We start from the raw sequence: 144,179 nt of genomic DNA on the forward strand, positions 1-144,179 counted from the left end.
GACGCTCCAGGTCCACTAATATTTTGTGACTGCTGCTGTGAATTCTGTGCAGCATTACCATTTTGTGCATCTACATCATCAATCACATTTACTGGTTTATACCAGCTACTCATCTCATCAAAAACAACATCTCTGCTCACTGTAAACTTACGAGTAGAAGGGTTATAGCATCTATACCCTTTTTGCTGCAGAGAGTAACCAATAAAGATGCACTTCTCAGCTTTTGGATCCAACTTGGATCTCAACTCATCTGGCACATGTACATAGGCAATGCAACCAAAAATTTTCAAATAAGAAATATCTGGTTTCCTACCAGTATACCTCTTCTCTGGAGTCATTCCATGTATTGCTGCAGTGGGAGTCCTATTCATTATGTAGACTGCTGTAGCAACTGCTTCAGCCCAATAAAAATCTGGCAAGTCTTTTTCCTTGAGCATGGCACGAGATACCTCTCCAATATGCCTGTTTTTCCTTTCTGCAATTCCATTTTGTTGTGGGGTATGACTGCATGAATATTGCTGCTTTATGCCATGCTCCTACAGGAACCTTGCAAACTCATTTGAGAGGTACTCTCCGCCTCCATCTGACCTTAGGCATTTTATCTGCAGGCCTGTTTCTTTTTCAACCATAACTTTAAGAGTTTTGAAATGCCCAAAAACTTCACTTTTCTTTTTCATAAAATACACCCAAACTTTTCTGCTATAGTCATCAATAAAAGTGACAAAATAATGACAGCCTCCAAGAGATGCAGCTTTAGTAGTCCACACATCAGAGTGGATTAATTCCAATGGCTTCTCACTCTCTTGAACATGTCTAGGAAATGGTTTCCTTGCCTGTTTTCCAAACTAACAGGCTTCACATACATTATGCATTTCTGCAACCTTGAATTTGGGCAATCCTGCAACAATATTTTGGGCCTGCATTGATTTAAGTCGTTGTACATTAACATGACCAATGCGTTTATGCCAGATATCAATATCTGCAACTACACCGGTCCCATGTGCAAACATTGCTGCACTCAATTCAGACATGTCTGCATCCAATGTAAACATTCTGCCCTTCTTCTTTCCTTTTGCTATCAAGCGACCTTTATTTTTCATATCCTCAACAAAGCATCCATGAGGATTAAATCTGACCTGCAAGCCCTGCTCAACCATTTGACCAACAGAAACCAGATTCTTGGTGATATTCGGGACATGAAATACATCGGACAGGTATTTATTTTTCCCATCCTGCATAGACAAAGGAATTTTTCCAATCTGCACAATAGGATGTGCAGTATCATCACCAGTCTCCACAAATCCTGGTTTTTTCATTTTTCTTGCATCCTCCATCCATTCTGCATGACCTGTCATGTGGTTTGATGCACCTGAGTCAACATACCATACATCGTTGCTTTCTTCTGCACTTGTCACAGAATTGTTCATGTGCTGCACCATAAACAAATGCTCATTTCTGTCATCACCCTATCTACTAGAAGATGCATAATTCCCTTGTTGCAGTTTTCCATTCATGATGTCATTCTGCTTTTTATAGCAGTCTTTAGCCATATGACCCATTTTACCACAGTAGTAGCATTCAACATTACTGTTTGCATTTTGGCCTCTTTGCCATCTACCACGACCTCTTTGGCTCCCCCTGCCTCTAGAGTTACCACGTCCTCCTCCATAGGACTGGTTTTCTTGAGTTTGCTGCATATTCTGATTTCTACCATGGCCTCCAAATCGGCCTCCTCTACCTCTGCCTCTACCTCTTCCAGCATTTGAGTAGAAGACAGCTTCCTTTGAAGTTCCTCCTGAAGAAGATGCACCACCATTTCTCTGCTCCTCAGAAATTAGAAGAGCAATCAACTCCTCAAAATCAGAAAATCTTTCACGAACTGAAATGGATGTCCGAAGCTGTGCATAATCCTTTCCTAGACCATTCAAGGTCACAGAAACTAAATCATCATCTTCCACTGGTGATCCAATGGAAGCAAGTGCATCTGCAATCTTCTTCACCTTCATGTGGTAGTCATTGATGCTCATATTTTCTCTTTGCACATTATGCAACTCTTGCTTGAGCTGCATTTTCCTGGCTTGCGTATTTGTGCTATACATTTTTGACAAAGTATCCCATGCCTCCTTTGGCGTACTTGCATCCTGAATATGCACAATCATAGAGTCTGAAATACTGATAGACAGCCAGTACATAACTTTCCTGGCTCTCTCATGCCATGCTTTGAATGCCTGCATTTGCTGTTGATTGGGAACATCAGGAAGAACTGGTTCTTCTTCATTTCCTGCAACAAATTCCCAATATCCTTTTCCCATAAGGAAATTCGTCATTCTAAACTTCCATGCTTGAAAGTTGTTCTTGTCAAGCTTTTCAGTTACAATCTGTGAAAGAGAATCAGACGCCATTACAGAATACTACAAAAAATTCTGTCACTGCAAAAAACACAGCTTCACCCTCACAAGGGCAAATCTGCAAAACTGGCGAAAGTGGTATTTGACCACACAGTCACTTCCTAGTGATGATTTTGCATAAACAGGAACCAAGGATGATTCTGTAACTCCCAATGTCTCTGCACGCAAGCATACGATGCAATTTCTACAGTAACTTTTCACCGACCTGTAGAACAGTGGCTGCACAGTATAAAACTGGGCCTTTTCCTGAGTGCGTGCAGAAAACTTCCGCCTCCAAAACAGGCCCCGAAATGGCCTCAAATCAAAAAAACAAGGTTGCCCGGGGCTAAAGCCCTTTCCCACAGCATATACTGCCCTCTTGCTTCACCGCGAAGGGCGTCTCAACCTGAGACAATGCACTCTTGCAATTTCCGACTGTGCTACCTGTAGAGATCTGCTCCCAAAACAGAAAATGAAAGCAACACTGCTCCTCTTACCAGAACACCGCAAGCTTGGCTTGCTTTCTTGAGCTCCTTACCACGAACAAGGCTCTGATACCATGTCACGATTGTGGGAGAGAAGGAAGGAGACTCACTTGTAGCTTTCTTGCTTGCACAATGGGGGAATACACACAAAGGTGGAGGCTGAAAACAGTTTTCCTCTTCTTAGTTTGTAAGCCAAAAAGAACTCTCATACAAAGAAATAGAAGAACCCTATATATGGGTCTCAAACCAAACTCAACTAACTAAGGTGGCATACTAACTGAGCCACGAACTAGAGTAGATAAGGATAGCTATCATGTAGCTATTATTCATGGGCGGTGTACCAACCGCGTCTGCAACTGACAAGTCGGTGACATAAATACACAACGGTCACCCTGGCGTATCACGAGTGGAGCTCGATATCTCAACAGAAAGGGCATGCAAGATAGGGATGAAAATGAGAGAGTGGGAATCACACAATGGAAAATTGGAAGGCTACAAGAGCCTGACTTGGCCATGAAGGCCACCATAAGTATTGAGATGGCAAGCTCAATACGTGCGGACATTGATGATGGACCACTTGGGCTAGTTGGGTTTGTACATCTACACTTAGCACGTTGGTGGTCATTATGATCCTCACATGGCCATTGACTTATCACTTATTATATTTAGTTGGTTACACCTATCTACAATTGGCATAGATATAGTGCTAAACAGTAGTCAATTAGTATAGTTAGTTATGCACTGTTTGACTTAGTAGGCCACTTTCCTTTATGTTGTATCTTATCTATACTTTTTGTACATTGTATTATGTGTGGAAGAAAAAGAAGAAACCAACAAGAAAACTTTTTGGCCTCCATCCCTCTTCTTGTGTCCTTGAGTATATTTCCTCTTGTGAGTACGGTGTTATATGTTTGGCACAACAGCTCAAGCAAGTCTCCTCATCACACGATTCTTGATATGCTATCAGAGCAGCACCACTAAGAGAGGTTGGTTTTGAAAGGCTGAAGTGAAGGAGAAAAAGCAAGGTTTAAGCAAGCAATCAATTAGTAAAGAGGTCTCTCACTCTTCCACTCTTTTTCTTGGATAGTGCATGTGGTGATGGAGGCACTAGAAGCAGGGCAACGTGAAAATCTTAGATTTCTATGAGGTTTGGTGTGCGAGAAAAGCACTGTATATTTTGCAGACGATCCCTTAAGGGCTTTCTTGTTGCTACTTTTTTGGGCATCTAAGGTCATTTCGGGTCCCATTTTCGAGCCGCAAGGTTGCAGACATTAGTTTGAGGGTATATTGCAATTTCGACAGTATCGATTGAAAGTGGGTTGTGGACAATAGTTTTATTTGCAAACACGTTGCAGATTACATGTATTATTGAGCAATCCGTGAAAAAGGTTGATTGATGTATTACTGTGCACTTGTGTGAAAGGTTGTAGAAGACTTGCTTGCTGTTTTATGTCATTTTTGTGATAATGGTAGAGAACCTATCATTGAGAAGATGAACAAGAACAACTACCCTTCATGGAAGTTTTATGTGATGAACTTCCTCATTGGAAAGGGCATTTATGAGTTTGTTTCAGGTGAAGAAAAGGATCCAGAGCTGAGTATCCCTCCGACTGTAGATGAATTAGAGGCATGAAAAGAATGGATTGCAAAAGACAAAGGGTGATGTATTGGCTATCTACAATCATTGATAATATGACTTGGAATATAGTGCAAAATGTATGCTCTAGATTTCTCATTTGCTAGAACTATGGTTAGTTGGACTTGGCTTTCAAGTCACCTAACTTAAACTTTTTCTCGTTGTGCATGGTGATTGAGTTTGGCACCAAGGCTTGCCACTATGTTTGATTATATCGTCCACACTAAATGTTTGAAGTATGTCCTCCTTTGGTGTGTCCACTAACTACTCATTGAATCCACCTCTAGAAACATGGGCATTGCCTTGCCTTTCATTGCAGCAACAAAGGAATACAAGCTCATATGGACCATGCCATCTTACACTAGTTTGGAACACCAAATTACAGAGTTGATCTTCACTAATCCGACAAACAGAATGGGAGGAATAGTTAGAAAGGGTCACCTAATTAATGAAAAAATCCCCACTTCCTCTATGCTTCACCAATTTGAGAATCAAGCTAATGTTGAGGTTGATTTTGAGCTCTCTTATTGTTCCAAGTGTAAACTTTCCTTGCTTGCCTCTTTAGGGGTTTTAACTAATGCAATGAACATGATATTGATTCATTCAGTATTTCATGCTCCTCTTGCCATAGTGCTTATATCCTTCTCTTACAAAGTTGCAATAGTGTTTGCCAACAATGCCAAAAGAAGGCAAGGTTAAGAAGATGTTGCATAATATGCTAGCCACTAGTAGAGGAATGTGAGTGTTTACACCTTTGGAAATGTCTATAAGGGTAGTATTTTTTAACAAAATTGGCATTTTCTTATTCTCAAGTTGGGCTCGGTTACTTTTAATGGAGAAGTTGTGTTCGTTCTTTCATTATTGATGTTCACTATTAGGGAGCCTATGCTTTGACAGTTCATGGATGCACATATTAGCAGCAATAGAAAAAGCTTACTGATTGGAATTATGTCTTTGAAATCAACCCTCTTGCATCTGATCAACTTCAAGTTATTGGGAATGGGGACATTTTTCATACACAGATTGGAATGAACATTTGAACAGATAAAAATTGGCAACTTGCATGTTGAATAGGGGTGTATTAATAAAGGTAAGTCTAGAGGAGCCACATCCAAGGAATAATAATAATAGAACATGGAATACTTTCACATAGAAGGTTTTTGTAGTGTAAACTATCTTTTGAAGCTAGCATAGGTATGTTTACTGACATGAAGGAGCAATGTCATTGGGACATATCCTCGAATGAGAAACTCAAGATCTTGCAAAAGTACTTGCACTTTGGACTTGAGCATTAGGGAACAAATTCTAAAGGTTCCCTATTCTGAGTTTCTCTTTTCCTCTTGCATGCTCAATTATTAGAAACTTGTCTTTGATGTGACTCTTCAAATTCAACTAATTTGCTTTTCGATGATGACCCTTCATTAATAATGCAATATGTAGAGAGGATCTGAGTCAGGTGGAAATTGCTAGCATGTAGTCATGTGTTATTGGGTTTCAACTATTTGCTAGATGATGTAGAGTTGCAAATATATGTTACATGCTTTGCTAAAGTGAATAAGAAAGACATGATGTATGGCCTTGTTGTTAGCTGTCCAATGAATTATTAGTTGTTGAGCTAGAAAGTAGCAACTAAGTTCAAAGTCAATTCTCAAAATGACTTTCAAGGTTCTGTTTAATGTTGTTATTTTGACACTTATTTCTTCAACAGGGGATCAATTAAAGTTCTATTTAATGTTGTTAGTTTGACACTTAATTCTTCAATAAGGGACTAATTAGATCTTCATATTCTGTTTTTCTATATGCTCACAATTGTAGCAAAACTAGCAAAGTTTGGGAACCATGTATGGGAAGGTAAATTTAGGTTTGAAGAAATCACTTTGTGGTGTGCCTCACTCAGTTGACTATGGCAAACTTCGAGTGCATTGAGTTTTTGAATAACATGTTGCTAAGGCATATATCACCTTCAACTAAAAAATATTCATCATACTAGTCAACATCATCCTCCTTATCCTCATCATCATTATCATTAATCAACAAAAGACATTGTTCTACAAGAAGGCATTGTTGGTTGAGGGAACATGACGAGCATCATTATTCATTCAATTCAATGGTAAAAATTTTAGTCTTGCAAGAAGATGTTCAGTGTGTAAATGCCAAATTTTGATGGCGTTGTTGCATGAACTATAGATCATGGGTAGGAATAAAGTTGTTGATGATTATGGAGTTGTCGTCCCTATATTAAGAAGCTTGAGATGATACAACCTTGTAGCAATGTGAAACATCGGTACTCTCTCTTTTAATGGGAAAAAGTATAGGACAACAAGATTACAAAGTGCAAGCCTAAGCCATCATACGTGACCAAATACAATGGATTTAGTAATCAAAAGAGACATGAGTGCAAAGGGCACCGCGGGGCTAGATAGACACAAGAGATCAAGATTTTTCCACATGGGCATGTGCCTTTGCTGCTAAAGTCTACAACATCACATCTTCAAAGCAATCCCCTAACATTGTAAAGGGGTCAGGCCTCCAATTTTTGGCCCATGAGGATGAAGGCACATCTATAGTGTGAGAGTGGGACCTACATATTGGCATTCTATGGAGTGATGACTCTACTAGTAGCTTTTTTGTCTAGGCATTCTACCATGAAGTGACATAGTTGGCCACAGGAGAAGTTATGGCTAGCAAAGGTACCCCACTTGAGCCAAAACTAAAGAGGTTGCATACTGATGCAATGTAGGTGCAACTAGTTAGGTTTCTTTTTGGTAGTATTCCATAGCATACACAGTCTATTCTAGTTTGCTACCTTAAGATTGGGAGCACCAACACATGACCCACTTGGACAACTCTCCCCTTCCACACATACTGGGACATGCGTGCTTGTGCAAATATTGGAAATCCACCATTGGACGCCGTGAAACATGTATCAGCTTCTTATCAAAGAAAAGAGGTTGTTGATGGAGACAAAAATCCTATGCTAAAGAAGACAAGAGAACAACCTAATAGAAATCACGTGAGCTAGCTAATATCTCCTCAATAGAACCAACCTAACGAAGAGATGCAAGCCACTGACGGATGCAAGCAAGCACTAAAATCTAGCCAATTGAGAAGTTGCAAGAAGATATTCACTATATAATCCGAAATTTTGATGAAGTTATTGCTTGAATCATAGGTCATGGTGGTAGGAATAAAGTTATTGATGATCCTGGAGCTTTCATCACTATGAAGCTTGAGATTATGCAACCTCATAGTAGTGTGAAACATCGATACTCTCTCTAGCATAGCACACATTCATTCAACCTATGCAAAATCTATTTCTTAAAAGACAAAATGTGTTCTTATTGCATGTATGAATATCTAAAATGCTGTTGACTTGCTCCCAAATGCTTTTCTTTCACTCCATGTCACAAATCAAACGCATACGATAGGCCTATGATCATGGCTAAGCTTACTTGGGCATCGTTGTAAGTGTGGTATTTTTCAAACTATTGCAACTGATGATAGACCTTGCCAAGGTTAATTGTGAACACAAGGATGTGCTCATTATTCAGATAGCATGATAAGGGCTAGAAATTATTACAGCATGCCCTTCATGTTCAGCAAATGGAGAGCTCTTTGCGATGTGGTATAATTTGCACTTCATTGTTTTGTGGTTGGCTAAGGTTGTAGAATGGCACCAAGATGCCTAGAATCTTCACTCATACACATACATGTTTGCCAATAATATTTTTTCAATGCAATGGCTAGTTTGTGGAATGATGACCAAGGAATGCCTCCAACATTTATCTTAGAAGCTAGCCATCAAAGCCACGAAGAGCTTGGTCATGTATTGGCTAAATGAAGGGCCTCATGAGGAATTTCATTTGGTGAGGAGTAGTTAGAAGGCCCCGACCACACTCTCCTTAATACCCTCCCACTGCATTGTCTACAAGTCAATGGCAATAGGTATTACTTTTTAGCAATGCAGTTGTGCGAATGATTAGATTGTTTGTTGTCATTTTTGGGTTGCTAGTGTAATTAACAAATTTGTCCATCTGCTTAGAATTGAGGATGGGTTGCTAAGGTACTGTCCAAATTTATGCATGTCAATGTCTCATGACAAAATTCCTAGGATGTGTTATTCGAGCCATGCTCTCCCAATCTACCTTTTGAAACTCTAGGTGAGATATAATCTCTGGCCATGCATTTACAACTATATAACCATCCAAAAAAATGTGCTTCTTGAATTCATCTCTACCACAGCAGCATTTATCATGAGAAATCCCTCTCCCTTTCAAATTTTCTATTGTCATCTCACCCCTAAAACCACCTTTCAAGCAAAAGGCCCTATCTTTAAATGGTAATTTTGAGGCTTAATTATTATTAAGAATCCATACAAGTGCTTGACAGTGAGAGATTATCGAAAATAAATATTATCCCCACTCACCCTTTAGGAAAAACCCCTCTTTATTTCTTGAATACCAAACTCCTTCTCCTTTGCCACATAGGATTGGGAGCCTTCTAGTTGGTTATGGATCCCCAAGGCAATGCTTTAAATAATATATAGAATAGACTATCTGATCTACAAAACCTATATTGCTAAGTAATAACTTCAAATACAATGTATGAGAATAAAGCTAGCCTATAAACTCCACTATTTTGGCTAAGTCCTTTTTGTTCAACTTACCTAACTTAAAAGTTATGCTCCACTTAACATACAAGTTATGCTCCAAACCACAAAACCTTATGTGTTAGGCTTTCTCGTTTGACTTACAAACTAGTGCCTCAAAAGACCATTTTCTACCTAGCTATTGAAATATCTTGGAACATGAAGATTTGCATGGATTGTAGACCAAGCTCTTTGAGATCATCATTTTGGTCATGCATCCCAAAAATACAAAAATTCATTATCTTCTAGTCTTACCTTTGAAACCCAAGGTGAGGCATAATCTCTAGCCATGTGTTTGTAGCTATACAACCATCCCAAAAAAGGTTCTTCCCAAATTCATCTCTACCATAGCAACATTTATCATGAGAAATCCCTCTCCCTTTCAACTTTTCTATTGTCATTCTCACCCCTATAATCACCTTTCAAGCAAAGACCCTATCTCTAAGTGGTAATTCCAAGGCTTAATTATTCTTAAGAATCCATACTAACTAGTCTACAAAATCTCAAAGTCTCAAGCTCTACAACCCTCTCCACCTCATGCTCCCATTTACTAAGTAGCACCCTGATCACTTTGGTAGTAAGCTCTTCAACAACATGTTCAATTACTAGCTCCAAATGTAACAAGGATTATGGAAGTTGCATTTAGTTCTTTCCTCAAATGTAAAGGTGTGCCCATCTTGTGTTATTCAATGATAAAACCTTGCTTAACTCAAAATCTCCCTTTTCTTTCCAACACTAATGCAAGTGCTAGCCTAACTACTTAATTAAGAGCAACCTCCCATGATGAGCTATCCAAAATCCTCTTACTGAGAGCCCACTAAGCGTGAAGTGCACGGGTAGTTCACTATATGTATACCCTTTATATCACATGCGTTCAATGCCTATTTATAAATATCCTTATTTGCAAAATTTTCCTTAATAAAAGATAACCCTTTTCTATTCAATCTGTAAGTAACCCCTTTATATGGGACCCTTCTATATGTAAAATGTGTAACCCACGTGATACATACATATATTTATGAGTGACCTCTAGAGCCCCAAGAGAGACACAGCAATTCTTCACGCAGCATCATAGTAGATATCTCCCACGGATTTAATAGAATCAACCATAATCTTCAACATCTTCATAGAATCCATCAATATAACAATGAACATGAAAGAATACACCATTTTTTAATGGAAATCAATCACATAGTATTCATCTTCAATGTCTTCATAGTTCTCTCTCTCAATCTCTCATATACAGTTACACTGTTTTGATAGATTTGGCTCTCTCTCTCTCTCTCTCTCTCTCTCTCTCTCTCTCTCTCTCTCTCTCTCTCTCTCTCTCTCTCTCTCTCTCTCTCTCTCTCTCTCTCTCTCTCTCTCTCTCTCTCTCTCTCTCTCTCTCTCTCTCTCTCTCTCTCAATCAATCAATAGTACATCATCTCCTCACTACAATACTCTCATAATAACTCTCAATAATCTTTCTTAGGTTTCGGATGAACCTCCCAAGAGGTATGTCTGATGTGAAGAGGTATCAGAGCCACTACAATGTCTCTTCATAGCTCACTACTATTACTGTCACTTCAGTCTTCCAAAATCACACATACATTCTACAAAAGACTTACAAAAGGTCTATAGAACAGTACGATACAGTACCAGAGCAGATACAGAACAGATACAGAGCAGAGACAGAGGCTCTACACAATTTTTACAAAGGGTCATCAATCCATGCTTCATACACAAGAAAATCAGAACAAAACAAAAGCTATACAGAAGGTATACAGAACCTCAACAGAACCTATCAGAACATCACAGAGCTTCATATCTCTACTGAGAATCATCATGAACTTCCAAAAAATAATCAATACCATCCAAAACACTCTCAAATACTTCCATTATCAACCATAGATCACTCTAAATCCATCAAAAATCAATCATTCAGACCTCAAAATCAACAAAAATCAGTCAAAATTTCAGTCTTTTTCCACTCTCAACATATCCCCACACTTAGAAAGGAAGCGTCATCGTGACCTAAGGAAAAGAAGAATATAAGTTCACTAAAGAGCTCAATTAGATCTTCTTCAATATCTTCAATAATCTCGCCAAACCACGATCCCAACTTATCACCTATATCTCTAGAAAAAACTACTAAAGGAAAACTTCGTTATTCATTAACACATCTCATAATCATTTAAAAATCATAACAAATTTGTAAAGGATATAAGAGGTTCTTCTTCATCATCTCGAACTATCCAACCAGCATCACCATCACTGCAATTCTCCAAAAATGTATCTCTCGAAAGAAAATCGAATAGGCAACCACCACGATCTCATCACATAAAATTAACCCACAATACAAACACTAAACACAACCATCTGAATGACACCTCCAAAAAGAGAGATATATATATCATTAAGAACCATCCAAAATACATTGCAAATGTATCAATGAAGGTGATCCCTTTTGGCTTGGTGGTTTCGAAAACGATCCATGGAGAAGCACTCATCCACAAATGTCTTTGGAGGATTTTGAAAGAACTGCAGGCAGCACATCCTTTCTAGCAACACTAGGTATCTGCTAGGGAGACATTGGGCATGAAAATAGAGGACATCCAGCTGTTGGAAATCAATGTTCACATTGACATTCATACAAATCTTTGGAATGGCCTTTTGATCGTTATGGGAATGCCTATGCATGTATGCTAGATACCAAGCAAAATGAGTTGTCAATCTTACTGAAGGATCTAGAGATTGTGAATATTGGTGAGCAAAATGGAGGTAATTCTGGTATGCTTGACTAGCAGTTGTCCAGTCCCTTGGAATTAATGGCCAGTTAATCTGTGGTCCTATGAGAGAATCAGTCGAGCTCCATCCTCTTCTTCTCAGAATATGCTGATCAAAGCCTTCATACTCACTAACCAACTGAGGGGGTTGAGAAATAGAAGTGGCAGGAGATGGAAGTGGAATAAGTAAAAGAGGATGAAGAGATGGGTAGGCAAAATCATAAAAGGAGGAATAAGATAAAGAAGGAGTAGCTGAAAATTTAAGTGAATCAGCTAGGAAAGGTGTCAATTGATAAACAGGAAAAGTAGAAGGTATATGGATAGATGGTGAAGGACATGGTGAAGAAGGGGAAAAAACTCGATCTTCGATGAAAGAACAATAGGTAAATATAGAAATTTGAGGAAAACCCTGAGGTTGAAAAAGAAGAGGTAGGATAGCTGCTGCTGAGTTGGTTTTATAAAGGGAAAGATAAGTATCATAGCGATGAGCCATTTGTTGGTAGTATAGTAGGGTAGGAACAGAGGGACCTAGGACAGATTGTCTCTAATAGGCATCAAAAAAGGATGAATCAAATGGATGGTTCTTGGAAAAATAAGCTAGGAGATCCACCCTCAGTTGGTTAATGCTCTACACATAAGTGAAGCTGTATTCTGACGTTGATTCAGGACCACAGAATCAATCATTGAATGCCATGAATTGTCAAGGCAAGTAGCCACTTTCAAGGAATAACACTGGAACATGTCTTCTAATCGCAACTCCAAATAGTTGACATACAAGACAGCTTGCAAAACCACACCCCCCACATACTAGGCCGAATCTACATCATCTGAAATCAACAGATCACCTCATAGATACATGGAAGACAGCAACATGATATCCGTCGTTACAAAATCTTCAAAAATCATACGGACCACTTATGTCAGCAAATCAGAAGACCAAGCTCCACTCCAACCATCCTCTGGAAGAGGAAGATCCATCGTTGAAAGCTTCATATAGAAGGCCAACTTCTGCACAACTAACAGTGGACAAAGAAAGAATGGTCCGGAGGAACATACTCTTGAAAGTGCTCAAATGTAGACCATAACAAATCCATCCTGGACTGCAATCTTTCCACTTTATCTTGAAACAATGGACACAATGTGGCCTGTCTCTAGAGAACTTCCAAGTCCTGCTTAGAGATAGAAGGAATAATAGGAATATTGGGGCTTGGAGGAATGGACCGTGACTACGTCAGTTGGTCTTATAACTGCTTAATTTGGGAAGCTTGTGATTCCACTGTATTATGAGCAGTCTATAATGCTAACAATTTTGCATCTAAAAGAATCTGAAAGTCTTGAGCTTCTTTGGACATTTTCTCTTTCTCCTCTGAGACTCTAGTGACCTCTGACTGAGCTTCTGTTAATTGAATCTTCAAAGAAGATATTTCTTCTCTCTGGGTCTCAATCATTTGGGTCTGCTGCTCTATCTGCTTAAACAGATCTGCAAAAGTGTCTTTACCAGAGGCTAACTCAGAGGTTACCTTATGCAACTGGTCTTTGGACTGCATCAGTTCTTCATAGAAAGAAGCATACAGCTATTGAACACAAGCTGTCACTGAAAGTTCAATCGAACTCTGGATGTCATTACAAAGGAATGGAATAGCATCTCCTGACACTAAACTGTTCAGTGAAGGGATTGATATTTCCAAAGAACCTTCTCTATGTGCCTTGAACAAATTATTACATGTGAGGTAAGCTGATGCCAGGAGGCATATTCCACGGTGGATTCCGTGAGGTTTTACGGTGGATTCCGTAAACTTAGATGACCGGGGCTCATACGCAAAGAGGATTCTTTGTGCGAGAAGTTGATGGGGACGCCTGTCCTTTTCGGGCGTTTCATTAATTTAGTGTGTACATGGGTGATTCCATAGCGGGTGATTCCGCAAAATGCATATTAAATTAATAAACATTTATGAGTTTAGAGTGCGCACTCGTAATAAATTAAGGTTAGGAATTATTTCTAACCAGTTGATTTATTTATGTAGCTGAAGACTGCTAGGTATTCACTTTTGTCGGTTTAATTGTGTTATTTTACTAACGATTGTGAATGCTTCAGTTGATGTGTAGAGATAGCAGCAGTGGCGGAGGAAAGCATTGGAGTCTAGCGGGTTTTCGATCTTTGGACTATATTTTGATAGGCGCCACGCCTATATTTTGTTATGTCTATAGAGACATCGATTCTTTATTATTATTTTGTATGCGCTTATGCGCCTGGATATGTTATTTCTATTTGGACATTGAGATTGGGCGTGCCAGACACTATGGGCACCGTCCATTAGCTTTATTTTCTTATTTTTGGTAGAAAGCAATCTCAAAAGCTAAAAGCTTGTATATTTTTGTAATTGGGCTATTTTTTAGCATAAAGATTGGAAATATACATTAAATACATGCTTTGTGAAGCGCTCACACAAGGCATGGGGGAGATTCAACCCAATTTGTCTCTTGTCTCATGTCGTGCTTGCTTTTACATGGGTTTTTGTGCTAAAAAGTAGAGTACTTTGTTCTTGGGGACCTTTGGGAATTCACTACGTGAGCTACCTGCGTCCGATCTGCGCACCAGTGGTATCAGAGCGGAGCAGAGATCAAGGGCTTCCAATCGCTACCAATCTCGGGCGAAGGCGGAGCTCCAGGAACAAACGGCCTCTACAGTCAATCTCGTCGCGAACCGTCGATACAGGCAGACTTCTGGCGATCAAGAACCCCTGTTTCCACTCTCAGATCGCGAAGGACCACTCTCTGTCGGCGGAGGACCACTCCCTCAACTCCATGAACAAGTCGTGATGAAACTGTGAGAAAAGCTCTTAATCCTATTAATCAAAAGCTTAATCATAAAGCTTAAGGGTATTAGAGAAGCTTATTAGCTTCAAAACGTCGAATCGAGGCAAGAGGAGTAGCATCCCGAAAATCGCGCGGAATCAAAAACGCCCCCCCCCCCCCACGATCAGAAAAAAAAACGGCGCCTTCTTAAGCTTATTAGCTTAAGCTTAATTTATTAAGCTTAAGTCATCAAGCTACTCTGCAAGTTCTACTGGGCAGACAAGTCTGTAAACTCCGGGTCACGCACTCCAGAAGACAAGTTCAGCAAGTCACTTGTAAACAAGTCCTGCAAGTTCTGCAAGTCGGCTAAGTCCAGCAAGTCAACAACCCTGCAAGTCTGTTAAGTCTGCAACTCTGCAAGTCAGACTAAATCAGAACTGACTAACGCACGAAACTCCTAGAAGACTTGTTCGTTTGCAAAAACTCAGAACTGGAAAGTTGTTCGCAGCAAGCTGTTCTACCTATCTACAAGTTCGTTGAAGTACTTTCAGCAAACGAAGACAGAAATATTTCAGAATTTCTGAAAATTGAAGAAGAAAATACCCAAAAATACATAGCCTTGTAACCCCAAATTTGAGCTACGCTCATCCCGCTAACTGATTTTGAGTGAGTAAGGTTTGTTGAGTTTTACAGGATGACTACCCCACATATGGATGATCCTATGGCTGAAGACGACCTACCCGAGCCTACCATGGAGCAAAAGCTGGATCTTATCATGTTGCAATTGGACGAAGAGCGAAGAGCTAGGCAAGCCTTGCAAGCGCAATTGACAAAGCTACAAGGAGCGTCCACTGACAAAGAGGAACCTCAAGCTGAAGATTTGATACGCCGTACCATCGACGCCACTCTTGAAGCACAAACCATTCGCAAGGAATCCAAGATAAGTAAACGAAGTTTCAAGTTTCGCACTTTCAATGGCATAAGAGAAGGAAAGACTGTTTTATCATTCATTAGCCAATTTGATGACTATTTCCATGAGGAAACTTATCCTGAGAAAGATAAAATCAAGTGTGTTACTAATCATCTGATAGATAGAGCATCACTTTGGTGGACTGTCGTCCGCAAGAGCATAGAATGTCCTGCTACATGGGAAGATTTCAAGAAGAAGTTCATGCAAAATTTCCTTCCACCGCAATTTCATGAGAAGGCTATCAAGCAATGGGATTTACTTCAACAACGCGACCGTGAGCCTATTCCACAGTATACAGAGCGTTTTTGGAATGCACTCCTACAGCTACGCATGCTTGAAGACGTACCAGAGACGACACATAAGCGAAAGTACATGTCTGGACTTCTTGGACATTACTACGCTGAGGTGAATATGTTCAAGCCTGCTACCCTTGAAGATGCCATCTCCTTAGCCCACGACACTGAAGAAAAGTTACGTGGAAGAGATCGACGACCACAGCCATTCCAAGCAAACGGTAATTATGGATCTAAACAATTCAATTCAAATTTCAGAAGGTTTAATCCAGGTCGTTTTTCATCACCATCTTTCCGCAAGAATTGGCCTAAACCACCTGCATTACCATCCACTGTCAATCCAAATCCTAAGCCTATCCAACAAGCAAATCCAAATATACCCAGACTCCCAGCCATTGCAAATAATGTGACCAAAGCCAAGCCCATCGTATGCTACAAGTGTCACCAGCCAGGCCATCTCGCAGCAAATTGTCATTCAAAGAAGCCATTAGCACATATCAACTACCTTGGAGCTATGGACGAAGACGAGCATGAGGATATGCCAGATTTCATTGAAGAAGAAGATGATCCTACTACTACTTCCGACACTTTACCAGGTATGCCTACTTTACATTCATTGTTGACTATGAAATGTATGGTGCATGGAAAAGAAAGAATTATATTGCATGATGACGGTAGTACGCATGACTTTATTTCAGCAAAATTGGTAAAGGAATTGAAATTGCATACAGTACCTACGCACTATCGCATAAAAGCTGCATTTTTAGGCACTAGGTACAATGGCACACAAGAAGTTCAAAATTTAGAAATTCAAATTGGTCCATATATTGAAAGAAGAAATTTCTTAGTTGTCCCATTACAATCTAGCGACATTATTCTAGGAATGCCATGGAGACACCAACATAATCCCAATATAAATTATTCTACATACACAATGAACATTAATTTTCAAGGAAAATCTATTACATTATTTGGTATGCATGCATCTCATATGTTTCCACTGCTTTCGCATACTCAAGCAAAACGTGCACTACGCAAGAATACTAAATCATATCTCATTTGGGTGAATGAATTGCACGCAAAAGAAACGCATATACACCCTAGGCACAAGGAATTTCTTGCATATTTTAAGGACTGTTTTGCAAAAGACCTACCACCAGGTTTACCTCCATCACGTCCAGAAGACCATAAGATTGACCTAATACCTGGCACACAACCACCTTGCAAAGCCCCATATAGGCACAATCAAATAGAGCAAAAAGAAATCCAGACTCAAGTAGAAGAATTACTAAATAGAGGTTTAATTCGACCTAGCAGTTCTCCATTCGGTGCACCTGTGCTCTTAGTCAAGAAAAAGAATAATACTTATCGGATGTGTATTGACTACCGAGCATTAAACAAGATCACTGTAAAGAATAGGTATCCTATACCTAGAGTTGACGACCTTATGGACAAACTGCAAGGATCTTCTATATTTAGTAAAATTGACCTTAAATCTGGATATCATCAGGTGAGGCTAGATAGATCCGACATATTTAAGACTGCATTCAGGACACAGTTTGGCCATTACGAATTCTTAGTTATGCCATTTGGATTAACTAATGCACCTGCTACTTTCAGTAGAATGATGAATCGTATTTTTCTAAAATATCAATATTGTGTGATTGTTTTCTTTGATGATATTTTAGTATTCAGTCAAAGTGAAAAAGAGCATTATGAGCATTTATCATTAGTTTTTCAATTACTGAAAGAAAATCAATTGTTTGCAAATCCTGACAAGAGTGAATTCTTTAAGACAGAAATAGAATATCTAGGTCATATTGTATCAGAAGAATGAATAAAAGTTGATCCTAAGAAAATTGACGCAATATTGCATTGGCCTATTCCTAAAAATGTACATGAATTACGCTCATTCCTTGGTCTTGCTAGTTTCTATAGGAAGTTTGTACGTAATTTCTCATTACTTGCTTTACCATTGACCAAACTTCTTAAGAAAGGCATTGTTTATCAATGGACTGAAAACCAGCAGAAATCCTTTTATTTACTTAAACGTGCATTGACCAATGCCCCTGTTCTACAATTGCCTGACTTTAATAGACCATTCTTTCTAGTTGTGACCGATGCTAGCGGATCAGGAATAGGAGCCGTGTTAATGCAAGATAACCATCCAATAGCATATTCTAGTTCTAAGCTGAAACCCTCTGAGCTCAAATATTCCACTTATGACAAGGAACTCTTAGCAGTTGTTCAAGCATTGAAACAATGGAAGCATTATTTAATGGGTTCAGAATTCATGATAAAGACCGACCAGCAAAGCATTAGACATCTACTTAGCCAACCCCAAATTTCTGACCGCCATATCAAATGGGCTTCATTCATTCAAAGTTTCCATCCTATCATTCAATACCAACCTGGAAAAGAAAATGTAGTTGCCGATGCATTGAGTAGAAGACCTGCAATTCATAACATTTCTATCATATCTTTTGATTCTTTGATTGCTATGAAAGACACATATCACCAGGATATTACTTTTCATTCTGATTGGCAAAAATTAGTTCAAAATAATTTCATTCCTGTTGATTCATTGTCATATAATGATGGATTCATGTTCTTTGAAAAAAGACTGTGTGTTACTATTCCATTCCGATCTTTTGTTTTAAATGAAATTCATTGTCCCCCATATCAAGGTCATAGAGGTATCATTTCTACATTACGCATGTTAACTGAAGATTTTTATTGGCCGCATATGGATGCAGATGTGTCTAATTTTGTTTCAGAATGTTTGATTTGTCAAAGAATAAAAAGACATCATGGTAAACAGTATGGACTATTAATGCCTTTATCTATTCCATCTAAACCTTGGGAACATATATCTATGGATTTCATTACTGGCTTACCAAATACTAAATCTAACCATGACATGATTTGGACAATTGTAGATAGATTTAGTAAGCAATCATATTTTATTGCATGTAAGAAAACTTTAACAGCATCACAAGCAGCACAGTTATTTTTGAAAACTGTTTTTACTAACCATGGATTGCCGAAAGTGATTATTTCAGATAGAGATTCTAGATTTTGTAATAATTTCTGGATTACACTGTTTTCAAATCTAGGCACAAAGATTGATTTTTCATCTGCATTTCATCCAGAAACAAATGGACAAACAGAAGCCACAAATAGCACTATTTTAGATCTTTTACGTGCATACACTATCTCTCAACCTCAGACATGGGATACTCATTTACATTTATTACAGTTTGCATATAATAATACACCGCACACATCTACAAAGAAAGCACCTTTTGAAGTTATTTATGGACATAGATTATCTACACCTGTTGCATCTTTGTCTAATAGAATACAAAGTGCCGATGATATTGCTGTTATGCATAACACTATTTTTTATGAGGTCAAGGATATGATTGCTAAAGCCCAACAATCATATACCAAACAAGTCAACAAGAAAAGACAAGCCATGAATTTCAAAGTTGATGATTATGTTTGGCTTAGAATAGAAAAGCGTAGACTGCAAAGTGTAGATAGACATCCAGTTGTTAAATTAGCCCCTAGATTCTACGGACCATTTAGAATCATTCATAAGATTAATGACAATGCATTCAAGTTAGAACTGCCATCCCATTGGAAAATTCATAATACATTTCATATTAGTTTATTGAGACCATTTAGAGGACAATTACCTATCCACCCTGTCTATGAAAACCCACCTTTACTAGAAGAAGAGACTGAAATCCTTGAACCAGAAGCCATTATAGACACTGATTACATGACCACTAGAACTGGCCGAAGGTACTCTAGATATCTCGTAAAATTTAAGAACCATCCTGTAGAAGAAGCACAATGGATGCACGCTAGAGACCTAAATGCTTTCCCCACTCTGTTAGCTCCACATTGAGCTAATAGCAATTGAGGTCAATTGCTATCCCACCCCGGGGGTATGATGCCAGGAGGCATATTCCACGGTGGATTCCGTGAGGTTTTACGGTGGATTCCGTAAACTTAGATGACCGAGGCTCATACGCAAAGAGGATTCTTTGTGCGAGAAGTTGATGGGGACGCCTGTCCTTTTCGGGCGTTTCATTAATTTAGTGTGTACATGGGTGATTCCATAGCGGGTGATTCCGCAAAATGCATATTAAATTAATAAACGTTTATGAGTTTAGAGTGCGCACTCGTAATAAATTAAGGTTAGGAATTATTTCTAACCAGTTGATTTATTTATGTAGCTGAAGACTACTAGGTATTCACTTTTGTCGGTTTAATTGTGTTATTTTACTAACGATTGTGAATGCTTCAGTTGATGTGTAGAGATAGCAGCAGTGGCGGAGGAAAGCATTGGAGTCTAGCGGGTTTTCGATCTTTGGACTATATTTTGATAGGCGCCACGCCTATATTTTGTTATGTCTATAGAGACATCGATTATTTATTATTATTTTGTATGCGCTTATGCGCCTGGATATGTTATTTCTATTTGGACATTGAGATTGGGCGTGCCAGACACTATGGGCACCGTCCATTAGCTTTATTTTCTTATTTTTGGTAGAAAGCAATCTCAAAAGCTAAAAGCTTGTATATTTTTGTAATTGGGCTATTTTTTAGCATAAAGATTGGAAATATACATTAAATACATGCTTTGTGAAGCGCTCACACAAGGCATGGGGGAGATTCAACCCAATTTGTCTCTTGTCTCATGTCGTGCTTGCTTTTACATGGGTTTTTGTGCTAAAAAGTAGAGTACTTTGTTCTTGGGGACCTTTGGGAATTCACTACGTGAGCTACCTGCGTCCGATCTGCGCACCATAAGCAGGGAGGTCACTGCCAGATATAGCAAGAATTGTGACTGAAGGAAAGACTGAGGGAGTTTTATCTGCCACACGGTTCAAGCGCTTCCGCTGAATGACCAATGGAGGGGAATCAAGATCCTCTATGTCAATAGGTTTTGACTCTTCTGAAGGTGGAGGGGAGGAACTGGATCAGATGGAGGTGGTGGTAGCACACCCTTCTTAAGGCCTGAGTATGTCAAGAAAGCATATAGGTAGGAACCATAAGTGACATTTGTGACATTTCCTCTAGTCACTTTGATAAAATGTTGATCCATCTTTGTAAGTAGGTAAGTACTCCAATCAATGGCGACCCCTTTTAACACCATCCTGGAAGCTGTGAAGAGTTCTTTGGATAAATAATGGGATGGTGTTTTAGCAAGCATAAACCTATCTTGGAGGAACTGGCAGACTAACTTCCAAAGAGGATCAATGATCATGGAAAAAAATACTCCTGAAGTGTTTATCACTTTCTTAACATCCAAAATCTCTTTGGTTTGCTTCTGTAACAGCTTGAAAATCTCATCGTTGGAGAATAATTGTCTAGCTATAACAAAGGGCTCTCCTTAGTAGGGAAGAGACAAAGCCTTCCCTAACCCTCGGGGTGTCAATACCATGGAAGCACCATGAACTAGGCCTGACTTCTTACTGTATGATGCAAGAAACTCATCACACAGGGATGGATAATCTCGAATCAATGGAAATGAAGCAGTCACGAAAGTCGCAAGTCCTGCTTTCGCTATAGGCTCAAAAGCCAATAGGAAAGAATAATCCCTACTAATCAAAGGGACATACTAGATAGGAGGAGGAGCATGAGGTGCCATTCAGATGAAAAACACACATACCACAACACAGACAATCACAAAGAATGCTTGCAAAACAACCAAAATATCTATAAAAAAGAAATCAATCAAAAGAAGGACACACACACAGACATAACTAACCAATTTACCACCCCAAACAACCCACATCCTAGAAAAAATTCGGCATGACCTCTACACATATGCGACCGAAAACTTCATGCGATGCAATAAGCAAGCACCCAAAACCCCATATCAGGCAAGCAAAAATGAAAAACTACAAACCGCACCCGTAATTGTAACACATAAGCAAACCATAATACCATAAAAATCTAATCAGGACCTAACCATAACTTGGACCAACAATTTCAGCTAAGAGGAATTTACGTGCCCATTCCACGGAGCGTGTTTATTAAAAGGGGAAAAAAGTGCAGTGAGGGAAAATAGTTTTAATGAAGGGTTCATTTTAAGAAATTATTAACAATGGGGGACATTTTATTAGGTTATAAACCTTAATAAGAAAACGGCAGTTTCTTCTTAAAATTTTAATTGCAATTTATTAGGGTAAAGCGGTGCTTTAATGAAACTTGGAGACTGCGATTCCCAGACTGGGGTCTCTAAATACAAATTTATTAATTAAAATTTAATAGTGATGTGGAGCATTTTTTTGCCAGCGCATGCATTGTTGTGACGGTTGGTTTATTTTTAATATTAATTAAGGTGCCTCTTAAGTGCACGTAGCGCGTGCAAAGTGAACGACTGGTTGATTTTTAAATTATTAGAAACATTGTGTGTTTAGCGCGAACGCACGTGAAAAAGTGGGTGAATATAGTTTATCTTAGCAATTAATTGTGATTAAGGGATTATCAAAATGAATAAAACTTAAAAATAAATACCCAGTAGGGGTGTGTATGCAATAGACTGAAGACGCACAAAGTAGTCCCAAATGCAAGGAATCTAGTTTTAAAAAAATACCACTGAGACTGGAAAAAATAAAGCACCTTAGTATTTTGGTTTGATTTTATTCATTTTTTTTATTTGTTTATTTATCTATTTATTTATTTATTTTTATTTTTATTTTTTAAAGTTGTATTATAGGTATATTTGTATTTTGTATAGTGTTTGGTTTTGTTTTGTTTATTTTGTTATTCTTTTTTTTCCTTTTTTGAATGATTAAAACAAGATATAGGACACATGAATATGTTGTGAAGTGTAAGAGTGGGATTTCAGCAATCCAACAAGTGTCAACAATGTGTTTGAATTTACCCATGATTTTTCAGCTGATTTTTAGAATTTAAAATGAATTTTCATGAGGTGAAGTATTAAATTTAGGGCTTTAGATTCAAATAATATTTTGATCATTTATGAAAGCATTTCCAATTGAGAAATTATTGGCAAAAGGGGCAAGTGGATTCGTGAAATTTTTTGGAATTTTTTTGAAAATATTTCTGAATCTTTACTAATTTTTAATGAATTTTACTCATTTTACATGTATTTTTAAAAGAATTTTGAAGTGTTGAATTTTTTGTAATTTATTTTCTTAGATTCCCACTTTAGAATATATTCCAAATGATTTTAGCAATGTTGGAAAATTTTTAGGATTTTTTTTTAATTTTAAATGAATTTTAATGAATTTTTGAAGCTTTTTTATGTTTTATGTGTATTTTTATTTGTTTTTATATATTTTTCGAGTGTGGAAATTAACAGGTGGTACCCAAGTCACGTGTGAACAGCGAAGGATGACTGCGTGTGAACGGCTGACTATAACACTCCACCATACAGACAAACTGGAAGCGCGTCCTCGCGCGTGAATGCTCGCTAACCACACCCTACACTGAGTGGTCGCACGGCAAAAATGAATAAAAATTAATAAAACCCAAACCGTACATCGGATCAAAAATCTGTGAAAAGAAAAAATGTGCCGGAAGATGAGGGGCAGAGGATAGAAAAATGTGGCATGGGTTCCAGGGCAAAATCAGGGTGTTCACATGGAAAAAACACAAGAAACATGCCCGAAAACACATACGTGTATTAATATCGAAAAATCCGTGCATCAAAACAAAGTGTAGAAAGAAGGAAAAATGTGCAGAACAATGTGTGCAATAACCCTATCATGGCAAAACACAGTTCCCATCGAGATAGGATGCGTTCACATGGGAAAAACCCCAAAAATTGACTCGAAAATTGACTCAGAAATTAATACGGGAAGAACCGTGCACCGGAATGGAGGACTATAAAAAGAAAAAATGTCTAGAAGAAAGGGATTCATAGGGCTGGCTTATCAAAACTCAGTTTAGGGGAAATTAGGAGAGGTTCACATGGGAAAAACGCAAAAAAACACCCAAAAACACTCGAAAAATTTAATAACTAAAAATCCAGCAATCGGAAGAGGGGGGAGGAAAATGGAAAAAGTGGGGGAAAGGCTGGCAGGACACGGCTATCAAGTTAAACTGGAATTCTAGTGCAAATAGGATTCACATGGAAAAATATGAAAAATAGGCACGAAAAGGGTCCGAAAACCGTAAAAATTAATAATGGACCAATCGTGCATCAGAAGGACACGGAGTAAAAAGAAAAAATGTCAGGGGGAATGGATAGGGTAGGGCTGGCACATCAGATCAAGGTTCTAAAGCAATAAAGATGCATTTACATGGAAAACCGTTCAATTTACGAGAATTACTTCAAAAATTAATAACTTTAGAACCGTCTATCGGAATAGGGGTTGGTAAAAAGGAAAAATGGGCAGTTCAAAGGGAGGAACAGGGCTGTAAGGTTGGATGTGAGTCTCAGTGAACATAGGGTGCGTTCACATTGAAAAATCACAAAAACAAAGAATAAAGGCAAACGATCAAGGAACAGCCTCGAGAACAGGGTGAAATAGAATGGAGGAGTGGGAAAGGGACCCCATCAGGTTAAAATGAAGTCATGGCATAAATGCATGATCATAACAAGATATATGCATGGAGGTATGCAACATAGACGCGCAGGGACACGTCCCCACACTTAAAACCTTAGTAGGAAGGGTAAACCGAACATCAAGGACCTAGTACCACGCATCAAACCAACCACGAATGTCCCCACACTTAAGACATGACCATCACTGAGAAACAGAAGGTGTAGGGTTAGAAAAACTTGGTCCATATTGTCGAGGAGGAGTGTCGACTATCGAGGTTGCGTCTTGTATCATTGTCGGCTGCAGGCGGTAACAAGGTGTCATCACAGCACACATCCTTCATGGCAGGGACCACGCAGCAACTCCCATGGAGGGAGCTGATTGAAGGAATCGCAGAAAATTTGTCGATGACGAGGGATATTGCACTTAACTCATGATCACGCTAATGGATTGAAAGAACAGTCACTCGCCCCAGTACTAACATCACTCAAGGAAATAATGATAAAAACCCAGAGCTCACACCTAGTTTAGGAATCGACAAGGGGGTGGTGTAGAAAGAGTATGCCAGGGTGCACAATTGATGGTGCATCAATGTGTCCAACCCCTCTGGCATAGGTGCAAGTAGGAAGGCCAGGGAGCCTTGCAGTGCAGTGTACAGAATAGAGTGATGTGTCCTGTGCTGATGGCAGAAACCCATCCCGTGGGTACAGAGGGAAACGGGAACGTACCGGACTCCAATTGTCGTAACGTCCCTCAATCCTCACCTCTCAATAATTGATTGAAGAAACACTAGTCACACTCAGCCTACCCTCGTTCTCGAACTCTATTGAAAGATACAGAGGGCAGCCCATTCCTGAGACCCATTGATGTAATCCTCACTGTCACTTGTGCAGAAGGTGTATGCCTTGTGCACTTTGATGGTGCAACTGTGCATCCTGCCTTGTCCCAGCATACAGTGCAAGAAGAAAGGCCAGGGAGCCTTATGGTGCAGTGCACAGGAACAAATCGTGTGTTGTGCATTGAGAGGCCCATTCCGTGTGTGCAACACTCCGTTCACACATCTCACCTCTCATTTGATTTAAAGGAAAAGACTGGTCACTCACCCCACCCTCTGTCTCACTCTCTAATAGATACAGAGGGCAGCCCATACTCACGTCTCCATCTTGTTAGGATGAAAGCTCACATCACTCAAGGGGTTGGTGATGAAGATCATGTCAACTGTTGTTGTCATCAGGATCTTGAAGAAGAGGTGTACCCAGGGAGGTAGCCAACAAATCTTGTACTTCAATGATTTGTAAGAAAGATCGTCTGTTAAGAAGGGCAGCGCGCCAAGGGAGGTGGCTTCAAATTACTTGCTGAAAAGGTTCACTGATGATGAGTCAGCTATCCTGAACTGTGGGGTGTTACCACCTTTTCCACAGTCAGCTTCCCGCCCAAGGGTGTTTCCACCTTTTCTTGGAACGAGGCTTGTTATGAGAGTGAATTTCTTCCTTTTCTCCCATAACAGTTTTTTTTCTCTCTCTTTTCTTTTTTCTTTTTTTCTTATGTTGTCCCCCCCTTTTTTTTTGCGTTAAGAAAGAAAATGGTAGAAATACCATGTGTTAGGACTAACCTCACCACCGTTGTTGGATCAGACAAGAAGAGAACAAGGTCGTGTGGAGATATATCTGCGAGGGGTTAGCAGAACGAGACCCCCTCATGAGGAGAATCATAAGGGCTATCAGAAGCATGACGAGGACAGTGTGATGCCCAAAAGGGGAAGGGTAGGTCGATTGTGATTGTTAAGATCCCCAAGGAGAAAAGTACATATTTAGGCAATAGCCATTGATCAGGAAAGGATCATCGAAAGCATCAATGGTCTGCACCTGAACAGAGCCGTTAGGATTGACAGCAAGTACCTTGTACACACCCATCCACCATTGTTGAAGCTTGCCAGGAAACTTGCCAAATCTCGAATCATAGGTCAAAACAATATCACCTTCTTTGAACTCCTTGTGCTTGATGAAACTGTCATGATAGGCCTTGCGTTGCGCTTGAGTGGTTTCCATGCACTGCAGGGACATCCGCCGTATGTCATCCAAGCATTCCAAGTGCAGGAGACGGCGTTGTAGTTACTCATCATCTCCCAAGCGTTCTTTAACCACCACTCACAAAAAGGGCAATTCCAGTTCAACAAGGAAGACGACTTCTGTACCATACACCAGCTGGAAAGGGGTCTATCATGTAGCTACCTTATGAGAGGTTCTGTATGCCCAGAGAGCCTCTATAAGTCGATCATCCCAATCGCAACGATGTGCGGCAATCGTTCTTGTCAGAATCGAGTAGAGGATGCGATTGGTGACTTCAATTTGGCCGTTGGCTCTGGGATAATAGAGAGTGGATTTGTGATGGTAGATCTTATACAGCTCTATCAACTCCTCCATGATTTTATTAAGGAAATGAGTACCTCTGTCACTTACTAGCTCAAGGGGACTGCCAAAACGGATGATAATATTCTGTACATGAACAGGGCCATGCTATTACCATCATCCCGTTTGAGAGCTTTAGCTTCACACCACTTTGTGACATAATCCGTACATACTAAGATGTATCTGTTCTGCTTCCATCTGGTAGGTGGATCAATGGGACCCATGAAATCAATCCCCCACTTCTCGAACGGCTTGAGGGGAAGAATGGGTTGCAGTGGCATGGCACTTGTTTTGGTGGGCTTCCCCATTCTCTGACAAGCATCACATCTCTTGCAGTAATCATATACATCCTTGTGGAGGGTCAGCCACTAGTATCCTGCTAACAGAGCCTTCCTGGCTGTCGCTTCTCCTGCGAAGTGTCCATCACATGGTTCATCATGGCATGCTTTCAATATTATGCTGATTTCATCCCCTGCAACACATCTTCGCAGCACTTCATTTTTGCCTCTCTTGTACAGTGCACCGCCTAGCAAGGTGTAGGGGGCTGATTCTAATAGAAGCTTCTTCTTCTCACGGCTTGAGATGCCATGAGGATACTATTGAGTTGCCAGGAGATTGGCTATGTCTGCATACCAGGGAGTAATTGTTTCAACTAGAGACAAAGAAGCATCAAGAAGGTCAGGATCATCCTGTTCCTCTTCTTCTGTTTGAGGGATCCGTGATAGATGATCGGCTAGGATATGTGAACGGGCAGGGTTAGTGATCACTTCAAAATCAAACTCCTGGAATAGGAGTAACCATCTCATCAGTCATCCTTTAACATCTGCTTTGTTCATTAGGAAGGATAGGGCTTCATGATCCACGTAGAACTTGAAATGCGTTGACAGTAGATAGTGTCGAAACTTCTCTAGTGCAAACACCATTGCCAAGCATTCAAGCTCTGTCATCACTGTATAGTTCCGTTCCCTATCAGTGACCTTTCAACTTGCATAATATATTGGTTGATCTAATTTAGAAGGGCTCTTTTGACATAGAACAGCACCTAGCCCTTCAACTTCTCCAGTGCAAACACCATTGCCAAGCATTCAAGCTCTGTCACTGTATAGTTCCGTTCCCTATCAGTGACCTTTCAGCTTGCATAATATATTGGTTGATCTAATTTAGAAGGGCTCTTTTGACATAGAACAGCACCTAGCCCTACTGATGCACTGTGTGCACATGGAACTCCTTCGTCCAATCAGGAGGTTGTAAAATAGGTGCTTGGATAAGGCACTGTTTTAGGGTATTAAAGGCTTCTTCATAGTCATCAGTCCAAAGAAAATCAGCATCTTTCCTTAGGAGCTTATGCAGAGGAGCTGCCTTGGTTGCAAAATGTGCAATAAATCTTCTGTAGTAGCCCACATGGCCAAGAAATCCTCTCAATTGCTTGAGGTTTGTTGGTGCTGTTAAGGCGGCGATCTTCTCAATCTTTGTCAGGTCTGTTGCAATCCCTTGTGCCGAGACAATATGGCCCAAAAGAACTCCCGAGGAGATGCCAAAGACACATTTGTTGGGGTTGAGAGAAATCCCATACTCTCGGCATCTGTCAAAACATTGCTCTAGGTGTCCCCAATGCTCACGGATTAAGCTATAAACACAAAAGTCATCAAGATACACCTCAATGAAATCATGAAGATGATTCTAGAAGGCAGCCATCATTACTCGTTGGAAAGTGACAGGAGCATTACAGAGCCCAAATGGCATCGCTCTATAGGCATAGGTCCTCCATTCTGTGGTGAAGGTTGTTTTGGATTGGTCCTCTTCTGCGATTCGGACTTGCTTATATCCGCTGAATCCATCCAAGAGGAAATACAGCTCATGGCCTACCACTGTGTCCAACAGTTGGTCGGTAAAAGGGATAGGGAAATGATCCTTCTTCATCTTCAAATTGAGCTTTCGAAAGTCGACACATATTCGAAGTTTTCCGTTCTTCTTGGGTACAACCACAATGGGCGAAACCCATTCACTATTAGCCACGGGATAAATGAACTCGGCTTCAAGAAGTTTCAATAATTCAGCCTTCACCAGTGTAGAATAATTAGGATTCATACGCCTTTGTCTTTGCCTTACAGGTTTGGCATTAGGCTCTAGGTCAATGTGATGTTGACATACTGTGGGATCAATTCCCTTTAGATCTTTATATGACCAAGCAAACACATCTAAGTTCTCCTTTAGTAGATCTCGCAGGACCACTAGTTCTTCTTCTGGAAGATTGAGACCCACTTTCAGGTGACGTTTGGTATTGTCAATATCCAAGAACGTCACTTGTCTTTCACCTTCCACTTCGCGGATAAATGTTCCACGGATCACTTCTGGATAGAGGTCTGACTCTTTCAAGGGAATAGTTGTGTTGTCTCTACTTCTGTAGAGGCTCTGCAGGAGAAGAACAGATCTTATGCCTCTGTATCTGCTTCTGCTTCTGTCACAGCTTCTGACTCTGCTTCTGCCTCTGTCTCTGGCTCTGTGTATGTTACTGTCTTTGTGACTATCTCTGTTCTATCTCTGCATTTGTTACTGCTCTGTATCTGCTCTGTCTTTGTTCTGTCTCTGCGACTGTCATGTAACAGGGAGAACAGTATATCCATGCTTATATTTCACTGTCAGAGGTGATTTCAGAAGTTAATTCTAGTTGAGGTAGGAGGTATTCTCCCATGGACAAGGACTTTGCTTCCCTTGGTAGTTGGCTTATAGTACCCACTGTTAGAGATTGTGCCTCTGTTTTCTTAGGAAAGATCTGTTTGATAACCTCTTCATCTCCTGATGTACCATCTGTTACCTCGTTGGAGGAGTCAGTTATGACTTCAATGGATATGGATCCATTGCCTTTTTGCGATCCATGTAGCTTCAACACCACTTTGTTGGGTCCTCTGCCTAGGGTCAGGGTTCCTTTGAACCAGTCCGTCCTGGCTCTCACTTCAAAAAGCCAAGGCCTTCCCAACAGCAAAGGGTATGAGGTCCCATAAGAATTTGGTTTGACCACTAGATATGTCAACCAATAGTCTCTTCCTGCAAGGGTTGTTTTCACGTATGGAAGGATGCCCAACGGTTTGATTCTGCTTTGGTTTGCCAATCTAATAAGCCACTGTCATTATGTTTACTGATGAGCCTCCATCAATCAATGCATCTGAGATAAAGCATCCTTCAATCCATATACTAATCTCTGGGGTTCCATGACCTAAAAAGACGTTAGCCACATCTACTTCTTTTACAGGCTCCGAGGCCTTATTGGTCTTGGTCGTTGTTGAAGGAGCGATCCTTAGTCCATGTCTTCTTGTCAAGATTCTTTTGAATTTCTTTCGGCAACTGGGAGACAACATCAGTAACTGTCAGAATGTTAAGTTAGGTTTAAAAGTGTCGAGGTATTTGACCAAGTCATAATCTTTGATAGGATCCACAGGCTTCTCCAGCCTGCTAGGGAATGGGGCTACACCCATTTTCATCTTTCCTTTTTCTTCTAATAATTGCAGCATCGGCACTTCCTCTATTTCTGGAGGAGCTTCTATCTCATCTATCTTATGGACCTCTGGTCCTATTTCTGAGACTATCTCTGTAACTCTCTGTGGCATTACAGTGCTCTGTACTGCACTGTTCTATTCTGTACTGCTCTGTCCCTCTGTTGGCAGGTTGAACTTCACAGTCTTGGCAGGAGAGTTATTTTCGTTCTGAACAACTGGTTCCTTCTTCTTGGTGCGCATGACAGCGACAACTTCCAACTCTACCAAATTGGAGGCAGGCTCTTGTACCTTCTATTGGCTATCAGTGGAATTGGCCTTTATAGGGGCTGGACTTGGACAGTCCTTTGCAATGTGGCCTTCTCCTTTGCATCGGCTGCATAAGGGCTTGTAATCCATAGATCGTCTAGGGTTTGGACAATTCGGGGAGATATGACCCTTTTCTCCACACCTATAGCATTCCACCTCTAATCTCTGACCACCACCAGACTGTCATCCTCTGTAACTTTGAGAGGGAAATCTCCTTGGACCAAAATTAGGACCAAATTCTCTAGGTTTTGGTCCAATATCTTGTGTTGTCATTTTGGATTCTAGCAAGTTAAATCTTGCATGTGGATATATTGGCGGTATTCACCTTTAGTGTCTGTAGCTGCTCTGTAATCACATCCATAAGCTCTTTCTTGATACTTGCAACTCAGTTGGATAAGTAGTCCTTCAGATTTTCACCTCCTGAAGTACTTGCAGTAGGGTTTTGGGAAGCTTCTGTAATTACTGCATACATTGGTTGGGTCGATCTAGAAGGTCCTCTGTTCTGGCTCTGATTCAGAGCTCCTGCTAAGACTTGGGATTGTTGATTCCAGCTGGTAGGATTCCACTGTTGTTGAGTCACCATTGGAGGAACTGTTTGAGGCCATTGTTGTTGTGGTTGAACCATCATTTGAGGCACTGTCGTCTGAGGCGACCATAGTGGATTAGGTGCATTATACTGCAGTATTGTTTGCATCATAGGATAGGGGTAGGGAACTGTCCCTGGGACTGCATTTGGTGGGTATACCATTCCTAGCATGGGAGGAGGTAAGACTCCTCTTCCTGGAGTCATTGACAGCCTTGCTTCAACTTCGTCATACAATCTTGCACCTTCCACTGCAGCTTGCAGATTGACTGGTCTTCTCAATTCCACGAACTTGCGAACTTCTGGTTGTAGGCCTTTGAGAAACACTCCTTTCTGAATGCCTTCGTCTAGATTATGGTTAGTCCATCTCTTCAGGATGGATTCCATTCACGAGACATAAGCTTCTACTCTTTCTCCAAAGGACTGACTTAGGTTCATGAACTCCTCTCGCATCCGCTCTTCAAAACCTTCACACTTGAATTTAGTGAGGAAGGCCAACTTCAGGTCATCCCATGTGCCAAAAGTTCCTGCTGCTTGTCTCTCATACCATTGAAACGTCGTACACTTGAAAGTGGCGAGGAATATTGCTACCCAATGCTCAGGGGTTCTGGCATTGTTAGCCACACATGCTACCATGAACTCTGCTACATGAAGATCAGGGTCTTCATTATACTCTCCCTTAAAAACTGGCAATGGGACTACATTTGCTGGCCGGTCATCAATATTTCCAGGACGAATCTGACTTGGAAAGGGACCTTGAGTCTCCATGGGGACTTCTATAAAGAGTGCTTTTAGGGCGTCAAAGGAAGCTTCTGCTGCGAGCTCATTCTCAGCTTTGATTTTTGCCTTCTCTCTTCTCGCGTACCTCTAGACTCGTTCTAACGCTTGCCTCTTGATTGCGTCATTCATCAGGGGGTTGGCTCCAACTAGTTGGTCTGTACTCAACAGGATAGAATCAAAGAGGGGCTTCAGTCTCTGAGGGATTCTCTGGCCAACATCTCTTCTACTGCCCTCTTTTCAACATCTCTAAATTTGGCTTTCAAACCACTACAGAGGGGGAGATATTCCGTTTTGAAAGTATCAAAACTCATTCTTCTTAGGATTGTTGTTGTGTCATTATAATAATGCCAGCTTCTGAGGGTTTCAACAGTGTATATTGTGAAAAACACTCTGTCTACCAACTTCCAGTGGGTTGCTAATTGGACAAACAGAAGATTGTCAGTGCACCAAGCATCCCACGTATCTTGCTATTGAGCATCCACGAACAAATTCCAACTCTTTTCCTTCTTGTTTTAGTGAGCCTCCATAGACCACGACTCCTAAAGCTTCTTCACCATCTCCCACTTGATGATGTCTGGAAACTTCTCAATAAATGTCAAATCTTCCATGGATGGTTATTCTCTCTGTTGCTGCTCTTCAGCTTGTTCCCAAACAGTTTGCCACTAAGATGCAAGTTTCTGCTGCTTCAACAGGAAGAGGAAACAGTCCACCACATAGAGCATGCATCATGATGGTGATATGTTTCCACCATTGTGGGATGAACTTCTTGTGGAAAGTGGCTTTGATAATGAGAATCTCCAACTCTTCAGTGGAAGAAGGAACTTTGCAAACATCCATTGAATTCTCCTCTTCTTGGCAATGCCATTTCCTTCATTTTCAGCCTCTTCTGATGCTTGTTGATGGCAAGTTTCCCCAACTGCGCACCAAAAACATGGAGCCCCAAGAGAGACACCAAGGAAAATGGGATTCTACTGCAAGAAAATCTATCTTGTAGCATCAACAAGCTTTCATTTCATTCTTTTGATCATCAAAACAAAGAAAACAGCAATTCTTCACGCAGCATCATAGTAGATATCTCCCACGGATTTAATAAAATCAACCATAATCTTCAACATCTTCATAGAATCCATCAATATAACAATGAAAATAAAAGAATACACCATTTTCGAATGGAAATCAATCACATAGTATTCATCTTCAATGTCTTCATAGTTCTCTCTCTCAATCTTTCATATACAGTTACACTGTTTTGATAGATTTGGCTCTCTCTCTCTCTCTCTCTCTCTCTCTCTCTCTCTCTCTCTCAATGAATCAATAGTACATTATCTCCTCACTATAATACTCTCATAATAACTCTCAATAATCCTTCTTAGGTCGTGGATGCACCTCCCAAGAGGTATGTTCGATGTGAAGAGGTACCAGAGCCACTACAGTGTCTCTTCACAACTCACTACTTTCACTGTCACTTCAGTCTTCTCTTCAGTCTTCAATAGCTGCTTCTTCCATTTGTTTTAGCTCTTTTGAACTTAGATTCATCCTTTCCAAAAGTTAGAAAACTTTCCCAAAGTCACACATACATTCTACAGAACACTTACAGAAGGTCTACAGAACAGTACAGTACAGTACCAGAGCAGATACAGAACAGATATAGAGCAAAGACAGAGGCTCTACACAAGGTTTACAGAGGGTTACAGAAGTCATCAGAACCTCATAACTCATACTAAAACCATTCTAAACTATCAAAAACTATTCAATAAGCTTTCAAAATATCTCAATCTTTATCAATCATCAATCCATGCTTCATACAAAAGATAATCAGAACAAAACAGAAGCTATACAGAAGGTATACATAACCAATCAGAACAAAACAGAAGCTATACAGAAGGTATACATAACCAATCAGAACCTCAACAGAACCTATCAGAACATCACAGAGCTTCATATCTCTACTGAGAATCATCATGAACTTCCAAAACATAATCCATATCATCCAAAACACTCTCAAATACTTCCATTATCAACCGTACATCACTCTAAATCCATCAAAAATCAATCATTCAGACCTCAAAATCAACAAAAATCAGTTAAAAATTCGGTCTTTTTCCACTCTCAACAACCTCCCCAGGGTGAAGTGAACCCTTGCACTCTCATAACTTTCATTGCATGCATCACTAAAATTAAAACTAACTAAAACCCATCCACCATCACCTACATCCACAACAAGTCTTGCTCCCAACACCTTCTGAGAAGCTTAGCTCTTGAACCATCAACTTGTTTAGCTATACTCGACAGCTTCAAGCCCATAAGACTCCATTCCTTCTTCAAACATGACATTGTGAGAGGGGCTAGATATCTAAACTCACTATGCTTCCCTCACAAAAACTCTTCTAACATACAATCTTAGCATTTGTGCATACTTGCATTATTCCAACAAACCAAGAGAAGATAGAACAAGGTAGAATAAGTAAAGATAGACCAAAATTCCAAAAAATCATGAAAAATATTTTTTGGGTGCAAATACAAAAAATAAAACTCAAATGTTCGTGTATTTTGAAGAAAATTTGATTATTTGCCATTCTTTAAAATTTGAAGGTTATTTTATTTTATTTTGTAGAACATTGCTATGATATTGAGAAGCATTTTATGATATAGAGTAGCAATTAGAGCTAATGCATCTGCAATTGGATGTATGTGCAAGGGAGACTTCCTCTCCTAGTCTCAACATTATCTCACACCCCCCCTTGCTACATGGTTGGTCATTACCGATTGCCACTGTCATCAAGGATGTGATTATAAAATAAGATTGCCCCCCTTGAGTCCCCTATCATACCCATGAGTATGTGGTGTGACTATAATAAGATGTAAGCAAATGAATTTGGATTACAATTGTGAATTTTTTTTGGATTTGATTCTTTAGTTGACATTGTCAGATTATGCCTTTGGTAGTTCTTGCTTCTTTGATCTTGGTTGGTGGACATTGGTCTTTTTGTTCTTCTAGCTTCTTTTGTCTTCATGGTCTTTACCTTTGCCTCGGTCTTGGTCTCATTCTTTTTGTTTGCTTTTACTTGATAAGATGGATACAAAAATATTCTTTGCTTTGCATTGATGGCTTTATGGCATACATGGCTTGATGGATCATTGCATGATGGAGTTTGACTTGGTGAGGACATTACATTGCTTTAGACATTCCTTGATAGCTTTATAGCCTTTATCAAATTTATATCAACTTGGCACTGAATTCTAATATTTTGTGGGAATCACAAAGAGTTTTGATAGATTTTAATGATGAGCACTTCCATACAATTACACTTTTATGAACCTTCAATTGCTTAGGAGTATGAATTGCCTTTAAGAGAAACCAATTTTTGAAAAGGGACTCAAGTATGGATGCAAGGGCTATAGGTGAACCAGTTTAGCAGAAGTAGTGTGAATGCAACTTATTTCAACTATTTTGAAGACATCATGTGTGAATAGGGGTTACAAGGAAACTAGTTTGAGAAGACAAGTGTCAACAAGCTTTTTGCAAGTGAGTAGGTGTGGAAGATGCTTTATTTAAACCTTAGTGATAAGGTTTGTGAGAGAAAGAATCAAAGCTAAGGGGGAAAAAAAGACAGTGTGAGTAGGCCATGTTACTAACAGCATGAGCAAGTCATATTCAACTAGAGTAGTTGAGACTCCTCACAGATCCACCTCAGATCTACTATGTGTCTTTGCTATCCGCATGCCTATTCTATGCAATCCTCGCCACTCCTACATCCACAACACTTTAATATGGTAGCTTCACTATTGAATTAGCACCAATAATCTAGCACATCAGCACCAAGAACCAGTTGAGCCACTAACTCCATAACATGGTCTTATTGGGGAGCCCTCCAACTCCATAGGACATTAGCATGTCTTCTTAGAGTTTGATATGCAAATGGACATCCTCTTGGAGAAGGGTGACATTAGCCACTTGTCCACTCACTTGGTTATCCTTATCCATCCACTGTACTAAAGCTAGTTCATATACATACACATCAATTATGTGAACACTCAACTCGTTGGTCACACACAAGTCAATGAAGTTGTGGAGAGAAGAGAGAAAACAAAGTTGGTGGACTTGAGAGCATAGAAGGGAGAAAGAATGAGATTTGCAAGCCACTAATCAATCAACACATTTACACGTTAGCTAACTTGCACAAGTTAACAAGGGCGCACTACTGTGTGCAAGAGCATTGCCCTTCTATTTTTTTTTTTAATTCTTTATCTTAAGTGCCCATTTTCTAAAAAAGCTTGTAGGATAGACAACTAAAGTGCTAGCAAATAGACATTAAGGCATTGAAGATTTCTGAAAGGTGAGAAGGATCGAAGCTTGCACGCGAGCTATGGTGGGAGAGCAAGAGCAAGAAAAGAGAGAGACAAGAAACGGGAACTCCAACAGTCACAATGTGTGACCGGGCCTTCCTTTATTCAAACTGTCACTAAAAGAATAAAGAATAAAGTGACGTGACGGGCGCCCGCCACCTGTAGTGTGCAGTGGCGGGTACTGTCAGTGTAGTAATACACAGGGCGGCACGGCGGAGGCGCCTTTACCCCCAACGACCTCCCACTTAAAGGCGAATCTACCCTAGTGAGAGAGAAAAGAAAAAAGAACAGACAGTACAAATGTACATAGGTACAAGGGATGAGGAAAGGCGACATCTCATCCAACGCCCATCAACCTCCTGAGGAAGGCAAAGCGCTCAGTAGTGAGGCTCTTCGTGAGTAGATCTGCAGGATTCTCGTCAGTGGAGATCTTGACAAGGTCAACAGACCTGTCCTCCACGACACCACGTATGAAGTGATACCTCACCTCAATGTGTTTCGTCTTCGCATGGAAGACCGAATTCTTAGCCAACTGAATGGCACTCATAGAATCCGAATGCAGTGTAGGTGTAGCATCAATCCCAAGGTCAGCAACTAGACGGCCTAACCATATGGCCTCCTTGCAAGCCTCAGTGGCTGCAACATACTCGGCCTCAGTGGTAGACAAAGCCGTACACTTCTGAACCCTGGACATCCAAGAGACAGCCCCTCCAGCATAGGTGAATACATAGCCAGAAGTGGACTTCCTACTATCTGCATGTCCTGCATAATCGGAGTCAGTGTACCCCACGACCCCTGTATCCTGGCTGCCATAGCAAATACACATATCTGCTGTGCCCTTCAGGTACCTCATGATACCCTTCACGGCATCCCAATGTCTGCTGCCAGGTGTAGCCATATAGCGTGCCACAACACCAACTGCATGCGCAATATCTGGACGAGTGGCTATCATGGCATACATCAAACTGCCCACGGCTGAAGCATAAGGGATCTTGGCCATCTCGGCCCTCTGCGCATCTATCTGCGGACAATCGGCCTGTGATACCTTCACATAAGAAGGTAATGGACAGCCAATAGGCTTTACGTCCTGCATGCGGAAGCACTCAAGGACTTTATGAATGTACTCCCGCTGTGAGAGATACAAAAGCCCCTGATGCCTATCGCGCTTAATGCGCATCCCAAGTATATGTGAGGCCTGTCCCAAATCCTTCATCTCAAAGCTCTTCTTCAGCTGAGATTTAAGAGCATCTAGCTCATCATGAGCTTTCCCTGCTATCAGCATATCATCAACATAGAGTACCAAGATAAGCAAACTGCCATCACGGGCTTTCTTCGTGTAAAGACACGGATCCATAGCACTCCTGCTGTAGCCCTGTGACTGCATAAAGGCATCAAACTTATGATACCATTCCCTAGGTGCCTGCTTCAAGCCATACAAGCTCTTCTTCAACTTGCACACTAGGTGCTCCCTGCCAGGTTCTGCAAAGCCCTTAGGCTGATCCATATAGATCTCATCATGCAAGTCCCCATGTAGAAAAGTCGTCTTGACATCCATCTGATATAGATCTAAGTCAAGCTGTGCAACCAAAGCCAAGACTAAGCGCAGGGTGGTCATCTTAACCACAGGAGAGAAGACCTCATCAAAGTCCACACCATGTTCCTGCTTAAAACCCTTTGCTACCAATCTAGCCTTGTATGCCGGCTTGGGGTGTCCAGGGGTACTTTTCAGCTTGTACACCCACTTGCATGGCAAAGCCTTCTTGCCCTTAGGCAAGGCAACCAAATCCCAAGTCTCATTCTTATGCAGGGAGTCTATCTCAGACTGCATAGCCCTCTCCCAGGAGTGACTGTCACCCCTGCACATAGCCTCATCATAAGTGAAAGGCTCTCCTGCATCTGTAACCAAAACATAATGCATAGAGGGCTGAAATCTGTCAGGTGGACGTCTGTCTCTAGCAGACCGTCTCACCGCAGGCTCTGCTGCCTGTCTAACTGCCTGTCCAACACCCTGGCCCTGTGGAGGAACTGCTGTAGGCTGTACTACTGGCTGTACTGGAGCTCTAGGCTCCTCCTGAAAGATCACTCTGCGGATCTCAACCACCTTCTTAGGCTGCCTGTGCATCTTGTCTTCATGGAAGACGACATCATGGCTGCGTACTATTTTCCGCGCCTGCGGATCCCATAGGCGATAGCCCATCTCTCCTGACTCACCATAGCCAAGGAATATGCATTTAATGCTCTTTGGATCCAATTTACTCCTCTTGTCCTTGGGCACATGGCAGAATGCCTCACATCCAAAGACACGGAGATGCGCATAAGAGGGTGGCTTACCAGCCCAAACTTCCTCTGCAACCTGGAAATCCAATCCACTAGAAGGCGATCGGTTTATGACATGCACTGCCGTACTAACTGCCTCAGGCCAAAAACTCTGGGGTAGGCCTGCATGGCTAAGCATAGAGCGCACACGCTCCTGAATAGTCCTGTTCATGCGCTCAGCCAAACCATTCTGGGGTGGGGTGTAAGGGGCGGTCAACTGACGCTTAATACCCCTGTCATCACAAAACTGCTCAAAAGCATGCGATACATATTCTCCCCCATTATCTATCCTAAGGCATTTCAGCCTATACCCAGTCTGGTTCTCAACAAGAGCAAGCCATCTCTGAAAAACTGCCAAGACATCGGACTTCTGCTTTATGGGATAAGCCCACACTTTCCTAGAAAAATCATCAATGAAGGTAACGAAGTACTTCGCGCCACCCATAGACATGCAAGGCATAGGTCCACAAACATCGAAATGCACCAATGCCAAGGGCTCACTCATGCGTGGCCTACCCGATTTCTTATGCGTAGACCTATTCTGCTTACCATAAAGACAATGATCACACGAGTCAAAACATGCATAATCCAAAGGTGGAAGATACTGCAAACCAGATAACATTTTCATTCCCTTCAAAGACATGTGCCCTAAACGAGCATGCCAAAGTGATACATGTGGGATAGAACCCATTGCCAAAACATGGTCAACTGAGGACCCAGATACAACAAGAGAATAGAGACTGCCAGGCTTGGCGCCTCTAGCAAGCACAAGTCTGCCACGAGTAATCTTCCAGGCAGAATCCCCAAAACAGACATGAAACCCTGCATCATCCAACTGTCCTGCAGACATAAGACTACATGTAAGCGCAGGTACATGACGTACATCCCTAAGCAAAAATGAACTGCCAGTGGAAAACTGCAACTGAATATCACCCATGCCCACAATGTCAAGAGACCTGTCATCTCCAAGTCTGACTGAACCAGATATAGTGCGGTAAGAGTGGAACCACTCACGGTAAGGCGTCACATGGAAGGATGCTCCTGAATCCAATAACCAGCACTGTGCATACATACTAGGTGTCTCAGTCAAGTGTGAAGCATCAGAAGAACTAGCTACAAGTATAAACTCATCACCACCATCGGACTCCTCAGTCTGCGTGACATTAATTTCCTCAATCTTGACGTTGGACTTCGCAGGTACTATGCTGCGATCAGAGGACTTCTCCTGCACTTTCTCTTTGCCCTTATCCTTGCGCTTCTCATTGCGCAACTCATGACACTGTGGTCTAATATGGCCCTTTTTCCCACAATGATGACAAGTGACATTTGCATTGCGCCCACGCAACTTACTACGCGACTTGCCACGAGATTTAGACCGACCCTTCTGTGAGTCGCGGCCTCGACCATTACCACGGTCATACCTGTCATTCCTGCCTCTAACTGTCAAAGCATGACTACCACGAGAGGCATCCAAGTTTTTGCGATTCACCTCTTCCTGAAGAAGAGCACTCTCAACATCTGCCAATTTTAGAGTAGCACTAGAGGCACAAAGAGCAGTACGGAAAACATCCCATGACTCATTCAGAGTCCCAAGCAAGAAAAGAGGAGTTACTTCCTCTCCAAAGGTGATATCCTGCGAAGTCAGGTTCTTCAGTATAGCATGGAACTGGCTCAAGTGAGCAGACATAGTCGCATTATCCTTCATGCGCAGATCCATAAGCTGCTTCAACCAGTACATCTGACTCGCCGGACTTTTCTTATCATAAAGATTCTTGATCTTATTCCATAGATCCCATGCACTCTGTGCTTCCTCAAATACATTATAATGTACCTGTTCAGTGAGAGAGAATACAATCGTGGACTTGCATAGCTCATCAAGTTCAAGCCAGTCGTCATTGTCCATAGTTTCAGGCTGCTCCCCACTCAACCGAAGTGGCTTAATCTGAGATTTCTGCACCAAGACCTGCCAAATTTGACTCTTCCAGTAAGAGTAATTGGTACCATCCAACTTTGTAATGTTAAAGATGGCACTATCATGCGAAGATGACGCCATTATGCAGGCTGGAAATGCCCAAACAGTCCAAAACTGCTTGCTGTTTTACTGCAGAAACTGCCCAAAAATGACCAAAACGGGGTCCAAAGGGTGAGCAAAGTGTGCCAAAAGTTGCTGCCCACTTAGTACTAGGTGCGGTACACCAAATCAGGATATTTCAGCATGAAAAGTACACCTCAGTCCACCAATAACTGCTTGCTGTAATAAATTGCAGGTATGCAGTCTAGAGAGCAAACTGTCCCAAAATAGGATCCAATGTCAAGCAAACAATGCTAGGTCCAAAGCCGGCATGAAACGGACATAAGCAAGGCCAATGACAGTGAAAAGAACATGAGCTCAACACCGAAGCATGTCAAAATAACATCTGCCAGTGAAAGGCACACCCCCAGACACTCTAGGCAAAGTGTTCCTGTAACTGTCAAAACCTGACACAAATAGGTGTCTGCTCAAAGAGAAAGATCCAAATATGAGACTCAGCTCATAAGCATCCTGTGAACCAAGAGTACATCAATGCATATCCATAAATATCGGAGTATGATCCCAAAGTCTCAATGCGTATGTAGCTGCTCAAGACATAAATTGCTCCATATACATGTAAGTGCTCCAATAGCATGCAACTGTCAAAGGTCAAGCAAGCATGTAAAATGCTCCCACTGGCACAAAAGGCGTACAAAGCGAGCTCAGAAGCTCAAACAACCCAAGAGAAAGCACCAGTGATAAGTGACCCTGCCAATGTATCAAGCGCATCCAAGAGAGCATGACATACATGAAGCACCGGTCGTATTAACCATGAAGCAATACATAAGCCCAAATAAGCTCTCGGTCAACTCAATGACATCCAAATAGCAACCAAGATCAGTGATCAAGTAAGCCGGGAATGCTCAAATACATCCAAATCCAAGCTCCAAATGTCGGTATGGCATACACGAACCAAATAGCATATGTCACGAACCAAAGCATGTAATGCAAAAGCCTAACTGTCAAGCAGAGACATGAGGCATAGGCGGTCCACGAGCATGCCAAGTCGGTCCAAATGCCAGTGAAGACGGAGCTAATGCGAAGCTCAAAAGCATCCCATAATCTCATACATATGCTCCAAGTCATCCCGAAATGTCAGAGACATCATGCCAAAGCTCAAAGCATACATCCGGTATCGGTAGGTAAGTGCCAAAGCATGTAAAGTACCTTCAGCCCACTGTTATTCCAGCATGTATTTACTGTTCTAAACAGTAGATTTCAGCCCCGAATTCAAGCCAAAATCATGGTCAAACCAAATGCATACATCCCCAATACATCCGGGTAGGAAGTAGACCGCATACAGGCATCAAATAAGGTAACCGGGGTAGAGTATAAGCATCAAATGCCAATGCCAAGTGTGGCTGCCATGTTGCCAGCACTGTATAACAGTAAATAACAGTCCCAAATCAGCCAATATTTCAGGCCAAAATCATGGCATAATCATGTGCACACATTCCCAAGGCACTAGGCATCATGTAGACCGCATATGGGCATCAAATAGCACAACCGGAATGGAGTATAAGCAACAAATGCTAATGCCAATGGTGCTGGCCTGTTTTCAGCCTGTTATGACAGTTTATGACAGTCCCAAATCTGAAGAGATCAGCCCCGAATGATCAAGACCAATGCCCAAAGCTTGAATGACATCAAACATGAAGTCTATAGCCCTCTTGATCAAGGTAGAGAGCAAGAAGCAATGGCCAAGTGTGGAGCTGAAGTAGATGAGTGCTCACAGCCTGGAAAAAAATGATGCAATCTGCCCTGTTGGTGCTGAACTTGCTGCTGCTCCACATGGGCTGAAAAGGGGGTAATGGGGGGCTCAATGATGGCCCAAGGTAGGCACATACCAAGCCATGAAGGCCCAATGCAAAGGGGAGGGAAGATATGAGCTATGGAGCTCAAGAAGAGTGGCTGCCCTTTGTTCCTGCCCTGTTTCAATCTGAGAATACACTCAAATGCCTGCAAATGCTGAAGCAATACCTCAAGGGCAAGGCCCTGATGAAGCTCAAGAAGGCCAGGATGGAGCTCGGGAAGCCGGGGAGAGTCGAGAGCTCAAGAGGTCGGCTATGGCTGCCGGGATGGAGACCCAATGCGTGAAGCGAGTCGATGCGAAGGTCGGGAAGCACCGAGTCGAGCTTGAGCAAGAGAATGCCAAGCTCTGATACCAGTTGAAAGGTGAGAAGGATCGAAGCTTGCACGCGAGCTATGGTGGGAGAGCAAGAGCAAGAAAAGAGAGAGACAAGAAATGGGAACTCCAACAGTCACAATGTGTGACCGGGCCTTCCTTTATTCAAACTGTCACTAAAAGAATAAAGAATAAAGTGACGTGACGGGCGCCCGCCACCTGCAGTGTGCAGTGGCGGGTACTGTCAGTGTAGTAATACACAGGGCGGCACGGCGGAGGCGCCTTTACCCCCAACAATTTCAAACATTACCTTGAAAGCATGTGGATCCTTCTATCACAATTCTACCCACTTCTAGGTTAAAGTTATATATCCTTCAATATACAATCATAGTCTCTCAAAGTTAATTTTAATAGTATTATTAGAATTGTCTAATTGAGTGTTTAAGGATCAACCTTGTCCTTTGTGAAGTTGGAAGTGCTCTTTACACTTGTTTAGATGACATGTGAATATAGAGTGGGGCTCTTAAGACTTAATTCTTCTTCGCATGAATTGAGAAGCCAAAATGACTAAATTTGACATTTTTTAATGGCAAAACATATTATAGGAGGAAATAGAACCTTTTCATTTTACATTAGATACTACTAATATACCATGTATCTCTTAAATGTAGTTTGTCCCAAACCTCCAGAGGGCTCCCCGAACCCACCCCTTCTTTCCAAACCTACCCCTTCTCTCTCTCTCTTTTCTAATTAAATAAAAAATTCAAATGTCTCTTTCTCCTCCTTTTTAAATCAAAAGTTTCTCCCTCTCCCTTCTCCCCCTCTTTTAATTTAACATTTTTTCTCTTCTCCCCCTCTTTCAATTAAATAGCCATGTTTAATTTAAACTTCTCTCCCTCTTTTAATTTAATGTTTTTTCTTTTCTTGCCCTCTTTCAATTAAACAAACTTTTTAAACTTTTTTGACATAGTTTTTGACTTGAGAGAGAGAATAATAAGTTTAAAAACTTTAGAGAGAATTTTATATATATATATATATATATATATATATATTGAGGGGAGAAAAATTGAGAGAAAAGAAAAAATATATAGAGAGAAAAGAAATCCAGAGAAAAAACTAGGAGAGAGAAACTCAAAAATGAGGAGAGAAAGAGAGATATAGAGAAAGAATAAAAGAAAAAAGAGAGAAAATGAGAGGAGAGAGAAACGAGAAGAAATGAGAGAGAGAAAAAAAAAAGAAAAAAAAAGAAGAGGGAGAGAGAAAGCCTTTTTAAATTTAAACCTTTTGACATAGTTTTTTACATACTTTGAGAGAGAGGGGGAAGGGAGAGAGAGAAAATAATAATAATGATGATGATGATGAGCATAGAGAGAATTATAGAGAGAGAAAAGAAAAAAATTAAAGAGAATGAAAGAGAGAGAGAGAGAGAGAGAGAGAAGAAGAAAAAAAAAGAGAAGAGGGAGAGAGAGAGAAGGAAAAGAGAGGAGAGAGAGAGAAGAAGAAGAAGAAGGGGGGGAAAGGGAGAGAGATATAGTTTAAACCTTTTTTGACATAGTTTTTGACTTGAGAGAGAGATAGTAATAACTTTAAAAACTTTAGAGAGAATAATAAGAAAATTTAGAGAGAGAGAGAGAGAGAAAGAGAGAGAGAAACTTTTGATGTAAAAAGGGGGAGAAAGAGGGCTTCTTGAGCCTACCCCTTCTCTCTCTCTCTCTCTCTCTCTCTCTCTCTCTCTCTCTCTCTCTCTCTCTCTCTCTCTCTCTCTCTCTCTCTCTCTCTCTCTCTCTCTCTCTCTCTCTCTCTCTCTCTCTTTTCCTTCCTCCTTTTCAATCACATGAGTAATCTCTCTCTCTCTCTTCCCCCTCCCCTTATTACCGTCTCTTTCTCCCCCTTTTTAAATCAAAAGTTTCTTCCTCTCTCTTCTCCTCCTCTTTTAATTTTATGTTTTTTCTCTTCTCCCCCTCGTTCAATTAAACATGTTTTTTAAAGTTAAACTTCTCCCTCTCTTTAAATTAAACTTTTTAATTTAAAACTTTTTTGACATAGTTTTTAACATACTTTGAGAGAGAGAGAGAGAGAATAATAATAATAATAATGAAGAACAGAGAGAGAATTATAACGAGAGGAAAAACTAGAGAGAAAGAGAAGGAAAATAAAAAAGAGGAGAGGGAGAGAAAATCAATGACAAAAGCAAGAAGAAGAAGAAGAAGAAAGAGGAAAAGAGGGAGAGAGAAATAGTGCAAACATTTTTTGACATAGGTTTTGCCTTGAGAGAGAGAATATAATAACTTTAAAATTTTTAGAGAGAATAATAAGAAAATTTAGAGAGAGAGGAATGAAGTGGAAAGGCAAAAAACACAGAGAGAGAGAGAGAGAGAGAATAGGGGAGAGAGAATGGAAGAGAGAGAGAGAGAGGGAGAGAGTTATAAAAAGAGAGAGAGGAAATAGAAAAATAGAGAGGATATTTTTGTATTTTTGGGATGCATGACCGAAATGATAAGCTTAAAGATCTTGGTCTACAATCCATGCGAATCTTTGAGTTCAAAGCTATTTCAATAGCTAGGTAGAAAATGGTTTTTTAAGGCACTCATATGCAAATCAAATGGGAAAGCCTAGCACACAAGGTTTTATGGTATTGGAGCATAACTTGTATGTTACGTGGAGCATAAGTTGTAAGTTAGGTAAGTTGAACCGAAAGGACTTAACCAAAATAGTGGAGTTTATAGGCTAGTTTTATTCTCGTACATTGTATTTGAAGCTATTACTTAACAATATAGATTTTGTAGACTAGTTAGTATGGATTCTTAAGAATAATTAAGCTTGGAAATTACCATTTAAAGATAGGGTCTTTGCTTGAAAGGTGGTTTTAGGGGGTGAGAATGACAATAGAGAAGTTGAAAGGGAGTGAAATTCTCATGAAAAATGTTGCTATGGTAGAGATGAATTTGGGCAGCACCTTTTTTATGGGATGGTTGTATAGTTGCAAACGTATGGCTTGAGATTATGCCACGTTGGGTTTCAAGGTTAAGATTGGAAGAGCACATATTTTTGTATTTTTGGGATGCATGACCAAAATGATAAGCTCAAAGAGCTTGATGTACAATCCATGTGAATCTAGGAGTTCCAAATTATTTCAATAGCTAGGTAGAAAATGATTTTTAAAGGCACTAGTATGTAAATCAAATGGAAAAGCCTAGCACACAAGGTTTCATGGTATTGGAGCATAACTTGTAAGTTAGGTAAGTTGAACAAAAAGGACTTAGCCAAAATAGTGGGGTTTATAGGCTAGCTTTATTCTCATACATTGTATTTGAAGCTATTACCTGACAATATGGGTTTTGTTTGCATCCAAAAGTGTTTTTGGTGGCTAATGGGGTTGTAGCTTAACTAGTTTGAGGCTAGTTACACACTACCATTGCCTGCCCAATCAGCGTCCCCAGTTGGTGGGCACAGGAAAAGTTGACTTGGGTGGTCACTTGTCCCCACCCGCTTACACACTGGGCGGTGGACACTTTTCTTGGTCAATAAGTGTCCATCCATCTTCTGTCCACAATCATTTACACACTGGCCATCACCTATGCACTGGACACTTCTCGAATTGTCCCCAGATCACATGTGAATGAAGGGATGCTATGGATGTTAATCATTATTGACATAATATTTATTATTTGAATACCTGATTAAACACAATCATTGATGCTAGATTTAAAAAAACAACTAATAAAACTTTAAAAAAGTGACTAATAAAAATAAAAGCATTACAAAACCCCAAAAAAAAGTGACTAATAAAACTAACACAATTTAGTAATGAAAAAGAGAGCAGGGGAGTTGAACCCCTTCACCGTGCTATTGAGGCATGGTTCTACCTAGCTCTCTATGGAAAGGTGGAAAGAGGGAAAATTTATTAGCACACCACCCCTCTTTCCACCTTTCCACTTGCAATGTAGATGTTATAGAAGTTTACTCACTGTTGTCTTCGTCATCGATCTCCTTTGTAGAGTCAGATCATCAAAGACTGTTCTCACATTTGCATTCTCCCTCTCTCGAAACATGGCTCAAGCAATGCCATCTCTTTGAGATGCTCCCCCAGGATGGCTTGCCCCCGATGTTGGCTCTGCTAATTGAGCTCTTTGAATTGCTTGTGTGGTACCTATGTTTGTTAGCAAAGCAACCTCTACTAATCTATTCCTCAAACTATTTTGATGGTCCATGTCTTGACAAGAGGCATTACTTTCTCTCTCAGGCTTCGTTGTCGCTTCATGTATTTATGCATCATCAAAACTATCTCCATGCACAATGCTCTCTTCAACAATATACAAAATCGTGCTTTAAGGATGCTAAATGCTCTTTCAATTGGCATACGAGTACTTGATTGTATGTAATTCCAATAATAGCATTCCAAAGATAGTCCATCATTACTACCCTTGAAAGGAGGAAGGATCCAAAAGCGTGTAGGATAAGCACAATCGCTTACAGATAGTATTGTCCCATAGCTTTGTTTGTGCATTGTTTTCCTAGATTTGAACATTGAAAAACATTCCAGTGGAAGCCCTTTCTATTAAAATAATATTTGTGGTTCTCTCTTGGGGCAATGATGGGTATATGACTACCATCTACTACACCAACAACATATGGTATACCTTGAAGGGCCTAAAATGCATTTGCATATTTTTGCATTTGTTGTGATGTTGGCTACTTTATGTACATACAATGCAATCCAGATGTGGCCAATGCATCGCAAAATTCCAAAATAGCCAACTGTGTAAACGAAGTTGAGACTCCGTACAAATCAGCTATAAGTCCCAAATTTGAGTCGCTCGCTAGGCGATGTAGAGCCACACATACCCGCTTCTCGATAGGTATTTCTCTTCTATAGTTTGTGTTCTTGTGTCGCATTTGTGGTGGTAACTTCGCGACAAGATATTCAAATGTACTCCTTCTAATGCATAACATGCTTTTGAACATTCGGTTTGAATAACTACCTAGAAGCCCCTGCTCCATAAAAGTTTGTGGTCTAGGATAGGCCCAGCATGACCGTCGGCCATGCCTTCGATGACCTATCCTAGCTCGACGTGCAACGTAACCTTAAGCCATGCACTCCATCAAAGTATGCAATTGCATATTGTCATCGTCCCTGTCATCCAAATCACTTAACAATAGCTAAAACATTGCCATGACAACAACTACAACACGGATGACACACATTATTAGAAGACTTTCATCGTCCATTCACTTGTCAAAAAATTTGACGAAACTTTATGAGACAATTGAAGAGAGATGTATAAGTAGACTTAAAAACACATTTTAAAAAAAAGTTCCAGATTCATCTATTATTGAAACCATCATTCCTTTTTAAGAATTTTGGTTACATTTAACAGACCAGATACAAAGGAGGCAAGTGTATCCATGATAATGAACTTGTGCTCTTCAAATGCTTTCTTTTCCTCTAAGTTTACTTTTTGGTTGGCTAACATTGATCGGGCGGTGCTAGCCTTGTCACTAAGAGACTCCTCTATCTTTCTACCCTTTTTATTGCGTGCTCATTGGCTAGTTGTTTGATCTTGCCCGGATCTTGGAGGCTCATTGGAGCCGCATTGGAGCCAAAGTCTTCCTGGGTGTGTTCACCAAGATCATTGGAGACTAATGTAGTGTTGTCTTCTGGAGAAGACAACCCACCAACAGATGAGGCATGTGCATCATTGACAACATTGGTACGATTCCACATATATTCATCCATAAGATCATACCATAAGTGATCTTGCGATCATTGCCTGATATTGCATTGTGGGCCTTATCCTTTCTATATGACTCATAGACATGTCCCCAACGTTTTGTGCATGCCTTGCCATCTTCGTTGAACTTTGGAAATAACGATGCTAGCTTGTGTGGCTACCTTGGACCATATATCCACTCCTTGCTTCTGTGGCTATGAGAACTCTGCACTCATGGATCCTCTGATGTGAATGAGCTGTACTGTTCATGCATCCTTCCATTAAGCAAACGGTTTTTTTGTGGTTGTTGAATGATCTTGTGTCTCGGTGCGTCATCTTGATTCTTTCCTTTCTGCACCCTCTTTGGTTTAGGAGTTTTTGGTGCATCAGAATCCAATGAAGTTCGCCGTGGATGTTGCTTGTTGGCATTTTTAGAATGTGGCACAATTACTTGGGTCTTCACCACATTAACCTCATCACATGTGTTTTGAATTGCATCGCAGGAACTTATTGCTTGTGGTTCTTGTTGTGGTGGTCCAAGGGGCCATGTTGAGGGCTATGTGGAATTGGACGAATAATTACATTATTGTGTATTGTTGTGGGTCCCTCTATACCTAACTGTCTTGGTGGTTGGAATGGTATGAATTGAGGAGGACGAGGATTGATCAAGGGAGGGCAGTTTGGAAACACATTTACAGGAATACTGCCAGCCACACTATGGCTTGGAATGTGGCTTGGAACACCCACACTTTGGCTTGAAAAGTACATAAAGTCATTATTGCATATTGCATCCTGGCTCATTTGAGACACAAACTATTGAAACTCCTCCATGGGAATGCTCTCTTGTGAATCCATCGAGCTCACTGATAGGTTTATTGTTCTTTACATAACTTTATGAGACAATCTGTATACAAGATCATTCTATGAATAACTTTACAAGACACAAATTCAAATCATGCATAATCAATGTATGCATAACTAATTTGGAACAATTCAATCTATAGATCCAACACTGCTAACATTGATCATAATGTCTACATGAATAAACGTTCCTAAACTAAAACAATTTTATGCATAACTTTATGAGATCATTGTATGCATAGCTTTATGAGACAAATTGTGTATGCGTAATTGTTGAATGCATAACTTTTTGAGACAATATCAATATATGCATTATTAAGTGTGCGCATTACTTTACATGACAATGTATATACATAATCATTGTATAATTTATAGGGCTGTTACCAAACGCGACCGCCCAAGTCCACCAACACGGGCCTATAGGAAGGGGCCAATTCGAAAAAAGGCCTTAGTGTATACATATTCAAATGAGCTCATCAATGAGCCAAAAGATCCTATTCATCAATTTGGATGTAAGGTTCTACTTTGGTATGGTCAAACAATTGTATCTAACTACCACACTATAAACTATAAAGTTAAAGTAGCTTTTATGGAAACTAACTACAATATGTCAAAACTTGTCAAGCAACTAGAATCTACATAGGTTTTTACAAAAACATAATGATGCCACCAAAATCAAATCCAAATGTATGCTTTTGTATATGCTTTTTTAGTTTAAACTTCTTGGAACAACTATTACCTTACAAGGGATTAACCAAGTTTCATCTATTGCTTATGTACACATGCCAATCCGTATACAAGATCACTCTATGCATAACTTTATGAGACACGGATTCTTGAAACAACTATTACCTTACGAGGGATTAACCAAGTTTCATCTATTGCTTATGTACACATGCGTAAAGATTTCTTAGGAAAGAGACTATGCCTATTTAGTTCTAATCAATGGGCTGCAAAATGCGAAGAAATTTTAACTCCTTTACAACAATAATGTTTAGATAAACATAGGGGGTGTTTCACAATAGATCTACCATTGGGATTTTCTCATCTAGACCCAAAAGTGGTACCACCTTATAAAGCTCCTTATTTTCAAGACCAAATAGAGAAAAAATAGATTTATACCCAAATTTAGGAACTTCTAGATCAAATTCAGGAACTCCTTTCCATCACATGGTGTGACATCACACTTATTTAATGGTCTAATGACACACATCGATGCATCATGATGCATTAGAAAAGAGGGACGTTTTTCCACCCTTCGTTGAAAAGTAGCAGCGAAGAAGTGTGCTTGATGACAATGGTCAATCTAGAGATAAAAATCATTGTGGGGAGAGATGGAATGTGAAGCTAATCTTTGCTTAAAAGCACAAACCATCTATGAATGTCATGATGAGAAATTGTCCCTACAAATAGGTAGTACAATGGACAATATTTTCAGTATATCTCTGCCATGATTTCTAGCAACATTTGATGCTACATTTGCATTAGTAGTATGCTAATTATGACAGCTCAAACATGTGCCTACAAATAGGCACCACAATGGATACTATTTTCAACATATGTCTACCATGATTTATAGCAACATTTGATGCTACATTCGCATTGGTATTATGCTAATTATGATAGCTCAAACATGCTAAAATTTGATTGGAAGCACAAACTATCTGTGAATGTCATGATGAGAAATTGTCCCTGCAAATAGGTAGCACAATGGACAATATTTTCAGCATATCTCTGGTATGATTTGTAGCAACATTTGATGCCACATTTGCATTGGTAGTATGCTAATTATGACAGCTCAAACATGTCCCTACAAATAGGCACCATAATGGATACTATTTTCAGCATATGTTTGCCATGATTTATGGCAACATTTGATGCTACATTAGCATTGGTATTATGCTAATTATGATAGCTCAAACATGCTAAAATTTGATTGGAAGCATAAACCATTTGTAAATGTCATGATGAGGAATTGTCCATGCAAATAGGTAGCAAAATATGGTATGGGGATTTGGGTACCAAAAGGATTAACATTGGAAGGAAGAAAGGGAGAGCCTGAGAGAAGGGAGGAGGCCTTGGATGAATATTTACATTGCCTATGAAATGGATGCTCAGACCATTGATGCATATGATGCATGGAGAGAGAGAGAGAGAGAGAGAGAGAGAGAGAGAGAGAGAGAGAGAGAGAGAGAGAGAGAGAGAGAGAGAGAGAGAGAGAGCATACCTGTGATAGATGAAGCCTACAATCACATATGATAAGACCACAGCTACAAGCACCTGCAACCAGAAGCCATGCATTAGCCTGCCACCCTAAACACATGCATGGATGGACTGCACAAGCAATAGAGATGGCTTCCCACAGGATCCCTAGATGAACATAGGCATGGCGACCCCAAATATGACATTTATACAGTAGCACAACAGCAGAGATGAACAACGGCTCCCACGCAAAGGGAAAGAGAGGGATTCGACCCTAGGCCTTGTTGATTGGCGAGTGCGATGGAGGAGCCCACACCCCAACCTATGGACGGAATAGAACAAGGGAGCTCCCTCGCCCTATGGAACACCAAAATAGGGCGGGGGGAGCATTCAAAACCCCCCTTTGTTGGAGCTGTCAGGTGCCCCCGGTTAGTAAGAGGGGGGCGCCCTTTTTCACTTTTTGTGCCTTCCTATTGGCTCGTAAACCTGCACTTGGGCAGTCGTGTTCGGGTGTGTAACGGCTCGGAGTGTGGGTTGAGTTTGATGAACACGTGAGATCAAACTTTGGGATGGCTATGGTGTTATAGGTAACGAGTGATAAGCAAACACTTATCAAAAGGCTTGCTAACTCTCTACAATATTCAATTGATAAGAAAATAATAATTTAAAAAAATTTCAAATTAAATATAGTAACTACGTTTACTATTATAAGCTTGTTAGCAAAAACAAGAAAAGTAACAACTCAAAAGGAAGCCTTTTGCTATTGAAAAAGAATGGAAGGATGTATGAACGATAGCCTTAGCAAAATTTTGGTATTAACGTGGGAGATCCAATAAACAATCTCTAAGTTTTAAAAAATTTGTGTGGAAAATTTCTTGAATCCCTACAACAATCAATTGCGATAGCTTCCCATGAGAGGGTTAGGCTAAAAGGATCTCTCAACGTGCAAAAATGAAATCTCGTTAGGGTTAGGCTTAAAGGATACCTGCAAAAATGAAATCTCGTTAGGGATTCCATAGTCTCAAGGCCTAAAAGATATATTAGCCTCCAAAATGGAAATCTTATTAGGGAATGTGAGACCTCCAAAAATGAAATCTGATTAGGGGAAGTTCTTGAACCCCTGTAGCCTATGAATTTGCCCCCGAAATTGTTATTTGGGAACACTGCAAGCAGGTGGAAAATTGGCCACCTGCGAGCTTCCTCGAGCTGCAGGCGTCTACTATGTAAGACGGTTGACCACGTGGAGAGATGTTTTCAGGTGCCACGTCTTACATTTTTGACGGAGCTCCAAAACCTTGGCCGGCGATCAGCTAGCTGCGTGTGTTTTCGTCGCACGACTGCTTTTTGTTGGCCTGTCTCGAGGTTAGCTCTCGTTGCGACAGCTTTGATCCGGTCTTTCTGGAATTTCGTTTGTTTCTTTTCGTGTCCTTCAGACAGGACTGAAGCAAAACCAGAGCTTCCGTAGGAAACAGTATGTGATTTCTGCCATCATTGCACTACGTGATGTGATCTTTATCTTGCACAGATATATAATGAATGTGGTTTCTGGCATGGTTGTAGTCGGTGATAATGTTCTTGGACAGATATAAGATGATGATTCTTTCAGGGACTGATGATGCTGTGATGACTTTGCCATCATTGGAGTGGATTTTCGATGATGCTATTAATGACTTTGCCATACTTGGAGTGAATTTGTTTATGATCACGATGATGCAGATTCCGTTTCTCAGAGACTGACCGATGAATAAGTTTACCATCTGTCGATGTTGTCTTACCTGTTGAATGAGTGAATTAAATGATGATGATGAATTTTTTACATTTGTCCATGTTGTCTTGCCTGTTGCTTGAGTGAGTTTGATGATGATTATGACGACGACGACGACGACGACGCTCTTTCCGATGGGTCTACTTGCTTATTGAAGGAAGGACTGAAATTGAATTGAAGAGAAGAGGAAAGACGACGACCGCCTCGACGTTTTTGATGAAAGTTTTTCCTGTCACAGGCCTTTGTTCGACAAGAGCAAGAAAGCAAACGCCAAAAAAAGATCCATTATTCTTGGCGAAAGATGCTGATTGGGACCTCACCTAAAGCCTTGCACTCAATCTCCCGTTTCTCCATTGCTTCTCTTTCCTCGTCGTCATCATTTTCGTCTTTTCCACACCTTCCTCTTCGTTCTCATCCTCTGCACTGCGACGTCAAAATTGCTTCACGCTCCGTTCTCGTGCCTTGTCCTGCAGTGTCGACCCGTTCTTCAGCTGCGCATTCCGCGGCCATGGCTTTCGAAAAAATCAAAGTGGAAAATCCGATCGTGGAAATGGACGGTAAATTTCGTCCTTACAGCCCTCACAATGTACCGCATGAGGGATGCCTCACCAAATTTGTTTTTTCCAACAAATTCTCTAAATTCTTTAATACGTCTCGTTTTCAATAGGTGCAGCGTACGCACATAGAACACCGCCAGAAAGATTGTTCTGTATTTGTGGCCTATGATCACATGAAATGGAGATAGATTAAAGTTTGCAAATTGTTGACATTGTAAAGGTACTCTTCAAGGTTTCTAAGGTGATATTATGTGTTGTTTAGGTGATGAGATGACTCGAATAATCTGGCGAATGATTAAGGAAAAGGTGCGTTTGTTATGTGCTACTATAGAAATCAACTCGCAGGAGGAATTTAACAACCGCAATAATTGTTAATTTTTGAGGATTACTTTGCAAAAATTGTGAAAATTTATTGTCAATGGAAAGAAGACTCGTCTGTAACAGGCTGTCTTATCCAAATTACATGTTTGGTTTTTGCATCCAATTGTATGATGCTTTCCCACTTGTTCATGATATTGCATTATCACATTTCTCTAAGTAGGATTTGCTCTATACGAGCATTCTGCTGGGCATATGCCATTTATATGACTTAATTTGACCCTTTGCCTCTTACCTTTCAGTTTTTTAAAGCTCTTATCTTCTGAACTACTCTTTCATCATTCCATTGTAAGACGGTGAAAATGGTGTGGCTTGGCAGGACAAGTTCTAAGTTAAACAAGGGATCAACGAGGTCCTTTGTTTGAAGCAGATTTTCACTAATTTGGACTTGAGGGCAGCACGGAGAGGATAGGGTTTCATAGGCACCAGATCAGAGGGGTCTCAGTCCTTTACTTGGGTGGTTACACTCAATGTTTGATTTAGGGAGTTTGAGGAGAGACATCCAGTATTTGCAGATCATTGAGATGTGGCTGTGTAATCAGTTTCCATCTCCCTGGAGGAGATTTTAGATGTGAGTTTGCAGATGGCAATGTTGTTTACTGTTTGCAGATGGCAATGCTGTTTACTTGTAGGGGGTTCACTAATGTTAGTAGATTTGCAGCAGCCATGGAGACCTGCTGCTCAGCTCCAGGGGCTTTCATTACCTGACAGGTCTTGTGGGTTTTGAGGTTAGCCCCTTTTCAACCTATGAGAAATGTTATTTGGTCAGGACGATTGGCCATTATGGACCTAAGGAGAACACTGCTGTGCAATCTTGTGGTCATAGGACTTCTTCGGGTCACAAAGCCTTGGAAGGAGGAGTTGCTTTTCATAGACACTAGGAATGCACTTCTATGCTACGAGGTCCTTAGAAGCTTAGTGCTGTATCACAAGATGAAGCGTGTTTCGTGGCTTAATTATAGTGATTGCGCATTCATAACATCCTTAGAACATACAAACAAAAGAAAATTCTGTACAAGAATTGGGCCAAATTGATCTGAAGGCCTGCGACAACAAACTAGTCCCTATTGATCTATGCACAAATTCCTTACGGATTTTGTTAATCAAAGCAAGGTCATAGCAACAAACGAGCTCAAAGCATGGCATTGTCCATTTTGATGCAGTTTGTAGGCTGGAGGTCCCTCATTAAATGGTTCAGTAGATAACTCGGATATGTGTCCAATTTCACAATCACTTGAAAACCTCCACAAAACGGCTATGTACTTTGTAAGGTGAGCTTTTGGGAAATGTGTTTCATCAGGTAAGCTTTTTGGTGCACCCATCAATATGTGCATACCCCCTAATACTTTCTTGCCACATCCAAACAAGTTTTGAATCTAACATGCTCCCTATTCTATATTGAGACCCCACTCCGAAATTGTCCACTTAGCCTTGTTCTACATCTTGCCCCAAATATGCACAGCTAACATCGAGTACATTGTTTGAGACAATATCATTTTTGGAACATAATGTATAAACAAACCATGGCTTGTCTAAGGGTTTTGTGTAGTGCACTTAATGGCGGGAGTTTCTGCTGAACAACATGTTTGTATGAAGGACAATGGGCTGGTCATGATGCAATTAAGATCATGTGCAAGGCCCAAGGCAGTTGTGTGGAAAGCCAAGATCGTTGCTTTGTGTGTAGGGGAGCAAAAACAGAAATGAAGTTTGATGACATGGCACACTGAAAGTTGGGCTGTTTTGATTCAATGTTGCAACTAGTTGACTAGCATGTTTTGTGAGGCCTATTTATGGTGATTGCAGATTGTGGGTGTCATTATCATGGTCAAGGACCATAAGCATCTTGGTGATTATCAGCGTCGTGGTGGATCGGGGAGTGGAAGTCATTGAGTCTCCTTTCACCTTCAGCAAGAATGTGATATAGAGTGATTATGGTTGTCTTGTGTGAAGTCATTGACAAGATCATGAGTGCGGGAAGACGTGAGTGTGAGTGAGTGATTGGAGAGGCACAGACGGGAGAGTTCATGGCTGGACAGGATTGAGTGAACACTGATGGTGATTGATTGGGATTGTTTTGGAGGGGCAAGAATGTGCTTTGTGGTTACAAGAGTGCAGGAGTATATTATATTATGCACATCTTGAGCTGTGGAGCCATACTTTGTACATCTCCACATTATTGCTTCAAATTTAGGATTGATGTCTGAGGATAGTTTCTGCCTTTATGAAGGTTTTGTATGAAGAGCTCGTGATGCAAGTAGAGGTAGCATGTGGAGGGCACAGGTGATACGCTTGGTGGCGATATAAGCGCTTACTACTTTTCAAAGCCAAATGACTTCTTCCTTATTGATGGTCCCTCAGCTTTGAGGAAATTATCAACATTGTATAATGTGTGGAGCAAAGGTTGGAGTGGTTGGAGTAATTGGTGGTCCTAGATTCAATGAATGAGTTCAAAGACTCTCCATATGTTGGGGTTCGCTGGGGACAGGAGCCTTGAACGGGGCACATTGTGACTTGAAGCCATGGTGATAAGTTTTGGTGTTAATTTGATCAGTGAGGGTGGGAGAATGGGTGAGAGAGAGAGAGTTATTATTGAGCTTCAAGTGGATGTGAGAGAGAGTAGATGAAAGAAACAGTTCTTGTATTGTTGTTATGCTACATAGTGGCTGAAATGGGCAATTCTAGCTACCTGTCCAACCTAAAATTTCAGAGGGCAAATAATTAGTTATTTAACTTAGGAAGTGCCACAACATTAGAAAGTGCAGTCCCCTTTATGAATTGAATGGCCTTGGGTCAAGCATGTTGCTGCCAAAGAAGGACTCATGTGTTAACCATGCTGTAGGAACACCTGCTTCTATCAATCAAGCATGTTCAGCTTGTTGGCGGCAATCCCTTTCCTTCCACATAGATATCAGCATGTCATGCTGTCAAAAGTGGATTCAGCAATGAAAGCATAAACAGATGCTGTAATAAACTTCTGAACACAAGGACAGGAGAAGAACGCAAAAGGACATTGCAAAGAAGAGAACTCAAAAGAATGCTCGGGAAATGGAATCCATATACCAAACAGGAGAATGACACGTACAACAGTGAGTCACTGGCTTGTAGGCACTGGCACGGGGTCCCTCTCTCCACAGAACTTGTAGGCGATGATATGACTAAAAGAGGAGGGAGCCTGATATAAATAGGAGAAGACAATGCCAAACTAGGAGCAGGTCAGCTAACATTTAATGCTGGTCAGCCAGCACAAAGTGCCCTGTATAAGCATCATAAGTGCCACAATAAAATCCTTAAAATGCCTAGCCATGCCTGGCATAACTTAGACTCACACATGAGCTATTTGGACTGCTAACACCCTCTCTTAGATCATGGGTGATTTGATACAATACAATGATACAATGATAAAGTCTAATCATGGTCCATACAACAAAGAGTCACTAGACTAGAACCATGAATATCCAAGTAGTGGGTGATCAAGCCACCACCAAGGTACCTCGGAGAGAACCTGATGTTGATGTTGATTGTACCAACTCTTGAAAGTCTATCAACAATGTCTCGTAGTAGCATATAAGACCATCCCATCAAAAATGCCTCTAAATATACGAGTGTTAACCGTCAGATAAACAAGGTGGAAAATCTGGAAAAGCTAAAGCAGAAGACAAAGGCCAAGGCAAAGTGAAATGGAAGTCGAAGGCGCACCAAGAAAAATCTAGGAACATAAGAAGCGCAGAAAAGTCCTAAATAAGGGAAAAAGGCGCATAAGGAAAAGCGCAAGTCAATACTTTTGTAAAAGAGCGCAAGCGCATCATGATTTAATTTAAGAAGTGCCGGGCTCTCATCCATGCAATTTGTAAATGTAGACGGGCGGTGGAAAGGAAGCTAGGAAGATAGAAGGACAATGGGAAAAAGGGCCTAGGCCACGGCCGCCTATGTAAAAAAGGGGATAAGGGGATGACCGCCTAAAAGAGATTTAGGGTTTTGTATATAAAGTTGAAGAGTGAATGAGAAGTTCATTTTTGTGTGTGGCCAAAAGTGGTTCTTCTCTTCTTCTTCTTGTTCTTGCTTACTTGAGCTTGTGCTTGAGAGAGGGAGTGTGAGTGTGAGGGAGTGAGTGTGTGAGGGCGAGGGACCGGGGAGGAGAAGCTCTCCATCTTCTCCTCTCTTCTTTTCTTCTCTTCTCCTCTTGTCTTGCTCGTGGCTATGGAGCTTGGAGGATGGAGCTTGAGGATGGAGCTTGCTTGAAGCTTGCACTTGGATCGTGGAGCTACCGGAGTGCGCGGGAGAGGAGGTAACTCGATCGACATGGAGGTAAGCTCACTATATCCATAGATATGGATGGCGCGTCGGCTATGTGAGAGGTAGCCATTAGTGCTCGGCTTGGAACGCTTGAAGCAATAAGCGGTCCGTGGGTCTTGGTGGTTGAGGAAAAGCTCCTACATTTTGGTTCGTTGCCGGGACCAACGGATTCAATCCTTAAGCGCTTGCGCGCTTCAAATCGAGCATTGAAGTAGGGTTTTTCCCCGAACCGGTGCTTGAGGTAGATAGGTAGGAAGCGAGGGAGTTTGAAGAGATATTCGATCTCCTTAGCAAGTAGGTTTTTGTTGTTTTGGACTTGGGAAAGTATGATGGAGTAGTGTAGGTATTTTCCTTATGATTTTTTCTTGCATCTAGGAAGGATAGGAGCAAAACATTGGAGCAAACAGTAGGGTTTTCTGTTGCTGTATAACAGGCTGAAAGAGGGAAAAGAAGGGCATAAAGTGAAATTTTGGGTTAAATGTTGGTGAAGGGAGCAAGACTAAGGTGAGTGCAGGCCTGGGTAGGGTGATAAGGGGTCAGGAGTGGCAAGAAAGGCCACATTTTGCAATGCAGGGTTTTAGGAAAGTAGGAGAGAGGGAGAAAGCTTCATCGCGTGGATCCACTTCGATCTGGCCATCCAGGAGTTAGTTGCCCAGCCCAAGTAATTCTACACCTTCCCCTACGTGAGTAGGTTGGATCTGGAGGTGCTCAGTAGGTAGGAAGCCCTCGATTGCTCGGTGTGACGAATTCTTTGAAGTTCGGCAAAAATCGCGTCCCGTTCGGCCCATCCGAGTGACGGCGATTTTGGGCCGAGTTCCAGAATCGGCTCTCGAACTGCTCGGCCATTTGGCCCTCGGATCGCTCGGCCTCGGCCCACTACTGCTCGGACCACCTGACTCGGACCACTCGACTCAGATGCGTCGAAATTCGGCCCTTGGCCCACTCAACTTGGACATCCACTTCTCGGCTCGTCCGAATCGACCATTCGGACCAACTTTCAAATTTGGCCATCGGTCCACCTGACTCAGCCCTCGGCCCACTCGGCCCTCGGACGGGCAGAATTGGGCATTCGGCCCCTGCAACTCGGACTTGCTGGGCCGAATTCGGTTTTGTCCAAATTTTAACCCTTAGACCTGAAACTGACCGAGAGACCTTATAGAGCCGAAACCACATCATAGATCTATCACTGGGTTGAAATCTAGAGCAAGTAGTTCAAAACTTGGTAAAAAACGGTCCTTCAAATTGCGTATGGTGTTTACTGTAATGGCCTTGCGGGCCGGGGAGGGGGGACTGCCTCCCCCGGACCCCCGTAGAGGAGGCTCTGCCCCCTCCACACCTCCCCCAAGTAGATTGGAGAGAAAACGCGTGCCGTGACAGGTTCTTCAAATTGGACCCTAGTGTAGTAATGGCTCTACACGAGCATGGATTCTCACTTGCAAAAAAGCAACCAAAAGCCCATACTCAAATAGAGACAAACAGAGACCCTAGAACCTCAATGGGCCAATCTAGCCAACAAGGGCAAAAAGGCCACATTGCAAAAACACGTACATGTTGTATTTGAACTGCATCTGGTTAAAGCGAAAAGCAACAACATCAAGCTACAACAGCGAGGATGACTAGATATGACAGTCGTGATGATAGATGCTCCTTGAATAGCACTGCACAGACGATCCAAGACATCAGTGGAGAATCCACATCTAGTCGTGCAGTTGGGGACTTAATGACATTTGTTAGAAGGCTTAAATTTACAAGCCAAGACCTGGAAGACGAAGACATAGTACCACCTGCTTATCTTAGGGTCAAACTCACCGCGGAAAGAGAGCACACTATCGATGCTCTGATTGATGAAGGATTAGATTTTAATATCTTGACCTATGAAGCATGGACTCTACTAGGCCAACCAGAGCTCACATCGACTAATGCAACTCTTAGCCCTTACGAGGGACACCCTCAAGCACTCATAGTGAAGGGCAAAATCCTTGCGACAATTCAAACTGAAAGCTTGCCTATCCTATTTCATGTTCCTTCAAATAGTGCTAATTGCAGGAAGGAAATCCTCCTAGGAAGACCCTTTAAAAGGGCGACCAAGTGTGAGGCCGGCTATGTAGCACAGAGAATACACCTGATACTATTAGGTGTGAGGATAGTCACAACCTTTAGCAAGGGTGACCTCATCGAACCTTGAGGGAAAGGCAAGGAAGGTGCTGACATAACAATCAAGCCTACTAACGAGAGCAAGGACTTGTTGGAAGAGTTGATACAAGCACAGGTCGAATAACGAGAATCAGTGAGTGAGGCCATGCCTGAAACAAGAAGGTCAAGAGACAATGCCAAGGACGGGCTTTGGACTTACAAATATCGTAAAAGACCCCAAAAGAAGCCCAAGCCTTATAGACAAAGGTATTGATGGAGAGTCGGCACAACGCCACGATGGATATCCAAAGCGTTGCTACGAGCTCAAGGGTATTATGCAGGTGATCGATGGATTTGGGTACCAAAACCCCCTGCTAAACCACCTCTATCAGTCGAAGGCTAGATTGCATCAAAAGCAACGAAGCACAGGAGGAAATTTAAGAGAAACTCCAGGTCTCGGGGCAAGAAACCAAACATGAGTGTTCGAAAGAAAGAGCCTCAGCCTAGCATGCTTAATAAGCAGATGTAAGATGTAACCATTGAGCGTGCACAAAGACCACTAGTGCTCAAGGAGCTTTTGACTTCCCAAGAGGATAATGAGTACCAGAGGCACAACGCTGCTCGTGAGAAGGCTGATTGCTCAACAAAGCAAATGGCACAATCGTCTAATAGCCTCGAGCAAATCATTCAGCCAGTGCCAAGTCCACCTAAGAGTCCTAGATCTCCTACACCCTCTTTTCCCAAACGGACACAGGAAGTACAACAGCAATCGTCAAGGGCGGCTGCTCAATCCCAATCTCTATCTCCATCTAAGCTTCCAAATGTCCAAGAGGTGGGACATGACACCATCCGTAGCTCTCGGCCCAAGGGTATGCCTGTGCAATCTATTGTGACTAGAACAACTGAGGCTTGATCTGCACAAGTGAATGCTCAAAGGGCAACAAAAGACACGACCACTTTTAATCGGTCTGACTTGACACAACAATCCACCAATAGTAGCCAGTCCACTGAACTAGCTACTACTACTTCCAATCAGGGATCACAACAGTCACAGCCCTTGGCCGTGATAACGACCCTTGCGGAACGTGTCCTTAGCAGTTCACCTGTGGAGGACGTGCTGCAACTAGCATCCTTGACAACTCCAGCACTTCCAAAGCACCTAAAGCCTAGGCTTGAGGAGAAACCTCTCAAAGATGTGGCTGAGGAGATGGTACATCTGACCAATCAACCTAGCAATGCTGTCCATCAGGTCGTAGTTACGTCCCATGAGGACACACCAGAGAAGGGGAAAGCTGAGACCCAACCAAGCACATCAACGGCTGACCTAGTTCAGGGTCCTGAGTCGTTAAGTTATGCACCTTCACTGACCAAGAAAAAGAGGAGACAACAGCCAAAACAACAACAGTTACAGGTGATTGTGGACCCCAAGAACATTGAGACCAAGAGTGCTGGAGAGCTGAGGAATAAAGCATTAAGTTCATCCACCAATGAACCCATTGATGTCTCTCCTAATAGCGGTGAAACCTCAGACACATCCGTGTGTTCTGAAAAATCAAAGCAGCCATTACCATCAACGGTTGCTTGCAACACTCAATCCATCGACAACACAACTCACATTGACCAATCAAGAGTGGATACAACACTGTTACAACAGGGTGACAAATCTACACCAGTCACATGCGAGGAGAACCATGACAAAATAGCAGCAAAACCTTAGGAAAAATGCACAAACCCTGAGAGCATAAGCAATCCTAGCGTTGATCAATCTTGCTCATCTAGGCCTGAGCTCCCAGCTATGCTAAAGTCTAGGCAAACTCCTAGAACCTTGCATGAGATAGCAACCGAGCAAGCCCTCGTTGAACATAGAAGTGTCGCAGAATGCTTAATTGATTTGGATGCTAAGCTCAAAGTGTTTGCACGTGTCTATGTCCTTGTGGACATGGGTGCATTCCCTAAGGAGCAGCTTGAAGAATACTTGCCATTTTCCCTATCCTGGGAAGAGCAAGAACATCTTGACGAGCACTATGACAGGCTCTTGCATGAACGCATGCGACTCACCTCTGACGAGGAAGCCGACGAACTACGCTTAACTATAACATTCAATGATGTGCTCTGCCAACCAAATCTCTTAGAAATAGAGCAACTAAAGCGATAATGAGAGGATTGAAGTCAATTTGAAAAACGTTGGTTTGAAAACCGCGTTGCAATGGCCGAACTAGGAGCCCAAATTATGACGGTCTCAAAGGAACGGTTGCGGTCTCAAAGAGACCCAATCTATGTGGCGCCGAGTTCCTTCGAGTACTGACTGCCATTCAGGGTATGGACTTAGTCGGAACTAGCCAAGAGAACTCTCTAGCTGATAAGGTTCTCACTGAGGAGGAGCTACATGTTGTAAGTAGACTCGGACAAGGTACCATGATACTTGATGTTGCAAAATACCTGATGTTATTAAGAAGGCTACCGCGGGTACTGGATGCGTGTGCCACACTCCAGTACAATCCTGAGTTCTACAATTGGTTTTTATCCTCACGAAGTGACTTGGATTCATAAATATGTACATAAATAAACAATGAATTTTGTGACCCTGTATAGATAATATCAACACACACAAGCAATGATAGTCAAGCGCAGGGAGAAGAGTTGGGTTTGACAAGCTGAGCTTCTCAGGTCCTCCTCTCACCACACATTTAAAAGTCATGTGACCATTCCCGCCTCCAGGTGGAGGGCATGCAACCCTCATTACCACCATAGGAAGCCCTGACCAATATCTCTAATGGTTTAGATGGGGCACCGACCTGTTCCCTTTTCGGTCTATCCTTCCGAGGATGAGCCCTGTCCCACTCCATGACAACCAGTCCACGTAACTTAGCATAAGCCAAGATCTGCTAATGGCTGGAAGCAAAACGAACATTAATAGGGGGCTGTCCCTCTATAACAAATGTTGCATGCCTCACCTCTCCCCTCCTCATCATATGCGCTTGATAACCCACTGTATAATCCCTTCCATGCGAATAGTTTTATCCTGCCTCAAGGCCTAATCCTTGGTTCGCATTTTGTAGGTCCCCCTACGGTAGCCGACATGGAGCACCTAGTGCAGCTGACTTGCAAGGACGCTATCTGCCGTCGAAGGGAGTATGTAGCACAAGCTCCTCCACCGGAACGCTACGTACTTATCCTTAAAAGGTACGCAAAGAAACGAGGCCCCAAGCGACACCGCCCCGGACGTAGGCAAAAAAATCCCTAGGCCAGGGGAATAGAAGCTCAAGGGAGTACATGGGGCGTGGCAACACCAGTCGTGCGGGCCCCCACCAGATGCTCGGGCACTAGGTGCTCGAAAGAGGAGAGGGCAGCTCGAGACAAGTAGGAATTTGATGCATTGTTCAAAAGCATTTTGGAAACAGTTGTGGCCAGGGACTACACCATTCAGGTCCTAGCCGACATCTTTCCTGTCCAACCTCACAGGAGCCCCTCACCAGCAGAGCCTCAGTCGTCCGACCACCCGGACTCGCCCCGCCTCGTACAAATAGAGTAGTCCCACATTGTGTAAAAGGCTTATCAAATGCTACATGGCCATGACTTTTTGTCTCTAAAGGGTTACATGTTGACATGTTCCCCAATTGTACAAACTTTTCATATCTGCGTTAACTATATTTCACGTCTTTAGCAAAGAAAAAAGATAATCAAGCGTAGGTGATAAGTATCTAAGTCAACACCATGGAATTCAGATAAGTAATGTCTCCTTGTGTTGCACTGGTTTATTATAGTTGTGGCATGTGCTGTGCATGTACTCTCATGAAGTGACAAGTGGATGCAGGATGACGCAGGTCTTTGTGCGAAAGTGTTCAATACCCAAGACACCACAAGACCGCCAACCCCACGAAGAGCCACGACAAAGCTATGTTGCTGAAAGCAAAAATCACCCTGGCCGATCACCCACATCGCATGGCCCAAAGCATGATCATAACTACTTTCTCTTTCCGGGTTACACTCTACACTGGGCACCATGGCAGCTCTTATCTCAGTTGTACCAACATCGCACGTTCCAAAGAGGGTTGCAAAATCTCAAGTGTATTTCCCCATCTCAACAACTGCTTCTCCAACAATGAGGCTAAGACACAATCATCGCTGTAATATCCATTTCTTGAGCCTTCGAAGCTTGATATTTCCTAACCCATTGAAGGCTGATAGTCTCAACATATTGCAATGGTTGTACTCAGGCAAGTTCAAAAAAAAAAAGAAGAAGAGAAAGAAAGAAATAAAGAAAAAAAACAAGAAAAAGAAAAGAAAAAAAAAGAAAAAGGAAAAGAAAAAAGAAAAGAACGAAAAAATAAGAAGCACCCACGATCACAGCACAACACCTAGGGGTCCTCAAATTAAGTACGTCCAATGACCTTGGTCGGCTGGCTCCGTCCCTAGTCCCTAGCCCTTTAACATCACCCACAATTGTTCAGGGCACATCAAGGGCAGGACATACCCAGGGAGCTTGTCTTGCCTATGGTTAGACCTGCCACCCTGACCCATTCGCACGATTTCCTCCTGCACTCTGCCTTAATACCATTGCAATCAATTGTGATAAACACCGCATGAATGGCCATGAAAAGTACACTGTCCTCATCAAGCAAGTCCAATAGGTCCCAGTGACCGAAAGTGTGGTGTCCCTGTGTTCAATTATACTACGTCGTGCAGTCACAACGCAAAGGATGTCTCATACACCTTCACGTGTACTTCTTTTCAACATGGACAACTTTGCTTCATCCACACATTGTTACGAGAAACCAGCCCGTAGTCTTCTAACTACGTAATATCTAAGTATGCATGAGCACTCATATAATATCTTCATCGAAATATATACACAGTTTGGGTCCTCAAGTGCAGGACAATACTCTCAGCTTGCTTAGAGTTCGACCTGTCTCCCAAACTAATTAAACTATGTCTTGTGCACGATAGAGAAAACTAGCACTACCCCTAGGGAGAGACCACCTATGAGGGGTTTTCAATTGCAAGTATTGAAGACTTCAACGAAAGTGTCGTTCGCTCTTCATCGACATCCAACTTTGAATTCTTATCATCCTGCAAGCCCACCAAGAATCGTCATGTGCAGAATCCCCAACAAACTAACACTTGTGCTGGCCATCAGTGCAATTCCCAACAAAGAACAACCCTACCACCAACTCCAACAACCCTACCACCAGCCACCTAGGCCACCAACGTGCCCCCAATGACCTTCCTCCACACCACCACCAACACTCCTCCACGGCAATCACCGATGTCCCTTCCACCCACGTCTTCAGTGCAGGATAAAGCTTGCTATCTACGACGGTGAGTGCCATGGGACTGGCACTCGTCTAGGAGGGGGGTAATGTTAACCGTCAGACGAACAAGGTGGAAAATCTGGAAAAGCTAAAGTAGAAGACAAAGGCCAAGGCAAAGTGAAACGGAAGACGAAGGCGCGCCAAGAAAAATCTAGAAACACAAGAAGCGCAGAAAAGTCCTAAATAAGGGAAAAAGGCGTGCAAGGAAAAGCGCAAGTTAATACTTTTGTAAAAGAGTACAAGCGCATCATGATTTAATTTAAGGAGCGCCGGGCTCTCACCCATGTAATTTATAAATGTAGACGGGCGGTGGAAAGAAAGCTAGGAAGATAGAAGGACAATGGGAAAAAGGGCCTAGGCCACGGCCGGCCATGTAAAAAAGGGGATAAGGGGATGACCGCCCAAAAGAGATTTAGGGTTTTGTATATAAAGTTGAAAAGTGAATGAGAAGCTCATTCTTGTGTGTGGCCAAAGTGGTTCTCCTCTTCTTCTTCTTCTTCTTCTTGTTCTTGCTTGCTTGAGCTTGTGCTTGAGAGAGGGAGTGTGAGAGTGTGAGGGAGTGAGTGTGTGAGGGCGAGGGACCGGGGAGAAGCTCTCCATCTTCTCCTCTCTTCTTCTCTTCTCTTCTCTTCTCTTGTCTTGCTCGCGGCTATGGAGCTTGAAGCATGGAGCTTGAGGATGGAGCTTGCTTGAAGCTTGCACTTGGATCGTGGAGCTACCGGAGTGCGCGGGAGAGGAGGTAACTCGATTGGCATGGAGGGCATGTTGGAGAGAGTGAAAAAGAAAGTCGTGGCGAGAGACTAATGTCACGAAGAGAAGGGGAACAACGAGAGGCAAACAATGTCTATTGTCTACTAGTTGATAGCTATTGAGCAACACCGAGGAAGTCTACCAGTACGTTCAGGGCAATAGCAACTAAGAGCCATTTGGGTCAGGCTAAGGGCTGAATTATCATGGTGGCGAGATGATCCACAATAGGGCCTACACATGTGTTAGCGGTTTAGACAACTCATGTGTGAGCATGGCTAGGCATTTTAAGGTTTTATTGTGGCATTTATGATGCTTATTTGGGGCATTTATGCTGGCCGACCTGCTCCTATTTTGACATTGTTTTCTCCCATTTATATCAGGCTCCCTCCTAATTCAATCATATCATCACCTATAGGTTCTATGGAGAGAGGGAGCCGATGCCAATGCCTACGAGCCAGTGACTCACTCATGTTTGGTACATGGATTTCATTTCCCGAGCATTCTTTTGAGTTCTCTTCTTTGCAGTGTTCTTTTATGTTCTTTTGTGTTTTCCTCTAATGTCCTTACATTTGCACAAGGATTGCAAAGAGTTAGTGGCTTTAAGGAAGAAGAAGAAGAAGAAGAAGTAGGATCCTCACTCCTCTGCTAAGTCATCCTCTTCCTCAGACTCCGACTCGGATCCTTCAGCCAAGGCAGAGGCGTGGACAGGGTCATCTTCTTTAGGCCGCAAAAAGGGCTTGGCGGCCCCTCCTGCACTTCTTTTTCAATAAAGCTAAAGAAATACCGAAAGGGCGCCAATTTTGGGGCCAATCAGGGGGTAGGATCCTCCTAAAATTTAGGGACCCCCCCAATATGGGTGTCATATGAAAGCTTTTTCCGTGTACATCGCAAAAACAGTATCGGAATCTTCATGTGACTTTCCTATGCAAAGAAATGTGCATTTCAAGCTTTTAGCCTACACATGTACATTGTACAAGCATTTCATGATCATGCCATCTTGTTGATTGTAACTGTTTGTTCTGGCGGATCTAGCCCACACTTCAAGGCATCAATCCTTTCTGTGTGCGAGTCTAACCCTAATATGCGTGAGTTCTGGTCAGAGGCGCCCAATCGGGCCATATAGGTGGAAGTGTGAACTATCTTTTCTCTAACCCACCGCATGGGTCCACCATAACCTGTGACCACTTATCAGTGGCTAGCTCCAATGCACTTTTCTTTATATCTAATTAGTGCAAAGGAAACAAATTTAATAAATCATTATATAGACAAATTTATGAAAAGGGATACAAATTCTGTTTCTATAGAGTTGTGACATTTACTGTTAATAGAACCTAAGGTATTGGTTAAGTTGGGTTAATAGGGTACGGCCCTGACCCAAGGACATAAGGGTTAACAAACAAATCCTTGGGAATCTTGCCAAGTCGCAATTGATCCCAGATCGAATGCTGGATGCATTCGGAGAGCAGGATTCACTCCTTAGCAGTTGGCCAAATAACGACCATTGGAAATGATTGTGCTTGTAACAGTTTAAAGAGCACTGTTTGCTTTGTTTGCTCAATGAACTAAAGGATGAAAATATATCTAATGCTTCAGGTTGAAGGCCTGAAGGGAGAGGCAACCTCAGTTATCCTTGACTGTCTGCCAGACCCTAACCAAGAGGGTTGTTAGCCGCACCGGGAGCGTGGACCGAACCCGCCGTGTGAGGTCTCTCCGTTGAGCGCTACTTGGAGCAAGAGGACGCTTGGGTGCCAGGGGGGGCTCTGGCCGTAAATTCCTCGCCTTTCGGGCCCTGCACAAGAGGCTAACATGACTCGGGATTGGATCTCGAGGCCCACATACTAGTCTATGGGCGGAATCTTGGATTAGTAATCCTTGTGGATTGCTGGATAGCCTTCGAGTGGATTATGGATAAGCCTGTGGGTTGGACTTTATGATTGTATTCCAAAGATAACTATGATAACCTGTTGAAAAGGAACTTGTTTGAAATTGCTTTTCTATGTCAAGTGCTAAGATTACGTGAAGGAACTGGTGTGTAGCGGCTAATTAAGGAAGCTGCTTGATGTATGTCCAACTAAATGTGGTAGGTAATTAGACAACTAAAGCAACTTGAGGAAAGTGCGGTGGATATGGCCATGGGTCCGTCCTACGGATGGGTGGTTCCGATTGGCCGGGAACTTTTCTCAATCATAATGGACAGCAAGGAGATCTTCTCAAAGGAAATGAATAGCAAGGGCGCTGACCTAGAATCTAGGTTATAATAATCCCGGTTTATGTTGTTTTAGGGGAACGGAATGGGACTATGCCTTACGGTAGAGAGGTCGAGCCTTGCATCCCTCTCGTTTCCCATTCTTCTTGAACCAAGTGCAGCGTGAATCCGCTTCGGCCTTGGCGTTTCTGTGTAAAGTAGTTCGCTTGGGGTTTGACGCTAGTCGCCGTTTAGGAAATGACCATTAGGGGAAACCCTGATTCAGGTCAGTCCTAAGTGGGAACGGCCAGAATACTTCCGCTACGTTGGAGACACGGAAAGTCTTGTATTGCAAACCTCGTAACATTCCATGGGAGTGCTGGGCGGAGCTTTCTAGACCTCCTTTCCGATGGACTGCTAAGACGTGTCCTGAAGGGAACAGGTAGACATGTTACAGGAAGATCAAGATCTTGGTTTTCTCAAGATTAATTGCCAATCCATGATGTATGCAAAAGTCATGAAGTGCATGATGATGTCATTGTAGACCCTATTGTGACTTTGTATAAAGCATAATAGAGACCAATATACTTGTTATCTCCATCCCATCACCTCTTCTTTGTGTGATGTGATCTTCTATCTCGTCGATGTTGAGTTCGAAGAGTGTAGCGGAGAGGGGATATCCCTACTTTACTCCGATGCTGCTAGAGATTATGTGTGGAAGTCCCCATTGACATCTCACTCAACCTACCATCCTCTTATCTAGTGCATAGATGTCCCAAATCATGTCAAATGGGATCCCTAGTGTTTGCAACCTTCGTAGTAGTTTATGTCGTGGAATTGTACCAAAGGTTTTGGGGAAATCCACAAAGTAGCAATAGAGTCTCTCCTTTCTCACTTTCGCCTACTCAGTCATGCTCCTCAAGGTGAAGATGTAGTCAAGTGTAGAGAATCCCCGTCTAAAACTAACTTGTTTTGTTGCTCTTAGTCGCCCTCTCTCTACAGATGTGTTGAGCTCTACCTCTATCGCTACTCCATATATTTTTGCCAACATGTGGCTCACCATTATGGTTTTGTAGTTGCCCGCATCTAGGGGGTCTTCTAACTTATGGATATGCATGATGGCATGCATGGTCCACTTGTTTGATAAGCCTTCGGCTAGAGCCCTATTAAACATAAAAGCAAGGAGAGGAGCCAAAATATCCATGTCATAAATGACGTACACCCTGTATACCTTTGTGATCCATTGATTTTCCATGCCATAGGCACTCTATTGCTCTCCTTACCATATCATGTGTGAAGAAGGTGGATATGGTAGGTGAAACCAGCCTTCCTTCTTGGAATGGGTGGTGATAACCTGATTTAAGAGTTAATTACAGCAATAAATAAATGCATATAAAATGAAACACACACTTTACCATAACATTCTTGGGCAATAGACACCTTGTTGGCCCCAAAATTGGCGCCCCTTGTGGTATTTCTTTAGCTTTTATTCAATTGGAAGGAGTACAACTTGAGATTCTTCAATCTCCTCCTGCTAACCAATTGCTCTTGCTGTCATAAATGACCAGCGAGCCTTTTGGGTCATTTGCCCCTTGATTCACCCAGGACTTCTTCTCTAATTTGACCCTTGGCTGGCCAAATGCTGCCCCAAATCAATTCGGGATGGGTTAGCTCCTGAAATCCCTTGATAATCTTCAATTATCAGCTGCTGATTTCAGTCCCTTGAGCTTTCAATCTTTGGCACGGATCCCAAGGTGATTGCTAAACCCTAATTTTTGCTGTAAATTAGGGTTTATTGCAGAAATTACAGATCAGCCCACCAGAAATGGCTGAGATCTCCTCCGAATGGCTAAGAATTACTGAGAATGGCTGGGCATAGGCTGAAGGAGATGAGAGAATGCTGTAAAGAGATAAAATTTTGAGATTTGTTGCGAAGAACTGATCAAAATCGGTTGCTGCCCTGCTGTACCGGCCCCAAACAGATGCACCAATAACAATAGGAGCATCAGAGACTGTGATCTTCAGGAGAAAGTGTATCAGCAGCAATTGCCAGCTTCCCAAGGTCAAGAATATGCAATCTCCATCATCAAAATGGTCTCCAATGGCTGGGAAATGGCCCCAAAAGCTGGCAACAACAGTCCAACACCTCTTTCCAACAGCGCCAAAATGAAAAAACGAGATTTCCCTCTCCCTTCAGCCCTATTTAGCCTTTCCCCCACTTGCATGGGAAAGTTTTGCCAAGTGGCAGCTTTGTTAATCAAATTTCAGCAATTTCCAGCCATTTAATTAATTTTTAGAATTAATTAATTCTGAAAATTAATTTAACCCTAAATCCATGCCCAGAAAATAGACCTTGCCCATGCAAAAATTAATTGGCTAGGCCATTTGCAACCCAAAGTGGTCCCATGCATTAATTGACCCTTGGACAAGCATTAATCCATTATTTAATGCCTAGTCCCTAGTGTCACCACTGACACTTAATGGGCAATTAATGGTCATAGGGACAAACTAACACCAAAATTCACCTAGAATCTAACAAGTGTAACTTGTTACAACTTTTGCCTTTGACACCCATCTTTTTCATAGGGTCCTTCGGCTTTCAACTGTGAAAAAGTAGCTTGCACCTCACATGTGCATCTTTTAATTGCACATTTGATTAATCCTTTAATCAAATGTCAATTAAATATAAGTAAAGCATTTTCACGTCCTCGTGACAGTAGGGCAAGTCTCTGGTGGGTGAGGAATTGGTGGTTGATGTGGTATATCATATAGCCTCTTTGTATAGGAGTGCCATGTCTCTGGATCACTAATTGGTGTGGGGTAGTGTGGCTCTTGCACTCTACACCATGTTGTGGCTATATCTCTGCTCATGAATAAATGGTACAAATCTCAATATTATGTCTCCTTATATACCCGTTGTTTATGACGAGTCAAGGTTCTCATCTGCCCGCAGGCCTAGATCCAAGTCCTCTCTGGATTTGGAGGTGCTTGTATAGCTCCCTACACTTATCATCGTATCACTTGTTTTAGGCATAGTGCTAGGTCGTGTAAGTTGGCTAGTGTGTGTGTCAGAGGTGGTGCAACAATGGAAGCATAGACAAGTGCCGAAATAAACTAGTGAATATAAGACAGAAGAGAGAAAACATAAGAACACTGCAAAAGAAGAGAACTCGGAGATGTGCTCTTAAAATGGAATCCATATACCAAACACGAGATAGTCGCGTACAATAGTGAGTCACTGGCTACGTGGGCACCGGCGCACTAGCTCCTCTCTCCAATTGGAAGTCCACTTAGTGAATGATGACTGAAAAGGAGGAGGAGGAGCCCCACAATAAATAGGCACAAAATAGGCCAAATACAATAGCTAGTTGGCTAGCATTGAATGTTGGCCAATTGGCATAAAATGCCACAAATGCCATACAAATAAATCACAATAAAATGCCTAAAATAAGGACGAGTGTGCCCAACCCTAACTAGCATAGACTAACTCACACATGAGTTGATAATCGTGCTAACACCTTCTCTTAGATCATCGGTGATTTAATACAATACAATGACATTGACTCATCACAGTCCATACAATATAGAACCATCACAATAGAGCCATGGATACCCAAGCAGTGGTTGATCAAGCCACCACCAAGGTGCCTCGAAGAGAACCTGATGTCGATGTCGATTGTTCTAGCTCTTGAAAATAGAGAACCATAGTATGTCTATGTGTCCGTCATCAATGTCTCGTAGTAGTATACAAAACCATCTTGTCAAAAATTCCTCTGAACATATGTGACCATGGATTCCCTGCCTTTGGTTAGATTGCCAAAGTGTCCCCTCATGTGAGCACAAGACTAGGAGCCAAGCCCGCTCTCTATCAAATATGGAGGAGCCATATGGAGAGGATAAGAAGAGAAGATAAAAGGCAGCCAACCAAACAGCAAAGACTGCAAAAAAATAGAGTTCACATAGAGTATTCACAGGCTTATGACAAAAACACAATGTTGCTAGTACCAAAATCTGCAAGAAAACAGTTGGAAGATGTCACCCAACAGTGAGGAAGTGCCAGAGGCTGAAAATGCAGAAAATCTAGGTTAAGCACAGCCGGCGATAGCAATATAGGAGCCGCCAGATGCTGCTAGAGAGTTGCAGCCTAAAAACACAGATCCTAGGAGGGTTGGCGTCAGTTGACATTGCATTAAATGCAGCAAAGGCAGAAGGGAAGGCAGCAAACAGGTTATCTCCTGATCAGCAAAGAAGGGGAAGGCCTGAAATCAACAGAGAAATTGCAGCAAGAACCTAGATTCCACAATTTGATACCATGCCAGAAGTGGTGCAGCAATGGAAGCATAGACAAGTGCTGAAATAAACTGCTGACCACAAGATAGAAGAGAAAGAAAACAGAAGAACATTGTTAAACAAGGAAATTTAGAGATGTGCTTGGGAAATGGAATCCATATATCAGTCGCGTACAACAGTGAGTCATTGGCTGCGTTTGCACCGGCACCAGCTCCTCTCTCCAATAGGAAGTCCACCCGGTGAATGATGATGACTGAAAGGGAGGACTGAGTGGTGGTACAAGCTACCATTGTGGCTCGTCCTTCCCTCACCCTAGTGACACATCTTTTGTAGGAAGAAGTGTCCAACCTAGGAGCACCTCTTTACTGATTTTATAAAGAAAACTGTATTGGGTGTTATTGCCCTTTGGGCCTTCTTTGTAGCTCGATGTGCCTTTCCTTACTAATAAAAGGATTCTTCTCATGGCCTGAAAAATTTTCAGAACTCATTATGGAATTTTAAACAATCAACCTCATGCTTGTCATATAAAATATGATAAGCAAGACAAATAGGCCATTTCTCTTTTCAGCCTAGGCACAAGTGTTCTTTTGCTTTGGCTGCCGAGTTAAACGTGTAAAAGAATTTGAAGGTGACTAAAAAATGTGGGCAGTAATGCAGTTATCCATTACTATCTGGATTACTGAACCCAGTGGCAAGTCAGTAGAGGATGCTGTATTAGTCAATGTGGCCTAGAAAATTGCAAAGCTATAGGTCCTCATGTTCAAGGCAAGAAGCATGCTTCGATCTCTATGTATGATATATTTATACCAGCCTGTACTTGCCCAATTTGACAACTGCGGACCTGACCTTTTAGTTGTGAATGTATGAATTAATCTGTAAGCTGATGTGCAAACTGCCGAATCAAGAACAACCTGCTTAGGTTTTACTATCCTAGTACTGGTGCAATTCAGCTTTCACTCTCTGATTTTATGAACACAAGCCCCTAGTGAGGCTAGAGAGATGAAAGACATCTATATGATAACTTGTATGTAAATTTTGAGGCTTGCCTAATTTACGAAGTTACCATATGCTTACATTAGAGAGTTGGTTGATTCAAGCAGTTGTAAAGCATCAATCAACTAATGATGCATTTATACTTAACATGTTTGTTTTGTACAATGTTCTTAGCACAGTATAACTAGGTTTGGAATGAAGTATATAGCAGCGTGTATTTTGAAACTGCTAATTGAAGAAGCACAATGTTTATTGAAGAGACTGCCAATCCAAGACATTCTGTATTTTGAGGTCATATCTGTTTTTAGGTACAAATTAAAGGACCTAGCACATTGTTGGTCATAAGAAAACCTGCAGTCAATCAATGCCAATCTTTGTTGTCTACAGCTTATATTTCCATTTTTGGACCTGGACCTGAAGTACTTTGATTTGGGTATTCTCAATCGTGATGCGACAAATGATGAAGTGACTATAGAGAGTGCTCTGGCCACCCTAAAGTAAGTATCAGTTTAACCGGATCATATTAAACTTTTTGCTTATTCGATCAAGAAAAGCGTTTTTTGGTAGGAAATTAATCTTTTGAAGTTTGATTTGCTTCCCTCATGAAGGATTTTCTGTCCTGACTGAATCTCAGTAGGTGTGTTTTGAACATTCCACCTGTACTTCTTATTGTCCCATGTACTTCTTACATGGTGGTAGGAACCGTAATTAAAATGGTGGCTCTGCTGCCTGCATATCCTGTTAAAGCATCTCTGATGTTACTAAAAGCTGGAAGCTCTTACAAGAGGGGTAATGTGCATTGGTAGTGAGGGTGGAAGATTGGAAGGTTGGCTGGCTGCAAACTACAAGTGTGGTTGCCATGATGACAGGCTTCTATATAAAGACAAACAAACATATTCTAGACTTGCACACAATTATGGCCTAAGTTTAGAGAGTCCCTATTGTTTTCCCACCAACCTAGTTAGGGTTCACAAAGAGGAGATAACTAGGTTGAGTATATTTGAACTCCTAAGGAGCACAAATTATGAAGATTTAAAAGCAAAGGAAGAGCCTTTGTGAAGAGGTCAGCTGCATTGTCCCTTGTAAGTTAATACCAAAAAGTCTAAGGGTTAGGGTTAACACAGAGACAACGAATATAGAAGATGATGAAATCAGAATAATAAATGAATAGATACAATGCTCAAACAGCAAACACACTATGCAAGGTGAAAACTAACTTTTGAACTCCTATGTCTTGAGAACTGGGGCAGAGAGTATGAGCAAAAAGTGATACACAGCTCTTGTTGGAGTTTAGGGAGAAGATTAGGGAGTGGAGTTCGGCCACCTTCCATGCAAGTATTCTATAAAATCTGCATCTGACATTTGGTAGAATGTAAGGAGATGATGGGGAGGATGCTCTATCCTCCCCATTGAGAGAATAATGCCATCTTAGGGCTTGCAATGAAGGAGAGGCCTGAAAAGACACCATAGGTTCCCAAGAAAGTGGTGTATGGACATGATGAATCAGCTATGTGTTGCTTGTGCAACTCGTACAATCCAAGATTTTCGTGATAGCCGCATAGGATGCTCTTTTAGAAGAGCATTTGCTTTGATATCAAGTGAAAATATGCCAAGGCATGTAGTGACAACACAGATGTACAAACATGACTAAAGACTAAAACATAGTGAACTTAAACAAAAACACAAAATGCAAAATGAAGGAGAAGATGCATCTGCTGAATGAATGAAGAAGGTGGTACAAATATGTCATGGCTCAAGCTGTAGGAATGTCCAACCATCCCGACTCTCATGGGAGTGGGCTGAGGGAGAGCGTTGTCCTTCGTGTACGGGTCCCAAGTGCAACATTACCACCAAGAAGGATGTAAACAGAGTATACAAATATGTGGGTGATCAAGGAGCGGGAATGTTCAACAAGGAGCATTGACTCTCATGGGAGTGGGCTGAGAGTGTTTTCCTCAATGTATGGATTTGGAATGCAGCAACACCACCAAGAATGATGTAGACAAAGTAGATTGGAGGTAAGGGTGATGAAATGTAGCAGTTGAGGGCTGGTCGATTTTGAAGAATGCTAAAATATGAGGTTGTGGATGCTGCAGCAGCATCAAAAACATAGATCTTAAAATGATGTCCAGCAGCCGAATCAGCTCCACTTGGTGAAAAATGTAGCAGCTGAGGGCCATGTGGCAGTGAACAGTCGACATGAGGCTGAAACTCCAAATGCAGCTAATCTGATGAGGTGGAGCTGTTGGTGACAACAAAAGAAATCTTGAGGCAGAGTGATGGCATGCAGCTAATCTGATGGGGGGGAGCTGTTGGCAACAACAGGAGGAATCTTAGGGCAGGTGGATGCTAGGAACTAGGGCTGCAACCGGCAGTGATGGTGGTAGCAGTTGATGGTGAGGTAAAGAGGATGGAGTGAGCTGTTGGCAACAACAGGAGGAATCTTAAGGCAGGCGGACACTAGGGACTAGGGCTGCAACCAGCAGTGATGGTGGTAGCAGTTGATGGTGAGGTAACGAGGATGGAGTGATGATGGCAATAATTTGAGGGATAATGCGATAGAGTGATGTGCACATTGAGTCCTTGCAAAGCAAGTCTATTAGTCACTTTTTTCAAAATTGTAAGCTATATCATATGCCGTGAGTTGGACCCTTCATTCGTTTGGTTACATATCACAGTAACCTATCAATTTTTCTATCATCTGGTGCTAGAGAAATTAGCCATGACTTTGAAAGTTTTGAATAACTTTTGGGTTTGGTCCAAGTTGTCAAGTTCTCATGGGTAAACAAAGCCTTGAAAATGTTATGCTTCCCGACTAATGAGCTAGGAAAATGCCTAAAAGATATGATAATTTAGGAGGTAAGTTTGGTAGTGAGACCAGCCTTCCTTCCATGGATGGGTGGTAATTCCCTCATCACAACCTAGTTACAGCAGCAACATTTATTACAAAACTGAGAAATGCAAATTAACTTACAATCTTGGACAATGGACACCTTGTTGGCTCCAAAATTGGCCCCTCTTTCAGTATTTCTTTAACTTAATTGAAGAAGAAGTTGATGTACAATGGGATTTTCTCAATTCCTTTCGGTATTTCAACTCCCCTTGCTGTCCAAAAGGACCAGCAAGTCTTCAATCTAATTTACTCCTTGATTCGGGCAATAAATTGGCATTCACCCGCTTTGATCGACATGGAAAATGCCCCAAATTCATTGATTTGCTGGTCCTTCCACTCGAATTCGACTTAAAACAACTTCAGCCCTCTTGAATCCAAGTCTTGGAGCTTCCAATTTTTGGCATACTTCTCGAAGTTATTGCTAAACCCTAATTTATGCTGTGCAAATTAAGATTTACAGCGGAGAAATCTGAAATTTCTTAGCCTTTGGTGATTTCAATGCTGTAATCTTCGGAGCAAGGTTGTAGAAAGGCTAGGAGATGAGAGAGAATATGGAGGAGAGAGAAAATTCAGACTTTCATCGCGAAGAACTGAAGAAAATCGGTCATTTACTACTGCTGCTCTATCTCAACAGTGTGTAGATGGTGTCACCTATTGTTGATTGGTCTTGTCCTGCGCTTGGCTGCCTTAGAAGGCCCTCCAATGGCTGCAAATCAGTCGAGCAGCATCTCCTCTCTCTCTCTCTTGTAGGCTGAATGCACTAAAAATATCTCTCTCTAGCCTCTAAAGACGTTTTTCAGTCTTGCATGGGCATTTCTGACAAGTGGCAACCTTTCCAAATGGTTTTTCTAGCATTATCCATAATTAAATATTAATTTTCAATTTTTAAATACTGAAAATTAATCTAATAATTATTTATGTGTTTAAAAAAAATGACTGGCCAATAATTAAATTGGCTATGTAACTTCCATTCCCGAGTGTCTTTACGCTATCTTTGACCATCAGATTGGCGTTAGGTACATTAACCGCCACTTCTCTAGTGTTACCAACTAACACTTATGGCCAAATGAATGACCTAGGCCAACAACTGGCACCAAGTACCACTAAGTACTTGTGCGGCATAACTTATAACAACTTTTGCCTTTGACATTCCATGATCTCCTCGGGTCTCGGGCTCGTAAATTTACTCTAACCCCAGTTACACCTCACATGTGCAACATTTACTTAACCATGTGATTGAAAATTAATCCACATGTTAAGTGAGGTTTCAAAAATACATGGCCTTATGACGGGTAACTCAAAAATTGTGCATGCATTAAAGGTCCCAAACTAACAACATGTCACCCATGTTGGTAAACCATAAAATATCCTCATACAGTGGCATGTATGGGGACTCCTTTGCTGCATGTCCTACCGGTGCATACTTGGATCCGGCTGGCAAAAAATAGTTGACTGCTATGTACATTTCTTTGAGCCCATCTCTACACACATGGATCCATTAGCGTAGGGCCTCAATGTCTCCATGTGCCGTAAATATCCAATTGTACATGATTGAGGGTGAAAACTGAATAGGCTAAAATAGTCTATATGTTTCTTAGTTTTAGATGGCTGTATTGAAATATTTTTAGTGCAGATGGTGTTGTTAGATGTAGAAGATGGCATATCAGGGAAGAAGAACTTGAGTGAGCTGAGGGAATATAGATGACACATGTACAATGAAATGAGGGGAAAAACATGGATCCGTCTAACCAAATAATGATGCAATCATTCGGGTCCAACCCTCTCTCGATACAAAAATTTTTCAATAGGTAATACTTTGGTGAAAACATCCTTGAAAGTGCTCGGGGTTGAGATAGGGAATGGCACTCGAGATGGTGGTGTAGATGCCAATAAGCTTTGTTGAATTCGATCATATGAAGATCCTTGAACAAGCCATAGGCAAGATGGAGAATCCTCTAAAGATGGCTGGAAAGTCAGCTTGCCCTAGAATTTGGAACCTCAAGAAGAACAAGAACATGCTAGCAAGAAATGTGAGTGGCACATGTGGGAATAGGCTTTCTCACTTATGAGCTTGGAAGTAGGTGGCCCCCTTTGAGACTAGAATTCTCCCTTAGGAAGCTGATGCTATGTTCTCCTTGAATAAGGGAAGGGCAGAAAGGTTCTGAAAAGAATCTTAGTCAAATCCTTGAACATGTGGTCACTGTATTTGTCAGAACTTAATCAAAGAACACATCCTTCGAACATGTGGTTTCTGTCATAACTTAATTATAGAATGAATCCTTTGAACATGTGGTCATCCTCTGTGAAAGTAAAAGACTGTAAGGGCTGAATCCTCCCAAAAACCATGTAACCTTTGAGAGAATTTCTATGGATATGACTAAGAAACTTCTCAATAGTAGCATTTGTATAATGAAATCTTGTAATATTTGATCAATACAAATGACCTTAGCCAAGAAACCAATCTCTACATCATCAATAACATCAATGTCAAATAGAAGTGCATCATAGGGGATTGAAATCAATGAATTATAAGAAAAAGGAGTACAAGGACCATGTTTTGGCATGGAAAGGTGAAAAGGAAAAAGGGAATTTCGAAATAAGTACTAGCATAGGAGGATACACACGTAGGATTGATCTAACAAGTAATATTTGTGGATGTTTGATAGAGTTATAACGTATCAATTGTTGGAGTGTGAAGGCAAGCATGCTCCAAGGGTGTGTTTGACGGAGCCCATAGGACTAATCATGCCCATGATCATGACCATAATCATGATCATGTGCTTGTCCACTGTGAGTGCCTCTCTGAGGCTTGGAAGAACAGAATTGCAGCCTCATCATCCCATATGTTGATAGCAGCATTGGTAACGATGCTCTCTTGGGACAGAATGGCTGCAAGCAACGGGTACCCCTCTCCACAGGAAATTGGTGTGGGATGGCTGGGGGCAATTTCACGGAGGAGATGGAAGAACGTTAGGGTGTGGGAGAGGCAAGGGGAGAAGGGGAGAGGTAACTGGTTTTAGAGGGGGAAGTCCGGTCAGGCAAAGAGAGGAGAAAACATGGTGGCAGAGGCAGGGGAACAAAAAGGGGCGGGGGGTAATGGTAGGTTTGTTGAAATGAGCTGGAGGATGTGTGGGTGGTGTGAGAATGGGACAGTTACATAACAGGAAGGCAATGAGGGGAGAGAACCTCAAGGAGAGGAAGGGGAGGGGGAAATTTGAGAGGGGCAGAAGATATGAACCTCTTACTGTACTCCTCAAAGATAAGGAGTTGAGGAGGATGATAAACTTCAGACAATGCGAGGAACTAGAGCATGGAAAGTTGAAAAGCAGAGTTAAAAATATTGTAGAGCATGATGTTTTTGATTCTTAGTATGGTGCAATGACATTTGTACCATTTTTAATTGTTCTAGATATTGTGGTGTTATACAAGAAGGCCCTATTGATTTTTGCAGCAATATTGTCTGCCATCACTGTTGCTTTTTGTATTTTTTTGTGGTTTTGCTACATGAACGTGAAAGTACTGTTATTATTTTTAGAAAGGGATGTGGTTGAGAGAGAGAGGTCTTGTCTGAGTTTAATTATCTCTATCCATCTACAGATATAATGTGGCTGTGAAATGTGCAACGATCACCCCTGGTAAGTTTTTTGGGCATAATAAGATAGCCTTGTATGTAGGTAACTTCAAACAGTTTAATGAATGTATTCAGATCTTGACAGATGAGGGGCGTGTCAAGGAGTTTGGTCTAAAAAAGATGTGGAAAAGCCCCAATGGAACAATTCGTAACATCCTGAATGGTAAATTCATCAACTTATTACTTCCAGCTTTCTTGTACTTTTCTTACCTATTCTAATTGTTCTTATAGCCTCACTAGTGCAGATGTATAAATCCCATTGTTCAAACAGCTTTTACTTTTACAATCGTTTGGAAGGAGCCAGATGAAGATGTTAACTGCTCTGTCTGATCTTCGAACGACAATAAAGTCAATCCCCATTTTGCTTGTTCTATTTGGATGATTGTGTGTTCTTGAGCAGCTTTAGAAGATTTGTGTTGTGTTGATGTTGTTTTCAGTTTCAGTTGAGGTGAAACTAACCTTGGCACATACTAGCAGATTTTGCATGAGCCACAGTTCACACAGAGTATGATACTTATTAGCATGATTAGATCATTGGAGGACATGGTGTAAGAGAGAAGGTTTGCCTTCATAATCAATTGGAAAGTGTGATAATCTGACTCGCTTCAAATGCATAGCTCCACTAGCAAAATCTTGTTTACATGACAAGATTGCAAATGAAGAAAGTCAGCCATGCAAAAGGTTGTGCTAAATCACGAGGGGTAGTGAGGAGGGGAAGACAGTGAGGCTGGGTCTTTTAAACAAAACTGCTAGCTGCTGTTATTGACAACTGTCCAAGTGAAACACGCTTTTTCTGTATGTTGTTCATGATTATGTTCTTTTATTTTTAATGTGTTCAGTTTGCTGATGGACATTGTTGGAAATGCTGGCAGGAACTGTGTTTCGTGAGCCTATTATATGCAGGAATGTACCAAGGCTTATTCCTGGTAAGTTCAAACTTTCATGCAGGACTCACGAGTGCATGCTCCAGACATGAGTTGGCTAACATCCTGGTCATGCTCATCGTTTAAATAGGATGGACGAAACCTATATGCATTGGCAGACATGCTTATGGAGACCAATATCGTGCCACGGATATGGTCATAAAGAGTCCTGGGAAGTTGAAGTTGGTGTTTGGTGAGTGGTGCTTCAATTTATTTGTTTGAATCTTGATTGTTTGTTAGTGGAAGGCACTTTTATATGTCATTCTGCCTCAACTTTTAATCAGGTTGGGACTAGCACAATCAAATTTTGCACAAAAGTACTATAATATCACCCTATTTTAACATCGAATAAGCTTGAAGATGGTAAAAAGCGGCAATTTTTTGTGGAACAGTGGGATGACAACCTTGCTGGAAATTTCCTCACTGGAAGCCTACCTCTTTGCCTGATGCTGGATTTGTTGATGATCTATAACCACTTTTGAGGGTTAACTTAAGCCTATCAATGATCTGATGTGGCACTTTTCAAGGGTAATTTAAGGCAGTCAATCATCTGCAAAGCTTCACCCTAAAAGAATCTAGCAGCATTAGGGCTTGGTCGTTCCTGAAGAATTGAGGTAAGGCTGTCACATACAAGTGCTTTCCAGCGGGTTGTTTTTTTTGCAAGTAAAATGTGGCTGATTATATTACTAAAAAAACTGATTACAACAGAGTGCTCATGCTCAACAGACTAGCTGGAGCTGATGCAAAGTCACTAATACATCATGTATACAAGCCTCTCAAGGCGGTCTGGGGGGATGGGGGCAAGAAGCCATTGGGGGGGGGTATATTGCCAATTGGGGCTGCCTGCCTGCATCACGAAGAAAAGACCCTGGCCGCCCCAAGTGCGCATGAAGCGACCTCGGAGCTCCTGACGAGCCCTGGACTCGCCCTACACTTGGTCCCATTGGCCGCGGAGGGAGTGGATAATGGAGGTCCAGAGCTCTGCTAAGGTCGCATGTGCTGAAAGTCTCTCTCCGCCGAAGGCCTCCTGACACCGCGCCTTCCAGATATGCCATCCAGTAAGACTACCTATGATCTCCCATATCTCCGAGCGGTCTGCTATGGGTTCCAGTACTTGGCGGATGGGTAGAGCCTCCAAACCGACCACTGCGCATGACCGTGCCTCGATAATGAATATCATGTCTTCCATCCCGGCCTCATAAAAAAGGTGATGGCCCTAGGTGACTGCCTGCCAACAAAAGGCTCCCCATGAGATATATCCAAGGTTGGGTGCTATACGGCGAAGGATGCGGCATGCTCCTCTCCACACGAGCTGCGCCTCCTCACATGACCAAAGGCAATGCTTTGGCGTTTCCAGCGGCTGCTGTGTGCAGCGCTTACAATCTCCCTCCTTTTGCATTTGGGCAAGACAACTTCCCATTGCCAAGCCTCCATGTGCCACCAACCAAAAGAAATACGACACCCTCCTCGGCCTCCAGCTATCCCATAGGCGGCTCCAGAAGGTCCGTCGGAAGGGCTCCGTGATGCTGTACTCCGTCCAATGTCTGCTACGTGATGGCGCCCATTCCATCTCCTCCTGCATCAGTACATGTTTGTCTATCTTGGCAGTGTACTCTAGGAACTTGGGTGGCTTCTTGGCGACCGCAGAGGCCGGCCATAGCCACTCTCCTAGATCCCACTCCAGCTCATCAAGTGGTCTACCCTCCCAGATCCAAAGGCGCCACTCCTTGAGCTCCTTCCAAAAAACGTAGGGGTCCAATCACCATGTCTTCCCCTAAAGGCCCACCACCCAAATCCTCCTCCACGAAAGGGCGGCAATCCCCTCATCCTGTTGCCCTTTGTCAAGGGCTAGACGTCCCCCCTTCTAATCAAGGAAGAAAGTCCCTTGCGGGGCGCCACCCACTCTACTTGCCACCTGAAGGGGGATGCCTGCTGGTGAAAACCTAGCTGCCCATACCTCCCCAGGCTCTATCGGCTCACGTATTGGGAGAGCAAGCCACTCCGGAGGTATTGCTGTATCTATCTCCCTTCTTCTCACCTCCACTCCTCACTGGCAACCTGATACTCGTTGCAATACCTCTTCGTCCGCCATCCATCCACCCAGCCCACTGGATGTGGGGGCGTTCACCTATTTGTGCCCCTTCCCGATCTTTGACCTAGGGATTCCAGATCATCGGCTGATGGTCTATTTTCTCTTGCCAGCCTGGGGGCCTTTGGATTAGGGCCTTTCGGAGGCCCTACCATACGTGGAGTAAGCTGCGAAGAAAAGGTGATCTGGGTGGGGGGGTGATTTGGGCAGACGTGAAGATCGGTCCCAGGAACGGCCTCCACGCTCTGCCAAGCCGCCTCGGTCTACAGCCCTGAAGGCCTTCCTGCAATAGGACCTTCCAGGTCTGCCCTCCTGGTGTAAGACCGCAAACAACTACCTTGCCCAAGAGGGCCATACTCTGATACTGTGGGTCGATGAACCCAAGCTCTCCCTCTGACCTATGTCGTATGATGGTCACCCACTCCACCTTGGCCCTGGAATCCCTGGAGCCATCAGACCCCTGACCAAAAGGAAGTTCCGCACTAGGCGGCGAAGCTGCACTATGCACGATGAGGAAAAGCACCAACACGAAGCGATGTACCAGGCCTTCGCTAGGAGGACTTGGTTAACCACCAGGGCTCGTCCGGCTAGTGAGAGACGAACCGTGCTCCAATAGGTCAGTTTCCTCCAAATAGAATCCAGGACAGGAAGAAACTGCTGGATAGGAGTGATGTGGAGTTCCACCTGGAACCCTAGGTACCGGACGGCGTGCCCTTTGCTCACCCATCTGAATCCCAGGTGGACCTTCCACTCCGTGCTGGAGTCTGGGTCTGTTAGGAAACCAACGGACTTTCGCCAGTTGATTTTTGCTCCCGCTGCAGAGCAGAACACATCAAGAGCCAGCCTCACTCTCTCCAGCATCAACTCATCGTCCTCTATGTAGAGGGCTATATCATCTGCGTATTCTGAGTCTAGTAACTCAGTCTCCTCTCTCACTGGAAGTCGGAGGCTGCGTAATCCACTCACATGTGAAGTGAGGAAGTGAGAGATTGCCTCTGCGAAGAGTAGAAATAGGTATGGGGCCAGGGGGCAGCCCTGTCGAACCGATCTCTCCAGCCGAAACTTCTCCCCTCGCCTTGCGTCTATGAGCACCCTACTAGTGGCTGATCTGTACAGGGCGGCGACCCCACGAATCCAAGCCTAGGGGAATCCCAATCTCACCATGGTGCCCTCTAGGAAATCCTAGTCCACCCTGTCATAAGCTTTCTCGAAATCCAAGAGTAGTACGGCCAGTCTCTGCCCACTGTGCTGAGTCCACTCTGTTGCCTCAAAGAAGGTAAATACATTGTCAAGGATGCTCCTATCCTGGACAAAGCCTGTCTTTGTGTCATGGATGATATCTGGAAGCATGGGGTGTAATCGTCTGCCAATCATCTTTGCCAATGCCTTATAGGCCACTGGCAATAAGGTGATCGGCCTCCACCGGGAGAGCTTCAACCGGTCTCCCGCTTTGGGGAGAAGACTGATGAGGCCTGTCGAGAGACTACCAGACATCTGTCTTGAAGTGAAAATCTCCTGGAAGGCCCTCAGTAGGGGGTCCTTCACCACTTCCCAGTAGGTAGTGAAGAAGGCCTTAGAGAGCCCATCCTCCCCCGGGCATTTTTGCCCATCTTGTGTATGGAAAGCCTCCTCGAATTCCTTCTCTATGAAGGGGGCTAGGAGGGAGTGTCCCATCTCCTCTGTGACGAGGGACGGGATGTGATCCCATACCTGTTGTCTACATCTCTACTCTCTAGCTGAAACTGTCTCCTGTTGGAAAAGGCGCATGTAGTAGTCGGTGGCAATCTCCATCTCCTTGTCTGGGCTAGAACGGGTCCTCCCATACTGATCCCGAAGGCTGTGTATCTGCTCTCTTGCGGTGCGGGGCTGGTGCACCTGGAAGAACCCCCTGCACATTGTGTCCCCCTTCCGTGCATAGAAGGCTGCTGAGGTTCGGAATGAGAACTCTAAGCGCCTATCTTCTAGGCCAGCAATGGCTGCTCGCGCACGCACCTCCTACACGTGGAGGGTGGGATCCCTTGGTGCCTCCTGCAATAATCTCTGCGTGGCTGCAAGGTCCTGCCGGAGTGCTCTCTCCTCCTCCCAACACTATTGCCTGGTTTGTATGGCTGCCTCTTGGTAGATTCTGCTCGACTTGGCTAGGACCTCTGCAACCTCCTCAGCTATCCGGTCCCTCCTGTCCCGCTCTCTGGTCCAAATCTGCTCTATCTGTCTCCTCACCTTCTCCCTCCTAGAGATCGAGTCAGGGATCCGACAGGATTGTGTGTCTAAGGCGGATGCTGGGGGGTCAAGCGTCAAGAGAACCGGGCAATGATCGGACAACATGGTGCCTGCCAACTGCTCAATCTCGCCTCCACAAGAGCCACCCCACTCTCCCACATAAAACCTATCTAGCCGCTCTAGCAAGACTCCACCTAGCCGCCTGTATCCCCAAGAGAAGTCCAACGACCTCTCCCTCCTGTGGAAGGTAGGATCTCTCCACGCATCACGTGCTCCAACTGCAAGCAAAAAGACCTCCCATGCCTCCTGCTCTTCCCCAGCCATGCCCTGGTAATTTCTGCCTCTACCCTGTTGGTCCTCCAAAGCCTCCAGGTTGTTGAAATCTCCTCCAACAATCCAGGAGTCCGCCTTTGGGAGTCCATGTGCGATCTCCACCCAGAACCTGCTGTGTGCCCTAACCTCCATAGGGGCATAGACATTGAGAACTCCAATGCACGAGTCCCCAATATCTAGTTTGATCCATAGAACCCTTCCTGGCACTATCGTCCCGTGATCTCGTACACAGGCGGTGAGACTCGGGCCAATAGAGGTGCATACGTCTCCACTTCTGCCGTGGGCACCTATGGCGTGTTCCTAGTACGTTTGCGAGCTGCCCGGAAGTATCTTCCCAACCCCCTGGGCCTGGGTGGGGGTGAGCTTGTGCTCCTGCAGAAGCAAGATGTCAATCCGTCCAGCAAGGGCAAGCTACAGCTTCTGCCGAACAATCAACTTCTTGGAACCACGTGCCCCATTGTAGTGGAGACTATTCACATTCCAAGATGCAAGGTGTAAGCTCATGGGGAAACCTGTGATTTTGACCGAACAGGCATCTGTTCGGTGTGGATGCTGTTGATGAGGAGGATTGACTGTGGGGCATGCAAGTGCGCTTTGCTATCGGTCTGGACGGTGAGCTCCAGTCCCCCATGGTGGCCCTTGGCCGAACCATAGGGGTGATAGATGCACGAGGTGGCACTATTAGTGCATCTATTAGCCATGTTGAGAAGTGCGACTCTGTACACTGGTAGAAACGGACCGCCTGTGGTAGGGGCCACTCGATCACGTCCCTCGGAGCTCTCACTGTGGGAGGGCTCAAAAAATGATGCTCAAGTGTGGGACCTTGGCACCAGCCCACTAGTTAATGTCCATCATGCAACCAGGCCATTGTTGTGCAAACAATGCTAATCCTTCATCTCCCATCCATTGGGAGATGTGATCCGCCACCTGACTCTTCAACACCTCCTCAATCTATGTTGTCGTCCATTCCCCCGAGTGAGAGGCCTGAAGAAAAAAGGCGTAGTTTGGTCCATCCGGTGGTGCTTGTAGGTGGACTTACGAACCATGAACATCCCCACCTCTAGAGGTAGTGGGAACTCTCCGCGCTCCGCTACTCTTAAGTAGGACCATGGGCCACTGCGGAAGAACTCCTGTGGCAACAATTGTGCCTGTCTCGGGAAAGTACGGCGAATAGCAGGGGCGGATGAGCTGGTGGTTGTGTGGGAGGGGGAAGACTGCTGGTGCACGGAGGAGGTAGGTGTGTGTGGCTCATCACCCCCTGTGGGAGGAGGGGGGGAGGGTCTGGGGGGTCCCCTGAGCCGGGTGCGGATCAGGAGGGGGGTGCTCGGTAGGGGGTGGGGGTGGGGGGAAAGAGGATCGAGGGATGGACGGAAATGCATGGCGGGTGTTGGGGGGGAGGGGTTGGTGGCCCTGGAGAGGGGGGGTTGTGGGCCAAGGTCAGTGGGGGGGGGGGGGGGTTTTGGATGAGGGGAATGTGGGGACTCAGGCGGGGTGGTCTGTGGTGCGGGTGGAGGATGTGGGAGGCTGCGGTCCTGTCGGGTGGGACGGACAGGGGGGGACTGTGGAGTGCTCTGCGGAGGGGGCGTCGCACACTCGCCTGCACCTTGCTGACAAGGCTGGGTTTGATGAGCTGGCTGCGCCCCCCCTGCCCTCTCCCTCTCTGTCATCTCTAGACCCGAGTAAAGCCATGGGTGTCCACCTGCGGGCATGTCGGCGGAGCCGCCTTGTCTCCAAAACACGTACAAACTGCTGCGTGGTGCCCAAAATCGTGGCAGCACAGGCACTGCCTTGGTTGCTCAGTCACACAATAATCTGTTTTCTAAAGGAATGCCCACCTGCCTCAATCTCTAGGAATTGAGGGATATTCTTGATCTCTTTTAGTGCCACCCGTACCTTTGGGACTCCTGCTGCTGTCACTACATCCGCGAAAGACGCGGGAAGGACAGTGCCGAAGAGCCATCCAAAGTCTTCCACCAACTGGCGATACTCAATCGCCAGGGCAGGGAAAAGAAGGGTGACCGGGTGCCGAAGAAACCTGTTGTGGAGTGCAAATGCCTCCATAGTAAAGCCACTGTACCAAGGGACCCTGTATATGACCCCTTTCATGGACGCATATGGTGCATTGGCGAGTAACTCGCGAGCTGCGTCCGCCAAGCTGAGCCGGACCATGAAGATCCCTTGGCCCAATAGGGCTGCCTTCACGATCTGCGCTGTGCCGTTGCGCAACGTGGAGTAAAGCTAGTCCCGAAGCTAGGCCCTGGCTGGGGTATGTCCTACTACTTGACCATAAATCGTTGTTTCCATTAGCTCCAGCTCCTTAGCTCGAACGGCTAAGAGTTGCTCCTCAGAGAGGACTACACGCAAGGTGTTTGACTAGGGGGCACTCGCAGAGTGCGCCGGCGTGTCTAACCAAAGGTTTCCATTGCGCGTCCCTTCTGAGAGGACTACCAATCATGTCGTGGTGCTACCTTGGGGGGGGGGGGGGGGCTGCTGCAGACAGAGGGAGCAATTGGAGGGTGGGGGGGATCAATGGCGGGGGGGGGGGGCGGGGGGAGAGAACCTGCTGTTTTTGATCCACCACGGCTAGGTCCGGGGTTGGGGATGGGGAGAGCGCACTAGAGGGGGGAGAACTGGAGCAGAAGGTAGCCTGGGGGGGCAGTGAGACGTCTGGGCAGGGGGCAGTCACGCCTGGTTGGACAGGTGGGGGAGGTGCCAGGATTGCGAGCTGGCCAGTCACGTGGGCGGCTAGAGGCGGGGATAGATGCCCGTGAAAGAAAAAAACTGCGGGCCACAATCTGGGGGCACGAACTGGCGGGACGCGAACTGGCGGGGGCGCGAATCTGGCGGGGGCGAGGGATGTGAACCCCACTGGGGGGCGGGCGCGAGCAGGCGGAGGTGAAGGGCATGGACCAGACGGGGGGGGCGGGGGGCGGGTGCGATCAGACGGAGCGGGGGGTAGCACCGAGCGTTGCGATGGTGGTGAGCTCGTTTTCCATCTCATGATTCTTCCCTTCACATCTGCTTCCAGCGGGTTGTCAGTGCACTAAGGGCTCTGCATTAGCAACCTGCCAGGATTATGTTTTTGAAAACCAAACTGTTGGGGATTTTGCAGAAATTATTTCTTTTGGGAGAAATATTCATGGATAAAACACTTGAGTCCACTGTTGTTAATAGATCAAACTATTATGACTGCAGAAGTTAAGTAAAAAATGGAGTCTTCACAAAACTATCACCTTTTGATATAATGTTTTGTTGAATTCCTGCTGAATGTATGTACCTTCCTTATGAGTACAGAATTGTCACAGATACTAGACTAGTTTTGACACCAAACTAGTCACAACCAACTAGTGTAGACTCCCTTGTGGGTTACATTAATCAAAGTAATATTATGGAGCACACAAGCTCCAAACCTTGCATTACAAAACCCATTCAACATTGACATATCTTCTCTTTTCCAATCCTTAGTTCTAAATTAACAGAGGCAGTGGCGTAGCCAACAAAGTGAGATATTAGTAATAGTTGTTGATGATGGTTACTGAAGAGCAGCTGTACAGTGCTCACACGTTTATCCTTTTGGTCATGATGTGTTGCTACGATAAGTCAATACTTGAGAACTTGATATCCTTACTAGGTGCATACAATTTGCAAGTTGAAGGAGACAGCATTAAGTTGGTAGTATGTCTAGAAGGCTATGCTAGCTACTTTTCTACTTGGTTGTTATGCTAAGAGGTTATGGACAGCTTAGGTGCAAATAAAAATATGCTAATGCAGTTGCATTGTTGTGTACGATTTGGACAGTACCTGAAAGAGGGGAGGCTGATGAGCAAGAAGTCTTTGAGTTTGAAGGGGCTGGTGGAGTTGGACTAGCAATGTACAATACGGATGAGGTAAAGGGCTGTTTTTACACATCTGCATTATATGGAATATGAGTGGTATCTGTTAAACATAATTAATATGCTAGATACAGAAGATTTATGTACAGATGCCAACTGAGAATCTTGACAGGTTGTGGGAGTTGGCCAGCAGGGTGTGGTCAGTCTTGCTTTCCCATTTTCCTCATCCCCTGAGTTCTTTTGTTTGTTTAGCCCCACCACATCCAGCAGCCTACCTGCAAGATGGAATATATTTACGTGTTGTCGTATCTCATACCGCCTAATAGTAGAGGATACCCATCGATATGCAGGAGTGGTTGATTGTGGAGTGAAAAGTTACCCGCTGTTTGGAGATCCCAGCCTTGCATTTCAATCCTAGAGGATTTTTACCCTGTTGGCTGCGTTGCCAGCATTAGGACTCATCAGAACAACCTTTTGCACCTATCATTTTGCTGCCTAGACCCTTCTGATTGCAGGCCTCTGCTCTGGAACTACTGCATATAATACACACATTTTTTCATGTAGCTACCAAGCTTTTCTTCATCGAGATGGTATCTAGTTTTGGTGGTCTGTTTCATTTGAGATCTTTTTAAGAGGAGGATTCTCTCCTTCAATATTCCTCAGCCTGCTCCCATGAGAGACATTGGTTGTTGGACAAACATGCGCTTCTTAAGCATTCGTTATATCGCACCTAGTTTGTTGGGGGTAAAGACACCCGTGCCTAGCTGCCCTTGTATTAGTTACATTGACAGTATCCACATATCCGCACACATGTACACTGCAAGTGGCAGGCATCCATCACTGTCACTTTGTTAATTATTCTTTCAGTGACATTTGAATAAAGAGAAGGCCGGTCACACATTGTGACTGTTGGAGTTCCTACATTGTGTGTGTCTCTCCCTCTTGCTCTTGCTCCTTCCACCATAGCTCTTGCTTCCACTTTGTGCTTTCACTTGGGCTCACTCCCTTCAATTGGTATTAGAGCCATCTTCCCTGAGAGCTGGAGTCCGACCCAGCATTGCTTCAGCTTGTGGAGAAAAGCTTCAGCTCACAGTTTCAATGGCAGCCATGGATTCTTCACCCTGAGGTATGCATTGTGCTCTATCTTCTACCCGGCTTCTTCCCTCCCTTTGCAACTTGTTCCAGGGCATCACTTAGCTTGTTTGAGCACCTTAGAGTGCTTCCAAAGCCTCAGTACCAACAGCAGGAGCAACAACATCAGCGTGATTTGTACTTGTTTGCTGCCCCCTCATTCCCGATTAGTCTGCCCCATCCTCTAGCTCCTAGCACTCCTCCCGGCTCTTGGCAATCTTTGGAATCTTCCTCGACATATTTGGCATGAGTTTGGGCATCCGTTGGAGCTCTTGGGATCAGCCATTGATTCACAGTTTGTGACAGTTTGCTGTCATACAGTTCAGAACAACACTTCATTCATTGTCTAGAGGTCACTTATGCTTCTCGAGATGTCTATTTGATGCTAGATCCTTTGGGCATGTTATGCCAATGTATTGGAATGATGTGGGACTGGTTTGAGCACTCTTTTGCTCAGTTTTACAAAGGTTTTTTACTGCTGTAATAAAAGCAGGGCTGAATGCGAATGCTTTTTATCAGTGAAACCATATGCCTATTGCTCCCGGGTGCTTACCGATTATTCCGGGTGATGTACCAATGCTTATGGTTCATGTTACATGCTTGGTTACATAGCAGCTAAGAAACGTGTTTCTTTGAATTTGAAACTTATGAAACGTTTCTTAAAGTACGAAACATTTCTGAGAGTAAAAAATGTGGGCGGTTTTTTTTTTTTGGTGAGTTCGAATCCAAAACAAGGTTTTTTTGACAAAAACTATTGGGCGATGTGTAATGACTTGTGAGGGCTCAAGATTTTGAACGAGAGACTGATTAGATAGGCTATTTACATGTTAATTTCAATTTTCTTTGTATGATATGTATGAATCATAATGGGGAGTTCTAAACCATAGTATAGCTTGTCCAAAGACTAACTTTGATATAAGTGACAAGTCAATAATGGATCATGGATAGGTAACGTATTATTCTCAACTAAGGACAATATGCATATGCTCTACCAACGCGTCGTTGCCCTCGCCCCTGTACCCCCGTCGAATTGCGCCCTCGCTGACTGGCCATCGCACCTCCCCCGTTCCTCTCGCCTGCGCCCCCCCTCCCTTCTCGTCATCAAGTTGCGCCTCCCCCTCCTTGCCATCACATTATGCCCCTCTCTCCTCGCCATCACGCTGCCCCCCCTTTGTGCGCCCCTCCCCCCTGTGGCTCCCGCCTGGTACCTCCCCGCTGTCTGGTACCATCACACCTCACCCGTGTTCTCTCGTCTTCTCTACCCTGCGGCCACATGCCTATAGGCCTCCGACACCATCATCCTTGGCGCCCGATGCCTCTATCGGCATCAGAAAACAGAATCCCCTCCCCCCGGTTGCTCCCTCCATTTGCAGCAACACTCTCCCCTCCGGCAGTACAACAGTGTGTTTGGTAGGTTCTCAGTAGGGAAGCGCAATGGAAACCTCTGGTCATACGCTGGTGCATTCTGCGAGTGCCCCCCAGTCAAACACCTTACGCGTTGTCCTCTCTGAGGAACAGCTCTTGGCCGTCCGCGCCACAGAGCTCGAGCTTAAAGAAACAATGATTTTCGGTTAGGTAATAGGACACTCTCCAGCCAGGGCCCAACTTCAGGATTGGCTCCACTCCATACTGCGCATTGGCACAGCGTAGATAGTGGAGGTAGTCCTCATGGGCCATGGGATCTTCATGGTTGGTCTCACCTCTGCAGATGCAACTTGTGAGTTAGTGGAGAGCTCGCCCTATGCCTCCACGAAGGGGGTCATTCACATGGTTTCCTCGTACAACGGTTTCACAGTGGAGTCATTTGAGCTTCACAACAGATTTCTCAGACACCTAGTCACTTTACTTTTCCCCGGACTAGCAGTAGAGTACCGCTAGTTAGTGGAGGACTTTGGTCGGCTCTTCGGCACAATTCTTCTTGCCTCCTTCGCGGATGCTGTGACAACTGCAGGAGTCCCCAAGGTACAAATGGCCGTGAAAGACACACAAAGAGTATACCCAAGTTCCTGGAGATAGAGGCAGGAGGTCACTTCTTTAGGCAGCAGGTTACAGTGATTGGGCAACTAGGGCAGTGCCTGCGCTGCCATTACTTTGGGCATCAGGCAGCAGACTGTACGCACTTCGGAGCCAAGGCGGCTCCGTTGACAGGCCCACAGGTAGACGCTGACGGCTTCACACAGGTCCAGAGACGACAGAGAGGGAGACGGCAGGGAGGGCCCGCAACAAGCTCCGTAGACACAGTCTCGACAATAGGGAGCAGGAGGGCGAGCGACGCCTCCCCCCCCCCCCCCCCCCCCCCCCCCCCCCCCCCTGCACACGCCTACATCCACCTTGCCACAGGAGTTTTTCCGCAGTGGCCCATGGTCCTACTTGAGAGTTGCAGAGCGCGGAGAGTTCCCACTATCTCTAGAGGTGGGGATCTTTGTGGTTTGTAAGTCAAGGAGGGGCAAGGTCCATCTATTGGCACCACTGGATGGACCAAACTACGCTTTTTTCTTTCAGTCCTCTCACTCAAGGGATTGGACAACCACACAGATAGAGGAGTTGAAGAGTTAGGTGGAGTATCACATCTCCGAGTGGATGGGAGATAAAGGACTAGCATTGTTTGCATAGCAGTGGCCTGGTTGCATGATGGACATAACTGCTGGGTTGGTGCCGAGGTCCCACACTTGAGCATCATCTTTCGAGCCCCTCCAAAGTGGAGAGCTCCGCGGGATGTGATCGAGTGGCCCTTGGCATAAGTGGCCCGTTTCTACCAATGTACAGAGTCACGATTCTCAGCATGGTTGATAGATGCATTGATAGTACCACCTGGAGCATCTATCACCCCTATGGTCCTGCTGAGGGCCACCATTAGGGATTGGAGTTCACCATCCAGACCTCGGCAAAGTGCACTTGCATGCCCCATAGTTTGTCCTCCTCTTCAGCAGCTTCCACACCGAATAGATGCCTGTTCGGTCAGTCATAGGTTTTCCCATGAGCTTACACCTTGCATCTTGGAATGTGAACAGTCTCCACTATAGCGGGGTACGTGGTTCTCGAAAGTTGATTGTTTGGCAGGAGCTGCAGCCTGCCCTTGCCGGCGGACAGATCGACATCCTACTTCTATAGGAGCACAGGCTCACGCCCACCCAGGCCCAATGGGTTGGAAAGGTACTCTCGGGCAGCTTGCGCACTTACTGGGAGCACGCCATAGGTGCCCACGATAGGAGTGGAGGCGTATGCACCTCTATCGGCTCGAGTCTCACTGCCTGTATACGAGACCATGCGATGATAATGGCAGGGAGGGTTTTATGGATCAGACTGGATATTGGGGACTCGTGCCTTGGAGTCCTCAATGTCTATGCCTCTACGGAGATTAGGGCACGCAGTAAGTTCTGGGTAGAGATCGCGGATGGACTCCCAGAGGTGGACTCCTGGATCGTTGGAGGAGACTTCAACAACCTAGAGGCTTTGGAGGACCAACAGGGTAGAAGCAGAAACTATGAGGGCATGGTTGGGGAGGAGCAAGAGTCATGGGAGGTCTTTCTAGTGGTAGTAGGAGCACGTGATACCTGGAGAGACCTTGCCTTCCACAGGAGGGAGAGGTTCTTGGATTTCTCTTGGGGATACAGGCGGCTAGGTGGAGTCCTGTTGGAGTGGTTGGACAGGTTTTATGTGGGAGAGTGGGGTGGCTCTCGTGGAGGCCAGATTGGGCAGTTGGCGGGTACTACGTTGTCCAACCATTGCCCGGTTCTCCTGACACTTCATCCCCCAGACACTTGATCCCGTAGCATCTGCCCTAGATACACGATCCTCACGGATCCCTGACTTGATCTATAGGAGGGAGGAGGTGACAAGACAGATATAGCAGATTTGGAACATGGAGTGGGGCACGAGGGACCGGATTGCAGGGGAGGTTGCAGAGGTCCTAGCCGAGTCGAGCAGTATTTGCCAAGAGGTAGCCATAGAGGCCAGGCAGCAGAGCTGGGAGGAGGAGAGAGCATTGCGGCGGGACCTCGCAGCCACGTAAAGACTATTACATGAGGCACCAGGGACCCTACCCTCCACACACAGGAGGCGCGCGCGCGAGCAGCCATTGCTGGCTTAGAGGATAGGCACTCGGAGTTCTCTTTCCGTACCTCCGCAGCTTTTTGGGCGCATTAGCCTTGTACCTCAGGAGAGAAGATACGGAGCCTTCGAGATCAGTATGGGAGAACTCGATCTAGCTCAGATGAGGTGATGGAGATTGCCACCGACTACTACAGGCGCCTTTTCCAGCAGGAGACTGCTTTAGCTAGAGGTTAGCGATGTAGGCAGCATGTCTGGGATCACATCCTGTCCCTCGTCACAGAGGAGATGGGACATTCCCTTCTAGCCCCCTTCACAGAGAAGGAACTAGAGGAGGCTTTCCATACACAGGCTTTCCTACTGATGGCCTTCTAGGAGAATTTCACTTCAGGACAGATGCTAGGGAGTCTGTCGACAGGCCTTATCAGTCTTCTTCCCAAAGGGAGAGACTGGTTGGAGCTTTCCCAGTGGAGACCGATCACCTTATTGTCAGTGGCCTATAAGACACTGGCAAAGATGATTGGTAGGTGACTACGCCCCATGCTTCCAGATATCATCCATGACACACAGACAGGCTTTGTCCAGGATAGAAGTATCCTAGACAATGTATTCACCTTCTTTGAGGCGACAGAGTGGGCGCAGCACAGTGGGCAGAGACTGGCCGTACTACTCTTGGATTTCGAGAAAGCTTATGATAGGGTGGATTGGGATTTCCTGGAGGGCACCATGGTGAGGTTGGGTTTCCTCTAGGCTTGGATTTACGGGGTCTTCGCACTTTACAGATCGGCCACTAGCAGGGTTCTCATAGGTGGTAGGCGAGGGGTGGAGTTTCAACTGGAGAGATCGGTCCGGCAGGGCTGCCCCCTAGCCCGGTACCTGTTTCTACTCTTTGCAAAGGCGATGTCTCATTTCCTTAGGTCACGTGTGAGCGGATTACGCGGCCTCCGACTTCCCGTGAGAGAGGAGACTGAGTTGTTAGACTCAAAGTATGTAGATGATACAACACTCTATATAGAGGACGATGAGTTGATGCTGGATAGAGTGAGGCTGGCTCTTGAGGTGTTTTGTTCTGCAGCAGGAGCAAAAATGAACCAGCGACAGCTAGTTGGTTTCTTCATAGACCCGGACTCTAGCACGGAGTGGGGCGTCCACCTGGGATTTAGATGGGTGAGTAGAGGGGAGACTGTTCGTTACCTAGGGTTCCAGGTGGGACTCGACATCACTCCCGCCTAGTAGTTTCTCCCAGTTTTTGATTCTATTTGGAGGAAGCTGACCTACTGGAGTATGGCTCGCCTCTCACTAGCAGGCTGAGCCTTGGTGGTTAACTAGGTCCTCCTAGTGATGGCCTGGTACATCGCCTCGTGTTGGTGCTTCTCCTCATCTTGTGTAGTGCAGCTTCGCTGCCTAGTGCGGAATTTCCTTTGGTCCAGGTCAGACGGTTCCAGGGATTCTAGGGCCAAGGTGGTGTGGGTGACCATCATACGGCATCGGTTAGAGGGAGGCCTGGGGATCATAGATCCAGAGTATCAGAGTATGGCCCTCTTGGGAAAGCTAGTTGTCCGCGGCCTCACACCAGGAGGGCAGACATGGAAGGTCCTATTGCAGGGGGTCTTCAGGACTGTAGACTGAGGCTTGGTGGTGAGTGGAGGCCATCCTTGAGATGGATCTTCACGTCAGCTTAGATCACCCCGCCTAGATCACCTTTCCTGCCTAGCTTGATCCGCTTGTGGCGGGGCCTCCGCAAGGCCCTAATCCAGAGCCCCCCCAGGTTGCCAGGAGGAGATAGATCGCCAGCCGGTAATCTGAAACCCCTAGGTCAAAGATCCGGAAGGAACACAGCTTGGTGGACGCCCCCACATCTAGTGGGCTGGCTGGGAGGAGTGGAGCTGAGGAGAAGAGAGATAGACACAACAATAGCTTGGTGGACGGCTCCACATCTAGTGGAAGGCTGCCAGAGAGGAGTGGAGCTGAGGAGAAGAGAGATAGACGTAGCAATAGCTTAGGAGTGGCTTGCTCCCCCAAGACGAGAGCCGATAGAGCCCGGGGAGGTACGGGCTGCTAGGTTCTCATTAGCAAGCATCCCCCTACAGGTGGTAGGTAGAGTGGGCGGTGCTCAACCTGGGACCTTCTTCACTGTACAGGAGAGAGGGCGTCTGGCCCTTGACAGAGGGCAGCAGGATGAGGGGTTAGGTGTCCTCTCATGGAGGAGAATCCGGGTGATTGGCCTTTAGGGGAAGACATGGCGGTTGGACCCTTTTGTCTTTTGGTAGGAACTTAGGGAGTGGCGTCTCTGGATCTAGGAGGGCAAGCCGCTTGATGAGTTGGAGTGGAACCCAAGAGAGTGGCTATGGCTGGCCATAGCGGTCGCTAAGAAGCCACCGAGGTTCCTAGAGTATACTACGAGGATTGGCAGACACGTACTGATGCAGGAGGATATGGATTGGGCGCCACCACGTAGCAGGCACTGGGCGGAGCATGGCATCACAGAGCCTTTCAGATGGACGTTTTGGCGCCGCCTATGGGATAGTTGGAGGTCGAGGAGGGTATCGTATTTCTTATGGCTGGTGGCACATGGAGACTTGGCGGTGGGAAGTTGGCTTGTCCAGATGCAGACGGAGGGAGGTTGTATGTGCTGCATACAACAGTCTCTGGAAACACCAAAGCATTGCCTTTGGTCGTGTGAGGTGGCGCAGCTCATGTGGAGAGGTGCATGCCGCATCCTTCGCCGTATAGCACCCAGCTTTGGATGTATCTCGTGGGGAGCTTTTTGTTGGCAAGCAGTCAGCTAGGGCCGCCACATTCTGTATGAGGCCAGGATGTAGGACACGATATTCATTATCGAGGCAGGGTCATGCGCAGTGGTTGGTTTGGAGGCTCTACCCATCCGCTAGGTATTGGAGCTCATAGCAGACTGCTTTGAGGTATGGGAGATCATAGGGAGTCTCATTGGTTGGCATATTTGGAAGATGCGGTGTTAGGAGGCTTTTGGCGGAGAGAGACTTTCAGTACAGGCAACTTTAGCAGAACTTTGGACCTCCATCATCCACTCCCTCCACGGCTGATGGGATCAGGTGCAGAGCGAATCCAGGGGTCGTCAGGAGCTCCGAGGTCATTTCATGAGCACTTGGGGCGGCCAGGACCTGTTTTTCGTGATGTAGGCAGGCTGCCCCAGATTGCGATACACCCCTCCTCCATGGCTTCTTGCCCTCATCCCCCCCAGACCACCTTGAGAGGCTTGTATACATGATGAACTTGTGACTTTCAACAACTCCAACTAGTTTGTTGAGGATGTGCACTCTGTTGTAATCAGTTTTTTCGAGTAATATAATCAGCCACATTTTAATTGCCAAAAAAAAAAAAAACGTATTATTCTCAATTGACTCTATTATCACTAAAGCTCAATTGGCCATTCTTTGTTTAAGAGAGAGTTCCATAGAGGTTTAGAATCTCTTTCCCTAGTCAAAACTATTAAAAATCCCTATATAAAAAAACCCGTGTTTCTTATTTTACCCCCTCTTGAAAGAAACTTACGAAACACGTTTCTAATGTTTCGTTTCTAAACGTTTTGACGTTTTTGGCTGCTATGCTTGGTTATGCTCCCGGATTGCTTTTGAGTTGAGTCTCATTCACTGTTATGTATGGCTATTTGATGTTCTAGTAAGAGCTTTGCAAGATACTTGGGTCGGATGCTCCCAGATATATGCTACTTGGATCTTGGATGTATGGATGCCTTCCACATGATGTTTTGCTGTTTGCTCGTCTGGCATTCAACTTTTGTTTTAGTGGGAGCCACTTCTTGACATTTTGGATATTACATTGAGCTTTGGTTACATAGTTGAGCTTGAGGGTCTTAGAGTGAGACGGTGGGACTTAGTGACATGTACATACTCTTGTCAAGCTTTGTGTACGCAATTGATGCTTAGTGGGCTGATTTGACATTTCTCTTGGCTTGGCACCTATCTCTGTCATGATGTTGTCAGTGATGTATGCATCTTTGTTGGTTATGTATTGAGCTTCTGTCACATTGCTCAGTCCATTGTACTTGTAGTTGGTCTCTTTTGTTACCCATGACTCTATGCATGATGGTTATGCCTATGGGATATATCTCAGTCCGACACATTGATTCTTTGACAGTTCTCGGTGTCAGTTGCATATTCACTTAGTGCTAGTTGGAGCTATTCCATGGTAGTTGCAGTTTGTTTTACATTAGTGATTGCCCATCTTTCGCATTGATTTCTTACCGATGTACTTTATTTTCAGCATGCTGTAATTGTAGTTTACTGCACAGTTTATGCAAGCACTCACCCTCACTTGACAGTTCATTGCATTGAGTTTGTGGACAGTTTATTATTTGGTTAGTACCCCTTGTTTTCAGCTTGACCTAGAATTGGTTTTAGGGCTGTTTGCAGTAATTACAGCAGCCTGTTTTGACAGTTTTTGCATTTGTTTATGCAAGCACTCACCCTCACTTGACAGTTCATTGCATTGAGTTTGTGGACAGTTCATTATTTGGTTAGTACCCCTTGTTTTCAGCTTGACCTAGAATTGGTTTTAGGGCTGTTTGCAGTAATTACAGCGGCCTGTTTTGACAGTTTTTGCATTTGTTTACCTTCATTATGGGTGGTGACGCTAGTGATAGTGCTATCTTTAATATTGACAAGTTGGATGATACCAACTACAGCTACTGGAAGGTCCAAATCTGACAAGTTTTAGTGTAGAAAATGCAAGTTAGGCCTTTGAAACATAAGGATGTCAAGCCCGAACTTATTGATGCAGATGATTAGGCTGAATTAGATGAGCTATGTAAATCCACCATCATATTATTTCTCTCTAAGCAGGTGTTCTATAATGTTGTTTTTGATGGGCAGTCCACATGGGAATTACGGGAAAAGATTCGCAATATCTATGACAAACAGAGCCCCGCTTCTCAATGTATTATTGGCTGAAGCAACTCATAGACCTTTGCATGGAGGATACTTCTATGTCAGCTTACTTAAATGAGTTTCATTCCATTATCAGTCATTTGTCTTCGCAAGGGATTGAATTCAAGGGTACTTTGCTTCCCTTGTTTCTCTTAGTTACACTGCTTGAATCATGGGATACCTTTCGTACTGCATGTGTGCCAACATGTCTATTGATGGGTTAGAGTTGCAAGATGTAGAGGGTGCACTCTTGACTAAAAGGGATTAACAAAAAGAGTATTGATACTTCCCGCACCTCTTATGCTTTGACAGTTAGAGGCAATAATGGTAGGGGTAGTAATGATCGCTGTGGTAGAGACTCTTAGTTGTCTCGCTCTCCGTCACATGGATAGTCTCACAGTAAGCTCAGTGGTTGTAAGTCCTTATCGACTTGTCATTACTTGTGGGAAAGCAAGGCATATTTGGCCACAGTGCCATAAGATGCATGAGGACAAGCACAAAGAAAAGGGCAAGGTAAAGTATAGGACAAAAATGATGATCACAATATTTTCTCTAGCAAGTCGAGTGTTAAGATTGAAGAGATTAATGTTGTGTAGACTAATTCTGATGATGGCTTCATACTTGCAACCTCTTCTCTTAATACTTCATAGCTCATTGATGCTTTGTCAGGGTAAATGCAGTGTCGGTTGATAGATTTAGGGGCTTCCTTTCATGTGACCCCTTATAGAGAATGGTTTCACTCCTATCGTAGTTTGACTGGATCTGTCCGTTTAGATAATGACCTGACATTGGAGATAGTTGGTATTGGTGATGCCCAGCTGCAATTTGGTTCAAGTTGTATGTTTACTCTTCATGATGTACGTCATGTACCAGCCCTCACAAAGAGTCTTGTCTTTGTTGTGGCACTTTGGATAATGCAAATTATGTAGTTTCTTTTGGTGATTCCTCATGGAAGATTACCCGTGTAAATCTTGTCATTGCACATGGTGCTAAGTCCAATACTCTCTACCCCTTGCTTGTATCTGGGTCAGTTGACTATATTTTGGCAGTGGATGCAATTCCATATGTATCTCTTTGGCATCCTCGCATTGGGCACATGTCCTTGAAGGGAATGAAAATGCTTACTCATTTGTAGTATCTTCTATCCCTTGATAATAAGTGCTTTGAGTCTTGTGATCATTGTTTATATGACAGGCAGACACGTAATATGCATAAAAAGTCTGATATGACAGGCATGGGTGAGCCATTGGCTCTCGTTCATTCCGATGTGTGTGGTCCCATGCTCTGCAAGTTGTCAGGTGTGGCGCGAAGTGTTTCGTTACTTTTATTGATGACTATATGCATAAGGTCTGGGTATTTTCCATAAAGCAAAAATCAGAAGTCTTGGCTACATTTTAGCATTGGCTTACTTTGGTTGAGAAGCAGTCTGGGTATAAGCTGAAATGCCTAATATTAGATAATGGGGGTGAGTATGTCTCTAAAGCCTTTGAGCAGTTTTGTGACGAGAGGTGTATTAAGCGTCATTTGACCGCCCCGTACTACAACTTTTTTGGGCTGAGGTAATTACTATTGATATCCACTTGATAAATCAGTCCCCATGTACTACTCTTGACTATTAGGTTGTAGAGGAGGTATGGTTTGGAAAACCTACCTCATATGCTCATTTGCATGTCTTTGGTTGTGAGGCTTTTTGCCATGTATACAAGGACAAGCGCAATAAGTTCTATCCTAAGTTGTAGGAAATGCATTTTTCTTGGTTATAGGGATGTAGGTGAGATGGGCTATCGCCTATGGGATCCGCAGGCTTAGAAGGTTATAGGCAGCCATGATATTGTTTTCCATGAGGAGAAAATGCATAAGTAGCTTGAGTCTGTCATTGAAGTACGTAGGGTGATATTTCAGGAGGAGCCTCCTGTTACTGTACAGCCAGCTAGACGGCCTGTAGCAGCAGCAGCTAATGTCCCCATGGCCTAAGTCCTTGATGCTTCGCATGATGTATAGGCCCGACAGTTTGCTTGAGGTAGACGAACAGTCTGCGTAGTTTGAGCCCTCTTATGGATTGTGTTATGGTGATAGATACTGGTGAGCCTTTTACTTATGATGAGACTATGTGCAAAGGTGATAGCTACTCTTAGGAGAGGGCAATGCAGTCAGAGTATGACTCACTACAGAAAAATCATATGTGGGATTTGGTTTCTTTGCCTAGTGGCAAGCGTGCTTTTCCTTGCAATTGGGTGTACAAGTTAAAAACTACCCTTGGATGCCCCAAGCTAGGATACAAGGCGAGATTGGTTGCTAAGGGCTTCAAGCAAGAACATAGTATGGACTTTGATGAAGTCTTTTCTCATGTTATGAAGATGACTACCCTACGCTTAGTATTGGCTTTGGTTGCTTAGCTTGACTTAGATATTTTTCAGATGGATATTAAGACGGCTTTTCTTCATGGGGACTTGCATGATGAGATTTACATGGAGCAACCTAAGGGCTTTGCAGAACTTGGCAGGGACCACCTAGTATGCAGATTGCGAAAGAGTCTTTATGGCCTTAAGCAAGCACCTAGAGAATGGTATCACAACTTTGATATGAATCCGTCTTTATACAGAAGAAGGCTCGTGGTGGCAGCCTTATAATTTTGATCCTTTATGTGGATAATATTTTGATTGTTGGGAGCGTTCATGATAAGCTGGATGCCTTGAAAGGTCAGCTCAAGAAGAGCTTTGAGATAAAGGACATGGGATAGGCTTCACATATTCTTGGAAACCGTATTACATGTGATCGCTCTAAGGGGCTCCTCTACTTTTCACAGGAGTACATTCAGAAGGTCCTTGAGTGGTTTCGTTTACATGATGTTAAGCCTATTGGTTGTCCTTTATCTTCTCACGTCAAGGTTAGTCAGGCTGATTGTCAACAGTTTGATGAGCAGAAGGCCGAGATGACCAAGTTCCCTTATGCATTCGTAGTGGACAGTTTGATATATGCCATAAGAGCCACTTGTCCTGACATAGCATTTGCAGTGGGAGTTGTAGCATGCTATATGGCTACACTTGACAAATGGCATTGGGATACCATCAAGGGTATCATGAAGTACCTGAAGGGCACATGAACTATGTGCATATATTATGGTGGCCAAGATATTGGAGTTGTGGGATACACTGACTCTAATTATGCAGGACATGCAAAAAGTAGGAAGTCCACCTCTGGCTATGTTTTCACTTTTATTGGAGGTGCTATTTCTTGGATGTCTAGGATGCAAAAATGCACAGCCCTCTCTACTACAGAGGTAGAGGATATTGCATCCATTGAGGCTTGCAAGAAGGCTCTTTGGTAAGGCCGTCTAGTGGTTCCTACATTGACCTTGGCATTACTGATGTGGTTCCTACATTGCATTCGGATTCTATGAGTGCTATTCAGTTGGCTAAAAATTCGGTCTTCCATGCAAAGACGAAACACATTTGAGGTGCGTTATCACTTCATCAAAGAGGTCGTTAAGGACAAGTCAGTTGACCTTGTCAGGATCTCAACTGATCAAAATCCTGCAGATCTGCTTACTAAAAGTCTCTCAGTGAAGCGCTTTGCCTTCCTTAGAAAGTGGATGGGTGTTGGATGAGATGACGCTATTCCTCATTCTGTTGTACTTATGTGCATTTGTATTGTCACTTTTCTTTTCTTGTTCTCTCCTCACTAGGGGCACATTCACCAAGTGTGAGATTGTTGGGGATAAAGGCGCTTGTGCCTAGTTGCATGTATATTAGTTACAATGATTGTACTCTCATACCCGCACACTTGTACACCTGCAAGTGGCGGGCGCTCATCATTGTCACTTCATTCTTTATTCTTTTAGTAACATTTGAATAAAAGGAAGGCCGGTCACACATTGTGACTATTGGAGTTCCCACATTGTGTATGTTTGTCTCTCTCTCTTGCTCTTACTCCTTCCACCATAGCTCTTGCTTCCACTCTGTGCTTTCACTTCAGGGCTTACTCTCTTCGTAGTTTAGAATGAAACAAAAAGATAATCTTTCGCGATCATAGTGGGTCCTTGTGTAAATTTTCATGGCACCCTTGGTCCAATATCTTGGATTCTTTGGGTTGGACCTCTTGGGCTACTCAAACGAAGATGCCCACTACCCTTGTAATCCTAATAGGCCCTCAAGCAATACTGTGTAGCGCCTGTGGTCTAATACCTTGGTCTCTTTGGGTAGATCCTTTTGGATTTGGCATGTCCTTTAGGATTTTGTCTTAGGCTTTAGAAGGGATGTCAAACTATCTTAGAATTAGCCTAAGTCCAAATACATATTATTGGCTAACTTCTTTTAGATTTAGGGTCACAAGGATGCACCTACACAACTTGGAGTAGAAATAGATTGAGAGACCATAACAAAGAGTGTATTGAGAAGTACCAATGGAGAAGATTTATAGGACTAAGTATGGCCTTAAGGAAATAGACATATATACAAGGACGGGGGAAGCCCCCTTGAGAGGGTGGTCCTAAGTTTCTTTCAAACACATCACTATGAAATATGGTAACAAAACTTCCCCAGGAGTGATGCAGTGAATAAGAGTTGGCACTCATCTATAGGGAAGTGCCAAGCCCAGTAAATTTTGTTCAATCCACAAAGAGAAGTAAGCCTAAAGCTTTGTGAAATGCTTTTAACTTCTCATGAGGCAAAGTCTTTGCGAAAGGATCTGCAAGGTTGTTCTATGTTAGCACATAGGCCAAGTTGATCTCTCTTGTAGAGAGTCTCTACATGACATAATGATAATGTACCTCAATGTGCTTAAGTCTCTACATGACATAATGATAATGTACCTCAATGTGCTTAGTATGAGCATGAAATACTAGGTTCCATGAAATTTCCAATGCACTCCGACTATAAGTTGCCAAGCATGAAGCAAAAACCACCATTAGCTCAACGATTGATTCTTGTTACAAAGGTTGTCTCCCCTCTCTGTTTATAGTTGATAGGGAAGGGCAAAAAGATCTTCATGCAATATTTGGAGACTCTTAGGTGATGGTAGGAGATATTCCTTAGTCAAGTTGGTCCCCAAAAACTTCTGGGTCGAGGCAGCCCTTGCAAGTTAGATCTAGACTTTGCCTAAGACTTGGACTAATCCACATTCACAATGTCTCTAGACAAAAAGTTCGGAGGAAAGTCCAAGGTTAGTCTAGAATTTGCCTCTGATCATGACCAAAAAAGTCGAGGATAAAAAGTCTCTAGAGAAGTTGAGGGACAAAATGTTTCTAGAGAAGTCCAAGAAATCTCTAGACAACAGAAGGTCTCTTAAAAAATCCCAAGTCACCCGGTGACAACAATTAAGGTAAACTAGTAAGTTGCCTTGTACATGGTAAAAAGACTATTCCTTTGCTATATACAAAAGTGAGCACAACTCGATTACTTGGTGTATACAAGTGTGAAATACAACTCAAAGCGTGTTCTTATGCCATACATAAAAGAGCTTGTATGTGGTGTGCAAGTTGCCTTGGTTGATGTTCGGATAGGCTTCTTCATCATGGCAATTATTTTATTTGGATTAGGGGCGAGGCTATCAATTGAAATAATGTGTTGCAACAGTAACCCTAAGCCAAGATGCCAGTAACTTACCATATTCAGCATGTGTGTTTCCTGTTCTAAGTTCTTGGGAAGATGTCGTGGCTAGCTTATTAATGATTCTAGCGGTGTAATCTTGGGAAGGTGCTTTCCACGCCCTTGACATATCTTGGGCAAGAGGTAGCATTCTTTGCCTCGATGGCAATCAAAGTGAAGAGTGTCTAGTTTCCAAGGATTAGTTTGCTCGGAATCCAAGGAATTTTAAATTGGGATCTTGTGCTTTTCTCTAGGTAGAAGTTTCTTAAATCATTAAGGCACACTATTTGTTTTGTAGCTTTTAGTGATTGTTTGCCTTGTTTGATCTGTTTTGTACGTTTTTTGTGTCAACCTCTAGGTTGTTAGAGACATCTACAAAAGTCTGATTTGAGGACTTGTGGGGTTTTGCAACTAAGCCTCTGTCCTAGTTGAATTTGTTAGTGTCTTGTGATGGTTGCTCTTTTCCATTTGGTGGAGTGGCAAGGCGAAGCTCGCATATTTGCACCATATTGCATGATAATGCCTCTAGCCAAGTCTAAGAGAGCGGAATCACCTAAGTTTGGGGGCTAGTATGTTGCATGGGTGTGGCAACTTCCACTACTAGTATCATGATAGAAGGGAGTTTGGCCCCTTCTCTATTTGTAGTGGTGTTAGCTCATTTGCATGCTTAATCCATGGCTTGTCCGTGTCCCAATCTGGCATATCCTAGCTGTGCACAACTGGGGACAGCCAATGAGCAATGGGTATGATCCTTCCATAGCTGATCCTTCCATAGCAAGAATGTCCACTATGAGGAAAGACATATAGAATTGGAGGTACTATATGTGTACTAGGACCCCTTCAACCAATCCCGTTGGTTGCACTTCCTAAATATTTGCTATATGAATGGCAAAAGGAGCGAATTGTGTAATTGTAAACCCTAATGTTAAAGGTGAGGTTGTAGGAATTATGTTAACTCTCGAGCCGCCATTCACTATAGCTTCTTTAATAGTATGCTCCTTAATCTCTATTGAGAGTTGTGGGTTGTGAGAGTCAACGATGACAAAAATGTCCAACACTAGGTGACAATTGACACTAGTAGGTATTGGGGCTTTAATTGTATTAGATTGTGGACGCTGGACCTGATCTCGAAAATTCTGCATATATTCTTGAACTAGAGGACTTAGAATGCATCCTTGGGGAAGAAAAAGGTGAAACCACTTACCGTTGCAAATTTCCTGGGACAAAGCTTTGCTTGGTGGCTGATCATCAAGAGCTTTGGCCATGCTTGCTGTTGAGGATGCATATACAAAGGGGGAGAGTGTTGAGAAACCCTTTACCCGCAGTTTGCGTTTTTGCGTTTTGCATTTAGGGTTTGCGTTTAGGGTTTGCAGTCCCAAAAAGTGACGCCATCCTAGACTAATTGTGCCTTTTTATAGGCCACTCTCTCATTCATTCCTTACGGCTGATTCATTTAGTCCGTCACCTCTTCTCTCCAGCATCTTCACTACCCTCACACCCCTTCAGGAGGACATTGTGGTTCGTGGTGCGTGGCTGTCTTCATCATCTTCCTTGTGCTACAACACCCTTGTTCCCTTGTATCACATTCACTCCATGATTTGGAACTTCATCATTCCATTCATGAGAGTGTCTTTTCTCTTCTCTTCTCTTCTCCATGTTTACCGAGTTCACTCCGTGTTCCTTCCCGCCAACCCTACTATCTCGCTGGTATGTTATCTTTTGACATGGTATCAGAGCTGGATCTGCTCAAACAACGGTAAAGATCCTCCACTCCAGTGAAGGCAAAGTCCGGTGGCGGGTTTCCGGCTTCCACTTCTCTTCTTCTGCTGCTGCATCAAAATCTCATTTTTGCAGATTTCAGGTGTTCCAGCTTGCTGTCCACACCCCGTTCGGAGAGGATATCTCAGCCGAAGCTGTCCATTGCTGTCTCCATCAGTTGGTGCTTGATTTCCAGCCCTCTTCACGTAGTTTGGAGCTGATTTCAGTCAGGTGACTGTTGTTCTTGTACAGACCTGTTGTTGTACAGTCTGCCACGTCATCACAATCTTGCTGCTTGTGTTTTTAGTCTTTCTCTCTCCTGCTACTTGTCTTGCCTCCGTTTTTAGTCTTTCTCTCTCCTCACTTGCGTTTTTCTATTGGTTGCAACCTCTTATTGCTGGTCACATCCTCCTCCCACTGGCAACTCACTTCTAGCCCTTCCACTGCCCTCCCACTCCTTGAGGCGGACATTGCGGTTCGTGTTTCACACTGCCCTCACACCCCTTGAGGTGGACATTGCGGTTTGTGGTTTATGGTGGCTAACCTCTTCCTTCTTCAGCAAGGCACACTGGTATCCATGGCTTCTTTACCAACAGATATCCAGACTACTGGGTGCTCCTATTGTGGCATCATCGGACACATCACCGATGCTTGCCGACTTCGATCTTTGCTTCCCACCCCCCGGAGTATATGCGTCTTCCACCAAGCACTCCTTGTGCCACCTCTCCTTTCTGGGCCACAGAGATCATTCTACATTGGCTATCAGAGTACTATGCTCAAGGCAATAAGACACATCCAATGCGCACTAAGTCCTTTCGAGCACATGGAGGATTGATTGGCGCTATGACCTCCTGGAGATTGTTGCAATGCGAGCGGCAGTCATATCCCACTTATTCTCAGGTACAGTGGCTTCCACGACCTACGGATCTGCAGTCCGCTCCATCGAGAGACAGTGATTGTTTGATATTGTCTCCTCGTCAGTCCGCTCCTTCGAGAGACAGTGGTTGCTTGACTCCTTCCTCTTCTTCTGCTACCCAGTCCGCTCCACTGAGAGACAGCGACTGTTGCCCACCTCTTGCTCATTCTGAGCCCCACTCTTCCCCACTCTCAACTTCTCAGGTTCGAGAGGCTACCTCTGGGAGCTCTTCCGCATCCCAGATACCTTCTTCGGCACAACTGGCGGCACTTTTTTTGTCATCAAATATTTCGAAGTCCATGATTCATGAGTTTTTGGATTCCCTATCTACTTCAGAGGGGGATTTAGAGGGGGATGTTATTTCTTTGCCCTCAGAGGGGGCATCTACTTCTTCGACTTTAGCGGGGGCTCCTCCACCTCCCACCTCAAAGGGGGAACCTACTCCACATGAAGTTCTTCACCCATCCTCTATTTTCTTGGGGTGGCTGTCTTTGACCAATCATCTCTTCTATTGATACCCAGGATCTTCAGGTACCACCTAGATTGGGACCTCGAAGGTTCAGTCGCGACTTGGTGACGAGGCCTTCATATTCCTTCCAGTATGGATGCACGGAGCTAGTGGCTTCTCTCCCAAGGTTGAGTTTCGGATTCTCCAGTTCACTCTGTCTACTGTTCTTTCTTGTAGGTTACCTTTCAGGTGGAAATCTTGGATCTTAGGGATTCTCCACATCTTCTTCCTCCTCTTCTCTTCTTGCCTTGGTCACTTGGTTAGCATGGAGCCACCTCCCGAGATCGAGTACGGGCATATCCTTATGGTTCTTGGCACCACACAAAGTCCGACATTCCTCCTATGCATTGCATGTTTACATGATCTTTGTACTAGGGCGCTTGGTAGTGAACAATTTCCCTACGAGGGACACTGTCCAAGTGGCACCTGCATGAGCATTCTTTAGCATGTAGCATTACATCTCCACCTCACTCTTCTCTTGTTCCCCTTTTTGGGCCTAAGAGGAGGTGTTGAGAAACCCTTCACCCGCAGTTTGTGTTTTTGCGTTTTGCGTTTAGGGTTTGTAGCCCCAAAAAGGGACGCCATCCTTGACTAACTGTGCCTATTTATAGGCCACTCTCTCATTCATTCCTTACGGCTGATTCATTCAGTCCGTCACCTCTTCTCTCCAGCCTCTCCACTATCCTCACACCCCTTCAGGAGGACATTGCCGTTCGTGGTGCGTGGCTGTCTTCATCATCTTTCTTGTGCTACGACACCCTTGTTCCCTTGTATCACATTCACTCCATGATTCGGAACTTCATCATTCCATTCATCAGAGTTTCTTCTCTCTTCTCTTCTCTTTTCCATGATTGGCGAGTTCACTCCGTGTCCCTCCCCGCAAACCCTATTTTCTTGCTGGTACGCCATCTTTTGACAGAGAGGGGGTTTTTCCTTTGGGGAGAGTGCATATGATGTCCATATTCTTCACACTTATAGCATAGTATGGGGCGGTCAAGGGGATTGCAAGGCCCTTGGTTTCTTGGAGTGGTACAAAAGAGGCAGCATATGCAAGTGGAAAAGGAGGGGATAGCAAAGGAGGATTGGTAGAGGGTGGAAAGGTGGGGTGGTACGCCAAGTAATAAGAATTGTTGCCTTGTTGTAAATGAGAAACTTGGGGAGTAACTTGATGAGAAAGATGTGGGGATCCAAGTGGACCTACTTGGGGGGTGGTTTGAGTCCTTTGAGATAGTAACATTTGTGACCTTCATGACCCATCTTGCAGCAAAAGTTGCAAAATTTACTCCGGGGTACTCACTTGGCACGTGCCTTTGTTGTTGACAATGGGTATACTAGGGGGCGGTAGTGCTAGAAATAGTTGTGCTCTTAATTTCCTTAGTCTCCTCCTTACGAGCTTTATTGTAGGTTGCTCCTCCATTTCTGCTTTTTTAAATTTTCGAAGGTTGCAACCCATGTGGAAATTGCATAACATCATCATTAGATGATGAGGGCAAGAACGTACTTGTTTGTAATGAGAGCTTGTATGCATTCTTGATCTTCATTGCCAATTGTTGAAATGCATAAAGTTGGTAGAGACGTCCAATGTCTTGTGAATCTCTTGTTGATTGTTTGGATGAAGTGCTCTAGTAACCCGCTGTCGTACCATAAATTCTGTAGGATAAGTTGGAAGGCGTGCCACTAATACCTTTGCTCATGTGAGAAGATTAGGAACGTCATCTTTATCAGTGTATTTGAGTAAGTTGGGCTCTTGGATGATGCTGCGATCTCGATTCCTTGGATGGTAAGTCTTTAGGAACTCGTCCGTGAGAAATGCCGAAGTCACAAAGTGGTTCTCTAGAAATTGACTATACCACTTGTTAGTAGTGTCCTCTACAATATATCTAACATAAACTACGGAATTAACGGATATGGTCTTCAAGATCTATAGTGGCAAGCCCCTTGAAGGTGGGCATCTTAATATTTATTCTACCTAGTGCCTTGTGAAGATGCTTAGGGGCACCAACACCTATCCTTGGTTGCTACCAGCTCTTGTGTATGTGCTAGTCATTTGGGGCTTGCTCTAGGTTGCATTCCATGTGCGTACGGAACGTTTTGTATGGTATTGTTCCATATAGTTGTATCATATGGTTCCATAGAGGATTCGTGCGTTCTAACTGTTCTGAAAAGGTGACCGTTACCTGTATGTAGAATCCGACAGTTGGTGTTGTTTTTTGACCATTTTTTAGGATTGCTTGGAGTTTGAAGTTGAACTTCACTTTTTTATTCACACTCCTCCCTCCTCATGAATCATACTTCCTCTTCCCTTCTCCCCCACCTCAAGGCTCAACCCTTATAAAAGAGCAACCCCGCCCCACCCCAACCCCCCCCCCTCTCACCACACAAATTAGTTTGCAGCTTACTTATCTTCTTTAAGCACCCTACTCCCTCTCTCTCTCTCTCTCTCTCTCTCTCTCTCTCTCTCTCCCTTTCCCCCCCCGTTCCTGTTACTCTCCCTTTCTCTCACCTCTTCCAAGTTTCTCCTATCCCTAGGGATCTCTACATGGAGCTCGAGGAGATTGATCATCGAGTCTCACACACCTGGCGGGGGCGTCGAGTTGTTGCTTGAGTTGCAAGCACCAGGACCACCACTATACCACCCATCAGGACCTACTTGAGGCGAGGCTCAGGGAGTTCCTCTATTGCACATGCAGTTGTTGCAATTTGTAGAGGATGCTTTAGTTAGAGAGCCTGAGTGTGATGATGATAGGAACTAGGCCTCTTCTAGTGAGGGATGCTCTCCACCTTCCGATGTGTCTAAGTCTGATGATGAGTCGTCCTCATTGAGTCTCACACCCTTGGTGGGGGTGTCGAGTTGTTGCTTGAGTTGCAAGCACCAGGACCACCACTATACCACCCATCAGGACCAACCTGAGGTGAGGCTCAGGGAGTTTCTCTATTGCACATGTAGTTGTTGCAGTCTATAGAGGATGCTCCAGTTAGAGAGCCTGAGTATGATGATGATAGGAAAATCATGAGTGATGGGGACTTTGGTGAGGTGTTTGAGGCCTCTTCTAGTGAGGGCAACTCTCCACCTTTCGATGTATCTGGGCTTGATGATGACGGGAATGTTGTAAGTGATGATGACTTTGTTGAGCCATCTGAGGCCTCTAGGCTCTTTTAGTGAGGGCCGCTCTCCACCTTCCGATGTGTTTGAGTCTGTCTCATGAGTCTAGACATTTTGTACTTAGTCCATTTGTCATTATACGTTTTAAGTCCTTTCATGAGCATTTGCGATTGATGTATCTTTTTGGAGCACTCAATACATAACTCTAGTTTCGACTCTTTAGACCTATATAGCATTGCAATTATTTTCTAAACTCTAGTTTCTAATTTCGTGAAACTTTTTGGTGATTGATCTATCTTTAAGTTGCACATTTTATATGTATTTTCATATATGCATATATATAATTTTATATGTATTTTTTAATGAGCATACAAAACAACGTATTTTACTTTTGAAGTTTTTGTGTACGTTTTGTACCACACTAGTTTACGTATGAATTGTAACATGTATTTTTTAATGAACGTACAAAATAATGTTTTTTACTTTTGGATTTTTTGTGTATGTTCTATATCGTACTAGGTTATGTATGAATTGTATCGTATTAAACGTATGAAACCACCTTGGTCTTGCTTATGTTTTGGTGCGAGGGAGAGCTTCCCAAGACTTGACACCTATTAAAAACTTGAAGAGGAGTTTCAGGAGTGGAAATGGAAGTTACCTCAAAGGATTTGTCGGAGCAGGTTGTAGGCATATACTTAGGAACTTTCAATGATTAGCAACTTGTAGAGTCTTGGTCCCACCATGATCGCCAAATTGTAGGCGTGGTTGGTGCACATATGGAGTGCAGGGGGTCCCTGAGAGAAGTATACTTGCTTTGCAATCAGTGCAGATGCCTTCAAATACCTTAGCATTGCTTCGAGGAGGATTGTAAGACAATCGAATGGTGTTTAGGACCCATGGAATGGACTCCAGAAATGCTACTATGAAAAGGACTAGAGGAAAGTTTGGAAGAAAGATACGAGAGAAGTTTGGGGAGAGAAAGGGAAGTCTGGATAGAAGAGAAAGAATGTCGTAGATATAGAGAAGTTTGGAGACAGAAAAATTTGGAGACAAAGAAGTCAGACAGAGAATCTAGAGGTGAGAAGTTTGGAGACAAAGAACTCTGGAGGAGAGGAGAGAAGGTGCTAGCTCTCAGGGGAAGTTTGGGGAGGAGAGTAGGAAAGTCTAGAGAGAGGAGCAAAGATAGAGATGTCTAGGGACAAGAGGTCCATAGTTAGGAAGTCTGGAGAAAAGAGTAGAGAGAAGAGTTTGACACAATAGTATACAAAAATAGCACACTTTCATTAGCTCACCAATTGATTTTGTTACAATGGTTGCTGAGAGGAAAGGGCAAAGAGATCTTCATGCAATATTTGGAGATGCTTGTCAGCCCCAAAAACTCCTAGGTCAGGATGGCCCTTACAAGTTAGATCCAGACTTTGCCTAAGATTTGGACTAATCCAGGTCCACAAAGTCTCTAGACAAAAAGTCTGGAGGAAAGTTCAAGGTCTTGGGTCTAGACTCTGCCTTTGTTCAAGGCTAGAAAAGTGGATAAAAGTCTCTAGAGAAGTCCAAGAAATCTCTAGACAAAAAAAATATTATTACAAAAAAATCCCAAGTCACCTGGTGACAATATTTAAAAGTAAACTAGTAAATTGCCATGTATATGATAAGAAGATTATTCCTATGCTATATACAAAAGTGAGTACAACTCGAACACTTGCTGTATACAAGTGTGAAATACAACTAAAGCTTGGCTCTTATGCTATACAAAAGAGCTCATATGTGGTGTTCCCATGTGGTGTACATCAACTTTGCACGCATATGAAACAACTAAAACACAACTACTTTGGGCTGTCATAGAGGATAGAGGCTGTGAAATTTGATGATCATAGTGGGGGTAAGTTTGTAGGATAGTCTTGGGTAGAGAAATGCAACAGTAGTTGCAATTGTGATGACTCTTGGGAGGATGTTATGGATGGTAGGAGTAGGAAAATGGAAAAGTATAGTAGTTGAGGCCAAGGCGTTGAAAGAGGGTGTCAGAATGAAATAGTTGAGGTCTTATCAGGAGCGTTGTGGCTGTAGCTATCTTCTTGTGTGTTTCTTATTGAAAGGCCCCACCCCAAAGAGACTAGGATATGGGGCTTAGGGATATCCCTAAGTCCTACCAAGACCTCATAGGTGATGGTAATTATCTTTGAAAAGAAAGGGTGCAATCTGTCTTTCAAGTGATATGTTAGGAAAAGGTGCATGACCATCCCATGAGTGTTGGTTACAAGGGAATATCACCCTAATGAAGGCTGTGGTTGCTCAACAAGATTCATTGTGGGAAAAGAGTTCACAAGTCTCGGCTTGATGAGGTAAAAAGGATGTATGCTTCACAATGCATGTGTTTCCACCTAGAAGATTGCCCAATGGGATTGATGCTTCCAAGTGCCTAAATCACATAGGCATAGTGCTAATGCAAGGGAGAATGCAAAGTCAAAATGTCAATGCAAAATGCTAATGCAGCAAGGTTGTCACTTGAGGAGTGGCCTTGAAGAAAAGGATGCTTTTGTTGAAGACACTAGAAGACAAAGCAATTTGTGGATATAGAATTTTGAGGGAAAGCACTATCTCACCATCATATAGATGATGAAGGTAGAAAAGGAGCTAGGCCACCCTCTCCCCATCATATTGATGTCAGAGGGGAAGGTAGACCATGAGTATAGGTTGAGGTGCTAGAAAAATTGGATGAAGAATCTAAACATTTCAAGAGGAGAGGGAAGGTAGATTGTCACAAGGACATGTATTTTTGAAACCTCACTTAACATGTTTGATTTTTAATCACATAGTTAGGTAAATGTTGCACATTTGAGGTGTAACTAGGGTTAGAGTAAATTTACGAGCTTGGGACCTGAGGAAATCATGGGATGTTAAAGGAAAAAGTTGCTATAATTTATGCTACATAGATACTTGGTGGTATCTAGTGTCAATTGTTGGCCTAGGTCATTCATTTGGTCATAAGTGTCAGTTGGTGATATTAGAGAAGTGGCGTTTAATGGTACCTAACATCAATTTGATAGTCAAAGATGGTGTAGAGACACTCGGCAATGGAAGTTGCCTAGCCAATTTAATTATTGACCAGTTAGATTTTTTTTTTGTACACCGAAATAATTATTAGATTAATTTTTAGTATTTAAAGATTGAAAATTAATATTTCATTATGGATAATGCTAGAAAAAACATTTGGGAAGACTTCTACTTGGCAAAAAGACCCATGCAAGATTAAAAAACGTCTTTAGAAGGTGGAGAGAGGCATTTTAGTGCATTCAACTTGCAAGAGAGAGAGAGAGGAGATGCTGCTGGTGTGATCTGCAGCCATTGGAGGACCTTCTGAGACAGTTAGGGGTAGGTGAAGACCAATTTGCAATAGGTGGCAACATCTATAGGTTGTTGAGACAATGCAATAGCAGTAAACGATTGATTTTCTTCAATACTTCAGGAAAAAAGTCTTCAATTCTTCACGAAGAAAGTCTGAATTTTCTCTCTCCTTCGCATTCTCTCTCATCTCTCAATCTTTCTACAGCCTTGCTTGGAAGATTACAGCATTGAGATCACTAGAGGCTAAGAAATTGTAGATTTCTCTATTGTAAACCCTAATCTGCAGCAGACATTAGGGTTTAGGAGCAGCCTTTGGAAGTATGCCAAAAATCGGAAGTTCCAAGACTTGGAGTTAACAAGGCTGAAGTTGTTTTCATTCAAATTCAAGTGGAGGGACCAAGAAATCAATGAATTTGGGGCATTTTCCATCTACATCAAAGCGGGTGAAGGCCAATTGATTGCCCAAATCGAGGGGCAAATCAGATTGTAGACTTGCTAGTCATTTTGGAAAGCAAGGGGAGTTGGAATACCGAAAGGGATTGGGAAAATCCCATTGTACATCAACTTCTTCTTCAATTAAGTTAAAGAAATACCGAAAGGGGCACCAGTTTTGGGGCCAACAGGGTGTCCATTGTCCAAGATTGTGAGTTAATTTGCATTTCTCAGTTTTGTAATAAATATTGCTGCTGTAACTAAGTTGTAATTAGGGAATTACCACCCATCCATGGAAGGAAGGCTAGTTACATGGACGAGGTGCCTAGAATTGAATGAAGAAATCTAAGCATATCAATTGAAAACATGTTAGGAGAAACAATCTCCGAGGTAGTATGGGAGCTTGAGACTAGGCCGCAAAAGGGGAAGCCTCCATACTCATTGAAGAAACAAAGCTAACCCGGAAGAGAATTTGGAGTCACCAAGGGAGGACTGAATAATCCCTGTCTACAGCCTCTTTAGAACCAGTAGATCCTTGAAACTTTTATAGGCACTTCATTTTGTGCCCGTCTCAAAGAAACTGAAATACAAGCCTTCTGTGCCAATAGTAAAGAAAGAATAGAAGAAACACATGTGAGTACTTTATATTGAGACACTCTCTAATGCAAGGTAAAGAATGAGCTTAAGCTAAGGATTGCTACAATGAAAGAAATGCTAGAAACGAATGTAGCCTAAGAGGAGTATTGGATGACTTAGCCTCGGTGCATGACTCAATAACTAGCCTAAGGGTACTACTAGCCCGACTAGCCTTGCGATGACACTTCCAGTTGCACACAGGACATAGCACAAGTCGCACAAGCATAGAATGAAATGAAAGGAGATGGACATTGGACTCACTTCCTAGACATTAAGCCAAACAGACTCACCCCCGAGCTTGGGACTAGTAGCATGTCCACCAAGCTCCCATTATAAGGACTGATGTCCCATACCTTGAGCCCACAACATTGTGGTATGTGGATGGAGCTGCCTAGGTCTTACTCTGCATTTTACCAGCTATGTGTCAGCATCTGGAGTAATCATGACAGCCTTTTGCATTTGCATTTTGCTGCCTGAACATTCCAACTGCTTCCTTCAATATCAGTGACACCCATTCAGACGGTAACTGCTGTGTTTGGCTGCTTTGCCATTGTAGCTGCTGAGACTGCCTATATCAGATTTTTGGCATTGGCTTTGGTGCTTTGCTGCATTCAGTATCCATTCCAGTGGTTGGCACTCTCCTTTAGCTTCCCACAGCCCACCCTTGTGAGAGCCAGTGGCTGTTGGACAGCCCTCCACTCCATCATCCATTGTGTCACAGCTAGCATACACACTTTGCTCATTGAGTTGCATTTCAGCATTCATTCATTCATCATTTCCTCATTTGCACTTAAAAGAAAAATGTTAGCCATGTTTGAATACTTTGTTTTCTCTGCAAACCCTAGTGTATTCTCATTAAATGTTGTGTGTGGATGTTGAAGTCTCCACGAGGGACTTCACCATCTGTGCATATCTTGCGACATCCGAGTAAATGGTATAAGCTTGCACTATGGGAAGACTAATAAAAAATCCCCCTTATCTTTGCTTACTGCGATCATAATGGATCTCAGCTACTCTCTAAATCCTGCTTTGACGTGGTGGGGATACCACTGTCCATTTGGTTTGTCTTTTGTGCCAACTCAAAGTGATATTATATGATTATGGGAATCCTCTTTCGACTTCTGATGTGCTTGTTTGTTTTGCAGTCTATTCGTGCTTTTGCTCAATCTTCTATGGCTATGGCACATCAAAAAAGATGGCCATTATATCTAAGCACAAAGAATACAATCTTGAAGAAATATGATGGCAGGTATTCGCACTATTTATGTTTATTAATTCGTCTTTTCCCTTGTACTTGTATTAGTTGTTGTAGTAGTTGTCAACACATTTTCACTCTCATTTTACTGATAGGATTTATTGAGCTGGATAACTAAGGTTATCTTGGTTGTTTTATGGCTAGCGATGACACTGGAGGTGATTGAACTTATTTACTTTGTTTATTGTTAATTGCTTAAGCTGGAGAACTTGTTCCCATGTGCCAGGCAACTGTGCAAGCTTCTTTCGTATTAGAATCAAGGAAACAATACACACATACATTGCTTTTGATTGATGTAAGTTTTCTGCGGTGTGTCAAAGGTCAGAAGATTCATGCCATTCACGTCCAGCTGACCATTATAATCTAGTGCTGCCCTATATCCAAATATCTTGATGTACTTGACTTTGGAGAGAATTGGTTTCCTAGAAATCTGGCAGCCAAATAGAGTGAATAATCTATGTAGGATTGTTGGGGCACCTGAATAATTCCACAGTAAATAAGGCAGTCTATGGCATGTGTTTGATCCTTCGGCAATTCAGGGCCAGGGAACAATCAGCTTTAGAACTTCAGCTGTGGTATATTTTGATATAAGAGCTTTCAGGATACCCAGATCATTTCTGTAAAGCTTGGTATAATAGCTTTTTTTTAAATGATAAGCAACTCGAAGGCAAACTGAAATTTTATGCCAAAAAAAGTTAGTATGGGTTCAAAACCCCATGTTCTTCATCCTTGAAGGAGTTTTTAGGGTTTTCTTATCCTGAGAAATCATGTACGTATAACAAATCCCTATTTTTGTCATAATATGTAAGCCTAATGTGGCCTTGGAAAGTGCCAAAGGATACTGAAAATTTTACCCTCACTGGATGCTTTGAGCTCTAGGAGAGTCTATCCCTTTGTTTTGAGTGTGTTTCGCTAAAAGCTGAAATGAGAAATTAAAGACGAGCCTACCATACATCTTTGATGAAGATATTTTAGCACCAGGAATCCTGCTTCGTATTCCTAGCATGTACATAACATTCGTTCTAGTGACAAGAAAGAATTCAGCTTTTGCCCTGGAATCTGTTTGTATTACTCTCAATGTGCTAGATGCATTTATATTCCTGATTATTTTTGCTGTGTGTCTGAATATTATCATTTCCAGAATAGTCCTCGAGTCTGGATAAAATTTTGGATTTTTGGGAGTCAGTAGGGGATAAATGGAAACTCTACGTCATATGAAGGTGTGGTAAAGGTTCTCTGATCAGGGACAATGACCTTAAGTGAACATTGTTCATGATGGTTGCTTTATGCCTACAGTAGGAAACTGTGCTTGTGACAGGGGCCAGTACGTTCAAGAGTGTCTTACCATTTCTGATATTAGTGTACTTATCCAAGCAGAAGATGTTTCAACCAAGTGACTGTTTAGTGTCATCCTTTAAAGCTTTTGGACTCAAAGCTTTGTGGATATGTTGATTCTTGATACTCTTTCTTCTGCAGATTTAAAGACATTTTCCAGGAGGTGTATGAGCAAGATTGGAAGTCAAAGTTTGAATCAGCAGGAATATGGTGTGCAAATTTGAATCGAAAGTCCAAGTTTTTGGTAGACATTTGGAAACAGTTTCTCAGGTGCTGACTGAATTTGATATAATGCAGGTATGAACATAGGCTTATTGATGACATGGTTGCTTATGCCCTTAAGAGTGGTGGAGGATATGTTTGGGCCTGTAAGAATTATGATGGTGATGTTCAGAGTGATTTTCTTGCACAAGGTTGAAGCCTTCCACAAGTCCTGTAATGGAAAGTTCATTCTCTAATTGCTGTGCATTATGTAATCCTGGATTTTTGAATTCCAGGATTTGGTTCATTGGGGTTGATGACATCAGTTTTGGTAAGGTGATCATTTCTATTTCTCGAGTTTCTTGTTTCTTTGCGATTGGTGAGACTGGTTTCTGTTATTCTTGAAATGTATTTTAGATGTGCCCGGATGGCAAGACCATTGAGGCTGAGGCTGCCCATGGCACAGTAACACGACATTTTCGAGTATACCAAAAAGGGGGAGAGACTAGTACTAACAGCATTGCATCAATTTTTGCATGGACCCGTGGTCTTGGTCACAGGTTTGATTTTCCACTTTCAGCTTACCCTTGTTTTGAGTTGCTCATATTCTACATTTTCTAGGCTTTGTGTTGCAGAATACAAGGGTTTACACAGACAAGTTCAGCTAGCAGGATACTGGACATATCATTTTCTCTGACTGAGACTTAATTTTCTTTCATGTTTGTCTATTGCCATTTTGATTTCACAGAGCAAAGCTAGATGGAAACAATAAACTTTGCGATTTTGCCCTCAAGCTTGAGGCTGCTTGTGTTGAGACTGTTGAGGGAGGGAAGATGACCAAAGATTTGGCGATGCTTATTCATGGTCCAAAGTATGGTGCTGCAACTGTCTTGTATGCTTGATAATGATCTGCAATATGCAGGTTTTTGTACTCTTGCTGACTTCAATGCTTGGTCATACTTGCAGGGTTTCTCGAGAACAATTTCTAAGCACTGAAGAATTTTTGAATGCTGTTGCGGAGTCTTTGAGCACGCACCTGATTTCATCCTCAAAACTTTGATGGTTTTTTTTGGTAGACTTGCAAAAATTCCAGGCAACCCTTTCAGCTTAGGAGAAAATTCCTTCTAGAGAAATCGGAGGAGGATATTCTGAAGTGGTCCGCGGTTATGAGACAGCCCTAGAAAAAGGGATTCCTTGCATAACCTTTTCTTGTGGATGTTGTACATGAGATCTCATAAACATTGACAGGGCATAGAGCTTGTCAAGTGAAAGATTAGTAGTTACATTCAATATGCAACTGTTTGAGATTCTAATTACATGTAGGATCATATTTCTGATCAAGGTAAAGAGCTTGGGTGGATGTACTAGACTAGTGTTCAAGTTTTATTTGATGCCCTTCATTGGCGAAACAAGTGGAAAGATGGTTCAGATTTGATTGATGAGTTTCCAAGAAATAAATTTTCAGCAGCTTTGAAAATTGGATAAGATTGTTCTTAATGTGCATATCTTCTGTCAAAATGCCCTTAGTCTCATATATTGTATGGAATCAAAATGCTTTCTGAAATTGAGGGCTGCCCTTAGGGGCTTTTTGTACAATACGAAAGCACCACACACACATGCATGTGATAGAGAGAGAGAGAGAGAGAGAGAGAGAGAGAGAGAGAGAGAGGGGTGTGAATGTTTACAAGAGGCCAAATTAGATACACTTGTAGCTCTTAAGTTACATGGAACTATCATCTTTTTCCAAGTAAAGGAAATGTAATGCAAACAAACATCTAGCTAGGGAAACAATGGATAATTGGGAGAAATGAAAGTTAGGAATCTAATACAGTTGCCAATGTCCGTTGCCTAGTGAGCATAGAACTGATATCATAAATTGCAAAGATAAGAAAAGGGGCTAAAATCATCCTATGTTCTCTCATGGGTTTGTCCAACATAGACAAGCTAAAGCATCAAGGTTGAATTGCTCAATGCAAGTATCAGTTGAACCCATTAGGGTACCTCAAGTGGGGACGTGGAACGGAGGGTCATGGGTGGCATGATCTACATGTGTGTGTGTGTAATGTATCTTCTCGTGGTGGATTTGGAGGTGGTTTGCCATCATTGCCATACATTCCCAAGGTGCCTCATTTAGGTTGCGTCGTTCGTTGACAAAACTTTAATAGAAGAGTCCAAGGCAACATTGATTCGGAAAGTTCCAATTCCTCTTGAGGGCCACCCTAATCTTAGTAAATATTGGGTATTTACATATGTAGTGCCCTATCTTGACAAGCTAGTACTTTCAGTTTGGTTTTTTTTTTTTTTTTGGGAGGGGGGGGTTTGCTCCATACCAATTGATTCAATTTCTCACCTACTATGGGCGATGGCATAATGTTGCCTAAGGCCTTTGTAAAAATGTTAGCTACTTGATCATATATGGTGACACACACCAAGTCAATCTCATCTACAAATATCTTCTCTAATAAAATGGTTGTGCATCTTAATATGTTTTGTCCTAGTATGGAACACATTGATATCCTAGGCAATTGTATGCTACTCATATTGTCACAATGAATGACAATGGATCATATACTTGCACATACTAATTAGCAAGATAACTTTTGCAATCATACCACCGCACAGATGACCATATTAGCACCTTTGTACTTAGCCTCTATATTAGATAAAGCAATTCTAGGTTGCTTTTTGCTACTCCAAATGATTGCTACACTACCAAGTGAAAACATGAAATTGTTGATAATCGTATCTCAGATATAGTGGCAACCCAATTTGCATTAGCATATTCAAATTACCTATGTACCCTTATCTACCTCAATGAAAAAGTCTACAATGCAAAGTGGATTTTGTATATGCTAATATATATTTGATTGCATCTAAGTGAGGCTTTCTAGGAACCCACATAAACTAACAAGCCTAACTGTATAACTCAAGTCTTTGACCTTGTAATAGTCACGTAAATCAAACTCCTTACTATCCATCTAAATATAGTAGGGTCTTTTGTCTCATCTTTAACATCAGTACTCAACTTTATGGTCTACTCTAGTGGCATTGAAAGAGGCTTTTATATGGCTATTATACCATACTTAGACAACATATCCAAGCCATATTGTCTTTGGAATAACTAAGTACCATCACCACATTTGATTACATCAATGCCAAGAAAGCACATCAGCTCACCAAGATCTTTTATCTTAAATTTCTCCTTTAAAAGGCCATTGACATAAGCAATGCTATTGTCACTATCACATGTACTAATCAAGTCATTCACATCGATGACTATGATACATTAATGACTATGATGAACAAATTTGCATCCTCATTTTTTCCATAAAGTGAATGGTCTGCATCAAAAATATAGAAACCAATATTGACTAGATATTCTTTGAATCTTGTGAGACCATTTTCTAGATCCTTGCTTTAGTCCCCATAGAGTGACATCTTTAACCTACACACGTGGGATGCTCCTAATTCTCAACTTGTTGTTTGCTCCATATGTACCTCTTCATGAAAATCAACATTCAAGAAGGTATTATTTATATCTGTTGATTATAAGATCCAACCTTTGGCATCTACCAAAGCAATCACACATCTAGCAATTGAATCGTAGTATTTGGACAAAATGTCTTTGCATAGTCTATGAAATATGCTTGAGCATAGCCTTTAGCAATCAAATTTGTCTTGTATCTACTAATTAAACCATGCACATTATACTTTTTCACAGACCCACTTACACCTAATAACTTTCTCACCGTTAGGTAGTGACACTAAGTCCCAAGTTTTGTTGGCCTCTAATGCAACTATCTTCTCATCCATTGCTATACTTTGATATGCAAGACCAACAACTTTCTAAAAAAAGGTGGAATCTATATCCTCAACTAGCTTACCGTGGAAACATAATGACGAGCTACATAACCCTCAAAACCAAATCTTTTAGCAGGGTATCTAGCCTTGCTAGATCTGCATACTATTGGATCGCTTAATGGAGCTTTAGATGACAATGTGCTTTTTATACATTTGGTGTCTTGATGATGGAAGGAATATTAAGCTCATAATCTAAACTCTCTTACCCACAAGAATCTCCATAAGAATCTAATGACTACTAAATGCATCATTATGATATGAGACTTTCTTTTTTCCTTTGTCATCAACAATTGGCCTTTTGCATTCGTTGGAATACTACTAGACAGATGCACCTAAATATGTGAATGTGGGTTGCTCCTTAGTCTCTTAGACCAAGGACAAAAACTACCAATTTGCTACCATATGATATCTTTGGTTCATGAAGAAGAATATGTGATTCCTTTTTTTTTTGTACATGACTATCATGATCATCATCATTGTCTAAGGCAATGGCACTAGATGCATACCAACTACTCATCTCCTCAAAGATGACATCTTTGCTCACTCTAAACTCACTAGTGAGAAGCTTATAATAGCGATACTCTTTTTACCCAATAGAGCATTCGATGAAGATGCATTTTTTAGCCTTTGAATCGAGTATCTTTCTCAACTCATTAAGCACATGAATGGAGGTAATACAACCAACGACGTTAAAATGTGATACATTAGGCTTTTGCCTATAAATTTTTTGTTAGGGATCATATCATGAAGTGCAATTGTGGAGTTCTATTTAGATATATACGACAATATGAACAACCTTAAACCAAAAGTACTTTAGCATATTCTTTTTAGCAATTAAGGCTTGTGATGTGGAGCATCCTTGCAAGTAAACTGTCCATTTTATACCATGAAACCTCAAAAAGTCACTAAACTCATTAAAAAGATATCTCCCATCTGATTTCAAATATTTAATTTTTAGACCCTTTTTGTTTCAGCAACATTAGAAGTTTTGAAATGCTTAAATACTTTCCTCTTTTATTTCATTGAATATATCCATATATTTCTATAATGACTAATAAAAATACTCATAGCTTTTTTTTTTCATAAAATACATCCACAACTTTTCAAAATGATAATCAAGAGACGTGACAAAGTATTTATTGCTGCTAAGAGATAGTTTATGTAGGTCCCTAAATATATGTATGAACAACATTAAGTATATTGTTGCTTATATTACTATTGTAAAAAATGATGTATTGCTTGATTTCTAAACTAACATGCTTCATAGACTTTACAAAGTTGTGTAACTTTAAATGCAGGCATCCAAAGTAAATAAATGACCAACTTTGCTTTCTTATGCAATTAATTTGCACTTATGATTGGATTCCTCTACAAAACAACCCTTTGCATTGAATATATGATTTGACTCTTAAAATATTCCATCCCTCTAAATTATTCAACATGGATGATCATATGATTTGATACACTAGAGTCCATATACTAAGCATCCTAATGTGTCTCCTTTATTGCAACAACATTCAATATGGTTTGATGCACTAGAGTCCACATAATAAACATCATCATGTGTCTCCTTTCTTGCAACAACATTCATCATATATTGCATGACAATTCCTTATTGAAATGTGTCACGTTTGATGTTATCTTTCTTGTCATAAGAACAAGTTATAATATGACATATTCTTCCAAAATAATAAGAGATAATGCCAAAAATACTAGAGCCTTTATTTTACCATTCACATCTAGAGTCTCCTTACCTCTAGAGCTACCATGGTCTCCTAAAGTTTTCACATTACTATTGACTCAATCTCTTTTTATCACCACCAACATGTCCCGCAACAGAGCTTCTTAAAGAAAGCTTACCTCATCCTCTTCTTGAACTTGAATAGAATGCTTGGACCTTTTCATTGCTTCTTTTTGAAGATTCAAACTACGTGTTGATCTCTTCTATAATCATGAGAGAGGCCAACCCATCAACATCAAGAAACAACTGTTGTGCATACATAGAAGTAACAAATGACTCCAAGATTTTTCATTGTTAAGCTGTTGAAAGTAGATGAAAACAAGTCATCATCATTATGTATATTGATAGCTGCCAAAGCTTCTACGAAGCTCCTCACTTTCAATGCCTACTCATTTATATATGTCTTTCCTTTCGTTAAAGTAAATAGTCAGACTAAAACTACCTTGTGTGAAGAACATGCTGACTTGATTGTACATAGTTTTGAAAATAGTTTGACTAAAGCCACCTTGTATGTCAATAATGGGGGTGGTGTATCTCTAACTATAATGGTCTAACTCAATGATACACTACTCAAATGATTTAATTTTTACTTTTGACATGTTAGATTTTGGATTATTGCATCATTGTTTAGGTGTTAAACTTAAGTACTATGATGGAGGCATTTTTGTGCCAAACAAAGTATATTGAAACATCATTTACAAAGACTTGGCCTTGAGAATTGCAAGCATGTTGCTACTCTTATGGAGACTAGTTTAAAGAAGAAACTTCAGGATGTCAAAGACTACTTTGATGTATTTCTCTATTAGCATGTTGTTGGATGATTGATTTATATATGTATGACAAGACAAGACATTTAGTTTGTAGTTTTGCTAAGATGCAGGTTTACGCATAGCCCAAGCACCAAGTATTGGTAGGCAATGAAACATAGTTTTTGCTATTTGAATGATACTCTATCTTGAACTATTTTATCCCAAGGGGGGATTATTCTTATTAAATTTACATACCTTTTTGAATTTTGGCTAGAGTGTTTGCTATGATTCTTGTATGTCCACAAGTGGTTTTTGCTTCATACTTGACAACTCATGCATATTGTAGTTGAGCAAGAAGCAGCATACTTATGGCTACTCCTAATTGTTAAGCTAAGTATATGGCAACTTTTCACAACTTACCTTGGGCTTGTTTGTCTAAAATATATTTTGGCTAATTTTGTTATTGGATAGTCACCTTCCATTACATCTTCACTAATAGTTTGAATGCATTATTAGAAATTGTGTAGAACATGGTATTCTATACTCTCACTCAACACATCGAAATGCAATATCATCATATTAGGGGGAGACTCTTTGCAGGAGAGATCAACTTACCCTATGTGCCAACTTAAGACAACCTTGCAAATCTTTTCACAAAGTCTTTACATCATGAGATGTTCGAAACTTTTTGTAAAGCTTAGCATTTATTTCACTTTATGGATTGATCATAGTCCATTGCACTTGCCTATACATGAATGCCAAGACTTATTCATTACATCACTCCCATGGGGATTGTTGTTATATTTTGCTAGTGATGTGTGTGAACACAATTAAGACCATAAGAATACTCTTTTTTCCTTGCTACAAGGTTTCTTTCCCTTTGCTTGATATGTGTGCCCATGCACTCTAGGAAAAACTTGGTCTTATAAATATTCTACATTGATATTTCTGAATACACTTTATGTTGTAAGCTCTTATGTTTCTACTCCAAGGGGGGAGGTGTGTGTGTGTGTTTCTATAACACTCAATTCAACACATACCACTAAAAAAGAGAAGGTAGTGTCTAATCAAAAGAGTAAAAGCTTGGAAAATCTATGCACTACTAGAATTGATAAGAATTTTTAAAAAAAATGTCCTCTTAGACTTCAGAATTAAGATAAGAGGAGAGACCCATCCAATAAGGTTAAAAAGATTAAGAATTGTTCACAAATCAACAAGATCAAGATCATGGGGTAAATTGTATGTAAATCAAAAGTCACATGAATACATCAACTTGAAAGTAGGAAGAACTAACACCTAGAACTAGTTAAGCTAATAGATATACATTATCTAAACAAAGTAGAAATATATTAGATGTATAACAAATAATGTACATCTATTGCAAAAAGAGAATCTAAATGCCATTTAGTAGCACTAAGGCCCAATAACAAATTAGGTACTTGATTTTGAATCCAAGACACAACTAAGAAATTTTACTATATGGAGAAAAAGTCCTCCCCATATTTCCATGTAAAATGAGAGCCTTGTCTTGCGCTACAATGATAGATTAAAAACAATAAAGCAATGCCATGAATAGCCAAGGATCTAGGAATGGAATTTTGTGGAATTCCATTCAAAGAAGTGCTCATGATCTCTCTAAGAAGGTATATTGGGTAATTTTCATAAGCACAAGAATAGCATAAAGGAACCATTCAACAATTCAACCATTAACCTAAAGTTATATTGCACATATGACCATTCAACCATTAACCTAGAGTTATATGTTACCTCTACAAACCAAGACAAGTTTCTAAGAAATGGTGAAGATTGATGACAATATTCACATGCATGAAGTAATGTTCAACTCTACATTGTTTATGAGATGGGAATGATAAAAGGAAACTCTAACGATTTTGTTTGAAACATGAGAGTTTTGATTTCATCTAGGTAATGAAAGTAAGGAAGCTCTAATGGTTTTCTTTAAACCATGAAAGTTCTCATTTTGTCTATACCTATGAATGGCATAGCTTTGTTAATAAAGGAAGTAGACTAAGGTGGGTGCAAACCACAAGGGGATATCAAGCAAATGTGTAGTTGCTTACCATCACCTTTAGTTGTCCTCCAAACATCTTAGACAAAAATTGAAGGAGCTTCATACTAGATTTTGTGCACATTGAGTATTTAGTTGGTGAAATTTTATGTAAGTAATATGGTAAATTTTTCTAAACTATTATCTTATGTTGGTGAGTGTTAATAAATCAACTATTTGGAGCCATTCAAAGAGGAAAGGGTTCCCCTTTGAGTTAATGGTCACATTTTGATGAACAAAATATTTATTGTCAAGAGCAAATGTTGTTCTCTTAGAAAAGAAGGGACTCCAAACTAGAAGCAAAAGCATCACATTTTCTCTCTTCTTTTTATCCCCCTTTTTTGCTTGGAATGAGGTAACGTTTGTTCTTGATGTGTGTGAAATTTTTTAATGGTTATCCTAGAAAAGTTATAGCAATCATTGAGCTCATCATGTTACTTGGTAGCCTACTATTGGTCAGAAAAGAGAAAAAGCTACATGAATAGTTCAGAAAGAAATATGCTATTTGGCCATTCACCTCTTCCTCTAGACTACACTTGCCTCTAGAGCTACCATGGTCTCCTAAAGTTTTCACATTACTACTGACTCAATCTCTTTTTATCACCACCAACACGTCCCACAACACAATATCTTGAAGAAAGCTGACCTTATTCTCTTCCTAAACTTGAATAGAATGCTTGGACCTTTTCATTGCTTCATTTTGAAGATTCACCCTACATGTTGATCTCTTATATAATCATTAGAGAAGCCAAATCATCAAAATCAGAAAACAATTGCTATACATGCATAGAAGTAACAAATGACTCTAAGCTTTTTCATTGTTAAGGCTACCAAAAGTAGGTGAAACCAAGTCATCATCATTAGGTGTTGATGGCTGCCAAAGATTTTGGAATGCTCCTCACTTTCAATGCATACTTTTTGTTTTTGACGCTTCAAGAGCAATTTTCACTACATTGATGCATTGGTGCTTTGTGTGGAGCTTCATATTAGTTGTAGCCCTCATGTTACAAATTATTGCTATATCAGCACTTGATGCAAAATGGGTGGTTGAGGAGATATTCAAGATAGACCCAAAAGTCCACTTGTTCAACAACTTCACAGCATGCCCTAAAAGCATGTATACATCAAGGTGTGTAGGCTTGGTCATAGATCGTGTCAGTTGCATCGATGTAAGGAGGCATATTTTCAACGAAGGATTTTCCTTTAGTTGAACGGCTTCACCCATTTGTCAACCTCCACTTCTCTAATTTCCTATCTAGTTTGTTCTACTGTCATATCACCCTAACTATGCCCTTTGTAAAATTGGCCCATACCATAAGACCAAGGCTATCATTTGTCCCTCTTCATTTTTGGCACGTGAATCCACGTGCGAAATGTAGGTTCATCTCATTGTTCAGATATGCTTCTTGATATATCTTATGGTATAAAAGAACACACTCCGCAAAGAAATCTTGCCTTAAGGTCCTCAAAAGTGAACCTTCTCCCTCTGATACCATTTATGTAGTTGAGCTATCAACCATTTTGAGTTCATAGAATCATAATCTCAAAGAATTTTGGGATCTTGCCCACCTTGGATTAGCTTTAGTTCTAAGTATTTTCTTTGTAAAATAAAATTTGGTTTGAATTGGTAATACTACTTGTGTTGCTAACTACCTCCATGCAAAAAAAGGTATATAAAATCAAGTAAGTATGAAATTAGATATAAAAAATAAAAAATCTTACAAAAAAGCAAAAACTTCATTTTTTAGTGTGTGCAACATTGCATTGGTGAACCATTTCAAAGTGGTCTTTGACCACTTTTTAGCTTCTCTAGCACTTAAAAGTGGCATGCAACTACTAAATATGGAGTGGTGGAGCAACTTGTCCAATAGAAGAAAGCAAAAAATCATAATATTGGGATAGGATGGAGATTTTGGGACCAACTCACACCCCCCCCCCCCCCCCCCCCAAAAAAAAAAAAACTATATGTGATTTTTTCATTTCCTTATGGCTTTTATACTTTTCAAGTGGTGAAGCAATTGAATTGAACTTTAAAGTGCATCATCACATTCTAACATTGGCTATAAACCACTTTGGAATGGTTCTCTATGAATTTTAAGTGGTGGAGAAAAACTACAAGGCATTCTAACATTGGCTATAAACCACTTTGGAATGGTTCTCTATGAATTTTAAGTGTTGGAGAAAAACTACAAGGTATTCGATTGGTGTAATACGAATACAAAAAGTGATATTGTACCACTTGCAAAGTGGTGATAGAACTCTAAGCTAGAATAGAACCACTTTATTCCAATGTTGCAATTGTTATATATTGCTTTCAAATGGATTTACTTTCATTTTATTGGTGTATCAACACAAAACAGTGGAATCATTGAAGTAGAAAGTGATGAGGACTACTTAAACTAAGTAAAGCACCACTTTATTTCAGAATGGGAGTGGTTATAACCATTTTCAAGTGGTTAATGTCCACTTTTTATTGGCGTTTTACTATAAAAGTGGAAACTCGCCACAAAAAATTTGAACCACTTTAGACAAGAGGAATATCATTTTTTGACATTTAAAAAGAGGTTATACAACATTTTCAAATGGTTTTACTCCACTTTATATCGCTTAGATCACCACACAAAAGTGGAGTATCACTACTCAAAAGTGGAAGTGCATGTTATATAAGACCACTTTTGAGTAGTGGAGTAACACTTTAGTACTATGTGCCTCTTTCTAATGGCATGTACCCACTTTTTAGTGGCCTAGACCACTTTTTTATCATTTGTACAGCTTGTATGGACCACTTCTTAGTGTCGAAAACTACTTTTTTTGTTATCATCACCACTTTTTAATGGTAGGTACCAATTTTCTGTGTGGCACATACCACGTTTTAGTGGTAGGTATCACTTTTTAGTGGCACATACCACGTTTTAGTGGTAGGTATCACTTTTTAGTTTGATGGACACTACTCTTTAGTGGTGCTTACCACTTTTTAGCAGTCTATACCACCTTTTAGTGGTGCATACCACTTTTCACGAGATCACTTGCTAGTGGTGGTTACCACTTTTTAGCGGTCTATGCCACTAACATACACCACTTTTTACAAGATCACTTTTTACTGGTCATTACCACTTTTTAGTGGTGCGCAACACTTTTTAGTGGTGCATACAACTTTTATGAGACAAATTTATAGTGCCAGTTCCACTTTTTAGTGGTTTGAACTAGTAATTAGTGGATCACTGTTTTAGTGGTGGATATCACTTTCTAGTGGTATTCTACAGCTCTATAGTTGTACAATACCAGTCTAAACATGAAAAACCACTTTATAATTCTTTTGTAAGATAGACTTGTAATAGAATCCAAAATTTATATTTGGGATAACCTTTGATATATGTAACAAAGTAAAATGTGTGTGTGTGTGTGCGTGCACACGTGCGCGTGCTATAGTCTTGACACCAAGTACCATATTTTTGGGGTTCACGCCTTGCCCTACATATTCTAGACTCAAAATGGCCATGATGGCTATTTTATGCCAAATATTAACATATATTGATTTTAACTCATTTTCATGCATGCCTCTTTTGCCAAATTTAGACATATGGATTGATTATGCATGTGTCTTTTGTAGGGCAAGGATACCTATCACACAAATTTGCATGCATGTTTTTAACTCATTTTCATGCATGCCTCTTTTGCCAAATTTAGACATATGGATTGATTATGCATGTGTCTTTTGTAGGGCAAGGATACCTATCACACAAATTTGCATGCATGTAACAAATCTCTCTTGTTGGATGACTCTTGTGCACTTTCTTTTCCTTCTAGGGCACACCCTTCCCTAAGTCTAAGAAGACCATTTCATATCCTAAGTCTTCATCCTAAAACAATCACAAGTTATAATATTTGTATGATGCTTGCAAAACCCTAAGAATATTTGCATGTAGCCCATAATATTTGATGCCTACAAAAAATCACAAAAATACAATATCCTGAGAATAACCCTTTCGCAACTTGAATGATGATTCCTATAAGCATGCATGCAGCCTATAATATTTGCATGATGCTTGCAAAACCTTCAAACCTATATGTAGCCACACATCTACTAATTGCATGTTGTGCACAATTAGGGGCCAAAACATTTGAGAAATAGAGCAAAGTAGACTACCTCCTGTTTAAAAAATGGGTTTCTTTGGAGGGAGAGAGAGAGAGAGAGAGAGAGAGAGAGAGAGAGAGCATTGTTAGTGAATATTTGCACTCATTAAGATATTGGTACTTGAGGTCATAAAGTAGTTATGAAACATATTGACCTTCCTTTTGAAACTTAAGCCTTCTTTTTCAATAAACTTGTATTTTGAGTCACCACAAAAAACTATCTACTTGTTAGTGCCAAAAGCATGCCACATATACATGCTCTCACCCATAGATGTGTGTGTGTGTGTGTGTGTGTGTGTGTGTGTGTGTGTGTGTGTGTGTGTGTGTGTGTGTGTGTGTGTGTGTGTGTGTGTGTGTGTGTGTGTGTGTGTGTGTGTGTGTGTGTGTGTGTGTGTGTGTGTGTGTGTGTGTGTGTGTGTGTGTGTGTGTGTGTGTGTGTGTGTGTGTGTGTGTGTGTGTGTGTGTGTGTGTGTGTGTGTGTGTGTGTGTGTGTGAGAGAGAGAGAGAGAGCATTGTTAGTGAATATTTGCACTCATTAAGATATTGGTACTTGAGGTCATAAAGTAGTTATGAAACATATTGACCTTCCTTTTGAAACTTAAGCCTTCTTTTTCAATAAACTTGTATTTTGAGTCACCACAAAAAACTATCTACTTGTTAGTGCCAAAAGCATGCCACATATACATGCTCTCACCCATAGATGTGTGTGTGTGTGTGTGTGTGTGTGTGTGTGTGTGTGTGTGTGTGTGTGTGTGTGTGTGTGTGTGTGTGTGTGTGTGTGTGTGTGTGTGTGTGTGTGTGTGTGTGTGTGTGTGTGTGTGTGTGTGTGTGTGTGTGTGTGTGTGTGTGTGTGTGTGTGTGTGTGTGTGTGTGTGTGTGTGTGTGTGTGTGTGTGTGTGTGTGTGTGTGTGTGTGTGTGTGTGTGTGTGTGTGTGTGTGTTATACATGGAGTGTGAGAATAATTGACTAGCTAGTTTAAGTTATTCTTCTTACCTTTATCAATGATGAGACACCTTGTCTTTTCACAAGCTTACCATGCAACAAGTTGTATTATCTTTTGTGCTAGAATGTGGATATAAATTGGAGTGATGGGAATAGTAGTAGCAATGACTTATTTCATTTTGTTGACGAACTTGGAAGTCTTCTATACATGTGGTATATTGTTTCATATGATTATCATTGTGGGAGTTGCTCAATTTAAAGTTTGGCAAATTTATTGGTGAGTTTCGCATAGGACTCATATTTATGTTACCCAACACAATGAAATGGCAATCCTTGACAACTTGTAGGTAGTTTAATGCAATGCCAACAATTGTTTGGTGGATGCAGTTGGGCAAGTTATAAATATGGTGATTTTTCCTAGTGCATCTGCTCAAAATCTACATCAAAGCTGTTTGAAATTGTGCCTGTAGAGAGAGGAGTGATTTTTCAATGCGCAATGTAATTTTTTAGCATTGTAGTGTACTTTTTAGTGTTTAAAGCACTGCACATAATGGTTCAAAGCAATGTATAGAGTGCTTTAAAGTGGTTATGTATTAACAATAGAATATGATAATAAAATGAAGCGTGATGATAGAAATGTACTAATTTAGAGCTTAATTGATAGGGTCACACATATAATGATCAAATCATAGAAACTTGATTAATGTCCAATGGTAGCAACCAAGTATATCAAGATAGGAGGCTATACTGGCATAGATAAATCGATAGGAGAATGAGCTCTATCCTTGAATCTAAACTATTGAACTAAAGAACCAAAATAGATTTTACAACTTTATGATCACCTCTAATGAGCAAGTATTGGATATCTCTTTATATAGGCTTTCAAATGTAGGTGACTGTTAGATAAAACTGCCATTTTCTAACACTTCATGGCTTGTTTTTAGTGAGTACAAATTTTGGAGTTGAGGTGATGAGTTTGATAGGACAATAGAACATATAATTGTGCTTTTTACATCTACCCTAACTTTGTGATAGATTACAAGAAAATTGCTATTCAAAACTAATTGCAAGAAAGGTTGTTGATTTGTAGGCTTATATAGATTCTTCACCTCCATGAATTGAGGCATGAATGGATGATCCATGACTAAAACTTGTAAATTAGCTATGTAAATACCTAAGGTGACTTATTATGGTGCTATTCTACTATGCATTCATATTTATGTGTCTCATGGGGTAAGGTACTTTTTCTTTAAAATCTCCCCCAAGTAAAGAATTGTACTTGCCAACACTAAGACTATTTTTGAAGATACGAAACTTCTTTGCACTGAGGTGCTTGGTAAATATATAAGAAAATTTCTTATGTGAGGATCAATGGATGATTTTGACTTCACCTTCAAGGACCTTATCCCTAGTGAAGTGGTAAATGAACTTCTATATCCTTGGTTCTAGTATGTAGAATTAGGTTGTTTACTAAAAGTAGATACTATGGAGAGGTTGTCACAAAAGATCTATGAGGGACTTGGATGTTGATATCTATTTCTCCAAGTATCCTTCTTAACCACATAGCTTCACACGTAACATTGGCTTCTCCTCCATATTCAGTCTCTATGGATGATAGAGCAACTGTGGGCTGCTTTTTGCTAAATCAACTAATAATACCACCCCAAGTGAGTAGCACTAGCTTGATGTAGACCTTCTATCTCCAATGCTTCCAACCCAATCAATATCTATGCATGAAAGTAGCTTCACAAGAGATTTAGCTTCATAAAATAGACCATGATCTAGTGTCCCTTTGAAGTACCCAAGAATCCTCTTGGTTACCATCCAATGTGATTGCATCGGTGTGTCTCCATAAATTGGCTTACAAGACTCACAAAATATGAGATGTCTGGTCTTGTGATTGTCAAGTACATGTGTGAGATTCCATTACCTTAGATTTATCATCTTTGGCAATCTTGAAATTATTGTCCATTGGTGTGGGGTTTGGTTTGCAACTATCCATGTTGAACCTCTCCAAATGTCTTGAGCATATTTTCTTTGAGGTAGGATTATCCTCTCACTATTCATGTCAACACTTCGATACCAAGAAAGTAATGAAGTTATCTAAGGTCCTTTATCTCATATTTCCTTTGTAAGAGAACTTTAATGTATGAGATCATCTACATAAAGAATAAGAGGGATGATATCATGACCCTCATGCTTTATGTAAAGGACAAGATTTGCAACACTATTATGAAATCCATGAGAGGTAAGGAAAGTATTAATCTTGTTGTACCAAGCTATTGAGCTTGTTTAAGACCATACAATTGCTTTTTTAATTTATGAACTTTGTATGGATGAGTAGGATCCACATAGACTTGGAGCTGATACATGTATACCTCTTCTTGCAAGTCTCCATTGAGAAATGCATTCTTCACATCCATTTGATGGAGAGTCTATCCATAATAAGTAGCTAGAGCTATGATCATTCTCACTATTGTTGTATTTGCAACTAGAGTGAAGGTTTCATCATAGTCTCTCCATAGAGTTGAGCAAATCCGTTGGCATATAACTTTGCCTTGTTTTTTTCAATAGAACCATCAAGACTGAGACTTTATATATCCATTTTCTTCCTATGGCCTTCTTCCTTAAAGTAATTCTACAAGTTTGTAGTTTCTTATTCATAAATTTGGGGCCAATGTGTGAAAAGTTCACCGTAAATGTTGAGTGAGTGCTAGCTGCAAAATGTGATGTATAAGTTAGTATTTGATGTGTGAACCTTGCCCTTATACATCTCCTTAACTTTGGTGCTATATCCTCTTGTGTTATGCTACTTCCTATATGTGATATAGGGTTGTTTGGTTTGAATATAGCCCTTGGTTGATCACTTTCTTGAGTGATTGAGGAATCTTTTGATGATATTTGAGAATGAGGGATTGCATCCTCATCTTCACTTGAGGGGCTTCATGATAGCTTGGTGAGTTGTCTTTGAACCAATTGACATTCTCATCAAACGCTACATAGCATTTAGATATATAAGTCAATGATTGAAAAATACATAAGTTTAGTGTAACTGCACCTTTAGATTTTGGAATATACCTCTAAGTGGGAGTTTTCCTATACTCCTTTCTCCTTCTTCCATGTGACATGGCACTTGTGACCCGTGCACATACATATTTTTGAGAAATGTGAATTTTTCTTATGTAGCACGTTTTCTAGTTCAAGTTGTAGTAAAATATTTGGCTTTGATAAATCAATACATGTGAAGAAATATTTTCTAAGTGATCTAGAATGCCATGTGCCTAATTCTATCATCTTTGACCAGTTTTTTCACATTGGCCACAACATATCATGATCAAGGAGTTCATTGTACAAAAGTATTATCATATCATTCTTAAAATCCTTGACATAAAGATGAGATTTAGCTTGATCTATATTCCCTTAAGAGACCATCTAAGGAATATCATTGCCAACTTTCAAGCACTAACTTTGTTTCTTGATGTATGTGGGGTATTAAGCTTGCAAGGAAACCTAACATTTGGACATATCTACCTAATATTATATGTGTGAAAATCGATGCTAGTCATATTAAGTGAAATACCCCTGTGCTCTATGGGCCATAGGAACCCCCCCCCCCCTTTTCAACATAATTAATCAAAAGGTCTTTTAAATGCCCCCCTTGTTGATGCCGCCAGGTGGCGGAGTGAGGGGGAGATGTAGTGAAGAAACGAGCATGACGGCGGAGTTGCAGTTGGCGATCATGTCGAGGATGCCAATGAAGGTGAGGGTGACGATGAAAATGACGATCGGGAGGAGGGGTGCACGTGTGCCCCCCCTATCTCTTTCCCCCCCAATAATAACCTCCTTCCCTATTGCCTTGGAGAGGGAGGAGAGGAAGGCCTTGACATGCACACAAAGAGAGAGAGAGAGAGAGAGAGAGAGAGAGAGAGAGAGAGAGAGAGAGAGAGAGAGAGAGAGAGAGAGAGAGAGAGAGAGAGAGAGAGAGAGAGAGAGAGAGAGAGGGAACCTTTAGAGGGTTCTCCTTCTCTTCCCCTTCTTAGAGGGTGTCCACATGTGTTCTTTCTTTCCCCTTTGCATGCGAGATTATCCTCCACTCGCCAACTTAATTCTCTCCCCAATTGGCCCTTGCTAATCGAGAAAAAGGCGTTGAAGTCTTGTGCGAGTTGCACCTATAAGCAAAGAAGGTCGAGAATGACCCCCAAGCGAAGAATGTCACACGTGCGGATGGGAATCCTGCAAAGAAAGCCACGAGCAAGGGAATCACTGCTAATCCAAGTGCGGTACTGATCGTAAGTAATGTATTTCCAAATTGATAGATTCTTGCTTTGATTTCCGCATGAGATGCATTAGACCCGAACTATACCATGTGTGAATAGTTCATTCAAAAGGATAATCTTCGTCTTGATTATTCCAAGAATTGAGTTCTCATATGCATGTATCAAGAGAAGTTAATTGCATTTAGATGCCATGCAATAAACTCATAAACATCATATAAGGCTTCAAGCATTGCCGTCTTCCTGTCCTCACAATAGTAGGTGTGTTTCCACCACACCAAAGGTATGTTGTAGCTTGCATGCTTGACGGATGGCATGGTAAGCAATTTAGCCTAAGGAAATTCATTTTCAAAGCTCTAGACCCTTGCCTAAGCTCTCGCTAATATCATGAACTGAGAGCTCATGTTTGATAGATTTGGACTTGATGTTGTGCTTAGCTAGTACAAACAATGATCATAAGGATTAAAGACTAAGATGCCTTGGGATCCATTTGATAACCACTACATTTATCAATCCAATTCGGGGATTGGGCTAGATACAAACAACAACTTCAAGCCTCAAAGGCAAGTGAAGAGCTCAAGGGATCAGGAAACCCTGAGACAAAGTAAAGACCACTACTTTTGGGAAGAAGGTTGGGTTATCGAACAATGTAAGTGATATACAGGACTTATGTCTTGTACAATGTTAGAAACCTTAACTTATGCCCTAGCCGAAGGAAGTGAGTGTTAAGTAAATTTTGCATAATATCGCTCTTAGATCCCAAGGGGGAGACTGAATATGCGATGGACAGGTTATCACGACTATTCTTGCAATGTTTGGAAAAGAATACCATTGTTTTAGCTGGTTGATCGAACAACACCCTAAATGCTTTTACATTGAATTGTTTGTTGTATTATGGTTTGGATGATTATTCCAATTGCTTGTGATTGATGGTAAATGCGTGGCAGGGGTTTGTGATGACAAATTGCCATGGGAATAAAGGAATGTTTTCTTGGAAGATGATATTAGGGATAATTGCCTTGACTGTGCTTGATTCTTAATTGTATTAATTAAGGAAATGATATTTTGTGCGGGTGGATCATCTCAAAGGTCGCAGTGTGCCTCAACTCGAGAAGGGCAGTGCTCGATTCAGGGGCCGAAGGTTGAGTGGTGAGAAGGCCAACCATGGAAATGGTGTTTCACTCCTAGACCGCTTGTGGGTCAGGTGGAGCTCTGGACACCCCTTGTTGAGTCCAGAATGGAGTTGGAGATTGCCATGGCCCCAACGTCTGTGGAGTTGGAAGATCCTCCTATTCTAGATAAAGGATGGAAATTATGGTGCCATGTGATTTGGACTGGGTACTTCTGCAAGGCAGAAGGGAAATATAATTTCTCATGTATGGGCAGGAGACAAACATTAACTTGAAGATAAGTTAAGAAACTTGTGTGTCAAAAGGGTTGTTTGCTCTATTTTTGTGTTTGTGCCGTAAATTATGCAAATGAACCCTATTCCCTAAAAGGATTAATTAAGGAAGTTGATTTTACATATCACACATAATTGCGATAGGACCTAATTAGATAACTAAAGAACGCCTATTAAGGGAAGCAGGTGGGCGGAATCCCCAGCAAGGTGGTCCCAAAGAACTGGGAGGCTTCTCACAAGGTTTTACTGATGACCCCGACCCTTAGAAATTGTTAGGGATAGACCCGGATTCATGCCATTTTAGGAGACCAGAATGGGACTATGCACTACAGGTAGAGAGGTTGAGTGGCACATCCCTCTCGTCTCCCATTCTCTTTGAACCAAGTGCGGCATGGATTTGCTCCGGCTTGGGTATCTGTGAGTAAAGTAGGATATCCAAAACCCAACACTAGAATGCTATCAAGAGACCTTGACCACTAGGGACCCAAGTTTTAGGTCGATCCTAGTGGGTTTGGCCACGTTCCGTGAGGCAGACTCGAGAAACTCTAAGTGACAAATCGTATAACATTCCATGGGAGTGCCGGGCGGCATTGCTTAGATTCATCTCTTGATAGACTGCTAAAAATGTGCCTAGACCCAAGCATGTTACAGTTCCTATCAGAGAAAAACTTTGTAGTGATGTGTGATTGATTAATGTATGGTTCGTAGACATATCCTAAGCAGAGTAACCTAAGTAGTATGGCTTGATTTTTGGGCACCTTATGTACCCACGAATGCTGACATGCAAGTGAAGAAATTCCTTCTCAAGCAAATTAAGGCACTCGAGTTTGGTGGAGAAGGAATAAACGTCGCAATAGAGGCAGAGATATGGATTGAGCAGCATCGCCAATGAATCCATTGTTGCTTCCTACTTTGCTTTAAGACTACCAAGGTAATGAGCTGTCCACAAACTATAATCAAGAAATTGTCAAGTACAAGTGATTGCCCTGATAAAAAATGCATATACTAGAAATGACATGCAGTTGTGATAAATTTTAGTAATAGGTCAACAACCCATTGTGAACAATCAAGCCAAGAACAACTGGCATTGAAGACTACAACTGTAACCATACATGCAACATAGATATCATGCGCATGGTAGGTCTCAAGGGTAAATGAAAAGAATTGCTAGATGCATAACCCACTATGAGCAAAGCTCAATATATAACCTAGAAAGATATAAATACCACTACCAACACACTGGCAGACATAAGTGCCAAGTCCAAGTTAAGAGATCGAATCAGACCACAATAGGGTAACTACATCCAATACATATCAAGAGAGAATGTACATGTCATAATGAGTCTAGCTGTCTCACTATAGTACATTTAAGATTAACTGAAAATATCAAGTGCTCTATGTTACATCCAAGTCTCAAGTAGGGACTCCTACTAGAACAAAGGTTGAGTGCTCAAAACATCATGTGTGTGACATCTAGACATCAAAGATCCATATGACGAAAATCTGAAAACATGGGACCCAGGTAGTCTACAAAACTCTCACTATGGCATCCATAATAGTGAATGATAGCCAATGTCAGTAAGACCAAGCTCCAATCTCTACTTAATAGCATGTTATGAGCACAACCAAGTATGTAACATCAATGGTATACACCAATGTAGCATCCAAAGTGCTCCAGAACCATCCAATGGCAATAGGCATACAAGATCACTGATAGAATGGTGTATTGCCCTGTTATTCCAACAATGAAACAATATCTCCAAACTGATCCAAATGAGCTCAATGTGGCCCACGAAGCATCTCCAAGTTATAATCAAACATTTACTAGTGTGCTAGCATCAAATGAGTATCAATAGAGCAATACAAGAGCCATAATCTCTAAGTAGACACTGTTTTAGATCCATTATAGCAAGTTACTATTCATATAGAATAATAATAAAGATTGGGAACTCCAAGACTCAAGTTGCCAATGCCAACAAGTGTCAGGAGCAATGCCACAAAGTTGGAAATGAGGTGAGATGGAGCAGGAAGGGTAGGACAACTAGGCGCAAATCATGTTGGCTATTCATGCCAGTCCTACTATTGCTAGCAGCCTCAAGAGTGGCTCCTCAAGTTCGGGAAAAGTCCAATGTAGTCCTAGAAAAAGTCTCTAGTGGAGGGAACAAGCCGAGAAGCAGGGTAGATTAGATGCATACCATTGAGGGTGAAGCCATGGCTGCCATTCTTGATGAAGAGCTGAAGCTTCCAAGTCTAGACTGAAGTAAACTAAAGGGAAGAGCTCCTTGATCTTAGCTCTGATACCATTTGAAGGGTGAAAGCCTTTAGCTGAAGCCCGTGAGCAGAAGTAAGAGCTATGGTGGAAGAAGTAAGAGCAAGAGAGACTAGATGTGGGAACTCTAATAGTCACAAGTGTGATCGACCTTCCCTTATTCAACTATAATTGAAAGAATAAAGAATAAAGTGATAGTGATGGGCACCCACCACCTATAGTGTATAAATGTGAGGGTAGTGTCAGTGTAACCAATACATGGGTGGCTGGGCATAGGTGCCTTTACCCCCAACACTTAGGTGCTCAATGTTAATTGACTCCTTGTATGACCTTGAGATTGATTAAGGTTCCTACTATACATACTTGTATATTTAGTATGACCTTGAGGTTGATTAAGGTTCCTACTATACATACTTGTATATTTAGTATTTCCACATTCTTGAGCCTTTCTCAGGTATTGTTTGTTTGAGTGCTTCATTGATGTCTCCTTTAAGCTTGAGCTCACCACTTGTTAGTTGTTTTTTCTTGCATTCACTTGATGAAACTCGAAATTGTATGCACTTGATTCTAGTTCTAAAATTCAAAAAGATTTGACCACGAATTAAAGTTTCAGCACATTACCTATGCCATGATTTGTAGCTCATTCCTCCCACACAAAAAAATTGCTATAATGTTTTCAAGCATTGCAAGGATTGATTTTTTTTTGTATGTATGGATTTTCTATTTTAGAGAGTTATCTGTATGCAACAATGCAATGAATCTATTTATGTATAATTGGGTAGCTACAATATATGGTCGCTCAAGCTAGGAATAAAGCATAGAAATTGGGGTTATATTGAAGAACATTGTATGCATTTAAGTAGTTGTGGCATCATGACTTAGATATTTGATGACATTCCATACCACACCTCCTTAGCCCAATCTACTAGCGACAGTAACTCTTCCTCCATAAGAATTTTGTTTAGAAGGAGGTGGTACTGGATTGGTTCTATCTATTTGACACCTCATACAATCACAAGCACCTTGAGAGAAGATACGATTACATATGTTTGATCACATGTGGAGGTTTTGATGGATCTTCTTTGCTCTACATAGTTATTATTTGATAGCCAAGTTTTTTATGAAAGAATAGATGAAGCATCATTTCATTTAAAACGTACTTTGTGCTTTTGCTTTGCATTGCAACTTTTCTACCTCGTCTTTTTTTTTTACAAAGTCGGATATGGAAAAATGTGATAAATGGAAGATGATTAGCTATGTTATTAGGGATAATTTATAAATATTTGTGCATGATAATTGGATATTTTGTGCAAAGTTTTTCCCATATTATTAGAAATACTAGAAGCAACCTTGCCCATTTGGTAGAATACCTTCTTTGGCCTCAACATAAGTGTGAGCAAGGGACTTAAGTGGTAACTCAATTTCCAAGGCCAAGACACACTCTTCTCCATATACCAACTTAAATGGGGTGTGGCATGCTACTCTCTTGAACATAGTATTACAAGCCCAGATAGCCACATGAAGTTTCTTGTCCCAGTCACACTTATCCTCAAATACAGTCTTGGATAAAATCCCTACAAGAAGCTGCTTGTTGGTACTCTCTACTTGTCCATTCACTTTGGGATTATATAGGGTGATTTTATTATGTTTAATTTTCAGAGCTTCAGTCAAGGCTTCTATGACCTTATTCAAAAAGTGTGTCCCACGATCGGACACCAGTTCTTTAGGTGGACCGAAACAGTATACAATTTGTTCCATAATAAAACTAGCTATTTCATTGGCATTTTCCTTCATCGTAGCTTGAGCTTCAGACCATTTTGTAAAGTATTCCATCGCCACAATGATATAACGCTTTCGCATAGTAGATGAAGGATATACAGGTCCAACAAAATCGATACTCCACTTCTCAAAGGATAAAGTCACAAAAGAATAGGATTACATAGTTGCTTAAAATTTTTCCTAGCATCGTGTCTTTGACAGACATCATAATGCTTAACATATGCAGCTAGCATGTAAAGCTTTTGGGTGGTAAGCTGTCCAGCAAAATGGCCTCCACATGCTGAATCATGACATTCCTCTAGAATAAAGGGTACCTCATCAAGCACCACACAATGATGATAAATCTCATCCACACCTTTTCTATATAAGACACCCGCTATTATTGAAAAGTGAAGTGCTTGTTGCTTAATCTTCCTCTTCTTAGATTTAGAAAGATTTTCCACCGGGTTGGATGTTGATAGATAATGTGTGATAGATGCATACCATGACGGAACAGAGGCTGCATCAATTTTGCATAAGTTCTCACAGTCACTAATATCAACCCACTCTTCCTTAGGCTCGCCAAAATCTACTAGACACTCTACGATACCTGCAGCTTTGGTGGCTTGCTTTTAATCTCATAGTCAAACTCCTACAAAGGAATCAACCACTTGGCTAGGCAATCAAGGGGTTGAAGCTTGTTCAGTAATACGTGCAACACCACCTTCTCATAAAGAATATAGTGTCTAAACTTCTTGGTGGCGAATACCATAGCCATGCAAATCCTCTCCAAATAGCTAAAGTTTTGAAATTCCCAAATTTCGACTTGCGAATGCAATAGGATGATAAGGCTTTGTCTCCCAAATTTGGGATAGGCAATAACTAATACTATGCCTTGTCACAGCTATGAATATATAGAAAACCTCACTCCTTTTTGGAGCTTTTAAAATTGACACTTTGGATCATTTTATTTTAACATCTTCAAACGCCACTTTGCATGCTTCTGTCCACTCAATGGCTGTGAGATAAAAGATTTGTCAAGGGTAACAACCGTTCAGCCAATGTATTAATGAATCGACAATAATACCCCACGAATGAAACAAAACTGTGAATTTCCCTAGGGCAAGTGGGTGGGCTTAGGGCTACAATAACAAGCACCTTTTTAGGGTTGGTGGCAATACCAGTCGCACTCACATGACCCAATAGCAAACCATAAGGCACCCCGTATATACACTTTCGAGGATTCAACACTATGTAATACTCATGACATCACTCAAAGCATCTGCATAGAAAAATTGACTGTCTATGATAGGTCATGGTAGCTGCCCCCAAATCATTTATGAAAACCTTCAACTCTTCAGGGGATATATGGGCAAACGTCTTGTTAGCCATTCTTTACCAAGACCGTGGAGCATTATATAGGCCAAAAGCCATCACATGATACACAAAAGTACCAAAAACTATAATAAACATCATCTTTAACTTATCCTCTTTAGCTATGGCCATCT

The 144,179-nt window shown here is 42.1% G+C and overlaps 1 protein-coding gene across 4 annotated transcripts; it reads left to right on the plus strand.

The window, feature by feature from the left end:
- The first annotated feature begins 52,740 nt into the window (after positions 1–52,740).
- Positions 52,741–120,840, plus strand: LOC148037215 (isocitrate dehydrogenase [NADP]-like). Of its 4 annotated transcripts, none has more exons than XM_087676148.1 (16): positions 52,741–53,192; positions 53,328–54,043; positions 54,306–54,349; positions 74,765–74,874; positions 80,868–80,905; positions 80,987–81,064; positions 81,774–81,827; positions 81,916–82,017; positions 90,265–90,353; positions 117,828–117,931; positions 119,414–119,482; positions 119,570–119,685; positions 119,770–119,804; positions 119,891–120,033; positions 120,222–120,344; positions 120,440–120,840. In XM_087676148.1, exons 2-16 carry the CDS (start codon positions 53,788–53,790, stop codon positions 120,531–120,533), a joined length of 1,455 nt encoding a protein of 484 aa, XP_087532274.1. In that variant the 5' UTR covers positions 52,741–53,192; positions 53,328–53,787; the 3' UTR covers positions 120,534–120,840. The 4 variants fall into 4 exon arrangements, with proteins under 4 accessions (XP_087532274.1, XP_087532276.1, XP_087532275.1 ...); XM_087676150.1 differs by having other exon boundaries at positions 53,725–54,043; XM_087676149.1 differs by having other exon boundaries at positions 52,741–53,083.
- The last annotated feature ends 23,339 nt before the right edge of the window (positions 120,841–144,179 follow it).

Source organism: Lygodium microphyllum, chromosome 4 (assembly GCF_053477565.2).
Source record: "Lygodium microphyllum isolate KBCC chromosome 4, Lygodium_microphyllum_v1.1.10, whole genome shotgun sequence".
In the NCBI taxonomy this organism is placed as follows: Eukaryota; Viridiplantae; Streptophyta; class Polypodiopsida; order Schizaeales; family Lygodiaceae; genus Lygodium; species Lygodium microphyllum.

What these genes read in the sequence shown, in the direction of transcription:
- LOC148037215 (XM_087676148.1), top strand. Translation starts at nt 53,788, where the DNA reads ATGCTGATTGGGACCTCACCTAAAGCCTTGCACTCAATCTCCCGTTTC. An exon ending in GGCGAATGATTAAGGAAAAG is followed by an intron (nt 54,350 to 74,764) that starts GTGCGTTTGTTA and finishes TGTTGTCTACAG; the next exon opens with CTTATATTTCCATTTTTGGA. An exon ending in TGTACCAAGGCTTATTCCTG is followed by an intron (nt 81,828 to 81,915) that starts GTAAGTTCAAAC and finishes TCGTTTAAATAG; the next exon opens with GATGGACGAAACCTATATGC.